General features: G+C 45.5%; 3 protein-coding genes across 17 annotated transcripts; all 3 read right to left on the bottom strand.

Moving 5' to 3' along the window:
* Window positions 1-211: 211 nt before the first annotated feature.
* Window positions 212-76,198, bottom strand: PRRC2C (proline rich coiled-coil 2C). Its single transcript, XM_037403986.1, is given in 35 exon segments — window positions 212-1,904; window positions 1,907-2,069; window positions 5,592-5,718; window positions 7,463-7,566; window positions 9,612-9,830; window positions 11,392-11,499; window positions 11,960-12,194; window positions 14,215-14,351; window positions 14,912-15,024; window positions 15,719-15,922; window positions 16,819-17,032; window positions 21,201-21,302; window positions 23,028-23,117; window positions 28,308-28,559; window positions 31,337-31,525; window positions 32,502-32,587; window positions 33,020-33,362; window positions 33,814-33,968; window positions 34,577-34,785; window positions 36,361-38,724; window positions 39,539-39,752; window positions 40,806-41,052; window positions 41,639-41,808; window positions 42,600-43,239; window positions 43,996-44,070; window positions 45,109-45,250; window positions 45,533-45,620; window positions 45,704-45,837; window positions 46,800-46,879; window positions 47,245-47,480; window positions 49,380-49,517; window positions 52,607-52,713; window positions 55,892-56,069; window positions 57,246-57,413; window positions 76,043-76,198. Coding segments are annotated over 34 exon segments (8,073 nt in total). The 5' UTR covers window positions 57,361-57,413; window positions 76,043-76,198; the 3' UTR covers window positions 212-1,809.
* Window positions 76,199-76,671: 473 nt separating this feature from the next.
* On the bottom strand, window positions 76,672-83,933 carry FMO4 (flavin containing dimethylaniline monoxygenase 4). Of its 3 annotated transcripts, none has more exons than XM_037403983.1 (9): window positions 83,067-83,933; window positions 81,740-81,897; window positions 81,248-81,436; window positions 80,704-80,866; window positions 80,150-80,295; window positions 79,601-79,800; window positions 79,072-79,421; window positions 78,714-78,783; window positions 76,672-77,369 (listed from the first exon to the last, which is right to left on the bottom strand). In XM_037403983.1, the coding sequence occupies exons 1-9, from the start codon at window positions 83,203-83,205 to the stop codon at window positions 76,994-76,996; spliced, it is 1,791 nt and encodes a 596-aa protein (XP_037259880.1). In that variant the 5' UTR covers window positions 83,206-83,933; the 3' UTR covers window positions 76,672-76,993. The 3 variants fall into 3 exon arrangements, with proteins under 3 accessions (XP_037259880.1, XP_037259881.1, XP_037259882.1); XM_037403984.1 differs by having other exon boundaries at window positions 82,180-83,159; XM_037403985.1 differs by having other exon boundaries at window positions 77,263-77,369; window positions 79,118-79,421.
* A 220-nt stretch (window positions 83,934-84,153) lies between these two features.
* LOC119155377 (dimethylaniline monooxygenase [N-oxide-forming] 1-like) lies at window positions 84,154-104,315 on the bottom strand. 13 transcript variants are annotated; one of them, XM_037403971.1, is made up of 12 exons: window positions 103,840-104,315; window positions 101,871-102,057; window positions 95,170-95,325; window positions 93,728-93,804; window positions 89,866-90,036; window positions 89,464-89,652; window positions 89,217-89,379; window positions 88,352-88,494; window positions 87,831-88,030; window positions 86,941-87,296; window positions 85,834-85,906; window positions 84,154-84,637 (listed from the first exon to the last, which is right to left on the bottom strand). In XM_037403971.1, exons 1-12 carry the CDS (start codon window positions 103,930-103,932, stop codon window positions 84,295-84,297), a joined length of 2,151 nt encoding a protein of 716 aa, XP_037259868.1. In that variant the 5' UTR covers window positions 103,933-104,315; the 3' UTR covers window positions 84,154-84,294. The 13 variants fall into 13 exon arrangements, with proteins under 13 accessions (XP_037259868.1, XP_037259870.1, XP_037259877.1 ...); XM_037403973.1 differs by lacking the exons at window positions 95,170-95,325; window positions 103,840-104,315 and adding exons at window positions 92,687-92,903; window positions 97,692-97,770 and having other exon boundaries at window positions 101,871-101,953; XM_037403980.1 differs by lacking the exons at window positions 101,871-102,057; window positions 103,840-104,315 and adding exons at window positions 96,226-96,315; window positions 97,692-99,377 and having other exon boundaries at window positions 95,170-95,235.
* Between the last annotated feature and the right edge of the window lie 20,523 nt (window positions 104,316-124,838).

Raw genomic sequence — 124,838 nt, forward strand, 5'->3', positions numbered from 1 at the left:
AGCTCGGTGGAAGCACATCCTGCGAGGCCTTTGCTGCAGAATGACATCGAAAGTGCTGGCGGAAACAAAAAGTTGTTGTTTTCAAACAGTTTTTTTCTTCTGAAGTCTGTTCTCCCCAAGCTGCAATGCACACTCTTCGCTTGGCGCACGACGTTCAGGTGCTCTCCTTGCATCCTGCAGCGCTGTGCTAATCATGAGATTACCCGGATACTTTATTTAGAGAATACTTTATTAGTTTCTGTAATCAAACCCATGTAAATAAGACCGTACATATTTAATACAGTGCGTTACCCCTGTACAAATGGAAAAAAATTAAGTTTAACATTTCTAGACCAATATGGCTGTTAATTTCTGTACAATGCCAACTCACACTACAAGTGGGATACTTTTTTCCAAAGTTGACATCACAGCTAAAGTTTCCAAAAGTTCAAATTATATATATATATTTATATAAAAAGATAACCAATAGCGATTCACTAGGCATCGATAGCAGCAACAGCCTTTCCAGCTTCTGCAGTCATTTGAACAAAATTATACACATTAGACTTTCAACTCTTCCTTCCAAAAAAATGTAAAAAAAAAAAAAAAATCCCAGAAAAAACCAGCAAATTCTGCTACTGATGTGGTACCTGGTGCTTTTTATTAGCTTTTTCAATCATTGTCTGGAAAAAAACCTCTAGAATAACATTATTAAAAACAGCTCCGGTATAGCACAGTCACTACTACATTTCATAAGCAGGTACAGGATATCTTACATTCACAGAAGTATCATACAGTACTGTCCTACAGCTATAATACTAGAGGATACAATTAAAAAGGCATTTATTTGACTTGATTCTACTTTCCAGCACACTGTGGGCAAGGAGGTGGTGCGACGCAGCTCTGATATAAAGAATGCACCTTTTAGATAAAACTCTCTTTAATCCGGTAAGGTTTCTTTTATTCTCGTGGCACAGTTCTAAGTGCTCGTTGCTGTATACAGACAAACTGGAAACCGTTTCAAGATCACTCGCATCATATCAAGATAGCTGGACAGAGGTGAACAGAACAAATCTGACTATTGATGCAATGAACCTTTCAACTCCAGAGGTGAACGACTGAGGGGGGAGCAGGTGTAGAGAACACAGGTGGCCAAGTAGCATTTTTCATGTGGTGATCTAAATACAGTATATTGTCATCCAAGAAGCAGCAGCCCGCAAAGCACTGCCTTCAGAGGGAAACCCAACATCAGCAGCGTTAACTCTGTGTTACGTTAGGTTAGATGTCACACGGCAATGTCGCCAGCTATACGAATCCCTCAGTTTATTACAAGATAGAAGCTTCTTAAAGTCACTAAAAACTTAACACACATTACTTGGCCCAGCACCATCTTCAGATCTGCATGTTCTCACACTCATGGGTTTATAAAAAGAAAAATAGCAGCTGAAGATCAGAGCCTGAAGAAAATAAAGAGTATTCAATCCTGTCAGCTAGGAACATGCTTCCCCGACCACCTTCTTCCCTGTCTGTTTTGCACTTCGGGAAGCATACAGGTGTGCAAGCCAAAACACGCGCACACGTGTCGAACGTGCACACACCAAAAGCAGCCATCATGCTGTTAAAGAGAAGATACAAGCTCAACAGAGCCTAGAAGCTCAGCTGGATACGCAGCAGTTCGCACCCGTAACCGCTGATCGCTTCTATGTCCCTTTACGCTGTTCAGAGCCCTGCAGGGAAAGACTCGCGTCTCGTCCTTGGGGCTACAAATCCACGCTGCTGTCATCTCACCCACCCTCCCCTCTTCCCCCACCTCCATGGAAACACAGCCTCTTAAGATTTTGTTTCTTCGGTTTTGATTGCCTGAGGTTTGATTGGTCCAGTTCTAACAGGTTTTGCTGCCGCAGCAGGCGCAGGGGTAGGCTTTCCTCGGCTTTGTCCTGGCAGACTCCTGAAGAGTCAGCAATTGCCTCGGCGGGTTTGCTCCCGTTCTCGTCCACTTTCTGCGCTTTGCCTCCTACGGGTTTGCTCTGCTGCTGCTGTTCAGAAAAGAATCTCTGGGTGGACTGAAGTACCTCTGCTCTCTGCTTTGCCTTAAGAAAGGGAGAAAACATGTTTACTGAAGAGAGGGCATTGAAATAAGAGCAACTTCACAGAAGTATTTCCTAAATGGAAGGGGAAGGACTGACCACAGTGGCCAGAATTTCTTAGAAAGGCAGCGTCCATCCAGTTGCTTCCCAGATGTCACCACATCTGGGCACTTGTCTCCTCAGTAGCAGCTTAACGTCATGCCTAGGCTTTCCTTGCTCTTCCTACTCCTCACCCCAGAAAAGACCACCAGGGACAACAGCTTGAAGCATTATCTAATATTTTTTCATGCCACTATTATTACAGGGCTTAAAAAAAGTATAAACACTGCCTACAGTAGGCTCACACTGAAGCTTTACTCCTCGGCCAAAGTCAGACACGACCAGAAGGCGCAAGTCTGCATGCTGCCCGTGCCCCAACACCACTGTGGGCACCGAGGGCCACGCCAGCGGTCACTTCTCCTGCCACGTGGTCTGGGCTTCTTGAGTGCAGGGGCTGCATCACAGCAGCAGAATCTAGTCTGAGCACCCGAATTTTTTCTCCCTGTTGCTCTGGACACAGACTTCAGAGTCCGCAATGTGGATGCAAGTGAACTGGTTTCGAGGCTGTGTATACGGAAGCTGAAGCTTTGCCTGCTTCCCACTCAAAGCTGGTGCTCATTCCAGGCAGCACAAACTAGTGTCTGGCTTCCCTCAAATCCCTCCTCTGAATTCTATCAGTAACCTTGACTTTGCACCTCTGAAATTCAGCCTTTGTGACTAGATGTTTCAGTTACAGTTTTACACCAGACCTTTCATCTGTCAGCAAAACACTGTGCAGACCAGATGCTTCAGACCAAGCACTTGGCTTTCCGGCCCAGACTCAGGCAAAGCAGGAGTTGCATGAAGAGTTCAACCTTTTGGAAGCTGCACGATTAAGCCCGATGCAGTCAAATGCTTTTTTTTTTTTTATAATTAAAAAGGTTTATCTTAATAAAGGAACCCAACTACACTACAGACACCGAGCCTCCATGTATCTCTCAAAGTATTTTATGCTTTTCTATAGAGAACGGGGACACAGACACATACACACCGGGGGGAAAAAAAACAGCAAAAGCCTGGAACAAGAGGTCTTGGCCTTAATACTGCGTAGCTGCTTCACATAACTCAGCCAGCAACAGAACAGAAAACAAACCTGTGAGCTCAGGTGTGCAGGACCACAGCAACAGTCTGATTTTACCGGAGCCAGACACCTGAAATCTTCTGCAGATTTCAGCCATCCCCTGAGATTAAGGCTAGATGATTCGATGACAAGTAACCAAGCGTGACAGAATAACTGACATTCTTCCGAACAGCTTTCGCAGGGAGATTCAGAACACCGGGACTGCATGTTAAGTATCTGCTATGACTGGCTAGATTCAAACCATAATACAGGCTCGAGACAATACATAAGCATTACCTATGTAGACATAAGTCTACAGCTAGCTTATGTCGATGGTAGAAAACTAAACGGACCAAGTACCTAGAATTTAAGGGGTAATCAATTCTCCTACAACCAGACATAGCCAGGAAAACACACACTTTCGCTTTTACACCTTAATGCACGGGTTACAGCAAACAGCAGTAGATAAAGGAGCTCCTTAGTACTGTTATTCTTAAAGCAACTTACTCTGCAGAAAACAGGCTGAGCATACACGGGTGTCCCTACACAGATGCCCCATACTGCAGTCCTGCCTTGGTAAGAATAGTTTGCCTCACTCTGAAGGGTCCCAAAGTGCTTCAAAAAATTAGATGAGTCCCATCACCTGCTACTGAAATGCAGCCGCCTCTTCTGTGGAGTGTGCCGTGTTACTGCATTCCACCACAGAGAACAAATGACAGGCATTTCAAACCACTGGGAAATGAATCTCCAGAGTCGGTAAGGAGCGAGGCTGGCTGGAACAGGAGGGTTCATACTGCCACTCAGAGCTGGGAAGGCAGATGTGAAACGACAGCCAACGACCAGGTTTGTAGGCTTCCTCATTCATTCAAAAAATCCAGGCTCTTGAAACCTAGTTATCAGATTGCCTTTGACAGCAGTGGTAGCTTCAGAACTGCTGACCACAAGACCTCTTGAGAAAGGAAGCTCCCTACACATTTTTTTTTTTTTAGTTTAAAGTTCCTACTAAAAAAACCCCCAGAGCTTAGAGAAGGTCTACATTCAGCTGTTAAAGGCCTGGCTACCTGCTTTGGGTCCAGAGGCATTTTAATTAAGACATGATTTGTAGACACATTCCTGCCCTACAAGCTGTCAAGACTGAACTGGTGTTAACAGCACTGCTGTTCAAATACTAACCTTCACGTCTCGTTCAGCCTTCATCGCAGCCTGGGCCTGATTGCCTCTGGCTCCAGATACTGATCCACAAAGACCTCTGGCCACAGGCGGTAAATGAGGGTGGCTCATAAGGCCTGTGGTCATCTGAGACGGCATCTGACTATGCAGTACTACTGGCAGCCTCTGAACAGGCGCTGGGAAGGTGTTAGTATATGGGGCTCTTACCAATGGAGGGAGCAGTTAGGCTGAGAGAGGATCTAAGTGGGGGAAAAAACAACAAAAGAGACATTTTGCAATTAGAAAAACTGCCAACTAGACTGCACGTTGGCATTCCCTTAAAGGGGAAAAAGTTGCCGCTCTGCTGTCACACTGACGTCAAGAAAATAGGCTTTTATGTTAAGAGAGGCCACGCTTGAACTCTGGAAAAAAACAGCCCTGCAGTGCGTAAGGGAGAAGACCCACGCAAAGCACTGGAGGCATCGCTAGCCAAAGGCAGCCCTGGAAGGCTAGGTAGCTTCTGCTAGTGGCAATCCAAATGTCAAACCTCAAGTCCTGCAGTCAAACACTCCAAACGCTAGAAGACAGGCAGAAATACCTACATTTTTAGAGAGGCTACATTTCCCTAAGCAGCCTGGCTACATACAGTTGCCCATTACAGGGATGCACCACCCCTGTAAACTGCGCTCCCTGGAATGCCAGAAGCAAATCAAACCCTTTGCCAACAGCCCTGCTTGGTACGGACTGCACGACATTCAGAGGTCCTTTCCAACCTCAACTGCTTCATCAGTCCTTCAGAGCTGCATCTCAGACAAACAACCGCAAATCTGCTGTGTCGTTATAGACGTTTAAAATATGCACTGGGACCCTTGGAGACACAAAGCTTCTCCCTTTCCCCAACCAAATGATCTGTTTTTGCAGGATGACATGCATTACAACTGCATGGGGAAGACAGCAGAACAACTGTCAAGTTCTACATCATTCACAACTTGTGCATGACGTAGTGTGCTCAGAACTCTCAAAATTAAACACGCCACAAAATCTGCATTACTAGTTTAGCAAGATCAGAGAGGATTTTTTTTGGCTTTGATCTTGAAATCAGTTTTCTCATGCCATTTCATTTTAAGGATTCTATTTTGTACATCCCCATGACAAAGCCTGAGGAAACAGAGCTGAGTTACAGCCACCAAGTCATACAGAGAAACAGATTTGTTTGCAGGAAGGCACCAGTCACCTACCTGTGGTGCGAATTGTGCAGGAAATGGCTGTGTCATTCTCACAGCAGCAGCCGCTGACTGAAACTGCTTCTGGTAGACGATGCTGTTCATTTTATTGGACTGATTGTTAGGACTTGTAGAACTGGCCCTAAAGAAAAAAACACCAGTTAGAATCACACTGCTTCTCAGTCAGAGGACATTTCTGTCTTTAGTTTGAGCTAGAAATTCAGTGCTCGAGGGGAAAAAATAATCTCTTAGAGGAGCTGGTATCTGATATTCTTCTGTATCTACTACTAGTTTCAAATGTAGACAAACTCAGAACTTAAGAATACAAAGAGAAACCACAATCAGAAATACTTGGGATATGTAAAAATTCCAGTGCAAAGTCTGTATGAAAGAGACATTTCCCAAAAGTATCTGTAACACACTGATGTTAAAAGTGTGTTTTCTTCCCATCCCTGCTTGCTTAGGTTCAGTCCTACCCCTTGACACTGTTTGCTGTCATGTCAAGTTCAGAGCTTGTCACAACAGGCATTAGGCACGTGCAGCAGAAGCTGTCATGTGCAGCTGCTTACACTCTGACCTGCTGTCAAATGTTTCAAAATGCACTTGAACAGCTTTCAAGAATTCACAGAAAATGCTGTCCCTCTGCTTTATATGGCTAAGAATACGATCTTCCATTAAAACTTTTAAGAGGTGTTGAATCACCATGAATTAAATGAAGCCTGAAAGACTACCTGGGGGAAGCACACCAAACAGCCCTTAGAGAAAGAGAAAAGGGCAAACAGCTTTCTTTAGGAAATGGAGCTTGATTTGCAGACTTCTCATGAAGAGTGTGTGGGTGATACACAACATAAAATGAGCAGCGGGGCACCAGCTGCAAGGAAGCCAGCTAAACTCAATACACACCAACATTTTGTAAGCTTAAAGAAGTCTGTTTAGTTTTCACCCTGAACTCTTGTGATCTAGTATGCTTTTGTCAATCTCCCCAGCACCTCTACACTTAAGAGCAAAAGCTTATGATAAACCCTGCCCTGGCTGCTAGAAAGGACTTCTTGTGTAGAAGAATCTTTAAGATAAGTACCATCAAAGTCAATTGTCCTAAATGCTCACTAGCTTGCAAATTCAAGTTTCTTCCTCCTCACCCCTTCACTTTGTTTCTTAGGTGAAGTACTGGAGGTATGACTCCAGCACTGAGTTCAAGCTGTCATTTCTACTTCCCTAGGAAAGCCTGAACACTGTCAGTCTGCTGCAGTGAAAGCCAGCAAATACGGTCACTATGCACAGAAGCGCAGCTTTCAAGAACAAAACTATCTTGAACCAAAGTTCCATATTCAGGTTCCTTCTGCCCACTAATGACTTCATCCACAAGCAGCCCAACAGATCTACCATGAAGTGCATGTGCATATGAGCCAGATGCTGGTAATTCTGTCAATTAACCAAGCAAACCTGCAAACATCTTACTAATTTCACTTGAGAAGATTATAGGTCTTGCAACAATTTAAAGTTCTCCAATAGAACTGTTGCCACAAGTGTGGTGTAAGCCTTTAAGTGTTTTTATTTTGAGCACTGCAATTAAAATAAACTGTCTTGGAGTTTTATCCCAAAGTACTGTGCTTTCCTGGTACAATCCCAGGTCATTTTACATTACTTGCTTAGTTTAATTTAATCAAAAAATATTTTTAATATTTTAATTTCAAAGCTACGTACTTCTGACCAGCTATAGCAGACCTGATGATGTACTGGAATGCTGCTTTTCATTTAAGATCAAGCATTGTATTTTTATATTAGTAGCCCCCCACCTCACACCTTTCAGAATTGGCTGCTTATGCATGACTAGGTACATTTTCTAGCTCTGATTTCAAGGAATTTTGAGCTTAAGAGAGATTTACCGGAAGGGACTGGAGGTTGGAGTAGTACTTCTACCACTAACTGGTGGTGTTCCAGGTTTAACATCAATGCCGCCTCCAAACGCCTTCAGATCCATTTCCGATATCTGAAAAACACAGCAATTGACATGCTAATTTCAATTCAAAGAGACATTACATTTACTAAGTAACTGTTAGCTTACCTCACATTTTTCTCAATTAAAATAGGTCATTTAAGTGGAGGCGAAAGCCAAATTGCACAACAGCTTCCTATAATTTGTACAACCCCAGCACCACAAGCACCTCTGTGTACAACTTTCCTGCACTACCTGGCACTTCCAGCAATGCTACTGGCTTTCTAACTTGATAATCCTGCATAATGAAAGGGGATTTGTAACTCATTTCATATATTTGGCCCTAAAAAAAAAAAAAAATATGTTTCAGGGTTGAAATTTCCTTCCTCATCTCAGGTACCACATGAAAATATTTAGATATAATCCTGAAAAATGCTGAAGAAAAGAATGCCATAAAATAATCCAGTTCTATAAAAAAACCAAAAGCACAGCGAAACCAGCTGTCATTCATGCAAAAAAATCTTCACACTTGGAGCAATGAGTCTTGCATGTTATTTTGCAGATATGCTCAACAGAATAGATTAGTCTCTGGAGCAGTATCTTTCCACACAAGACCATGAAGCATAACAGCCCCAATAAATCAGTTAAAAGCGAGTGGCTGTTTTAAGTTGACTTTCTTCAGCAGGAACATGATGGAACCCTTAACAAAGGGCAGAAAAGCCACTTAAGGCCACCATCCACCCCACCGCAGTTCCTCCTCATTCCTTGCTGAAATGCACAATCGTTCTCCAATGACAACTGTAGCAAGAAATACGCTGCTGCTTGGAAGATGGGCTCATAAAAATTATAAAGGTGAAAAGCTTTGGCCAGATCCTATATAGCTAGAAAACTGCATGGTGCAAGTCACCACATATTCTGGTGGGTGACAGTATGAAAACTTCATCTAGGCGATGTGGAATTGTGGTTGTCACTACTGTCCAAGACATGGAATTAATGCCCAAGAGAAATTTTTCTTATCACAGCTGTAAACCATGGGGACAGCAGGGTCATTTTACAGTCAAAAGCATCCTAAAAGTCTAGGCCACAAGCTGTAAAGATTTCAGGTGCAGCTCCAGAGCTAAATTGTTCCCTGCACTGGGAAAAGACCTTGCTGTATCTGACAGGAAGCTTAGCTGTGTTCACATCCAGTGTTATCACCCACTGCTCACCTGAAAGTATGCTGCAACTGCGTTGTGCTGCACACTATCCGAAAATCCCAGGTGCCTGTAAATCTGTGATTCCATCTAAGACAAGAGACCTTGTGATTGGAAACCAGCTCCACACATCCCCTCATTACCAATTACCACAGCAGCTCCAAATAAAGGAGAGAATTCCCTCCTAGGTATTCAAGTTTTATCTCCTTACTGGAGCTGTCACTCAAGGAGTCTTCTTCAGCTGCAAGACCAGCTTTTTTTTTTAATATACATATATTATTTATATTTTGTTTTTTACACATCAAAGGTCCTGCCTTGCATACAAGGCTATGTTCTTCTCAATATGCACCTTGCTGTGCTATTCAGAAAAGCAGATCCCTGGCAACATTACTGAAGTTTAATTCTGGTTTAAGGTTACAGCAGATATGGTGTCCATTGAAGCTCCTAAAATTCCAGTTAGATCCCATACAACTTGCTCCAGTATGAGATCAGAAACAAAGAAAAAAAAAACCACCAAAAAAAGAATAAACATGCATGACCAGAATTAGAAGCCAGCCCTGACAGAGTAATGTTGTCGGCCTGCTGCTCTAACAATGGCTCTGTACTATTTTTGACATGGATTCTACATGAAACATTCTACTAATCTGCAAAGTCATTATCAATCTAGGTATTCCTACGGTGTAAATGGACTACTATCAAGTTAGCTACAAAAACCTCAGCTAAACCTTCGCAAAATGCACAGACCCAGTCACCGAGGAACTAACCTTGACTGGATTTTACCTTCCCCTCCCTACCTTTTAAAGTGAAGGCAGATTTTTAGATGCAAGAATGCCATGCTGCTTCTACAAAACAGCATACAGCTGCGCTTTGTATTGTTTTGTACCGTACATCTACCAATACTGTTACCTTTCCAGTTGCAGCAATCATGCTGTGTTGAGTTCCTGCTGGGATTAATCCTCTGAAAGGCTGGGTTACTTGTGCAGGTCTGCTTAGGTTTTGAGCCTGCGCTTGTGGTGGTGTGTGCTGTAGTGGTGGTTGTAAAGACTGGGGTAGGGCAATAAGTGGTTGTGCTGTGGATCCAAAGTTGGGCAAAGAAATCTGCGATCCTGGCAAAGGTACTGTCACCTGGAAAAAAGTACAAAATCACCAGTAACATATACACAAGGGCCATTATTTAACTTTCTTTACTAGCTCTGTGATTTCAGCTATGTTGAAGTTAAATGGCTTAATGAGTTCATCCATCTACCCAGAGAGCTGCAAGCAAATAAGTGAATTTGTTGTTTAGTTTGTATTTATCAGTTCTAATGGCACTTGGGTCTTTGCTTTTCAGAAACAAAACTGCATGGTAGCTCCTAACTCTTAACATCCTTCACCATGATTTCATTGTATGAAGTACTAAGTTTAATTAAACTCAGAAAATAGAAGTAGAATGAAATAGCCAGTTGAAAAGGATGGATGGGATTATTTACTTCAAGTATTTTTAGTCATCGTGAGGACACTGGGATAGAAACTAGATTTTAAGTTTCCAGGAGTCTCAAAAGCCAGCAGTCAGAGCTTAAAAAAACACCCAGACCTTGGCCTGTCCCCCGCTTGCATTAACAGGGAGTGCTGTAGGCTGAAAACACCACAGAATGGCAGTGATAAATGTGAAAATACCATAGCAGTGACTTGACTGGCACGTGTTACTGCATTTCCTAGTCTGACCATCAATCCACAATGTGCAAAATTATATTCCGAGTGTGACTTGAAGAATGATATATTCTCCAGATTTGAACTACTTACTAGCGTTCTGCTCTGAAGGGTAACAGATTAAAAGTAGAGACAGCCAAGCTTGAACACAGTAAAAGCACTAACCCTTCTAAAAGGGCCTTAAAACTTTATGCTAGATTTTACAACAGATGACATCCAATTTCTTAAGACTCTTCTAAACTTCTGCCTTTTCATGCGTATGGAGTAGGCTATAATAAACCAGTCCATCATAAGCTTCTTTTTGTTTTAAAGCCACTTAAAAGAATTGAACTAGAAGGTGGGAACTATTAGATAGCATCCTGTAAATATGACAGAATGCTTGCACACAGCAAACTAATGGCTATTTCACAAAAGAATTTGAAAAACTTGAAGTCACTGGAGTTACTTTATAAACCTCCTGATGTAGGTTACCGGTTACTAACTTGGTTGTCCTGTTTGCCTGTGTGATCATTCATCTGATGACTTCTCATTTGTTTTCTACATATCTGATATCGTTGACATACGTAGCAGCTCTGAGGTTTCACCTCAATGAGATCTGCTGTTAACAACTAGGCTGCACTAAGCACCTGGAGTTTGTTTGTGTGTCCCTCCACCATCACTAACTGATACCCCCCATAAAGGCAGGTATGTCTCAATCAATTAGCAACATCACTATGCCAATCAGATCTTTGCCTGGCACTAAAAAATGAACTATTTAAAAGAAGGATGCCAGACAAATAATCAACATGAACTTGTAGGCCCTCTAACTTCTCAGCAATTCACTTTTTCAGTGCTGCTGCAGTAGCTCTCCTTTGCTATCAATTTTTAATTCTTGCATTTTGAAAGTATTAAAGATTGTCTCAGCCCCTCACCTCCACCCCAACCCCACAAAACCCATCAACAACCACATGCTTTTAAGAAGAATACAATTTAGGAAATTTACCATGCCATAGTTTACCTGCTGGAGAGCACTGGGAGACTGTGCAGTGTTGTAGAAACTGCTCTGGCCAGGCTGTTGAACTTGCCCAGAGTACAGATTTGAAGCCTGAGTGAGTGTAGCTCTGGCCTAGGAAGAGTAAGACACACCATTACATTAAGAATAATTAGGAGTGCAGTTCTGAGACAGCATGGCATGTCACTCTCTCTTTCAACTAGTACAGTAGAAACCACAGCATAGGAAGCTGACAACTGAAGGTTTCAGCTTGTGATAAAGCTCTCACTTTCAAGTGGTAGAATAGCCATTTATCACCTACCATAACAGAAATCAAACCTGAAGCTTCAGTTAGTGATAGGAAGCACAAGGAGCCCTGTGGTCCGGGGAACAAGCTTCAATTCAGAGATTATGCTAATGTACCTTTATGAAATTAAAACTACATTTTTATTCAAGTGTAAGTTTCCTGCCACCTTGACTATCATGTAACTATCACAGAGGGTGGGCTTATCCCGAGCTGAGCAATACTGGATTTATTACTGCATTATCCGTATCAAACAATTGCAGAACTTTTGCATTTGGGAGCATTTTCTACCTGGATAATGTGTGTATCAATAAGCTGAGAGCCTCCCAGTCCTGAAGCTTGACTCAGTTGATGTTCATATAAGATAGGAATAGGTTGTGTGTTAGAAGTCTGTTGAAATGCCAGGCTCGACTGTGCCTTAGCAAGCTCCTGGTGTTGTACTGCTGGGAAGTTGTGTAAGGCTGTACCAGACAGAACTACTGGCGACGGCTGAGACAAACCACTTTGCATAAAAGCTTGCTGGGATCTGCAAGAGATTGAAGCATTGTACATAAAAATGCAGACAGAGCTCAACAATGAGACACCAAAAATTAAGAACTCAGGTTATATCCTTCAAATGGAATTAGAATTCTTAGCAATAATGAACAGATTTTCACCTGAGAAAGGCAGATTTTTCTATTTACTCTGCACACAACAAAATAATAGACGCTAAAGACCACAAGAAAAAAATGGCTAGGCTTTCTATTTAAAGCACACTTAGCTATTTAGATGTGTGCTAAAATAGTTTTTGCATAACTTAACTGTAACTTACAGAAGCTACCAGTTCTTAAATTTCTGTGCCGTAAGATAGGACCACTGGGAAGTACCACATGACTAGTTCCACTTAGTCATCAAGTAAACTGCTTTGTTCTCTTGACTTCACAGATCCCCACAATCCCAACTTCTAATACTTACAGGTTAAATCACTGCATGCTGAATATTGTAGGTTCCAAATGAACGTTTTAGTTTCAAAATAGTAACACAGAGACACCACAGCCTTTAATTTTAACTAGATATTCAATTCCCTTGTCACCAGCATGGGGAAGCTGCAGTTTGTTTAGAAAACAAAGACCAAAAAACTATAGCAAAGCACCACAGACAGGTTGTTTTAGTCCATCAGAAGCATTTATCCAAGTTATCTCCATTAAGGGCTAAATAGCCACATTCAGACTGAAGAATCAAGAGTTTTTAAATTAATGCCCCTCTCAAAGCTTATCAGCTCAAGAGTGTTTTTTGATGTAAAAACACTTCTCATTTTATCACCTGGTCAATATGTACCAACATAGCACCGGTCCTGTTAATCTGTTATGACAGTGACTGTGTGCTTGCCTGACGGAACACCTGGCTTAGCTTTGTCCTGTACCTTTCCTTAACTGCAAAACATTCTTACAATTGCACCCTGAGCATTGGAGAAACTTTTCTAGAACTAGAACGTATGCAGAGGGCTGTCTTCAACGCAAACAAAAACACTGACAAGCTTTTTTTTTTCCCCCTCTTATTTTTTAAACCAGTAACCTATACATCTCAAAGCTTATCCTCCTCTGCACCTTTAATGATGTGGGAAAAGCATTCATACTCTTATAAATAGCACAACCCAAAACTCCATTAATACTGGGTTTGTGCGTGACCAGATCACCCAGAAGCATTTCTTTAATCTGGACCACATGCCAGACTGATTGTGTTTCTGCAGCTAGCCAACTGTTTGCAACAACTTTCGTCAGCTGGGGCAGGCAGGCCAAGCAGTATTTGATCCAAAGTCAGCCAAGCACAAAGTCAGGGTACACATGCAGTGAATTAAACCTTCCATGGCTTCAGCCCTCTCTGTTGCAACAAGCAGGTATTTTCTACAGCACACTCAAAACATTGTAAATAAATTTCCAAAGAAACTTTCTCAAAGTGAAACTAAAAAAATTTGTCAGAATTATACCACTGTGAATGAGTTTTGATAGGAACAGCAAGGAAGCTCTGGAAAGGCTTACAATGAAAATCTGTTCGACTATCACTGCGACCTGAGAGATCTGGGTCTTCCTATTATCTTTTGTAGCAAATACAGAAAACATTTATTCTAAAACATAACCTGCTATCCCCTACAGATCTGAAATCAAGTTTCTACCACGTAGGGGGTTCAAACTAGGATTTCAAAGTGTTTCAAGACTCCAATATTGGTTTGATTGCAAAATAACAAACGCAAATTACTGAATTAAATGGACAGACTCCTCTTTTTCTGTTCTCTTAGTATGAAAGTGATGTTTTCAGCTTTTTAGCCTCGCTTACTAAAAATACAAATAATCACGCATTTTTGAACCCATAATTTTGTAACTACATCTGTGCATGCAGACTAGCCAGACAATCCGCATACAGAGCTCTCTCTCAGCCAGACAGATGAAAGATGTTGGGGAAGACAGGAAGATGAGGCAGCTATTAAGCACAGAACACAAGTATGCAGGGAAGCAAGTTCTATAAATTCTGTCACTCAAAAACCAAAGAAATTTGCATATGCTACCTACCTGTAAGGTTGTAAGGAGGAGTTGAACAACTCTTGGGCTTGTGAAACAGCTGGTGCTGCTCCTAAACTCAGCTGAGCTTGATGCTGCCCTTGCAGAGGTGCATAGATGGGGATGGGGATTTGCTGAACTGAAGCAGGCTGCATAAAAAAAAGAAACCACTAAATATCCAAGGACAAAAGTCATGTGGAAAAGCTACAGTCATGTGTGAGCCAGGATTTGTGTAACACTATAAAAAGTAAACAAAGAATATCAAATCCCAAGGCTGCATGCAGAGCTGGTATTGCTTGCATTCAGAAAATTACTTTCTAGTTGAATTTTACACTTTTCCTTGCAAATAACCAGCATAAACAGAATGGAATCATTTAGATTTGCCTACGAAACAGACTTGCACTAAGATGGCCACACAGACACTTCCTGTGAATACGTACTTTTACATAAAGTATATCCGTGAGTGAAAGCTTATTCTCTCAGCTTTCATGACAAATGCTTTCATTCTCAGGAACAGCAGAAATCAAACAAATATAAGCCTGCATGCACTAGAATGAAGTATCAAGGGTAGACATGACATCATTTTTGCAGAGTCTTTAGTCTCACAAACCCCTGCCCCCCATTAGCTCCTCAGTAGAACTTTTAACAGCAGTATGGACAGGGAGGGGGGAGGGGAAAAACAAACAAACAAACAAACAACCCCAAATACCTGAGAAAGCCCTGGTTGAAAGCCTTGCTGTTGGGCCAGAGAAGGTGGTGCCAAACGTGCATGTTGGGTATTGAATAGATGACTTGTATCCATATAAAATGCTGGGATTTGAGCTGCAGCACCTCAGGAAGAGCAATACAATTAGTACCCAATTCCAACTATCTCCCCGCTAGAAAGGTTTTCATCAAGAATTAGAGATGCAGCCACTGTCAGTGCCTCCCAGTGTGACAGCTACCAGAGAGATAGGAGAACAGAACTGGAGAGCTGCGTCCCTAACCAGCTATGGGATCTTCTCCAATTTGCCTCCAGAATCTACTGCTCTTGCATATGCATCTTCAGCCCCATACAGGTTTTGGGAGATGAGCAACAGATTCTGGCCAAAGCCAGTGTTTTGGTGAAAGAAGGGGAAGAACATGCTACACTGTCACGTAATGTGTTAATAGGGTAACTATACGTGGGGCTTTGTTAAAGGAAAATGCCATGATTCTGAACAACTGTAGCACTTTAAGAAAGAAGTCAAGACTAAGCCATTCTTGGTATTAAGTGGTGATTAACAATTCTGCAACAGAAAAATGGCGTATCAAGAGATTCAAACTTGGGTTCCTCAAACTAACACCACAGCATTATCTTTGTCCTCACTGACAGAAGCTTGCATATTTAGAGCAGACAATTAGTGAATATTTGATTACAGAGTGCTCTCCATCATTCTGCCTTTACTGCAGATAAAACCAGAACTGAATTAAACTCTTCAGCTTCAGAGCTCCCAAAAAAGCAGACACATGGCTTCTCAGCAATAAACACTATTACCTGCTGCAGACTGAGACACATAGACCTGGGGACTTTGCTGTTGCTGGGCAATGAGGGATGGCATGCAGCTGAGCTGGGAAAAGTGACTGGCAGAAGCTAGGCTGCTCGTCTGCAACTGCTGTGGTTTCACTTTACATATATTAGGTGGGTCTGAGGTGCTTGCAGTCTTCGTACTCAGTGAAGAGGTTGTGTATGTTCCAGCCCCTATGAGGAGGGAAGCAAGCAACACATTATAAGACAGCTGAAGGTATTTCAAAGCCTCATCTTTCAACGGTCAAAGTTTTGGGTCAGTTCTGCAAGCGCAGTCACAAATGGTAAAGAACACTGAAACCTAATGCAGCTGTTCCCATCAATGTAAAACTGACAGGCAGGACAATTCTGTTAAGTTCACTATAGGCAGTGCTGCAACCATAATACATCTCCCTTCTGAAGTACAGAAAGGAGCATATTCAAATACTGAAGTAGAAATCTTGGTTAGTTACACAACATTGTGCCTCTCATGGTTGATGGCTGGCTCCAAAGAAAGGTCTTTTTCAAGTACTTCAGCTGAGATTTGGGCATACATTCTAACATTCCAAGGTGTGAACGTTTAACCAGATAGAGCACCTTTTGTTTGCTGCAAGAACCAAGGTGGCAACCAGTAGTGTGTGTGAAGAGCAGCTGGACATTTGCTCCACCTAGTGCAAAGGGGTTTTTGGTATGAGCTGTTGAAGCTCATATGACACAATGACAGTAACATCACAGTTAGCTGAATATCGGAACTACCATCTGCTCTAAAATCTGCTTGCTTGCCTTCATTCAGCTGAACAAAATGAAACCAATAAGGCAGCCGACAGGAGAAGTTTGCCTTCTCTTTCAAGTCCATGTAAGTAGCATAAGCAGAGAGATGTCATTTTAATATTCCTTTCAGCTGACTGAAGTGAAGTAGGTCAAGTATCTCCTTGTTAGTAAGTATCTCCTTGTTGGTCAGATCTGACATTTCATACTAGCATAAAACTTCTGTTAGCTTTGCATTAAATAACGCCAAAGGGCATCTAATCTCTTGAAAAACTTAACCAAGGAACAATACAACAGGATGCTACAATCGTGACATCTGGTACCTGTTAGCGAAGTTGTTGGTGTAACTGAGGCCACAGGAATAGGAGGCATTGATGCACTAGAGAAAGAGCTGTAAGTACCGCTGCTTGGCCCAGTGTTGTTGCTGCTGCTGCTACTGCCACTGCCACCAGCAATGGGAGATGCTGCTGAAGTCACTGGTGAACTCTTCTCCCCCATGTTTGGGGAATTCTCCCATGCTTTGCGTGCAGACTCCATCTATGTAAAAGAAAACAAATTTCTTTATCTATTAGGAAGTTCCAACAAGTCAAACAGTTTCCTCTTAACAGTACTTTTGAGTTCAAAAGGCAATTCAGGCTTCATGCGAGCCTCTCTTAAAAAAAGTCACCATAATCGTGCAACTCTGTTCATGCAAAAGCATACAGCCTTAAGTTGGAGCTTCTTATCTGTTCCAACTGCACACGTGCACAGTTCATTGTTTTAACATTCAATACTCAAAAGAGAATTCACTCACACTAATTTGGCTTGGGTTTGTTTGACTTAAAGAGCAAAAGAAAGGTAAAAATCTCTCTAAGTATGTCTATGAGGTTCTTTACTTACAAGTTATTTGGGCCACTGAAATGAAATGGCCCCTTGCTTTCTTGGTAAATCATCCATTTTGAGCAATCACCAAAAATATCTAATGCACACTTCAGTAAACATGACTGTAGTCAAGTTTAGATTTCCAAAGCAACTGCTGTTCAAGAAGCAATCATGAGCTGACAGCTTGCGCGCACTGCTTTACATTAATGCTAAAAATGCTTCATGCTCCTCTATTTCTATAATAATGTTGAATTTAAGTCTTGCACAGCAAGGAAGATGAAACTTCAATTGAAATATTTTATACACAACTATCTTTCACCAAAAGTGGAAAGAACTATTGTTTCACTGCAGCCAGTAACTATCAAATTATTGCTACATTAGACACGCAATGCCAAAACTGAACTGAGGGACACTTGTGAGGGACTACTGAAAAGGAAATACAAATGCTCAGACCACACTATTTAAAGGCTTGAACACACAGTCCATGGATTTCTCTACAACCTTCAGCTGTCCCCAGTTGAAACAAAGATTTTGCTAGTACAGCTGGATGCCATAGACTGAAACTGCTCATCTGGCAGACTGTAAGGTTCTCAAGACCAGGTGCTGTCTTTAATGGTATATGTAAAGGGACAAATATATACTCACCAACAAATTGACCTCACTACCTGCATCAATAGAGCTCCCTAACTGAGACTTGCAGTCTCCATAAGTCATCCTTTCAACCTACCCTGTTGTACATGAGGTAGGCAGAGTCTGGACAGACTGAACATGACTCAAGTTATTTGTCTAGATGTTTCAGAAGTGATAAAAACCCCAAAACATTACTGAAAGAACTGGGTAACAGGTGATCAATACACACCCATGGGGGGGGGGGGGAGAAAAAAAAATAAAAGAGTTCTGCATTCCTCAAAAGAGTAAAGATAAACTTTGTTACGCATTAACTCGTTTGGAGCCAAGTCACCTATTTTCATTTTTGAGGCCACCTTCCCCAGCAAGCAGTCTGTTCCCCCTCCACAACATTTCAGACAGGGCAAACTTCAAAATTTATTATTAATCTGCTGGAAAGGGTTTTGCTTAAGGTGGGGTACAGGTAACACTACAAGCTCCTTTCTGATCGCCACAGGCTCTGGTAAGACAGGGTAATGCACTGGTACTAAAAGAAAGTGAAATACCACCTGTGAACATCTGAATAAAGAAGGTATAGAAGCTCCTACCATGTTCACCAAGTCTCATGATCTCCTGGAGAAACTACCGATACCAAAAACTGGAGTCTACATACTGTATTTTGTCTTCAATTTTCCAATTTGCAATAAAAGACATGTAACAGAAATCTGAGTTTTCTAACAGCTTTGCTCTTAGAAAGCTCCTTAACAATCTTTAACTTCTTAAGCCAGAAAAAAGATGTAAAAGACACTGGTACCCTAGGAGTGCCTACACAGCACCACCTACAGACCAGATATGAAGGAGTAACAGGCTCTAAATTAACTGAGGCTGGGGAAAGCGCTGTAATTTCACTGATCACTCAGCTGTGGGAAAAGGAGAGCACACGTTGGAGATCATGGTTGCTTGAGGCATCTTTTCACCGCTGACCTGCTAGGGCCTTCACATGGCAATAAAGGCCCAGTAAGTATACCCAAAAACTTAACTGGAGACAAATACCAATGTGCCTTAAGTACACCAAAGCTTAAGTGAAGAGAAAAACAAAGTTGAAATGTTTCAGATTCTGGACCAGATGCCTACACAAGAATTTTAGATGGAACCTTGGAACATGGGAGAGGGCCAGGCAGCTCAGCTGAATATTGCTTTGGACTTTCTTTTGCTCAGCTCCTTACCTACCAACAGTCCTATCAGCTAAGTCCTTAAGACAACGTCTGCCTTAGTAAAGATGTCTTCAGCAAAGTTACTCCAAAGAAACAAGAGATCTCAACAAGCCTTCCCATGCGAGCACCTTATACCTGCACCTTGGCAGAATGATGCCAAGTAGTGGGAGCAATTGTGGCTGAGTTCCCCTGCTGTGACTCCTCACAGACAGTCTGTGATAGGGGATGGAGGAAAGAGGAGGTGTAAGGATTATTCCTTTATGGAGGCAGAGCCTGGAGATTTTGCTCCTTTAGGAGAAGGATCTAAACGCTTTCCTCTCTGCTGCTCCAGAAGTATCTTTAAAAAGAAGCAAGTATTATGTTGCAAAGGATGACATAAAGAGCAGCTCTGCTCTGTAATGAATCAGAAGGCCTGTTGTGAAAGTGATAGTATCTCAGTCCATGCTGCAAAACAAGCCTGTTGCCTTCAGCATTTGCAAAAGGGAGTCAGAGCTCCAGTGGCTGGAATAGAGAAGTTAGAGACAAAGCTGCTTTCAAATGCCTTTCCATTCAGATTTTGGTCAGAATCTTCTTCAAGGTAGCCTCAAACCACAGATGTTTGACATATTTTGTTAGCACACATCCAAGGTCTATCATCCACTGAGAAAGCAATCAAACCACCAACACCAGAACAGCAGAAAGAAACTGCAGTATGAATGACAAATACCACAGTTTGCTTTGTAACTGAGCAGTGTCACATTCTCTGCAGCATCATGCTATAGTAACATTCCTACCTGCATTACATGTGAATCAGATATCCAGCTGCTAAAGTAGTTAAGAGACTGCTATTTTAGAAAAGTGCTTTCAGGCGCCAGAAAGTCAGATTATGGTAACTTATTACATAAGAATGCAATAGAAAACCAGATTTTTGTTAAATTAGCTGTCCCTCTTCAGCCCTCTTCCAATTTTTGCTGGTCTATTGTTTTAAAAGTAATGTTATTCCCACCCCCCCACCCAGAAATAAGGTGTTAAAAAAAGAAAAGCAAAGATTCAATGAGAGATCATTAATAACTATCATCTGTAGAGAACGCAAGCAAGCAGCTGTCAAACCATGCCAGTGAGACAAGTCTCACTGGGATTGACAAGCAATTTTCTCCAAAGTGTTAGTTCCACAACCAATCCCTAGTTTTTTTTAATCTTTTAAAGTTTTAGAGAAACTAAGTTCAAACATCACTCTTCCTTAATACTAGAAGCAGCAACAATATTTCTACTTGTTCAGACACCTGCAGTCACAAACACAAAGCAGATCTAGGACACAAAAAAATAAAAATAATTAAAAAAAAAGAGACCAACACCTTCTAAATATACAGTAGCAAAGCTACAGCCCAACTCTATGTTAGTGAGTTATACAATATGCACAGTCCAAAATCCAACAAAATGGGAAAACACCATTCCAAATATTCTACACACTTGCTCTACACTGGAGAGCAGAAAACAGAACATTTATTAACACGACAAAACACGTTCTGGCTACCTGATCAAACTGCCCTTCGTAAACACAAAACCACCACCTACATTTCATTATATAGAACTTCAGCCATCCAACTCAAAACCACATTATCACTGCACCAAAATCTTACAGCTAAGAAGAAATCAAGCTTGGCTTACAAGGCACCTCCTTACAGCCTTTAATACCAAACCAGGCAACTTACTTTAAGCTAAACTCTCAGAACACACCTCACCTGCATTCTGATGATTTGTCATGAACACTATTGTACAATGCTAAAATGCTAGGATCTTTTTTTTCAGGGCAGTGGGAGCCAAGATTGGTTGAGATGCCAAGTGTTAATGCAAAATGGGGTTAGAGAATTGTAATTTAAATGCATCCTTTGATAGTCTTGTGTTTCAGCCATCCGTTTATATGCAAAAGCAGTTCAGCAGAGGAAACAAAGGAAGGCTCTAAAAAAAAGGTTCACCAGCAAGTTCTCCATTAACTTTTTCCCCTGCATGCAAGAAAACAACCCTTAGAGGGATGTGGTACATACCTTGAGGGTGAGGTCGACGGTAGCGGGAGAAACTGGAGTTAGGCTGGAGCTCTGTTGTAGAGTCTCCCTCCTAGGGAGGGGAAGGGTGTGGGGCAGGGGCACCTGAAAGGCAGGCAACACACATCACATTCTAACTATGTCTACTACAAAAGCCCCAGAAAAGCAAAGCTCAAGCTTTATTAAGTGAGCTACAATTTCTTCAAGGCTTGAGCATTTGGCAGGGAGATTTTGGTAAAATAAGGTGAAAATCTGGTAGGCGGGGAAAGGCCATTCAGCAGGTGCTGAGGTGCTTCTCATCTCTCTTTAAGAGACTGAAGACTAAGGTTCTAAAGTTTCTATGTCTTCTGCATAAACAAATGCCAATTTTCTGCTTTGGGATTTACCTCAAAGTACCATTTCAGTTTACTGATATGCAAAAATTCTTCCCAAGCCAAGTTTGTCCCCTTTTGTACAAGTACAGTACATGGGGTTTCATGACCTTGAGTTCCAAGATGTAGTTTCTGAAAAAAGGAAGCTATAAACCTCCAAAGTCACAGGACCATGAAACAAACCAAAACAGATTTGCCATCCAGTAACTCAATTCAGTTATCTTCTCTTTGAAAAGATGAAAGACGTGAAACTTAAAGAAATAAACTTGATACAATGCTACTGCTATCTTTACCCAAGAAAACACTGATGGATTTACTAGAAGTTTTAAATGAACTGTATCGAAAATACTGCAACGGCCAGTCTATTACTGCTAATCATTTCTTCTTCCATTCAGACCACAGCTAATGGACTCTGACTGGATGAGACAAGGCTAATCCAAGAGACAGATACTGAAGCTTTGAAGCAGGTGATAGCACAAATCCTTTTGTGGCCAAGACCCCCTACCTCCTGTGTTGGAAAGCCAACTCCAACACACCACAGGGGAACATACACTAACATCATCAACACAAAAGAATTCACTCTTCTACACTAACCACCAAAGACACAAACACCACCACCACCAGAAAATCCAGCAGAAGAGGAAGTTCAACCAGTATTGCTTGAAATCTGCTTTAAAGGATGCTGCAGTAAGTTCTTTGATGGAATTCACAAGCCATCTTCATAAAAACCAGAGATCCTACTGTATGATTCTTTCTTCCTCCAATCAACAAGTGACTCATCTCTGAGCTAATTCTATTCCTGCTACTCAAACAACAAAAACCACAAGCTCAAAGTTCCCCAACATCCTCCCAGCACACTCTCAAGACAAACTTCATCTCAATACAGGTCACAACCCAGCTCTCAGTCACTACACCATGCTCACACAATCAGGATCATTGGCTTTACGAGGACTGCAAACATCTCATCTCCATAGCATATGAACAACTGAATGCCTGCTGTCTGCTTTCAGAAACCATTAAGCTGCTCCCTTTACACACAGTTGCCGTGATTTCAGGCTACAGTTCAAAATTCCTTTGTCTGTAAAAGCCTTTCTTCAAACTCACCTACAGAGCTTTGCTACTGGTACCACGTTCAAGTCCCAACTGCTGCTGAGAGCACACTCCCTCATTATGCCTATTTTCGCTTTTATAGACTTGTCCCTAGAAATATCTTCTCCACTTTCTGTGCTCTTTAGCTCATCGTGGTTGTTCGAAAGACAAGAAAATACCTGAAGAATTCCAGAACAGATACTAATCAAACCGTATGTCCTTCAGAGTAAGATTACTGGATAATGCACAGCTAGTTAACATGAAAGAAACCCTAGTGGCTTGTTTACTGAAGGAACTATCTTGTGCTTTAAAGAAGCGTGAAAATATTTTCTTGTCTTCAAAGTCAAGACGATCACTGCAATAGACTTACGTTCGTCACCAAAGTCTCCTCCATTTTTGTACTGCTAGTAGCCACTGTGTTAGGATGAGAAGAAGGTGTAGTGTAGTCTGTTACAGACTCCTGTGAAGAAAAATAATTCCATTAAAATATCTCCCTTACCTAAATTAGATTTCCATTTCTTGGACAGGTATCAGCCTTTCTACAGGAGGAGTTCACCAAGCAACAGAAGACTAGAATTTCACACCAGATTTTTCTTAGAAGGCATGTCCAGCAACCCTTACTACTGAATTGCTACTGAGGTCAGAAGAATTCTTGGGCAATTACAGTTTGTCTCATGACCTCAAAATGTGCATCTGGAGACAGGTCCAAATACAGTCTGTAAAGTAAGAATATACAGAGCGATGTACTGCCTGCGCAGTAGACGTACTGACTGTGATGGTGTAACCAATTATCATTTGTCACCCAAGATGCTTTAGCCACCTGTTGGAGGCTTTAGCCTATTTAAAAAATAAAATACATTAGCTGAAAGCTTTCTGTAGCTTTAAATAGATACAGAAATTTCTTGGGTAAATCTATAACAAGTAAGGCCCTCCAGATTAGAAAGAACACATAGGGATGGCTGCAATTTGCAAAACAATTTTCCTTCAAGTCTTGCCTCTGAAAGTCACAAGACTCGGTTCCTCTGGATGGTGGAGTCTACCTTCTGATTTCTGCATTGGGCAGTGATTTCAAGGAAGAAAAGGACTGGAGTGTTCAGTCTACCCAGAGGCTTTCCTTGAAGTTTGTCACAGTTAAGTGGACCTTAACATGCTCAATGAACAAGGTCCACTTTCAGGGACCTAGCTGTAGCCAGTGACTTACTGCAGTTGTAGGTATGAACTGCCCGATGAAAGAGTCTCATCGATAACACTGCCACCTCTCTAAGGAATGACCTCCTGGGAACAAAAGAGGCACTGGTACTTCTGTGAAGCCATGTTCAGCACTGATTTTTAGTTCTTGTCGCTGGGTATCTACTGAGCGTATTCTGGCCAGGCAAACAGGCATTATCAGAACCTGAGCCATAGATTTTGTTAGAGAATGGTGTGATCCTAAATTAGCCAAGATCCACTCTTCAGCAAGCACCACAAACGGCCAAGTTTTACCTGTCTGAAGCCCAGAAAAGGCTCTTATCGTTTCTATGGAACCAAATACCAAGAAGGAACTGAAGGACAAATTAGCAGCAGAACTGTTGATGAGTGCCTGGCCTTGCCAACACATAAGGATTTTGAAGGCACAAACCACATAATGCTTGTTTAGTTGCATCCAACTGGTATAATGATAAGCTATTTAAAAAGTGCATACTCAATTTACTCCTTAAGCCTATGGCAATGTCTCCTAAAAGAGCAATTAAAGCATTAAGATACTAACCGGGCAAATAAAGAATCTTCCTTAAAAGGATGAGCTCATTTTGGTAGAAGACTAGGACAACATAATGGGGCAAGAGAGGACACAATGTGCACATGTGACTTATTATTGTATTTATGAAGGAAACAGAGAACTATTTTCTCCATTTCGTTTTCTTTTACTTGTTAAGCTAGTGAAATATGAGCTATATGATGTTTCTCACAATCTGAACTACTAAACTGCAAGTTGCATGTTTATATTGAATTCCAATAGGCAACCTTAATTTGGGTAGAACAAGGCAAGCACATGAAGCTGCTTTAATCACAAGATCCTTCTAACGAAGTAATTAATTGGCTTCGTGTTTTTTTAAGATGCTTTACTGCATAAGCAAGAGGAAGTTTTTAATATAAACTTTATTAACATTCCTTCAAGGTTTGGATGCAAGTTTTACAGCGTCTCAGCACTAAAATTCCTTACAAAAGAAATCCGATCAAGACTATGGCTAGCTTTCTCATTTTGGAAACTTACAGCTCTTTAAAAACGCTTTTTCACTAGAATTAAAAACAAACCATCATATCAACGCTGATGCCATTAGAAGTACATGTGCAATGCTGAACCATCTGACAATGATTAGTTACGTGCTGAACATGCAGACAAGACAGTGCTTTAGCCATAAGACAACCACTCCATGAACTGTAGGTTAACCACCATCTATCATTTACTGGTACATTAGGTCTAGGAATCTCTTAGATATGGCTTATCACCATAAGCTTCTGTAATTCAGATACAGTGATTCTCCTGTACAACTGTTTTACTGAAGAAACCGACTATTTTATTATAAACCAGTAACAGTAATAATAGCCAGAGCAAAAAACTCTGGCTTTTTTTGAGCTACCTACCAATTATTCGTACCTGAAGAAAAAGAGGTGAATTTTTTCTAACTATGTACTTTGCCCAAAAAGAGGTCACAAAACCTGAAGTGACTTTATGAACAAAAGGACAAGGCAGACAGAGCTGACTTTGCTATAAAGGATAAGGGTGCTATACGGGCTTAATTACTTATTTGATTTATTCTTGATTTATGTAAATCACCCAAACCAGAAAGCCTAAAAGATACTCAAAATTTATTGTCAAGTACAGCCTATGTCCTTATAGACATCATCTCTGTAAGACACGGCCATTATCAGCTACCTCTGCAAACATTTCATTGCCATGTCCGCAACCAGGTATTGATCATTCCTGTGATTTGAAAGCTTCAAAACTTTAGACAGCATAGGGTGGGGAAAGTCAAGGGGTAAGGTTCCTGATAAGGGTACCTGATTCACAGACTGACACATCAAATTGCCTTTACTCCAAATATACTGCAAACCACAAGAGAAACAGCTACAATTGCTTTAGAGCATCATGCTTATGTTCTAAACTTACACTTCTTGCCAGTATGAGTTGGTTTATATTTCTACAGTTTCTAAGGTAAAACAGTCCTGTATAACTAAATGCACATGCTCTTATTAAGATGTTTGTTTTGGGATGGATGGGGTACTCTTACAAAGCTGCTGCTTCTGAAGGAGGACAACTGGCTTGACTTTTACAGACATTAAAATCACCAGATACACTAAAGAAAACACGTCTTCCTGGAAGCTGAGTGGTAGTCTGCAAGAAGGATGTTAAAGGGTGTCAAAAGAGAAATCACTTGTTTGCTAAAACTTCAACACTGGACATTGAAACAACAGATTAAAGATGTCATCACTTCCTCATTAAAGAGCAATGGAAAGAGTACAAAGACAAGAGAAAGCAGTTGCAATACAAATCAGTACAGAACTCCAAGGCTGGAGCAGTATTTGAACCCATTTTAAAAGCCACTTTAAGTAGCAGCAAGACTGGTTTATTCCTGCAAAATCTAGATGAAGCTCATCTTATCCAATAAATCTGCAGGTTGTTGGTTCAACTTCCATAGAATTAAGTATAAAATATGACCACCTCTTTCCTAGAAAAAAACCCCAAAACAAACGCAAGACTTGCTGATGCCCTGGAAACTGCTCATGACAAAGGAATTCAAAAGCAAACCTGGAACTGCTGAGACAGGAATATTTAGACCTATTATTAAATGCTTCTATTAACAACCACTTAATGAGTAAATTATTGGGGATTTTCATATCCAGCACAAACTGGAAAGTTTCCTTTCACTCTGGTCTTCCCTACAGACAACAGAAGCCTGGCACTTCAATACTGTGGTAGTTAAAAAAAAAGTCAGAAAGGTACAAAATCCAGACTTCTTTTTTGAAGATCTCATACTTTAAAAACACAATTGTAGAGAGGCAATTATGCTGATTTTGGTAGAGCTACTTTATATCAAGCTAGCGTGGAGTAATCAATGAAGATATCTTTCCTATTCTGTATGTGGCTTTGAAGAAACATCTCCTCCTCTTATCTTGAGCTCTGGTCACAGGAGTGTGAAATACAGCGAGAAAAACATAACACACAAACAAACAGCTTTCTTACCAAATATTTGAGCAGCCTGGTGGTTATGGCTCTACACTTCTGCTTCTGTACACAAGAAGGGCACTTTATGTGTTTCTGGTACCAACGTAAACTATTCACATCTACTTAGAAGATAGAAACTGCCAGGAAGGATGTGAAATCCCAGCACCGTATTTTCTTACTTATTTGCCATTCCACTCAAAAAAAATCAAGCCTGCAGCTACCATGTCAGACACAAATATCCTCCTTAACAGTTGCTCTGTAACAACACTTCATTGACATAGTGTCTTCTGCTTGCAATGACACCTTGGCAAAAAACTGCCAAAATTGTTGTGTTTTGGGGGGTTTTTTTGGGTTTGTTTGTTTTTTGTTTTTTTTTTGCTTTAACCGTGGGTCACAAAGATACATTGTGAGTGATCTGCATTTCAGATTCTTCAACCGCTAATCTAACTTTGACAGAAGATCAGTTTTCCTGAAAGGCATCACAAAATTTCTGCTTAAGACCAGGAAAGGGAAGACTAAGACAGCATGCAAATGAATCTAAACTCACAAAACTGCTTCACAAACATACAAGAAGCATTTTTCCTTTACCAAAGCAGGTGGAACTATTAATTAGCAGCTACTCAAACTGCATGGTTTCTTTACATTTGACAGACGACAACCATAGCTCTTGCTCAAGACACAACACTGCTGTAGTGAGGTCAGTCCCCAACACAGGTCCTTAGGTCAAAAGGAGAGCGCCTTTGTGGATGTTTTTCAGCCAGTGCTACCAATGCACCACAGCTAAGAACTGAGCTGCAGAACAACAAATCCTGACAGCAAGTCACCATCTCATTGTTACAGAGAAGTCAGGGGAGTTCCACACAGACAACTACAATGAGTCCTCAACCTCCTGAGGGAGCTCTGCAAGGGAAACCTTGACAATATCCAAGCCAACAAGAGCTGACATACAGACCCTTTAGGTACACTGAATATTCCTGCTTTAGAGAGTTCTTTTTTCACAGAACAGCACTCAATTCACAGCTTCAGGTCATCCAGGTACTCAACCAACGACTGCACACACCACTTTACTCCAGTTCTCTGCTGAAAGTCAAGCACTCGTCTTGCATATATCACATATATCTGAGTTTACAGAATCTGCCTGTACAAGGCTCCAGTGCCACACTTTCTACAGCAAGGCTCAGGACAGAGTTTTCACATTTGCAAGGCAGCAAAAAAAGTCTAAAAACTTTCAAACTGATCTTTGTACAGGGGTATGGCAAACAGCATGTCTTTGTACCGCTTCTGGAGAACTGTTTAATTCAAGCAGTACCAATATGTTTCATATCTGCTATCCAGTGGACTCTGCTGTCAGGGTAATTACCCACCAGCAGGCAACCAAGTGTCAATGACATCCATGTAATCATATTTTACACATAGTGCTCAGCGATTTGTTACTATTTTTCTTACCTTTGTGTTTGTTCCAAACTCTGGAGCAGACACAGATATCATCGTTCCTATTTCCGTGCTCAGTTCACTTGCTGCTTTGGTTTCCTTTGCAGTGACAGGTTCTGGACTTCTGACAGAGGTGGGAGATGGCTTCTCCTGTCCCTCAGGTTCTCCCTGTTGGGCATCCTTCACCTTCCTGTTCTTTAAAGAACGCTCTTTCCCAATAGGACCAGGTTTATACTCTTTGTTTTCTACCGGACTCAAGTCTGGAAGCTAAGTTAGTGTTAATTTGTCAGTTATGTCTTCCCTCCCATGTCCTATCCCACAAGAATATTCTAACAGGCTTAAACCTAAATCTAACAAAGCTTTCCTGAAGGGTAAGCATTTTCTAACAGATAAAATCATTTGAGACTAAGTCATTGGTATGTACATGAAATGCATTCATTTTGAACAGGAGGAATTACACTGTTTTCAAGCAATACGTGTTTTATGGGTAGTGGTAGAGTTCAGCTAGAATAGGATCTAGTTAAAACCTAGAGAAGAAAGCCAGTTTGACTCTCCTCATGTTTAAGAAGTCTTGTGGCTTCTATACTTTTTTGTGCTTTTCTTATACATACAGGTTTATTTTAATTTTCAGAGAATCAGGATTTTACAGGGCCCAGGAAACTACAACAGAAGACTCTACCTTCATTTGAAGATATCTCAATGTATGGATGTTGGCAGCATTTTTCCCTAGGAATTGTGAACTAAGGGGATATCCAAAAAAAACCCCAAACCTACACACAAGTGTTGCCTTATATTGCAGACACCACGGCTGGAATAACTGCTGCAATTCAGTAGTTCCTTTCTGTGCAGCTGAATTAAAGCAGAACGAAGGGCCCCAGGGAACCTGAATGCTCTGCTGTTTGAATAGCCACATCCTTTCTGGCTGAGACTACTCAGCCCATTTCACTACAGAGCAACACAATGATTCTTTAAAGGCAGTCCTGAAAATCCTATTCCTTAAGCTTTGATAGCAGAAAGACAGAAGCTGCTGGTATTGTCTCTATAAATACAAACCAGCTGTTTCAGGAGCAGATGACTCTTCACAACACAATGCCTTTGGGCTTCGGGGAGGGTGGAGTTTCCCAAAGGTATTGGGTACCCTCAGGAGGCCAGCAGAGACTAGCTTTCAGAGGAAAGGAAGAAAACAACAGTAGCACCAGATGTCTGAGCATTCCAATGCAGCAATCAGGAACACGAGACTCATCTCACCCCATGCATTTTTTTCCTCTAACAGTTTACAGAGGCAGAAAATCCTCCAGACACTTTAAGGTCACACTTGGAAAGGTAAACTGCTTTGTTTGAGGTATGGTCCTCTCACATCACCCGTATCAGTCCAACAATACTAACCTCCAATCCTGAACATAAGTCTGTATTTAGGCTTCATAGCAAACAATATTGCTATGGGGGTGGTGGGTGTGTAGGAATTGTTTATTGGGATTTTTTTTTTGTCATCAAGACAGTTAAAGGATTACAGCCCTCTCATTCAGAAGAGCCACAAAAATGTTAATCTCCAGTTAATTTACCGTTTAGTCACATGTTTTGTCTTTCAACAAAATCTACAACAGTCTTTATAACTATAGCCAAGCAGAAAAAAAGGAACTTTGTATACAGTATGAAGCAGACTGACTCTCTATATATTTATTTAACTTTAGAGTTCAGGATCTTTACGTGATTTCCTGAGAGCATTTTAGGCATGCTGCTAGTGTATCTGAGATACAGGTTTTGAACGTGCTGGGTTACTACAATTCACTAGTAGTATTAACTACTGTGTATTTCTCTGCTGTATGCTTTTTGTATTTTGCAATAAAACCCATGAACTGCAGCACTCCCATGGAGGACCTCACGTAGCAGAGGTTAAATTCATCCTACATTGACTGCACTTTTAGATTTCAGCTTTTTTTGGAGACACACCCCCCTGCCCCGCCCCCCAAACACAACCAACACAAAGAAACACCCGGTCTTCTAGAAAGACAAGAGGGCTTTAATTACAGCGGGACCACTGCCAAATCTCAGACATCAAGAGGAACTGAAATAGCTGGTTCTGTAAGTCACCAGCCAAGTTTATTTGCTATAACCATCTCTTTCTGGGAGTAAAATGCTGATGCTGAGTGCTAGTGATGCACAGATAAGTATGCATTGGAGGTGGAAATAACAGGAAAGTATGTTTCATTAACATGAAAGACCACCAAGTGTAATAATCTAAATGACAGGAGGAGAAAGTATGGCTCCATATGAGTGGTAACAATGGAAACACAACATGATGACAAATGAACGGAGCCCCTAAATCTCTGGAGTGCAAGCGATACACTTTTTTTAAAAATTGAGATAAATTTGATTACCTATTTGATCTTCCTAGATCAGCTGCAAAAAAATCAGTTATCTACACATCTGTACATTTGAATTTGAAACTTCAAATTAGTGGCTCTAACACTCCCCTCTTACCACAAAACACTTCTTTTCCTGCAACGTGATGTATTACTCATCTTCGTAATCTGGCTACAAAACTAAGCAGGGCACCATGCATCATTTAGAGGGGGCAAGGCAGGCATGGCGGCAAGATCTACTGAAACTGGAGATCTATTCAAGGCAGAAAAAGAATGACTGCTTCAAAACAGCTCTCAAAGCCCGAGTGAAGCAAGCTCAAGAGAAAACCAAAAACCCCAAACTACAAAACACCACCAAAATACTCCATCCTATCCACAGCCTCCCAACAAAACTATCGCAAATCCATACGCCTATCTCTGCTGCAGCCACATCCCTTGCTCCAAGCAGAGAGCCAATGGACAAACTCTGCTGGGCTACGATGGTGCTTACACTTGCTTCTTGAACTGAATTCCCCACCTTCTCCCCAAGAAGTAACATGTTGATTGTTTTAGGAAACAAAAGGGGAATGCAATTTTTGGAGGTCCAGTCCTAACTGAATGAGTATACTATTTCATCATTTATAACCTCTTTCTGGCTGAACTTCAAGTTAAAAAGTTTATACTGAAGATATGACCTTTTACCTTTTGTGCTTTGATGGGTCCAGCTCGAGGCTGTTTCTGTCTTTGCTCTTTTGGTTCTGGTAGCTTGTCAGTGGACTTCTCAGAAAGTACAGGGCCAACTTCATTGTCACTGCCACTGGAAGCTGGGGCTCCAAACTGAATAGTTTCTATGCCAAGATCTACTCCACCTTCTTGCCCTGGCTTTGTCCCCTAGTTAAAAAGGGAAACATTCAACACATTTAAAATGATTTCTAGATCAGTACAATGCCAGTGGTTCAGAAATGAGCACAAAATATGCTCAGCTAAAAAACACTAAAAGAGTACTTTTATCTTCTGCCAGCAAAACTATTATTTGTGACTGCAACAGATTTGCAAGAGTAAACAATGCAGGAATGTACACTTCCTCCTCCTCAAGTTCCTACTATTTATACAAGCTCAAGAGTAAGAAAAAAAAGCAGTGAAGGAATATGTAAACAAGACCAAGACGATAAACTGGTAGAAAAGGGGGAAGGGACAAGTGCAGTATCAAAACGTCCAGATTCAGGTTCACAACATTCTCCTGAAGTTTCAAAAATTAATGTTCAATTCAAGAGGAACAATACAAAATTAAAAAAGATTTCCAGATCTCCTTTTATGCAGTCAAAATGGTCTCCTAAGAAGTTACGTCACATTCTTACAGTTTAAAATAATAAAGTCAAAACCAAAAAAGCCCAAGAAAACAAAGCCACAGGACTTTAAATGTAAAATTTAGGGCTATGCAAATTCCACACAATAAGCAAAGCTAATGTAGTTAGAGATACTAAAAGCAGCAGATGCTTCTGATTTTTAATAAGAGACACAAAAGAAATTTAGTTCCTTGGAGACATCCTGCTTCTGTCTACATTGCTGAACTGTACACAAATGTTCACATGCAAACTAGGCAATACTTTTACTTCAAAAATGCACCGAATAACAGCTATCAATAGACAAAAACTCAACCATTCACAGATTCAAGAGAGCAGTTTTTCCATGCTGCAATCATAAAAGCACCAGCCTGCATCTTGTGTTTCTGTACTATCTCCTGCCTTCATAGAATTCTACACATAATAGTTTCAGTATGTGCACACCTGAATAAACGGATAGTTGGTACCCAATCTCAATGAGATATAATTTGGGTAAGCTTCACTCTTCTTCCCTTCGTTCTTACCTCTGGAGATGTAGCTGAACCAAAAGACGTCAAAGGCTTGTTCCAAGCACTGACCGAAGGTGGCTGAGGTGGGCTAATGGGTCCCACTGACAATTAAGAAAAGAGTTAAAAAAAATTTACAGATTTCTTGATTAAATAAGCTTTGGTTAAGAAGTTGTTAACCTATTCAGTAGTTAACAAAATGCCACCTATTCAGCTGCTTTCAAGTGGGGCAACCATCACATTTGGAAGCATGATCAAGCCCAACAAAACAGAGATTCCTGAAGAGAGCGGCAGCTGCTCATTCATAGTGAATGAAGAATGTAACAACAACATTAAAATACTGAATAATATCATACTGCAAAAATCTTTTCAGCAGCATTTATAGGTTACAACACTGCACTTGGGAATGCTGCCCTCTATTCCCTGTGCAAAATACATTTGCAGTTAGAAATGAGCCATCAACAGAGAGAGCTGGCAATCAGCATTCGCTAACTGTAACACTTGCCCCCACCCCAAATCCAAAAGCCACCACTTACATTTTTTGGAGATGTCATTTAGAACTGCTGTAGACGGCACCTTGTTTTCCCATAATTCAGTTCCGAGACCATTATGAGCCTGGGTGTTTTGCAGAACTTTGCCTGACACTGTGTATTCTGTGCTGGCTGTCCCTCCTGCAGCCTGGTTCTGTGGCTGAACTGGAGTCTGTGGCTGACCTGGAGTCTGCGTTGTACATGGAGGTTGTGCTTGAGCTTGTGCCTGAGCTTGTGCCTGCTGTGCAGCTGCAGCAGCTGCCTGTTGCTGCTGCTTTTTGGCAAATCTGGGTGGGAGCTTGGAATTCTGACCTCTGCCTTTTTCGCTTGATCCTTTTTTGGTCCAAACCTGTAAGCAGAAGCCAATTTTATTCTTAGAGCTGACAGTCTGTATTGACACCAACTGTACATTTTGTATAGCAGCAAAAAGCAAACTGATTAACCCCATCTTAAGTTAGTTTATTTTTTTTAGGGGTATTTAACCACAGGAACAATTTCTCATCCCTTTTTCTCTTGGAATCAACTGATAGATGAAGCAGTAGTATAAATCATTTATCACAGTATGAAAAATGTGTTTTCAGTTTGCCAGTTCCACCCGCCTGACAGTGCCCAATCAGGAAGTACAGAATCCTAAGACTACTAAGTAAAATTAATTTACTAATTGCGAACAACTTAATATAAATACAACTATCTAGTTATAAGGTGAAAATACAGCTTCTTCAAAAGGAAGCTTCTGCACACTTCACAACATTCCCCATACTGCAAGGAGCTCTTTCCCACTATAAATGCTGGTCTTGTACCTGCACTGTTTGTTCTTCCTTCTTTCTGCGCTCTTCATCTTGCAAGCGTTTCTGTTGCTTCTTAGACACCACTTCTGTGAAACCATCATCATTCAAGTTAGATTGGGAGTCTTCAACTACTGTCACTTCAGGGTGATCATCAATGATCACAACACCTACAGAAAAAGGAAAGGTATAGATGCTGCTGTTTTAACAGCTTCAGATGCACTGCACCAAGCCAAAAATCTGCTTTAGAGTGGAAGCTATTTCTCCACAGACACAGATGGTGGCCCTGATTAAAGGTAAGCTTCTGCTTGCCAAGTGCTTTGCTGTTCAGCTTGAAGACAAGGACAGTCTTCTTTAAGAATTGAAAAATGGGAGGTTCCTGTACCAGACTCTCCAGGAAATAAGAACTAAAACATAGTAACAAATAATGAACAGCCTTCCTGGATACTAGCTGTAAGCTTAGCAGTGATATCCACTGCTTTTGCTTATGAAGGTTATAAAGGCAAATTAGAGTGTGGTGGACAATGGTATGAACACCACAGTTAAGATTACATGATGGAAAACTGTTCTAATCTATGCAAAAAACCACACAATGAGATGTGCCACCTTTTAGAGACACACATTATTAGTTCGGTATGACAAATGTAGCAATACTCAAGTACACAATTATACTAGTGTTTAAAAAAAAAAATCACTCTTAAGTTTTCAAATATCTAGCTCTATATGCAGCAAAGTTATCAGGATTACAAATTCTTGTTAGCATATTATCAACACTTACTTGCGTAATTATTAAGATCAAATTGAGACAAGGCATCCACTTTTTCCTTAGGCTTCTTTGGACCAGCCTTAGGTTCTTCTCGCTTTTTGCCACTTGGATCCTTAGCACTCTTTTGTCCTGCAGCAGTAACACCTCCATCCTCCTGATGTAAAGCACTGTTGTTGGTGGGATCAACACCAGGCACAGCTGCTGTCTGCTCTTCAAATGGCCTGTATTAGAAAAAGAAAATGGCGAAAATTAATGACCAGCCACAGAGGACACTCAGGAAGGAGCTAACAATCTAATGCAGATCCCTTTGCAGGACTGCAAGTGTCTACTGTGCAGCTCTTAGTAGGCTACAGACTTTTACTTCCAGCTCCTCAATGAGAAGCAGCTTAACAGTAAAAGCTGTTTTGTGGACATATCAAATGTCCTACTGCGAAAAAGAATCATAGGAAAAGAGTGTAATTTTAAGGTCACCTCTGGCTTGACCTATGTAGAGGTACCAAAACTCAACAAGTACGCAGTTTCAGTATACTTTAACTGCTGTAGGGCCTTCCATGGAAAAAAAACCCCAAACCAAACCCAAAACCCAAACCCAACAGAAGCTTACAGTATGCCACGTGAACAAATACAAACAAGGTACAACATACTTGCTCCACAGGCTCACTTGCTAAAAGCTATCTGAAGCCATAAGAGTCAGATTCACAGCATTCTGACTTTGCTGTGGAACCTTGAATACCCAATTTTTGCTTCAACATCACTTTTAAGTGACTAGTCACAGGAATTCTTAGCAGTTTTAACTCTGAAATTAAAGCACTGGTCACAAGTTTTTAAAGCCCAGTCAAAACCTGAACTTACAGTACAGCAACCTACAAGCACAAGAGTCCTACAGTACACAGTAAGCATTCAACAAATAAATGTCTTGTCCTGCCTCCCACTTACCAGACTACTGTGCACTGTGGCTACAAAACAGTGAGCAAATAGTAACATTAAATAATTATCAACTCACAGTCAAATTTAGCATAGAGAAACAAAGTATAGTCTCAACCGCAAGTATTCATCAACATGCTTGTCCCTTTAGTTGATCGATGCAAAATGCAATGCAGCAATTTACGTATTAACTGCAAACCCGCTCACATTACATTGCACCTTACACCCAAATCTTGAGAAATACAGCTCTACTCAAACAGCACTACAATTTATTTTTTTTTAATTAGGCATTTTTAACACTGTGCATACAAGAACACTTTACTCTTAGCTCCATGTTCCCAGTGTCTATAAAACCAGAAAAAACAGAAAGTACATAGCCACAGGTTCCTGTGTTTTGCCCTCTTTTCTACCATTCTACAGATCTAAAGTAACTGCTAATGATTGTGGATAACTGGCTAGCTGAAAAGGGTCACATAGACATAGTCCAGCTGGCTGGACAAAAATGCACATCGCTCTCAGCTTATCTGAAGTAAAGCAAAAATACACTGTCTTTGGCTGTTCTTGTTACACAATAACAGGAAAATTTCGGTGGGAAAAGAATGTTGCAGGTGGGAACAGAAACCTACAGAAGAGAAACTAGGGGCCGGCTTGATATTTAGGCAACTAACCAATAATGAGCTTAACTTTTGTAATATGTATGAGCTAATTATAACAAGGTATAAAAGATGACTGTAAGGCACAATAAATGAAGTCTGCTGATCACTCATATTGAGTGACTGTGTCTTCCCTCCGTCGCAACAAATGATTTTGAACCACAGAGGACAACAGAAGATCATGACCACATGTGCTTCCTAACAGAATATGGCACTCACCCTCTTTTTCCACTTCTGGGTGGAGGACCACTCCGTCTCTCACTCCTAGGCCCCGAGAAGTTCCTCCCTGGTTTAGCTGGACCATTGTTGCCACGTCGGTTTTGACGGTCTATTCCAGGCCGCTGACTAGAAAAACTTCTTTTGGCTATTTCCCTTTTTGGAGCTCCAGTGTTTTCTCCTGCCTTTGCAGCCACCTGTGCTGCTGCATCTGCTGTTTTCTTTTCATCCCTCTCACGCCTCTCATTGAAGTCACTGCTTTCTGATGCTGTTTCCCACTCTTCATTTGCCTGGTCTGAAGAATTCTGGTTGGACAAGTCTGGTGTCTTACTTCCCGACACATCCAGAGCAGTGTTGGAGGGCTCATTAACTGCATTACTAACTGCGGCACTTGCTGATGAATTGGTTACAGCCTCACTTATCTTTGAGGCGGCCTCTCTTTCTTTTAGGCGCCTGAATCGTGGTGGCTTATCTTGCCTTGGAGGCCGAGCTGGCCTTTGTCTTCGAGGTCTGTCTCTATTCGGGTCAAACTTTCTCTCAAATTTTGGAGGCCTTTTATCAACTGGTATAGGACCATAATGTTCATTTCTTCTTGGAGGTTCCCCGTCTTCTGGTTTAATGATCTCCGTTTGCCTAGGGTTCCATTGATTGTCTCTGTAGGCTGGTCTCCTTATTGTGGATGGACGTGGAGGACGCCCCCCAGGATCCCTGCCACCACGTCTATACATTCCCCCTCTGCCTCGTCTAGAAGGCTCTCCTTTAGGAAGAAATCCTGGTTTGGGTTTGTTCTCATCATCTCTTATGTATGTTTTTTCTAAGGATCTGCTGTCTACTCTGATACTGTGTTCAGGTTTGAAAGACAGGGGCTTTGGAGGCTTCTTGCCATCAGCTCTCTCTTCTCTTTTTGGGTGCTTGCCTTTGATTAGACTGTCTTTGTCTGAAAGCAGTGTGTCACTTGCACTTTCGTGAACTTCACTGTCAGAATCTGTCTCTGAACCATGCTGTCGCCGCCGTTTTGGGATTACTTCAAAGTCAGAGCTCTCACTACGAGTTTCACTCTCTTCTCTTTGCCTAACAGGCCCCGAAGGCACATGCTCTGTTCTAGGCTTAGGATCTCTGTAGTGTGGGTACTCTCTATTATGGCCTCTACTGCCCCGACCGCGTCCTCCGTAAGAACCCCTGTAGCTACGACCTCTAGAGTAATACTCCCCACGACCTCTGCCTCTGTATCCCTGATCTGGGAACCAGTCTCTATCCCTAGCTTCTTTCCAGTATGTCCTAGGGGGTAAGCCAGGCTCTCTTTTTACTGGCCTAGTTTCTAAGCGTGGCTTCTCTACAACCTCCTTGCTAACGACCTTCTCAGTCTGCTTTTCTTCCTTCACTGCAGTAGCTGGCTGCTGAACATGGGGCTGCTGCTGTGCTGCCGGCTGAGCAGGCAGGGGCTGCTGCTGCACTGCAGGGGGGAGCTGCGGAGCGGCAGGCTGGGCAGCCGGTAGCGGCTGCTGGACTGGAGGCGCGGGTGGCTGAATTGGAGCTTTAGCTGTGGTCTCGGTTTGACCGCTCTCCTGGCTTGCTGGTGTCGGAGCAGCATCCTGGGTTATCTTCTTAGCTAGAGGAGTGCTGCTGGAGGCAGATGTGTCTGGCTCAGCCTGAGGCAGTGGCACTGGAGGTGCTTCTTTTTTGTCACTTTTTTCAGACTTGCTAGGTTTTTCATTAGCTGTCTTTTCTCCTTCTTTCTCCTTCCTCTGTTCACGCTCTTCTCTCTGTTCACGCTCTTCCTTCATATCTCTAAGCACAGGTTTTTTAATAGGACCCGATCTTCTTACTGGTCTATCACCACCTTCGTCTCTCCTGCCGTAACCTGGCCTAGGACCCCATCTTGTTTCAGACTTAGGTTTGAAAGTTTTTTCAGGTTTTGGTCCTTCTGACATTCTATTATTGATCAAAATTTCTTTTTTTGGCTTAATCTCGAGTCTCTCAATTGTCTCCTTTGTCTCAACAGGCCTGTTATTTAATTTAGAGATATTTGTTGCTGTCTCATTCCTCTGGTCTTCTGATTTTAGAGAGTGACTCGAACCATGGGAAATGCTTCTCTTTAGAGAAGAGTGACTTTCCCCCACAGGCACCAATTCTTCCGGAGAGCTGTGTGTACATTTCTCATTCACTCCTTCAAAATTAACTGCAGTGTTAGGTGTGTCAGTCTGGAGAGGCTGTACATCTTCCAAAGGCCTGCTTGGGAACTTCTGTACTTCTACTTCTGATTCTCTGAAAAAGTCTGTCTTTGGATGAGAGTCCAATTGGTTGTGTTCTACAGGATAAGCAGTGGCAGGGACAGCAACTCGTTCTTGCTCCAAGTGTGCCTCAGACCTAAGCAGCAAGCATTCAAGAATGTTAGGGCTGAGGGGAAAAAAATTACTCAAATATTTACTTAAATAAAATAATTTCCTAGGAAGGATTAATGTAAGCTCTAGGAAATAATAGGTATTAATTCTCATAGCAGCTGTAACTTGTAGAGGTTGCTTTTTTTTTAATCCTTTTTTTATTCTATCCTGGTTAAGAGTACAGTGTCAAATGTGCAATTAGCTATACGAATCTATTATTGTTAATGGCTATACATGCGATTTCAAATGGAGCCCCCAAGTTAGCAGGCTAGTATCACAAGTGTTACCTAGGCAGCAGTACCGCAAAAATTTCGGGGTACTTTTAAGATGTAGATGATGCCTTCCTGACCACTCATCATGCAGCAAAGGTCAAAAACTGACTGTGTGCTTTTATACTATTTGTACTTAAAACACCACTTTTGAAACTAATACACATGAGCAAAAGTTCTCTGATACAAGGATGACTGAGGGCAGACGGAAAACAGGACAACACTGTAGGAGTGTTCCATGAAACTGAAAATTCAAATATTACGGTATTCACCATTCATCAGATTAGGTTAAGGATTCTAAACAACATGTAAATTGTCTTTCTACACCCTACTACAGAGCAGGCGTCTTGTTTTATGCAACAGTGTGAAGTACACTGCAACCCCCAGTCACAACTCCTTTTAAAGCTCTGTGTGAAGAGCAGCTATAACTCAGTCAGTTTAAACTGTTTTGCAACAGAAGTTACACAGCCAAGTCTGTAAGTACGTATGGTTTGGGAAAGTGATGTGCAGGAGTAAGTAATCCAGGCTTACCTCAAATCATCAGGCTCTTCTAACACCTTAGGAGGAGAACTAGATTGCTGAGGTTCTGCATGGGGGTATGGGTCTGACCCCCACATCATGCGGGGCTCTGACAAAGGAACAGTGTGCTCTCTTGCTGAGCGAGCTATATGTTCAAATGAATCTGAACTAGTCGCTGATCCCTCTATCTGGTCTCTTCTCATCAGTGGTTTGGGAGGCATAATTCCTGTGACAGATTTAAGTTCAACAATTTTATCATTAGCAAAGAAACCTACCGCAAGACAAAGCATATTGGGAGGTACAGAACAATGCTATTCTGTCTCCTCTGATCTCCCTTCCTCTGTACCTCCTGCTTTTGAAACCAAATGTCCGCTCACTACCAGCTGACCTTAGAATGACTAAATCATATTCATCACTAGTACCCTACATACCAACAAAAGGAAAAGCTGTCTGCTTCCACTAGAATGGGAAGAACCAGGTCTGCAGACCTGTGAACTTGTGAAGTTTCTGCTCTGAGATCTGTATGGCAAATGGCAAGACGAGTGTACAGACAGGTGGGGGTTTTTTGTACTCAATATATTAAGGACTCTGGCTCCTTTTTTCTGGTAATGTTTTCAAGGAATTCTGCAGTTTTCACTGTCTTTGCTTAGGTTGCCATTTCCTCCATTCATTCCTTGCACTCATTCAGGATATCCAGCTAATGAGGAGTAAGGGAATGGGCAAGTAACTCCGTTACATTACATGCCAGACATTATTTATGCACAAGAGCTTTCCAAACTGTGAGTCAGATAGTCATTCCACAAATTAAGAAGGACTTTTTAGTGCCAAGAATCTGAAAACACAAATTCAGTAAGGCTCTAGAGGTGCTAATACATAATATAAAATCAACAATATTTCATGGGGTTTTTTTAATAAGCAATGTACTGTCAAGTGCTAACATGTAATGAAACACTAATGGTAAATACACTATTTTTCTCAGTTCAACCTAACTCATGGCAGCTTTAACAAAAGATTACGCTGACATTTTGAATACATCCTTAACTGCAACTAACATGTCTGCAGTGTGAAAGCTGTGATTTATAGTCAAAGATATACATTGACACATGACTATCATTTTGCCAGTATTACTAAAATCTATTTTGTCTCAAACAATGAAATAACGTAGTTGTCTTTTTAGAAAGCCCGCCCACATTCACTGTTACAATACATACTGTGGTTAGGGAAAGATTTCCATTTCAAAACCAAGTTCAGTAGCCAAAAAAAGTTGCCAGATTTTTACCTGGATGAATAGGAGGCATATCCATTGCAGGTCTTCCCGACATCATTCGTGGGTCCATGTAAGACTGCATCATAAGCCAGCGTGGATCAAAGCCCATTGAAGCTAAATGCTGAGGATGTGGCTGCATGGGCTGGTACAGGGGTCTATGCTGGGGAGGTGGGACAGGGCCACTAGAAGGCTGTGAGGGAGCAGACTGTGGAAGGACACCTTGCTGCTGTTGCTGCCACTGCTGCTGTTTCATTTGCTCCTGCATAACAGAAAACAGTATTACAAGACTTTATGTTATGATGAGGATTTGAGCAGAATTCAAATAACCCTTGGAAAAAAGTAGTACAATGATCTCCAGGACACTAAGCATTCTGAAAGTTAATTGCAAACATGCATCATGTTGAGCTAGGAAAAAAACAGACTGGACAATTTAGAATAGCTCCAGTTCTGCTGGTTTTCCGCCAAGACACAGAACCACCTTCACGTGATGACTTCATGCACGTCATTTAATGCAAAGTGCTCTTCAGACCATGAGACCCAAGTCCAAACCACATTTGTGTCACACCCTTTAAGGAAAAGCTGCAGACACAATGATCATCAGACCCCAGGTTCCACAGGAGACACCCTACTTGCAACAACTGATGCAAAATCAGTTTTAAAAGCCTCTCCTGCCTTCTGCTCACTTACATACTTTGCAAGCAACAGTAAATGTTTCATGCAGAGCAATTCCAGCTGACATCACAGATATCGGAAACCAACACTTAAGCTTTCATTGTTATTTAGAGTAAGGCAGAAGACATCATTCTTTTAGTAAGTTTCCTTCTTTTAATGAATTGGTTAGTTACCTGCTGCCTCTGAAATCTTGGTGGTAATGATTTCTGGAACTGTTTAGAATAGCCTGAGGAAACAGCAGGACGAGGCTGAGATCCTGAATCTGGCTCACTTTCATGAGTCACCTGTGAAATCTCTTTCTCATTCCGACCACTATCTTGTCGGGTAAAGACTGCTTGATCTTCTGAAAAAAAAACCACACACATGTGGGAGACAAGGGTGAATCTTAAAACTATGACAATTTGACCACCATGTCAGATAAAGGATGTTGTTCTAAAATGAAAAGTCTGCCTTCTCTAACCTCACAGTCTTAGTTTCCAAAACTTTTAAAATAAAGGCAGAAAGGTTAAGAACAACCCTTCAGAACAACTGTTGTTAATACATCTCAAGTCTCCCTTTCAAACTCTGGCACTGGCATTCAGGTTGCAACTATTATGTGACTTAAGTGCTGCATTAATGCTACCACATTACATCTAAACCAACTTTTTTTATGAACCAAGGTTTGGTTTTACAATCACTTTTACACATTTAAAGTATAACACAACCTTATTAAGCACAGCCTAAGAGTTCTCCTATGGCATTCAAGTTCCACTACAAATAACGCACCAAGTTTAAACAGGTGCTCTTTGTGTCTATTTCTCTAGGCTTGCTGGAAGAACAGAAGATCTGAAATAATTTACTTTGAGTTGTAGCAACATGAGCTGCTAATCCTCATTTAGCAAGTAAACAAAGCCTGCTTTTCTTTCTGTATTCTTCAAAGTCGAGTCTAAATCACAGAACTCAATTTTTCCTTTAACATTTTGATGAGTTGGGCAAACAGGTCTAGCTCAAAGGACAGTTAGCAGCTGTAATGTGCCAGGAAAAACCATGGTCTATGATGCATGGGTTAAGTATGCAAATTAAGACTCCTAGATTATAATTATGCTCTGTGGCTCAGCTTTCAGACAGACAACTCCTACTTGCATGCAAGCGTACCTTTTTCTTCCTTGTTATTTCTGGTTTCACTTTCTTGTTTTTCTACCACATGTGTGGCCACAGGTTCTACAGGCTCAGGAATGTCATGTGCTGGCTTCTCCTCTTCTTTTTCTTTTTCCTTCTCTTCTTTTTCGACCTCCTTTTCTTTCTCTTTCTCCCCTTCTTGCTCTTTTGCCTTCTCCAGTTTTTCTTTTTCTTCTTTTTCCTTCTCCCTTTCCCTCTCTTTTTCCTTTTCCTTCTCCCTCTCTTTTTCTCTTTCTCGCTCTCTCTCCCACTCCCTCTCCTTTTCCCTCTCCCGCTCCCTCTCTCTCTCCCTTTCCCTCTCCCTCTCCCGCTCCCTCTCTCTCTCCCTTTCCCTCTCCCTCTCTCTCTCTTTCAGAGGGTCTTCCCGGGAGGGTTTTGTCACACAGCCAAATTTCTCATTTAACCGTTTTAGCTTTTCAGCACAAGCTGCTTTTCGCTGTTCTTCCATTCTTCTTTCTTCCTCTTCCCGCCGCTTACGGGCTCGCTCAACTGCAGCGGATATCTCTGACTGCTGTCTTCTCCTCTGTTTCCAAATTTCATCTTCATCTGGTACTGGTTTAGGGGGAAAGGGTCCCTGCCTTCCAGGTCCTAACTGGCGATCAGGGGGAGGAGGGTGCTGTAATATTAAAATCAATTAAGTCAAGCTGAACACGTATTATATAAACAGCCAGCTGAAATACTGCATTTTAACTATTTGTCTACACATGTTTTTGCATGACACCTCTGAAAAGCAAGATTTGGAAGAAAAAGCAAGCCCTCACCACCTTCCTGCTTCAGTTCAGACTCATGCAACCCAAGCTCAGGAAGGAGAGGTAAAGATTCAGTCTTTACCATCACCAAGGCAAAGTGATAGCAAAAATGATCAACCTCTCTTAGATTTGGTCACAGCCTGCTCTCAATCACGGAGACCCAGGGCAGATCTCACACAAAAGTCCCCCAAGGAGCCAAGGAAATTCAAGGTAGCTCAGGATAACAGAGATTTTAATAAGGACTGTTGAAAACTCGTATGTATGTACGTACACATTTCAGTTGGGACTTCATCTCCCCGTCTGCCTTGGCAGCCAGCCCTCCAGCATTGCTCCCATGCCCCTCTCCTTTCTAGTTCCCAAATGAGGCAGGATAACTGAAAGCTCCTGAAGTTCTCATGCATTTCATGTGCAACTTACTAGATGAGGCTTTCTTACACACTTAGCAGCACAACTGCTGCTGGGATCCCATTCTTACTGGTCCCAGACACTATGACCATTTTCTTCTTGAAGAGAAGACTTATCCCTAACGTGAGGCATATTTTTACTTTTCTTAGTCTAAATCCCTCCACCACAGCATTAAAGAATTTAACTCTAGGAAATAAGACAATTCTAATCTTTCTTACCGGTGGTAGAATAGATTTTGGATGAAGAGCAGGACCACCTCTTTCATGTATAGAAGACTGTGCTGGAGCCCGATCCTATTGGATCCAAGACAGTACCAGGGTTAAGCTAACTCATGACAACATTCCAACTGACAAGTTTTAGATTTACTGTTTTCTACTGCATTAAGATACTACACCTAGTGAACTATCTGCACATGATACAAACTTGCATGCAAAACAAAGGCAAGAACACTTCCACTTTATGTACTGAGAGCTAAACAATTACTGTAAAAATTCACACATCCAAACTTCAGAGCTTATGTGACTGCACTTTTTTCCTCAGATTCAATGTAGCATCAAACCCTGAAAAACAATGTGATCTTTATATAGAGAGAAAGCACATGAAAAAACAATTCAAGATCCCTCATCTTCATTATTACTGGTGTCAAGAGACAACATTTCTGGGAAGTGTTCAGACAAAGCCAAAAGTAGCTTTTTAGGGGGGATGGGGGAAGTAAAAATAGGGTAAAGCAGGCATAAGCTGAGGTGGTTGCCAATCTTACTCTGCTAGAGGATAAACCAAAAACCAAAACAGCTGAGCTGACGAATTCTACATGGTCTGTATAAAATCTATCTGCCTGACATGTCAGAAGGAAGCTGACACATTACATCTAAGTTGCACTGAATTAAGTGGGTCATAATACCAAAAAAACCCCCAAACTCCACCCAGGAAAAATGTGTGGAACAACTGGGCGGTATTTACTCTGTGCTACTATAAAACATGATGGACACCAGAAAAGCTTCATTCACTGTTACAGGGATGGACAGACAAAAGTATCAAGTTAAAGCTTGTCAGTTGAGTCACAGTAACTGACACAAGAGTTCTCACCCCCTCACAACTGTGCATTGGAACATAATAGATAAAGACGTACTATTTTTATTTTGCGATCAGAAGCAGCCAAGTTGACTAAGCAGCACCTGATCAGTTACCACAGCTCAGCTAATGCTTTCAGTAGCTAACGCTTTCACTCATGTTCATAACCTTAACTGACCTGTCAGTTTGGAAAGGCATCCAAGCAGGATCTCTCCTGACAAGGCTGTTGCCAGAAGAGCTGAAGAGAAGAGCACACAAACCTGATCGAGTGGAGAGCTTTTGCTGTAAGACCCTTTGGTTGCTGCTGTGGAAACCTGGGTGCCAGACTTAGCACTTGTCTGTTCTTCTGCTTCCTTCTGGCCATCAGAAGCCTGGGAATCTTTTGATGGTGTTTGTTCATCACTATGTGCAAAGAAAAAAGAGAAACGTAAGATGTACCCCACACAGGTGATTTATCTTCTATCCTCAATGTTTCTTAGCAAGAGCAGAAGTTTCTCACAGCAAGAATAATTTCTACTACACGCCCAGCTGACCAGAGTCCGCAAGCAGTTTTGCAATTTAAGAAAGTATTAAATTACTGGAATAAATGTTATCGGAACTAGTACCTGCACTCATTTCATTCAATCTTCCCAAAAGCTAAGCTAGTTAAGTGGCATTCACACCCAACTGGCAATACCAACTCACCCGCTTTCCTTCTCTTTTTGACTACTTCCTTGCTCATCATCATCACTGAAGTTCAACTGCTCAGTGTAATCCACTTCACTCTGAGCACCTGATGCATAAGCAAACATTCAATTAATCTTTCAGAAAGATTCAATGCACAAATAACAGAAACCATTGATCTAATGTTCTTACCTGCCCAGCCTTCATCGGCCTCAGCATCTAGATTATCAAATTTATCAAGTTCTTTAAGTTCACTAGCACTAAGAATGGATGGGCGCTCAATAGGTTCTGAACACCATGAAGGTGGTCCTCTTCCCCTTGGCCCTCTAAAAAAATAAGAGAAACAAAGGCTACTATCACTATTTATCCACAAAATTACTAGATTAAATGTCAACTTGTATGGCAATTATTTGAAGTATACAGTAGTCTTTCAAATACAGTAGAAATGTGAGCTATCATGCACACATGCAACTACAGTAGTTCAAGTAATTACTGCTACACCACCAGTTGGTTCTTTATGAAAGAGAAACGTTAGATGCTATAGCCTTGATGCACCCTTCACAAATAAGCCAAACATCAATCAACAGTAGAGAAATCACACACCTTTTAGATTTCAACCAACACACTGCATAGATCTGGCATGCTTCTTAACACCAATTTATTCCACCTTGCAGATATTTCTTCATACTCTTCATGCTTTCCCACTATCAAAGATTCTGTACCTTCTCCCTACTCCTATACTCAAGTTCTTCCAGCCATCCCTCTCAACTTTTCTGTCCTCTTCCTGATCCCAACCACAGATCACCTGTCAAAGTTTGTACCCTACTGCCTATAGCATCCCCCATTTCCTCACCTATGGAGAAATACACAGAAAGAAGAAAGATAATTTTATAATGCATTACAGCTCTATTTTAACCAGTGGGCATTAGAGTCGAGAACCAGGAATTAATTACTTTCATTATAACAATGGAAGAGTCCTTTTACAAGCAAAATACTGGTTGAAGTGTCAGTGGTATCCCCAGGTGACTCCTGCCCTTCTCAATCAAAAATGCTGTAATGTACAGAATTCCCTCAAGTTTTGCAGTTGAGTTGTCAAAATACAAATCATTCCACAGCACTGCTTCACTCACAAGCCAAACTTGTGAGACTAAGCAGTAGCATTACTTATGCAGTGTATAATCATAATCAAGATACTCAGTGCAATTTTTTTGCTTTCTTTGTTTTTTCCCCACTGAGTCACAAACATACTTCATACCCTCACAACACCACCACTTGTAAGGTTTCTTACCTGCTAGGTTCAGAATTGGGAAACCTTGTTGGACCTTGCATGGAAGGAGGATATGCCATTCTAGGATACTGATTAAACATCTAAAAATGTTTTAAAAACAGGAACCATGCGTTAAAAAAATATAATTGCATACTGAGATCATCAAAGGAATCACAATGGAAGTAAAGCAAAACTCTTCTCTCAAGACAGTTTGCTTAATATTGCAACTGTGTGACAATGTCATCAAGGTGATTACAAGCGTCAATCAACTCCTGACAAGTTTAAACTCGGTGTAGCAGGAGGAGCCACAGGCAACCACATCCTTTGAAGAGTTGGTTTGCAATCCCACCCTTCTAGCGGAACAGCTAAGCATTCCGTGGAAGGAGGAGAAAGGGGCATAAGGAAATAAGATGAGCTAATAATCAATCCCTGCTGCTTAGGAACTTTTCATGTAACCATCACTTACGTAAGGTGGCATCATTGCTCTGTACTGAGATGAGATAGGTGGCTGCTGCTGGCCATTCAGCTTGGGCTGAGGGATCTGGGGTAGCCGCACATCCCTCTTCTCTGCTGCCTTCTGGCCATCGTTCTGCTCTGCTGGTGTAGCATTACCATCTTCTTGCCCAAGACCCTTAGCTTCTTGATCAGTTGGAGAACTGGGCGAGTTGCTCTTATTACCACCTTCTCTCCAACTAGTAGCATCTGCATGGACAGAATCAGTATGAGGAAAACACAAGAACAGACTTTATATTACAGATTTACAGACAGGCATAACTACCCAGTTTTCAGTGACACAGTGATCTGTGCAGACATGATCGTATTTGGTACTGAAACCAAGCAATGACTACTTGAGAAAACAGAGGCTGTTTTCTAATCCTCTTCAGCCTTACAGACTGGTGTGTTCCTTAAGGGTAAGAGTTAAATTTATAGGCTGCTCTAGGTGTCCTACTCTACCTTCCAAAACACAATGCAATTTAGGAAGGACAGTGATAATAGCACAGGAGAGAAATAGCTGTGATAAGTGGGCCACTGTTGACTCAGTGTGAAGATGCTGTCAAAGGAAAGATCAAGCTTCTTCAGCAGCAAAGGCCTACCACGAAACTCTCAAGCAGCTCTAAATGACATACACCTGTGTATTATTTTTCTAAGTGATGACAGAGATACCCAGAGTCTGGCTTGTATCTCTGTCTAATAAGGATGGAATAGAAGGGATGAAGGCTGTACTTCTGGGTGTGAATGTCTAACAAGAAGTCCAGGAAACGTAAGGGATTTTAATAACCTTATCACTTGTGCCAAGCAGTCCAGTCTTACGAGTTTGTCTATAGAGCATGGGTTAGGGGGGAAAAACAAAAGTGTGTGTGTAAACTTCAGAGCAGTGCTCAAAGTCAAGGGGACCAACGAAAATTCAGACACACACTGTAAATAACGTGCCTTTAGGAGCACAAACCCTTTAAGTGGTGTTAAACTATGCTGTGAAGTATCTATTACAGTTCTTCCACTTATCTTTGCTGGGGAGCACAGCTGCTAAAGGGGCAGTACTCGCCAAGTTTGCTCAGCCTTCTGCTGTCAGACCCAAAAGGGCTTAATATAGCATGTACAGTGCTGACCAAAACTGTAACTGCCTGCAGGAGGCTGGAATAGATATATGTAACTACTTTCCTAATTTGGAGCTGGACATCTCTTGAATTTCTTGACAACATATTCTTTAAATCAAAATGAAGCAAGGACTTGAACAAGCACACAGCCTCAGCCTGCAGGACCTGACAAACAAGTCAAGGAAAACTGAGACTTGTAACACAGAAAGGACTTAAGGATTCCTCAAGAGCCCAAGCCCTCTAAAAGCAGTGCACATCTTGCCTATTAATGGCACAAGACAGTGCCACCTGCAATGCAGGGAAGGATCCCTACTCCATCAAACCTCACAGAAAACAAACTTTTGAGGAAAAAGGGAATCCTGGTTTTCCACTGGAAACAAGCACGATCTCAAATGCCTCCCCCATTAAAAGGATCTGGGGAAGCAATACTTCCTTCATTTCTTCACTGAGACATGTGAAAACAGCACCGTTATGTTTGTTTTCACTACATCTAATCCCCCACAGCTGAAAGATCCAGCTAGTCAGAGCACCTCAGCCATGAGCTAAAGATGTCAATGCCTTTCAAATCACAGTCCACTCTTTTGGCATCCTGTGGATTAAACTTCCCATTCAGGATTCAGGTTACTCATAAGAGTACTAACCATTTAAGTACAACCCTCACAATGTTTTATATAATTAGTTAATACTGGGAGAGTTCTTCAAATACTTATTTTAGCTGTTGTGACATCCAGCAGCTAGAAGAAAACATCAGCATTGTGCAACTAACAAATGTTCCTGGGAGCACAAGTGGAGTACTGACTAAGTTGGGAAAACAGAAAGTGAACTGCAGGGTATGATTAAATGCCCCATTTTCCACACACCAGCACCACAGTAAAGCAAAGACCCCAACATCTGTTTCTTCAGTGTAGGAGTGTGCTGATTAAAGCAATCAATTCATTTTGTATGGGGCAACAACTTCCATATAAATCTGTGCGATTTCACAAAAAAAATTTCAGTATATACTTACTTTGTGGTCGTAAACTGGGTCCTGATCCATGCAGCTCTTCAGGTGCATCTTTCTCTTTGCCTGACTTCTCCTGATCCCCAGCTGCCGGCAGACTGGGAAACTCTTGCTGGAAATAACTATTTACTTGAATAGCTGGACCTACACAGTAAAACAGTCACAAAGTGTTTCTGTAGTCAAAACAGTTCAGAAAGTGGTAAAAGCCTGATCATCCTTAAAAAGCGAATCTTAAAGCCGCATTAATTTACTGGTAACACAACTCATAGGCAAAGAGCAATCCTTGTAAAGCATTCATGTTTGCTACCGAAGTTGTTACATTTACTAGGCCAACTACCACACCTGTCAGGGCTGAGAATAATCCACAAGCACCCGAGAGCAATTATGGACAACAGAACCAGACTTAACACAGGGAGTAGCTTAAGTTCCTCAGCTCTGTTAACACACACCCCTTTCTAGACAGAGATTTCCTTCATTTTATTCTACTACAGCCAACCCACGAATGGGCAACTATGCTATTGCAAAAGCCCTTAAGATTAATTGCTGTTCTAATTACAAACAATTCTTCAGGATTTTAAAAGGCTTTTTACATTATGAGAAAAGTAACAGAACTGTAGCATTGATTTCTACACCCCTTGACGTTGTAAATCAGGATTGGAATTTAAGGCCTCTGTTGCACATGGTAGGGAAGCCAAATACATACGTCTTCCTCTTTACAAGGTTTTGTTATCATCTACTTTCAATCAATGCCACCATACCTCGCCCCCAATGGGTACTGACCTATAGGTCAACAGCATTCTAGTACTGAATCACCGATAATTTTAGAGAGGGAAGATTTCTATTCCAACAGCCTGAATAATGCCCTGTTCCTATACCGGTCTCTACTACTGGCTATTATATGAGACATCATGTTAGGTTACATGGACTATAGGGCAAAGTCACAAAAAGGGCTCTGAACATATGCCATCCAAACCCCCTCAATCCTGCTTTCTAAAACTCAAAAAGGGGTATTATAGAGTTTTTCTCCAATGTTTCAGTCACACCACGATATGCTTTTTTTTAAGCTGACATCTAGAAAAGCTTCTGTTCTCTCTGATCTGTGAAAGAATCCTTCATAACAATAAAACACAGGGATCCTGACATGGTGGTGTATGGTGGGGGTTTTTTTTGTTGTTGTTTTTTTAAGATTAAGAGTCAAGCACAGGATAAACTCCTTACACTTTATACTTTCTTTGTAAAGACATGACAACAAATACCACCACTTATGGCTGTGCCTACAAAATGCCTTGAAATCTTTCAATCTTCATTCCGACTTTACATACTACAGATCACATTAACTGTTCTTGTTAACGGAAATTGGGCTCTTGATGCTCTCAAGCAGCTACAACCAACAACTTGCTTAATGGGACTGAAAACCAGTCACACTAACCAGATGGCCTGCCAGGCAGGGAACCCTCATTGGAGGTCCTGTGGCATGCAACATTCATGAGTGTTATGAATCTTGAAAGGTGTTCTTTGCTCAGGTCTACACAGCAGCAGCAACAATGTTTTAATTACAAAGTAACAGCATCCTCAGTGATCTTGACTGCGCTTAAGCTGTCAATCTGAAATAGCCAGATTGTCAGGCAAGAATTCAAAGATGTTATGCTAGCAATTAACCCAACTGTTAGCCAGTGCATGAGCTGGAAAATACATGCTGCCATTACATTTTAGAAGCCTTTTCTTTCTACACGGCCATGCACAGCACCACAGAAGGATATAATCTTGCCTCACTCAACTGACATCTTAAAAGAGCATGAGGTGGCTGGCTGAATGACTGCTGGAACACGTACAAGGCATCTGGAAAAACTACAAGTTCCACCAGCCAACTGCTGATCAGGAAAGCATGAGCACAACAGGTGTATCCTGAGTTTCAAACTGAGGAGGACAGCAAGCAGCTGATGCCAATTCACATTCTGCATTTCTTCTTGAAACAGCAAACCCACTACTGCATTAATTGAATGAAATGAGGGTGCCATCTGGGCTTGGCACACAAGCTGCTATGGTAACAACAAAATAATTAGCTAAATGCAGTTTGAAGCCACTGAGCCGAATCACTATTTCCTGTGTCACAGAGATGATCTTATCAGTTTATGTAGAAAGGCTGGTATGCAAATCACTTTGCATCAGCATTACATCCTTTTTTTATTATTCTACAAAAATGCTGCAAAAGCTTAAAGGAGGAGAGCTCCTATATTTGACAATGAAGGAAACACTGAACATTAGAGAGGAGAGCAAGTGGAAAATCTAGAGTTGTCACTTCTAATACTTACTGCAAAAAAAAAAAAAGACAAAATCATTAGATATGCAATGTTAACCCCATATAATGGCTCAGAAGTTACCTTCATGCAATTCAGATTTTACTATTCTAAGATCTCTACCCACAAGAGAACTCACTTCTTCAATCTGGAAGCCAAAACTGTTTTATAGGCACAGAAAGCTTATCAATTTCAAGGAATAAAACATGTTGCAGGTTATTTTCATAATGAAGACACAGGAATTCAAAGTAACCTCTCATTCTACAAGCAATTATAAAAATCTGTTCAAGATTTAGTTCTGATCTTACAACTGTAATGAAAACACTCAAGCTAAGATTCATGCTGATACAAACAGGTCTCCACCCTTTCATACAATTATGTTAAAAAACCCTAAAACACACCTTTAATGCTTTTCCCAGAAAAAAGCTTAACTGAAAACTATCACTTTGAAACAAAAATAATCAAGGAATCTACAAAATAGAGGAAAAAGTATTGCTGTAGCACACATTTAAATAGAAGCAAGACTACAGACATTTTCTACAAAATGAGCAAGAATTATTAGAATGATCACTGTTTATGGTTCTCCTTCCCATGCCAAAATTGCACACACTGCAACTACTGACTTGAGATTTTCCCTCCTCACTACAGCCATGGTCAAGATCTTACGCTGTCACCATCATTTTCCCTGTCAATCCAAAAGAGGTGACTATACCAGCCCTTTTAAAGACAGTCAGGCCTGCTGCTAAATCAGCCTGGAGTTTGCTTGAGTGGCCGGGGACTGGCTCACCTGCCAGCCTAGAAAGTTGCTTCCACAGCATTTGTAGTCGCAACTGCCCCGGTCAAGACTCAAATGACTGCTGAGTCTGGGGGTCTTTTATAGCAGCATTCACAATCTCCCAGGCTAGTCAAGAACCCCTCCACCTTGACATCACTTACCATCTTGTCCACCTGGTTTGGTGTTGGCCCATGATTTGGCAACAGGAGCTGCTTCTGGAGGAGCAGGAACAGCAGGTTTTGGCTGTGTCTGCGGCACGTCTGGCTGTCTGGAATTAAGAGGAAAAGCACTTGTGAATACAAGAGGGTGAGCACCGAATACAATCATCAGGATTACTAAAGCAAACAAGTGGATGAAATGAGGTAGCTATGCAGCTGAAGAACCAATAACTACTGTTCTGCAGAAAAAGCATTTTCTTATATAAAAAGAAGTTGCAGTAGCAGTTAAAAATTGGAATAAATCAGCTAATTCTTTCAAGAGTAGATTTCCCAAAGTGGAGAGGAATGAATGAAAATGGCTGGGCACAAAATGCAGTCAGGCATGAACAGAATTACAATTTATATATAACTTATTATAATATATACTTATATATAACTTTTATAATGAAGTAGTGTACTGGACAATCAAAAAACAATCGATCTACAACCATGGAAGGGAATAACTTGGAATAATGTTCTCTTGCCTCAGGAGTTAGAGGGAAGCATTTAAAGACCACCGTGAACTGAGAGAAAGAAGGTAAATATATGTCAGAAATTACGAAGGAACTGGTAAGGAAAGCTAAAGACATAATTGAAAGAATTACGGGTACCATGAATTGGAGCCCAGAATTTTAAGTCTATTAAGAACAGTGTCTCAATTTCACCACCTTAGCAATAAAAAGGCAGACATAAGCACTCAATTTTGTCCAATATAAAAAATAGGCATATTTTTGAAGATCCTTCTAGTCTACAGATTCAGTTATGTTGCTTAACTTCTTTCAATAGCTATTTCTAAATCTGCATATTCAGTTAACTTAAGACGCCAAAGCATTAGTGTCTACAAGTCAAGACCTCCAGCTCATTAGCAGTAATTCTGATAAAACAGGAGTTATGGGGCAAATCCACAGGATCACTTTATGATACCAGTAAAGAGGTAACTAGTGCAATACCACGTCAGCTGACTTAAAATAAACAGTTATTAATGCTTTAAATAGATCCTAAAGTAATCCTAAACTTCTGAGGACCGCTACCGAGAACTCCATTCCACTTGGGTTCTGCAGTGGTCAACCCAAAAGCACTACACAGCAGTCTTAGAACTGACATAGCAGTTAACTATCCCCAAAAAACTCAATCATTGCTGGGGAGAAACACACTGGCTTCTTACAAGGATAACTGAACGCAATTTTCATATGTTTCCACAGATTACCACAATTAAAAAATAATAAAAAAAATCATCTTTTCTACTTAGCTGTAGTTCCTTATAGATGCACACTTGCTAAGGGGAAGTTGTAACTTACATGGCTGTACTTTGTCACACAAGTTAAACAAGGGACAGGACTACTGAGGAGCTTATTCCTTGCATTTCTACTGTTTCAAGGCCAAGCCAATTCAGAATTTGAGTTATATGAACACTGTCCTAGGGGTGTGGGTTTTGGTAAGGGTAAGAACTCAGCTTGATGCCAGCTGAATTAATCAAACCAACACACATCAGGCTGCACTATCCAGGAAAAAGGGAATGAAGCAATACCCAGAGGAAGAGTGACAACTTGGGCAAGCAGCAGAAAAAAAATTCATAATCACAGGAAACAACTCACTCATGTGAACTCCAATGCAGTGATTCAAGAGAAGAAGAATTAAACTGAAGCAAACTAATACCAAGATGTTACATTTATACACAACACTTGCAAGAAGAATACCAAAACACTTTACATGTGAACTGCATTTTTTATAAGCATACTGCAATACCGGAGAAATACAGCAGTAGTTACAAAAATGGTCTGAAGATTTGAGCAAATGCAGGTGGTCTGAATTCAGGAGAATTTACTCACGGCCTGGGCATACACACCTGTTCCTGGGAACGAAAGCCTGCCCCCTACTAGGCAAACACCTTCCAGTTGCAGATAAGGGACAGCTATTTATTTAACAGCAACATCAGCTACTAGAATAACACATGCAGCAGGCTATGGAAAGGCAGGCAAAAATGCAGATAAAGTGTGTTTTAGCCAAGCAAGCTACTGGCTCAACATAGATTTAACTAGACAAAGTCTAAGTGACCTTGAAGTGCAGGAAGATGTTGTTAAAGTACCATACAAAACACCACAAAGAAAATTGTAAATATGTAGTTTCATAATCTTAAAACAAAAAGCTAAACACAACACTACACTCCTGAACTCTAACAGCTTTTCAGAGATATCAAAACCTGACATTTAGATGCAGGAAAGTACACAAGGAGAAAAAAGAGGGACAGCAAGAAGGCGAAGAACATATTTTAATCCTCTTTTGCTTTCACAAGTGCTAGTAACATACAATCAGTGCCTCGTTTCAAGTATCTTTCAGAACAATTTATATGTTAAGGTATAAACATTTAATACCCACTTCTACTTTTGTAGTGATAATCATATCCTATTTTAAGCTTACATGGCAAAAGATGTACTTTAAAATACTTTCTAATTAGATATTGAATTTTACTGTTTTCTTCAGCTGACCTCCTGTACAAGTGTGAAAAACAGCAGATGAAACTTTACTGAGCACGGAAAGTTATACTCTGTATACAGCAGTGCATCACCATCAATTCCATTTTGTTTATATCACATATTGGGGGAGTGTGAAACAATACTGTAAAGTTTAAGATAGAAAATTTTTTGTAAGTCTGTAGAATTTATGGCGCACCAACCAAACAAAGTACAAATATGAAAAACCATTAGGAAAATAAAGCAGACATTCAAACAAATGTATACAAGCCAAGAATTTTTGAGCTTTCTCTGCCATGCATCAGTACAATCACACTAATATACAGATTTTTGCATACTCTCACAAACTTGCAAGTTACTATTTAATTTAGCTGCTGTGTACATAAGGGTTCTTCCTAGAGTTTCAGAAAATTTGTAAGGTGATTACACTGAACGTTGCTGTAGTATCGCCTTTAAGCAGCCATCAAAGCTTACACAAAGGTAGCCACGGCAGGTGGCTAAAGGAAACGCTCATGTTCTCACATGGAATTTGTTAGCAAAATGCTTTCAACTGAAGCGTGGGGCATTTTTGTTTTAATAACTCCCCCCCAACATTTATCTCCCTAATAGCAAGATTCTTTCTCACAAAAATTAATAGCAGTGCTAAATCCTCTCTGGTAGCTATCTTGAGGGCAGTCAAGTCTAGCCAATTTCTTCCCAGGACCTGCTCAACCCTTGTTTCTGAAAAACTTGAGAAAAACAGCACAGCAAAACCACCCAGATCTCATTGGTCACTTACTTTTCTTCTTCGTGCTGTTCTTGTTTTGAAGCCCATCCTGTGCCATCTTTAGGCACAATGTTCACATTTGGGTCATTGCCTTTGTTCTCTGCTTTGAGACTGGGGAGGTTAGCTGGGGGAGGCATCCTCCTTGAAATAGCAACTTTTCCAAGACTCTGTAATCCATGGCGTGCAGCAACTGCATATCGAAAGAAAAAGTACAAGTTATCAATGCTGTTTATTAGTGTTTATTTTAAGTTATCTTAAAAATGTATGAGTATTATGAATTAGAAATTAAGAATTCTTCATAAATAAAAAAACCCAGGAAGTAGGAATACTTCGTCTGGGAGAACTTGAGTACTTCTTGAATAGTGGGTCAACTATGGCTAGCCTATTCCAGAGATTAAAAAGCATATATGGTCCCACCTTTACACACAAAAGCTAGACGAAACATTTCAAATACGATGATGTCTTAATATCCTTTAACATGCTGTCAAGCATCATTCTCTTGTTCCTTGTGGAGTTAGATAGACCTCGATGAGTCCAGGAATACCCCACACGGGTCCAATCCATTTCTTTTTTGCTGACTGTTTCAGCTGGCAGATGCTGCTCTTACAAAAATATTCCTACAAATCCCATTTACACCAGAACCACAAGTATGGAAATACACTATGAAGTTATGCACTACACAGGACATTCAACCTGCCAGGTGAACAAGTACAAGACACTACCCTCAGCATGTTGAATCATTACAAACACCTCAGTTCAATCTTTAAAAATAATATCGTGGCAAACTTTGTTAAAAGTCTGAGCACACTCCCCCTCTTTGACCTACAAATCTAGGCAAGTATGTCAAATGAAATTCAAAGCCTTCTGAGTGTCATTCCTCCCTGGTTCTCAATCCAATCAATCAGGAAAAAGCAGGCCCACAGTGGCCTTATTTGAAAGGTCACTCTAAGTTTCACCCAGTGTTTGTCTGCAAACCAGAAAAGCACCCTATCTGAAAGTGAGCACTACCTTCTCATTAATCAAACACCTCCAGTGCCAAACATGTTAATACAGTAAAAAGTGCAGCTGGGGAATGGTATGTCATGTGCTGATAACAAATGAAGACTGTAGCTATAAAACAGTTTTTATTTACCTCTAATCTATTTCCTACTAGACTGCAAATGCCATCTCCCTAAATGGATACCCTTGTTTACAGCTAACCAGAAACTGTAATCAACATGGCTTTCCAGAATTCTCCCTCTTAACTGTTTTATCAAGCAGTTTAAAAATAATTCTTGCTGTGGTTCAGTGCTCATTTACTTTGCACTCTTAATGACTACTGCAGTAATGATGAAACAGAAGGCAAAACTGAAGTCAGTTTACTCACCTGTGGTTTTCTGAGTTTCCAGTGACTTTCCCTTGTAAGTATTAAACAGACTGAGTGTTGCATACTTTGTTTTTCCATCCTTTGCTTTTGTACTCTGGCCTGACTTTTCCGACATTTCGATGGAAACTCATCGAGTCTGGTACCTCCCGCTCACCTCTCAAAATTCGCCTGAAAACAAAAGCAGAGCAGTAAAGAAATATGAATATAAACCAATACTTAAGACGGAGTTCATGGGACAAAAGTGCACCACATATTTAACACCATTAGCACTGTTTCATTTAAGCATACTAGAGATGCCATCAAACACATTAGCTCCAGAAACTCCTAGCCTTATGTAACACTTGTAATTTCAAAGTATTTCCATCTCTAGAATTTGAACATCACAAAGCAAGGAAGGTCATGATTAAATTAATATCAGACCCTGTAAAAGCGTTAAATACTACCCATGATTTCACTAAAACCCCAAACCAACAAACAGGCAAAGTCTCCATCAGCAGCTCGCTTCCCACTGGGGAAGCTCAACACCTTCACCCACTCCAAAGCCAAGTGCTGAGATACCATTAACTGCGGTACAGTACTTCTAGAACTTGGGTTTTTTTCCCCTCAGTTGAAATCATCATGAACTCAACAGAGAAAGAAAACTTCTGACTCTGTGTGTTTAATTTATCAAAACCAGGAACACAGTACATTCAGACAGGGAGGGTGAGAATTCCTTAAACCAAGAGTTACACTATTCTTCTTGCAGCAGTAAATTACAGGGCTGTTAGATCAGGTCATCTCTCTCCTCCCTCCTTCTCCCAGAATAGCAGGCTTTGAGAAAAAGAACCCAGCAATTATCACTGATACTTCACCTGAAGTTCTTAGAAGTAACTTGCCAGAGTTGCTACTTATCATCAGGCAGGAACACAAGTGAGCATTCACTTAAACAGAACATTATTATATAGTTGACTTCTTGTAACAAGACTCAAAACCCCTGCTACCCTCCTTTTACAGTAACTTTTTTATATATTTCCAAATGAATTCCAGAATAGTTATGTATGCTCAAATACTCTTGCATTTCATTCTAAAAGCAGACAGCAAGAAGCAAGACATCCTGGTCAAACCCTTCCATAATCAACAAACTCACTGGTCAAAACTCAGGGCCTCAGATCTTCAAAATGAATTTGATTCATGTGCATGGCACTCACACATTAAAAGTCTCTGCATGGACAAACAACCTAAAGAATAAAGCACTTTGGTGCTTTGGTCATGAGAGACATTAAACCATGTCAAAAGATCAGGGAAGTTTCATTTATATAGGAACAATAACATTCCCACCCTCCCCTGCCTTCTATGTCAATTTACAAGCCGTGACTGAAAAGATGAATGAACATGACCAATAACTTTGGGATGGTCCAGCTTCAGCATGATTTGGGCCAGATGCTATTCTCTTACAATCCACGCAGAATGCTGCAACGGGGGCAGTCCTAAGCTTCACACAGGGCCACATACTTGGCTAAGAAATACATACTCCCCTCTCACAAGGAGAAAGCAACACCCAGATTTTTTTGCCAGACTGGTCAGCATTTGGCTATTTCAGCAGCCTGTGTTTATACCAACAGCCATTCCTCTTGTCATCCAGAAAACATGAAATACAGGATGGAAGCAGGGTGAATGCAGCCCACCAAGCAGGTCACGTAACCACAACACAGACCTCAGATATGACTATTAGGTCACTCCTTATCTATCCAAAAAAAGTACATATTGAGGCTGCAGGGTTTCACTGGAAGCCACAGCTCACTACTCAAACATCATTACAGGCACAAGGAAGAAAAAAAACCCAACCCAATACACGAATTTAGACAAGCTTATCTTTGGAGCTATCAGTCATGCAGATTTCAAGCAACCATTCACTGTTTGCAGCTGCTTCAATACTTATTTGCAATTCAACAACATGTCAAGCTTTGCCCATTAGTATTATTCATGGACACGCAAGTGCTTTCAGTTAGGCTGAAGACCTGAATCCAGGCAGACTAGTTTATCAAGCTGGAGTTTAAATCACACACTAGGCCCTGCATTAGCCTCTTCTTCAGTGTGGAAACTCAATTTATCATAAAGTCTTCAATAAAATGCCTATGAAAGAACCTGTTACTCTTTGCTCCCAGACTTGTATTTACGATAGAGTCCACCACAATCATCCTGCAGCATCAGAGAAGGTATCAGGCAGATAATTACCAGGAGCACATGGGTGGCAAAGGAGCTTTCAAGTGTGCATGTAACCGTATCAAGTAATATACTATAATTACTTGATACTTAGCTCTGCTCACACGATCTTTCAAGTGATTAAAACCATGCCTGGGTTGTTATTTTCAGCCTAAGACTCATCCCAGCCCCAGGTTTTGTAAATAAGTAGCTTTATAATGGTGAATAACCTTTAAGTTGGCGAATAAAACAAAAAAAGACAACTCGGGTCATTTCTTGCCTGCCCCCCCCCCCCCCTTCACAAAAGCAGTGAAGTCCTAACAGATGCAGGCTGAGCAGAAAGAAGTTTGAGAATGGTTTAAGATAATGTTGAGGTTTTGTCATACTTCCTAAAGCCTGCACCTCTGGTAGAGACCAAACATGGAAAACCTTAATCATAACTCTCTTCTCTACACAGTAAGACAGAATTCATACTTGGACAAATGTTAATTGCAACAACTGTTCTTTCTAGAACATTTGATAGCTTAAAGAACAGGAGGCAGTGATCATGTTCCCCAATAATGCTTTTTTGTGTCAAATTTACAAAGATCAGTCTGCCCCATTGTGGCTGAGCTCCACCCTTTTTATACTATTAAAATTAATTTTGATTTGACAAAGATTTTTCAAAGTTACACTACCAAAAAAAAAAGAAACAGTATTTTAAATTGATTAAAACTGTATATTCCTCAGTTACCTCATCTGCAGAAAATAAATCAGGCACTACAAACAGTGCTCTTTTAAATTAGGCAAGTCAATATATTCATATTCAACTAAGGTCAGACCTGATAGTGGTTACCAAATTAGATATACCTGCAAAATTGAACTTTTGACCAGGTACTCAAGCCAGGGTTGACAAATCCTCTGTCTGAAGAGCCCATGTGGCCCTTCACAAACTACTTGCCAGGTCACATATTAAACAAGCACCCAGTGCCATCTAGTAACAGTTATGAAGAGATAATTGCATCATTTCAAGCCATATGAAATGTATCCAGCTCCAAGACCTTTGCCTTTTCACTCAAACTTTAGTTGTACATCTCACTTTCCTATACCGAGCATTGGAAACATTTCCCCTGTACCGCCACCTACAAGGTATTTTAACACAGGAGATGTTTAATTTGTGCATACAATGGTTGGCAAGTACTAGACTCACCAAACAATTCCAAATTTGCCCTAGCATTTAGATCTTACATTATTTAGTAAGGTAGTCAGAACTCTGTTAGTCAAATCCTTAAAAGCCAGGTGCTACTGTCTCCTAGGTTTAGACTGTCATATGAGTAAGAACATGAGACAGCTGTGTACCTCAGAACAGCAGCAACATAAGATGCCAGAACTACTTACTGAAGTTAAGTAACTACTACGATAGTGAACAGGACAGGCAACAGTACAAGCAGTAATGGCAGCTGGCAGGGTTTACTGCACGATTAAGAAATTTAAGCAAGTCAGCGGCTCATTTTGAATGACTACAGTTGTTACGCGTAATTACAGAAGGCACAACACTCTCAAAATTCTGGAGCAAAGTGTACCTTTCAGCTGCTCTGTAATGCTATCAAATAAATTAACTGACCTTCACTGTGACCTGATGATTTTAAGGTTAAATTATTACTGTAATTTCTGTATGAGACTCTTTTCAGACTGCAACTGGTTGGCTTATTTAGATTCTGCAATGAACTCAGAAGCACATGTACAGAAATTACCACAGTAGGTAGATGTCACAAGTTCTAGATATCCTGGTCACTGTTAAGGACTATTTACTGATACCCTCTTAGATACTTACAGTTGGTAGAAGAGCAAACAGAACACAGTATATTCCAGATCACAGAATCTTATTTTTAAAATAATAATAAAACCCCAGCAAACAGAAAACCCATACATACCACACAGACCTTTTCCACTAAGTTACTAGCTCTCCTGATAATTTCAGAATTCCCCAAAATAACTTGTTTAGAATTATACTCATTTGTGTCTGTAAACTTTGCAGTGTTCCATTAGGACCAACTGCAGACTAGGAAAAAAGTATCTTACCTCCACTTTGGAAAAATTTTGCATGTGATTAAATAAGGAAGAAAGTATTACATATTTCGAGGCCACTTTAGAGGACTGGAATGGTAAAAAGTTTAAAACATCTAACAAATTAACACAGCAATTCTTGTGTGGTTTCCTTCCTTCTCTCCCACCATGTCTGTTTCAGTATTTTGTAGTTTTATTACCCATATGAAAAAACAGTTTTACATACAACTGAGAACAGAACAGTATTCTGTGTAAGCTATGGTATTGTGGCTTGGTGAAGAAGTCCAGATAGGCATGGGAATGGGAGGAGACCTGTGTAAAGGTTCAGGTAGAAAGTCAGCTGCTTTATCCACAGTTTTTGGCAGGGTATATCAACTATTTCTATTGCTGTGGAAAATAACTGTACTCTCTAATGGTCTAATGGTCTTCTAATTGATATGTTTCTGTATATGCTTGAGGCACAGCATACACCACTCCTCACCTTTGGGAGAAAGATTACCATTCTCTGTATTTTTCAGATTTCCCATCGTAGCTGATGCAATCAGATGACTGCACAACAAACACTCTGGATCCCTATTTTATGCACTGCATTTTTAAACCTCTATACAAAACAAGTGTAACATGTCAAGAGACTTCTTCAGCAGTATTAGTTATCTTTCATGCAGCCCTGTTATCTTAAATCCCACTACATCCCACACCTATTTAACCTACAAGCACACAGTTAGGAGAGGTAACCTATACATTAGCTTCCCAGGATTCTGAAGTCTTAAAAGCATTAAGTAAATGCTAGAACAATTCCCACATTCCCTATTCAACACAGCTAGGATATCTAGTCCCTGCCATGTCTGCTCCAAGGGCTTTATTTTGGTTAAATTTGGAGAAGGATGAGCTAGAATGACCGAAGGCAAAGCACACCATTCAAGACTCAAACTTGCTGAAGATTTCCTAGAACTTGCAACTCTCAGTGCCTCAAATGCCCATCTGTGAAGTGGGAAACCATGAAAAACACTACATGAAAGTTTATTCATAACTGGGACACATTAGCACCTCTCTCAAAACAGAAAACAAGACTAATTCAGAAAGACTTCACACACTATTTTAAGCACACTAAAGAAAGTAGTTAAGGGGCAAAAAACATCATATAGAAATGTGTCATTTGTATCCAACCATAACTCCACTTTTCTTAGAATAGCTTTGTTTCTGGCACCCTGAAGAATGTGGCTCTCTGTTAAGTTCTGGAACTAAACAATATAACAGAAAAAAAATTGAAACTTTTTGGCCACACACTCAATTGACATCAGAGGCAGATGTTCCCAAATTCAGTGTTACTGATTTCAAAAGACACTGCGCTCAAAACCCCAGATAAAAAACATGGTATTAAAATTTTCAGCTAGGAAGGGAAGATTTAATTTCAACTGTAAGACTGGCATATTTAGATTCTAGAATTTCACTGAAGAAGTTGCCTCCTCACTGTAAAACTTAAGCATAACGTGTAGCTCGATACTAAGGTCTGAAAAACTGTGTGATCTTCAGAAAACAGAATAATTTAGATCATTTAAGGAAATATAAAGCCTATTTAAAACAGAGAAACAGGATACTGGATTCAATGTACTTCGAACCCCAAAAAGCCTTCCTCATGCTTTATTTGTAACCCATTATGAAGGAGCCCTGTTATTTGAAACGAACACTCAAAAATATTGTGTAATTATTGAATATATGGTTTTGCGCAGAGAAGGTTGCACGGAAATAACAAAATGGAATTACAATTAAACATACTGACTTCACTTCTGACATCGACCTTTATAAACAATACACACTAACAGTCTCTTACTGATGACCTTGTATTTACAACTTTCTAGTGTCCAAAGCATCATTCTGAGACTGAGGTTTTCAGGCCCAGTTTTTATTAAAAAAACCAAAACCACACCCCAAACGTTTTGGCCATTTATCCCACTACTAAGAATTCTTAACCACTTCAGCACTAGTCAGCCTAATATGACATAAAAACAAGCTTCAAAAACCTCCAGTAACACTTAAGTAGCAAAAGTCTCTGTGAAATCAAAGTATCTAAAAAAGCCTCTAAGGTCAGGATTCCTCCCCCTACCCTGAGCAATTTGCAGCAGAATTCATTGTTAAGCAGGCTGTTGCAAAGCAGGCTGCAAATTGGGAGTAAAGATTTTCAGGCTCTATGACCTACAAGCACAAAAGCTCTCCAGACCTTCAAAGATTTCTAGACAGACCTCACTATATCTCATTCTTGAACAAGATCTATACTGAGTTTTATTTCCTCAGAAAGCCAGGCTAATGCACATTTTGATCTCAGTTTTTCTTCCCCATCTCTAGATTTTTGGGCTCACCAGTTTTCAGTAGAGCTTGAAAGAGTAAACAATACAAAGAGTGCATTGATTCTACAAATTCTGTGAAGGTAGGTGGCCAAGTAGCAAAAGAAAACCTTTTTAAGCGGTCTCTTCTGTATCCATCACCTCATAGGAAAAACTGTAGCACAGGTTGATCCCTGAGGCACTAGACAATCTATACAGAAGTATTGTTAATGGCCACCAAACAGAAAATCAAAATGAGTTTTGCTCCTTAGAACCAAAGCATTTTGTCATGAGATAAAGCTGTTACGAAGCAGGCTTTTCTAGTTCTATCATTCTTCAACTTACTCCCCTTTAAAGCCTAAGAAAGTCTCTCCAAAATACTACCAAAACTAAGTATGTCAGGTGGAAAACAGATCATGACAGAAGAAAGCCATTTTAGGACATTATCCTACAGACGCATCTTATAAAAATGCAGTCTGTGGATGCCAGAAATGAACATCCACAAATATGTCTGCATCAGTTCTAAGAGACACCTAACAACAGTTAGCTCTATTTAGAGCTACTAAGCTAAGCAATGAAAAACCACCAAAATTAGCCACCCACAGTCTACACAGAAACTAACTACCACAAAGCATATGTTACTTTTAACTAGGGAACTACAAAGCAAACAGATCTTTTGCTGCCTTAGACTGGAAAGCACCTTGTTGAATTGTCTTCTGTGAGAAATACTAGTCACCTAGAGTATGGTCCTGCAACTGGACAACCAGCAACATACCACATCTCAGGGAACTTGTTAGAAGTGTCTCAAATCTAACATGGCACTAACAGCAGCAACTAACATTTTTAAAATAAACTTTTAGGACACATCCTGCAGCAGAAAAACATTAGCACAGACTAAAATAGTCAGTTCTATTTATTTTTTTCCAGTGCATTCTTGAAAACAAAAGGAAAAATCAGTTAGGAGCAGCTGGCTGGAGTAAAAAACCCACAGATACAAGGACAGCAACCATGCAAACCTCAAAGTTGCCTCTATCCACAGATTTGAATATATATATTTAACTGTATGTGCATTAATATTTCATTTAACATACACAGAAATCATGTTCCTGTGGAACAGCCCTGCAAAAAAACCCTTAATCCATAGGATCAATCATGATTCAGCATGTCTTTTTAAATGTGCCCATAACAACAGATCAAGAAGCCACAGACAGGATAAACTCATATTGGCCACAAAACTGTCAAAAATGCACTAAATATTTTTGTGCACACTGCTGCTTTTTTTTTAGCTAAGATAATGGTCTGATACCTGTACTGTATGAAATCTTCTTCTGAAGTGAACTCAGGTAACAGGGAGGCTATGGTCCTATCCCCTCCCCTCACGGGCCAGTACAGCTAGTTAAGAACTCTGGGATGAGAAAGGACAGCTTTAATTTCATTTAGTTTCAGCATAATTCTTTCCACATTTGTATTTGCAGTATCAAATAAAGCTGTACAATATTTCTGTCAAATACTATCTAAATATTACCTACACCAATACTGTTACCCAGGGACTCAATGCTTTCAACGTTTATGTATGTCACTTTCTTCCCTGTTTTACACCAGTAGTCCAATTTTAGTCTCCCACTTTCTACTGGATAAGAGCAGCTGTTCATCAATACAGCTCTCATACTTACTTTTGCTTTTTACAAGGAAGGAAGGAGATAATGTAAAGAGGCACTCAAACATAAATGCAGCTATTCTTAAGAACAAAATGCTGTAATTAGGAAGCACGTCCCTAAAAATTTTATTCAGTTCTCAACTATTGTACATGCAGAAGATGTAACACCTCTATCTACTTTAGCTTTATAATTACACTTCTAAGCACTCTTCTGGCTGTAGATTCTTCCACATTTGAGACAAACCCAATCTTATCACTAGAGGAGATTCAAATCTGCAATGTACAAAGTGCTATCAATGAAACATTCAAAATAAATAGGACTGGCTACAGAAGACACATTACAAATTATCGAAGAACAAAAAGCGATGTCTGAGATGTACAAAGGCAGCAGGTTTTAAAGGTTGTCATCCTTGTAAAGAGATGGCCACATACTGAAGTGAAGCAAGTTCTCTTGAAACTTAAGGTGCTCTCCAAAGCCCTGCAACAGAGTTCTTTTGGCTGTGATAGCATCCAACACAGGTCTTCTAAATCCTTATCACATCAAGCACAATGAAGACAGTACAGAAGTAGTTCAAATGGAAAAAAAAAAATAAATCTCTTTCCCAAGGAAGATAGCTGGAAGGACAAAGCACTGGCACCACCTCTTCTCACTGAAGAGCTTAACTGATAGTAAACTTCAGTTTACATTTTCAGTCTAAAGCCACAATGCTTCCATTTTACGCAGGTATCTATCTCCTGCTAGTGTCAATGGGAATTCAGTTCTTGCTGCAGGGTATGATTTGAGCTGAAGTTCCCACCTCAAATTTGTGACTCAAATTAGCAGAGTGGCTAGTAACTTTTGACGGGTAGTTTCACTCTTACTATTCAGAAGCTAACCAAGAGTCAACAACATATTTTAACTTTTAATTTGTAGCTACTAAGATACAGACTCATTGGGGCTTCCCAGACAACAAACATCATCTGTAAGGAGGCAGCATATCACTACAGAAAATGAGACCTAAGAAAGCAACAGGCAGTGAATGAGGTCTGGACCAACTAACCACCAAGCCGCCCTAACCTTCTTCCCAGCAGAGAAAAACAATTCTTCAGACTACAGCTCTTGTGTTTTTACATTAAGGTTTTCACTCTTTCTAGTCCATTTTCTAATAAATTTACATCCTCTGTAGAGGAAGGACAATAGCTTTGTATTTGAAAGATGAGCTTACCATTAAAATAAAAATCAATTTTAGAAAGTACAAGTATGAAAGTCAAGTATCAAACAAGGTCAAATTAAGAAACTCGCTTCAATGTTGTATCTTCAACCTAAACACAGACGATGAAACTTAGGGCTCCAAATCTCCTCTTCTTGCTTGTCAGATTAAATGCTATTTCCAGATTTTCAGAAGAAAACAGCACTAGAATGTAATTCTTTGAATTAGTAGAAGATAGATAGTCTTTGAATTAGTAGAAGATAGAAAATGAAAAAAGGGTAAAGTATTACAAAAAAAAAGCGCCTCTGCTATGGCCTACAACTTTCTAGTTCAGAACATCATTAGACTTAATACTACACCTCCATGTTTCACTGCTCACACAAAGCCACATGCACCCCTCCCCCCAAATGCCTGAAGTCCATGTAAGTAAATTCAAGAGTAACTACACAACTTATACCAAATTAAATAAACAAGCTCCTTAAAAAAACATTCTGCTTAGAGTATCTACATCATAATTCTGAACTGAAAATACAACATCTGTCATCTCTAGCAGCAGCACCTATTGCTGCACAAGACTCATACAGAAATCCTCTACTTACTCCAGCATTCAAGTACCTTCAAGAAGAGAAATACGCAATGTCCAGACTCAGCTGTAAGTCTTCAACCTTCTGTGTAGCCAAAAAAGTGTATGACTGGCTTAAAAGATGTAGACAGAAGAGATTTTAATTTGGCTTTTGAGTTTAGAAAAGTTACTTTGGTTATATTTTCAAACTTGTTTGCAACATGACAGTAGTTCTTTAGGCTAATATACCAATGGAATTTGCATATAACCAAACAATAAACAGAATGGACTTACAAGTTTGAAGTTGTACACCATAGTTGCATGTATCAGGCAACATAAAACTGTGAGAATTAGAACCCTGTGTGTGCCACCACACCAAACGTAGGTTGGGTTCAGCATTCACCTCTACTGGAATGGACCAGAATGATCTTGGTATCAGCACACCAACCTCAAAGCTGATCCAGTATATCTTGCTTCTGTCCTTACAGTCACAGTTTTGAAAGGTTGCATTTGTCCCAGATTGCTTCCCACTGATGACTGAAGTAGATGCAGACTCATGCTTAAAGGAAGAATTTTCTGTATGTCTGCTAGCAAACTCAAATAGCAGTGTCTGACAGGATAGTGGAATGAGCCTACAATTCTTTTCAGAGCAATTCCCAGTTTAGGTTGAGACACAACAAAGCAGCAATGCAAAACCAATCTTGTTTCTCACCAATACATCAATAAAAAGCTTCCAGAGCCTGAAAAGACTACAAACTGTATTACGTGAGAAATTATAGGAGAACCCTGCAGTTACTGGAATAAAATTTCACCAGTGGGGGGACAGTGACCACCTAAAATATACTACAGCCTTCACTGGTATTACAAGCATCTAGCTCATTTACTCATTTGTTCTACCTAAATCAGACCAGCGGAAAGAAAGTTAATACCACCACCAGATCACAAGTAAAAATAACAGAGATTAATAACCACTAACTGCATTGGAAACATTCAAGTACCAGACCATTTTCAAATTATCAAAGTACATTTAAACAGCTTCTTTGCCAGAAAGGATTTTTCAATATATTCTAAGTAAAGAGATTGACAGTGCATGCCACACATAAGTCAGAACTAGCACACCATAAAGCTAAGGCAGTAACACAACCCAGCTATTCTTGCCATGTTCTGATAATCCTCAATCATAAATTAGAATAATTTAGATGTTTTGCAAGATTACTAACTACATCTCCACTAAAAATGTATTCTTTTCTGAAAACGTAAGATCCAAAACTTCTTTGCAGCTCACTTTTAAAGCAGGCTATTTCATTTCTTCTTAGCCTGACAATTCTTTACAAGTCTTTATTTCTTTTTCACTAAGCATTAGAGCAGATTTTTTGCAACACAGATTTCTGATTTTCCAGTTTCAGGCAGTTGGTTAAAAAACTTTTTGAAATTGTAAATTTTTAATTGTGGCAGAAGTTCTAAAGTGCTGGAAGAAAGCCAGGACCAGGAAAAAAAAAAAAGAAAAAAAAAAAAAACCAGAACAGTTTCTATACAATTAAAGAAAGCATCATAATGAGATGCATTCTCATTACTTCTGGGAACAGAACAATGTAAGTGCTTTCACCCAATTAGCTTTTCAACTTGCAGATGCCAAATGAGACTTTTATTTTCAAGATTTGCAAAAGCATTTATTAGAGAAATTTCCATTATTGAGAAGAATGAGAAAACTTCAAAGCTCCCCAAACTGAATCGCTGCCTATTTGAGCAAAAGATAAGAGAATAAATTTAGGCAAATTCTTGCAGAAACAAGCCATGTACCTGCTATCAAAGTACAGTACTGAAATAGGTTGGTAGGCAGCACTTTGCTCTCAATACAGAAAACGAATGCTACCTGTCTTACCTACCAGGATTCTTTTTAACTGAGAAAGTTAGAACTATTTAGTAGGCTTCTTGCAGAGTAATTTAGGTCAGTTTATCCCGACCACAGCCGCTCTCTACAAAAGCATCTGTTAATGTTTAAGATCACAAACAGTCCCTTAAAAAGAAAGTTACGAATGCACTCAGCATGCTGTCACAAGTACCACTTTGTTTCTTGCTCAACTGCATCACACCGTCCGGCAGAAGCTTGGAAAGGCAAAAATATTAGCATACCCGTTCTCCTCATACCCACGGAAAGCAACACAGGGAGTCTCCTTCTCAGTGGCATCCTCAGTAGCAGCTGCTCTATCAGGCCGAGAACAGGGGAGCAAAAGGGAAGTCCACAGTAGGGCTGCAAAAGAAGCTACAGAACTGACGAAATACAGATGTTCCCATGTCTGTTCAAATGGCAGTGCTGAAAATATTCAAATGGTCAGCACTTCTCTGCACTTGCTACATTGAGATTTAATTGCATGGAAAGAATAATCAGACTGGTGATGACCCATTCACAAGAATAAAGGAAGCAGTATGGCTTGTGCCCTACAGCAAAAAGGGTATGAGCAAGAAGTCTCCATGTATTACTGGATTTGCTCTTATTTCTAAACATACAGAATAACAGCAAGCTGCAGTTCCCTTCCAGCAGATCTGACTCCAGCTGTGGCCTGAACAGTGCCCAGGATCTGTTCCTCTGCAGGCAGCTGGCTGGGATAAGTTACCAGGAACAGCTGAGCTGAACAAGAGTTGACCCCTTAAGTCGGTCAATGTTCAATGCAAAACACTTCCTTTTAGGAAGCTGATGAAAGATGATCAATAGGTACATGAAAATAGACCAGATTCCCAACAGATGAGCAGCAGAAGTTGCAGCTATTTAAAATTACCCATCTTTCTGCTGTTTCCTTTTTCCCTTTTGTTTTAGCACTCCTACTGGCAAAAGCCCTTGCACTTTATCATAAACTCTGAAACAACGCCATTTAAACTGGTGGCATATTTCCAACCCTCCACATGCACCCCATGTTGAATTGGACAGTGGAAGAGGGCAGGACAGATTAAGAGACAAATGTTAAAGCTATTCCTTGCTGTGAATAACTCAAAGAATCTTCTTCAAGACTTCCATTTCCTGCTCCTTTACCACAATTTCCAAGCCCCACTGTAATAATTAACATTTCTTGACAGAGAAAGTGACACTTGGTTTCAGTGTTCTTCCCAAGGAACCACAACTCTGAGCAGTGGATTCCTCTCCACACCATACTTCTCTGCACCTTTAAAGTAACCCTAACCTCAGCTGCAAGTAAGTTAAAGTTCTCATACGAAACTTGTTTTTTGAAAGCCTCTATTCATAGATCAGTCCTTAAGTAATATAAATAGTTACATCTAAGGTTTCTGACTTCAGAAATCAGTTAAATGTTGTTTTGAAATAACACGCAATGTTCATGCAAGCTCTTCTGTCCATGAGCTCTTTCAGAATATTTTGGAAGTGCACCACAACCACGCTAGAGCTACATCCTTAAGGGTTTACATCTCTCTTTAGAACAGATGTCCCAAAATTAATCTCCTACTTCTCTAGCTATTTTTTCTAACTTCCTTCTGTTCACACTCTCAAGATATTTTTGTTATTGAAAGGTCCAACCTGAAGATGGAAGTACACTCATCAACAGCAGGAATTTACAGAACAAACAATATTATACAGAGTTGTGCACAACCTTAGCATGATGGAATGAAACATTCAATACAGTTACTCTAACCAGTTCTGTAATGACTTAAGCTACTTGTCAACACCTTCAAAACTTCCCACCTTGCTCAATACCCAAATTCTGTGTTGCCTGTAACTCCTACCTGCAACTTCCTAACCTGATTCACATACATCAAAAATAATCATAATTTCTCCTCTGTATTATGAGATGTTACAGCACATTCTCTTTTAAGGCTTTTAAATACTCCCACTGTGACAGTGAGAGCCAGGGCTGCCAAATGTACCAGCTTATAGCACACAATCGACAGCATCAATAAAAAAAACCTTCGCTCCTGTGCACACAAAGGTGGTAGAATTTTCTTCTTGGTCTGGTCCAGCTTGGAGAGAGCTCATAACTGCTCACAAACAGTCCCTTTACCTCCTGCCTGTTATCCTCTGGATCTCTGGGTACACATTTCTCTGTGACTCACTAGTTTCTTGAACAGAAACCATCTCCTTCACTGAAAGGTTGCTCAGCATGTAAAAGATGCAGCTGCAAAAACCACACTGACAACAGTTCTGGACAACACTGGTTAATTGCACTAAGGGTCAGCTTCAGCCCTCTGCTTTAGACTGGATTCAATCATGTTTTGTGAAAAAAAAAAGAAAAAGAAAAAATGAGATTAAGAGCTAAATTAGAAAAGCCTTATCGACATACCCAGGCTTATGTATCTGCCTTTCAGCATTACAGAACCCATTTTCCATGGGAGTTAACTTGCATCTGCCAAATGGCTACAGATGAAGTTTAACATCTTCAGTTCTTGGTTCTCTGTTTATTCTACTTAGAAAAAAAAAAATAAATCCCAGATGTCCCTCAATACTCCGCTTTCAAGACACAGTAGGAAAATAATTAAGGCTCAATATATTATCAAAATACTCATCAAGAAACTTTTCTTTATCCAAAGCTAAGCACATGCTACAAAGCTCTGCCCCCACAGATAGCTTGGTTTGTGGCATGAAAAACATCTCCTAACCAAGGTGACTCCAGCAAATTAACCAAGTAGCTATACCACAAACCAAAGGCAAGTTTTTCTTACTAGAACACATCTTTCCTACAGATTATTTACACACATTGGCAAGAGAAAATGTTATTGTTCCTCCTCACTAGAACACTTCCGCTGTGCACCAACATATACACCCAGATACATTTGTACAGGAAGCACAGGCTGTCCTAAACACGATTATAAAACAAGCCCTGTAAATACAATTATAAAACAAGCCCTGTAAATAAAATGTTGGTGGGTTTTTTTTTTTTTCAAATGAAAGCATCAATGCATTGATCTAAAGACAATGAGGTCCTTCAGTGGAACATATGGTTCCTCTGAAATAGAAGAAATATAATGTCCTAAAGCATATCAAGTCTCAAATTGGGAGAATATCCATGGCTTCCCAAGATATTCTTGCACTTCCACATTAGCTGAAGATACAAATCAGTTGAATAATATTTCTTTTGTGAAGAATAACTTAAACTATTACTCCTATAAATACAATTTAAGGCTACAGACATAATTTAAAAGTGTAACTTAAAACTTACAAACACTAACAACTAGGAATATTAAGGTCACGTGCTTCCCAAATATTAATTTTAAAACAAGCTGTAGCTCTTCACATGATTTAATGAGGACAGCCTGAACAGGTTTGATTTTCTAAGCAAAGAAAATTTTATTTGCTAGTTTAAGCAAGGAGTGTGGCAAAAATGAGCAACCCAGCCACTGCTGCTGGTTTTACTATGAAAAACCATTTGGCATATCTGAGCATGATGAACTACATCTTATAGCCCACCTAACTAAAAATTGAGTAAAGCTTCCATTTCACTTAGGAATCAGCTATCCATTGACTTAAAGATACATTCAAAAGACGCCCCCTCTCTCAGTCACCCAGCACCAAGGGATGCCACAGTTCAGGCACTACTTGTGCATTTGATGTACCTGAATATAAATCGCAGTAATTCCAGTCTTTGATGCTGTAACTTCCTGAGAGCAAAGCCCACATTATTTTCAAATACATAGAAGTTAAAATTTATCACCATCATATTTTGGATTGAAGATATATAATGTTGATTTTGCGGTATAATTCTACCGTTAATCAAGACGGTGTCAGATACATAAAAACATGAACAATGTGAATGATATACAGCTTCTCCCTTTTATACATGTTTGCAATCCGTAACAGACTAGTTTGTTAGCATTTGGTTAGAATGTTATGTAATGGTTGAGGTATTTGTAATAAAAACAGTCTATTTCTGTTAGCCTGTTCTTCATAGACATAAAAGCTGTCTTCATCTGATTTTTATTAGGACTTCATCTTTCTCTGCTCTTTATGCATTTTTTTTTAAGACTTCTGTGCACTCAGTTTTCATTTCACCAACAGGCGCCCCGTATTATTTCCTCCCACCTCCTCACACAAATCTCAGCTTTTATTTTTATACCTGCCTTCACCCATGAGAAAATCCTACAGGGTTTTGTGAAACCCAGATCCAAAAAAACTCGAAAAGAGGGCATGAAGCTGAACGAAGAAAAGAATTTCCTACAGAAGATGAACAACTGGTTCTACCAGTAAAACACCACTAGCAGTCCCGTCATTACAAGCCCAACGTTCATCCCCAACTAGTGGAAAGGTGGTGCATTTTCAGGGTGGAGGTGGTTTTTTCCCCTCAAACCCTCCATTACTATATACGGCCACTGAAGATGTCCCACTCTTCCTTCGATAAAAAGAAGAGGAATGTTTTTTCTTCACTCATCTCCAATACATTACTCAAAGGTTTAATCCTTCTGCAAGAGCTACCTTTTCTTTTTATCTCTACATCTAAGCCTCTTATCCACACCACCCTTATACGGTATTTAGACTACATTTCCCACCCTCTCTCCACTTTCACATCACTCCTGTTAGTTATTCCAGAACAAAGGGCTTGTACTTTCAGTAACCTAGGATATCTGGTTGAAGTCAACCCCAGACAACATGCCCACTGCTTTGACTTACATTCTTTCTCTTAACTGACCTGACCTATAGCATTCCTACAGACAGAACAGAATCTACATAAGAGCTCCCTTCCGAACTATATCACCTACTCCTTGCTCATTGTGGCCTGTTTCACTTTCCCCAGTAGACTTAAGGATGTGGGGAAACAGGACCTACAGAAGAAAATGCATACCATAAGTATGTACCACTGAACAAGGACTCCAGCAACCAAGTTAAAACTGTCGACTATTTTGCTCTAAAAAAAGCAAGGGTTCCTGTTACAGAGTCTAAATGAGAGTAAAGACATTATAAACTGCTACTAAACTGAAGAAACAGAATATTTACATTTGCAAGACTCACAGAAGTGACTGTCTCTAGATTTATACATACTTTATGAGCTATTATTTACTAAAGCAATAAACTTTACACAGGGAGCATATCTACACTAAGGCAGTTGTACGTGACAGACACACAAACAGAGGCAGTAATCCTAGCCTGTGCACACAACTGCTGGCCTGGGAGAGAACGAAAGTTCTCACTTCGATTTAAACAGCCACCTCTTAAGCCCACATCTCCACCAAAGCAGTTGTACATGCACTGAACACAATACTCTGAGGGGCCATGCCAGGTTAACGGTTGGACTCTATGATATTAAAGGTCTTTTCCAGCCTAAACGATTCTATGACTCTGTGACATACTGCCTTTTCCACTGCACATTCACCAAGTTCAAAGAACTCTCAAAATGTTGGGATAGAATCCTTAGTCTCAAGAAGACTGTAGCAGAGTTGCACTAAAACACCCCAAAATTAATAAAGAAAAAGTCTCTAAACTATGTAATTCAAAAAAACCTGACAGCCATTCAGCTCCTGGCAGTCAGTATTAGGCGGTAATCCTTTTGTTTCTCACTGATGGACAAATGAGATCATGTCCTGTTTCCTCCCTCCTTCAGAAGCAATTTCTTGTCTGAGCAGAGCTCTTGGGACTAGACAACGGGTAGGCCTGGTGCCTCACTGCAGAAGAAACAAAGCTATTAAAAATCAGAGTCCTGTTTTTTCCTGGTAGAAATAATGCTAGTTCCTACTAAAATACTCATCTGACCCCAGTAATCAAAAAGAAACAAGGAAAAATGGTCCTCCTTGCTCAATGATATAGAATTCAAAACCTTTCACAAAGGAATAAGCTTACAGAACACGTGAGAGACACAAAAAGAAAAAAAAAAACCAAACCAGAAAAAACTGAAGTGTTCCATTCACCGTCCAGCACCACACTCTCATGCATGTGCCCCTTCCCCATAAAGGGGGCTTGGATCGGAAACTATCTGGGCCATCTTTAGCCCCAAGATTTTCAGTCCCTGCATGCCTCGGTGATGGCTCCCATTATGCCCACTGCATCATGCCCACTGCAGACTAGCTGGCCGAATTTTAGCCGTGTCATCTAACCATGCCCTCACCATCCTTTATCAGTAAGAACAGCCCCGGCTCCACTCACACCACCCCCACAAATCCTGTCCCTCAGAACAGAAACAATGCCTTCCTGAACGGCGCTTCCCTCAGTCCTACATTTAACAACCCAGGAAGAACCTTTTGCTGTGCACCTCAAGAACTGTGGCCGAACCTTGCAGAGTTGGAAAAGCAAAGCGCCATGCCCTGCATGCGCCTCCCGCACCCCGTAAGAAAGGGCTCCCCTCCCCCCGCGTTTCTGGCGGAAGAATCACAGCCACGAAGTGAGCGCAAACGCACGAAGGGGACGGCACGTTTCTCGAGCAACCTCCCTCGAGAGAGAGAGAGAGAGGGAGACCTGGAGCCGTTAAAAAGGAAAGGCGTGGGGGTGGGGGAAGGGCGGGAGAAGCAAGCAGCACACCCGCCAGCGCGGCCCTCGGCCGCCCCCCCCGCCGCAGCCCCCTCCCGCCGCCCGCGGGCAAGGCCCGGCGCTGTGCCCGGCGCGGGCGCGGCCGGCCCCAGGCGGCGATGCGGTGCGGTACGGCCCAGCGGCGCCGAGCAGCCCAGCCCGCCCGCCAGCCCACCGCGGGCCCAGCGCTCCGCCGCCTCCCGCCGGGGCGGGCAGCGGGGTGCTGGCCCCCACGGGCACCCCCCTCCCCACAGGCCGCGGGCCGGCCGCCGCCGCCGCCAGCCCGGGCGGAAGCCGCCTCCGCCCGGGGCCATGCGGCGCAGGCCGCTCGCCCGCTCCCTGCCGGCACCGGTCTGCGCCGCAGGCCCGCGAGGCTCCGCTGGAAGGCGGAGGGGCCGCCGCTTACCTGGCGCGCAGCGCGGCGGGCCGGCGCTCGGGCCTCCCGGGGAGGGCTCCCGGACTCGGCGAGGCCGCTGCCGTTCCCGGCACCTCGACGCCGCGCCTCAGCCGCTTACCACACAGGGGCCAAGATGGCGGGCGGCCAAGCCGGCGCCAACGACGTCTGACCTCACCGCGCCCGCGCGCCCGGGCTCCGCCCCCGCTGCTCACGTGACGCGCGCCGCGCCGTGCCGCAGTCGGGCGGGCGCCCCCGGCGCGCCCCCTGGCGACGCGGGGTGGCGGGACGGGCACGGAGCTGGCTGCGGCCGGCGGGAGCGGTGCCGGGGACGCGGCTGCCCCGAGCCCAGCGGCCGCGGGTCGGGGGCGGGCAGGCAGCGCCCGTCCTGCCCGCTCTGCTCCTCAGCCCCAGCCGGAGGCCCCCGCGGGTGCCTGGGGAGGCTCTGCCTTCCCCCCGTGGGCTTCGGCCTTCCCTGCGAGACTCGGGCTGCTGGGACGGCGGCAGAGACGCTCGCCCGCCTGCATGTATCCCTGTATATATTATTTCTTAGGAGGGGCGCCCCCCCCCGCCACACCTGGGGGCACTGCATCCACTTGACCCCCCTCCCCCGATAATAACCCATCAATAAAACTACCAGAGACCAAATCCGTGAGGTTTATTTGTGCTCCCTTTGTGTCCCAAAAGCTACCAGGTGTGGGCCTGGCTGGGCGAGCAGGGGAGGGAGGCTGGCGCCGTGCACGCCAGGCCATCCCAAAATGGCGCTTCCCAAAAGCCCGCTGGAGATCCGCACCACGCTGGGCTGGAGCAGTGCGGGCAGGGATCACAGCAGGTTTGGGGGAAATGCTCCAAAAAAAATCCCTGGGTGGGTGTGGATGGTCGGCGGGAGGAGGTCGGGGAGCCTGGCTAACAACCTGGCAGCAGCACGGCATCACGCCGGCGCCCGATCCCACCGTGTTCCTCCTACAGCTGGGGGGCTCCAAGGGTCCAGCCCAGCCGGGGGGATTTGGAGAGGAGGAGACCTGCTGTGAGAGCCACTGGCAGGGCCAGGAGGTACATCCAGTGCCAGCTGTCAGAGGGGTCATCCACCACCCGCGTTCTCAAGGGCTTCAGCGTCCGCTGCCACTGAGTCAGGATGGCGTCTCTGGCCCCGCTCCACTTCCCCCGTCCCATCAGCCGGTACTGGTAGGGCGAGCAGGGCCCGAAGAAGACAGCCAGGGCCAGCCGGGGGTCTGTCAGGAGCAGCCTCAGCACATTGGGCTTTACGCCAGCACACGAAGCGATTTCATCGGTGTAGCTGATAAAGCTCATCTTCAGGTTCTCCCTCTCGGATGGATTCCTTCAACGCCACATAAAAGAGACAAGATCAAATAGCATCATCCCATCTTGGTTCCCAGCTCCACAGAAAGCAAAAGCTCTGGGCTCTGGCATCGGTCGAGCCCTGGTTTCCAGGGCTGAGCTCCTGTGGCCCCACGTGAACCCAAAGGCACTGACAGAGCCTCTGTGGGGCTGGTCTCCAGCACTCACCTGGGGCAGGGACTAGGCAGAAGCTTGTTTTGCCTCCGCATCCTAGTTGTGGCTTCAGAAACAGTTCTAGTATTATACTGCCATCGTAATGCCCCAAATACCCACGCTGTGTCCTTCCCCAAGGATCACAGGTGTGGATTTGGCTGATTTTGAGAGGCAGAGAAATAGATATTCACAGATAAGACTGCCAAGGGGACTGGGGAAAACTGGGAGATGCAGAAAGCTTCCCACGCTGGGAGGGACCTCCAGGGTTTTTTGGCGTGAAGCCTCATCTCCCTTGCAGGAGGGAAGATGTGTGCTTCAGCAAATCTGGGACAGCCTTGAGTTTGCCTCCATTGCACCCCTGACTCCCGTATTTGTGTGTGACAGCATCGGTCTGATGCAGACACATTGTCTGCAGTCGCTGGGGCTCCTGGTGACAATCCCCGTGGCTCTGTTTCGTCCTGGCTTTTCCTCAGTGTCCTATGAGCCAGCTCTGCCTTGCTGGCAGCCCCAGTCCAGCCTGCACCCCGCCTGGCCCGAGGGCTCCTCCTTGCTTCTGAAAGATGCTGCCAGGCAGCATGTCCACCACCACCTGTCCCACAGCCTTGGGGACCTGTCTCAACCTCCTGTAAAATCCCAGTGCCAGCAAGGCAGGGCGTTAGCTCCTATGTACACAACGGATGGGTCCCCACCTTGTCTAGTAGTCATGGTGACCTGTCAAAAAGTGCCACCAAACTGTCCCCTCCCTTCATCGCCTGGCTCCAGCGGGGTTTCTGGGTCGGGCTTGGCCCTGACCCAAGCGCTCCCGCTGCCTGGATTTGGGAGGGAGAAGCCACGAGATGGCACCCTTAGTCTGGAGGAAACCAAACCTCCATCTTGACGTAATGGGAATTAGGACTTGGCTTGGAGGCCTGGTGGAGGGGCCCTGCAGGTCCTGGGTCCTGCCATAAGCTGCTCCAGCGCAATGTGCCCTGGGTGTCTTGATCCGTTGTCCATCAAGGAGCCACAACAGCATCTCCCCACTTCGCTACGGGTGGTGAGGGAATAAATATATCCAAGAAGAGTTGGGTGCCCTAGGTGGTTCCCTCCCATGACTGCTACAGGACCCCGCTTTCCCTGGGGTTATCCTGGCACACAGCACCCATTGCGCCCCAAGTGCAGGAGCATCGTGCACCTTTTGACCTGTGGCTTCTTCTTTGAAACTTCAGCCATCATCCTGCTGGTGGGAGGGAGCTTGTTCCAGCCTGAGAAGAACAGAGAAACCAGAGACCTCCAGCAGCACCTTAGGCTGAAAAGTTCACCCCCCTCCCATGCCCCCAGCCCCCTGACTGAAAGCGTTTGTGCTTCTGGGTTAGGGCACGGTGCGTGAAGGCGTATGGGGGTGCAGCTGCGGGGCAGAGGCTACAGTGCCACTAATACCCATGGCACTGTGGCAGGAGCTGAAATACACCCTAGGCTCTGTGGATGGCAGGTCAGGCTGCCCCACACCTCCCACCCCAGCAGATCCCCCATCCCTGCACCCCGTCTCCCACCTGCAAAGATCCCCGTCACCCAGCGAGCCTGCATTTCTGCTCCCACCATCACAGAGCCTGTCAGCTGGACTAAGCCGATGATGGCCAGCGTTGGCTTTTCCAGCTGAGGAGGGAAGATGCGTTTATAGAGGGAACGGTTATCATCGAAGAGGCTGCGAACTGACTCTTCGAGGAAGGGAAACGAGAAGATGTAGCCTGTGGCAAAGAGCACCACGTCGATGTTTTGCTCTGTCCCATCTTCGAAAACAGCAGAGCTTTCAGTGAATGCCTTCACCTTCGGCTTCAACACAACAGTCCCAGAGAGAAGGCAAAACGGCAGCTCTTCATTGATAATTATCTTGAAGTTGGAGCTTGCAGGTGGAAAAGAAGACAGCAATGTTAGCATCTGGGAGGGACCCGAAACTTCTTTTGTGGCCGAAGTTCCCCTCCAATGATTTTCTATTCCACAAATATTCCCTGAAATTAAAAACTGAGCACTTCAAGCCATTAAAACCTCCATAGCAACTAATAAAATAGTCAGAAAAAACACCTTTTTGTGGAAGCCAAGCCATAGTTCTTGTGGTTAAACCATGAATTGAACTTCCAAAACCTAATCCTCTTTGTGAGAGCTGATGGGAGAAGCCAGTCGAGAAAGTGGTTGAAGCGGGTGGTGTTGACCATGTCGAAGGGGAAGCCGTGGTCTGAGATCCGGCTGAACACCCACGTGCTGCTCCTGACGCTGAGGAACACCTAGGGGAGAAGGCAGGTCTCAGCAGCCTGCCCGGACATCTTGCCAGTTTTCCCCTGAACATCAAATCCCATCTCCTGCGCTTGGGAGCTGAGACGGTTGTCCCGAGGGAAGGAGACGGTGTCTGGATGAACCAAACAGCTTGCAGTGGCTTCTGCGAAGTCCCTGCAGCTGCTGAATGGCCACACCTTAGGTGGCCCACACCCTCCAGGAATTGCAGAGCTTCTTCAATTGCCCTCCGTTTGAAATGCTATTTATTGAGAAACCCGGTGGGCAAAGCTTCCTGCATGTACCCTGAGCCACCAGTTCTTGTGGTCCCTGGCCAGGCTCGGCACTGCCGTGGAGCTGTACCTTTGCAGCCACACGGCTCAGCTCCACGGAGAGGTCACCGCCAGTGTTGCCAATGCCGATCACGAGGACCCGCTTTCCCCGGAAAGCCTCCACATCTCTGTATTCCCTGCTGTGGATATACTGGCCTTTGAAGTGAGTGTCGATACCTAGGCAGAGCAGGGAGCATCTCCTACTGCCAGATACATTTGCTTGTCCCAGCCTCATGCCCAGACCCTCTGCAGCCCCCAACCCTCCACCTCCCACCTCTCCTTGCAGCTGAGAAGCCCACAGAGGTCTCAGCTCCCTGGGTGATACTGCCCTCCCACACCTCATCAGCTCAGTCCTGGTTTGCAAATTCTCGTGCAAGACCCTGGCTGCATCTTTATGAGGTGTTTTTCCTATTCCCAGGAATGGTCCTCATCATTCCCATGGGGTGTGGGTCCCACCTGCCCCAGCGTGGGGTCTTCGTGGAGCAGGCAGTCTCAAAGAGGAAAATGCAGCCAAGGGACCCATGGGTGCTGGGTGAAACCCTGGGGGGCAGCCCCAGCCCACCCTGCTGCTGAGGCAGGGCTTACCTGGGAAAGAAGCCAACGGTAAATAGGGCTCCTGGAAATGGCCAGTGCAAACCATGACAGCATCGAAGATGTGCGACTCCTGGATGCCGTCGGTCTCGGTGACCACCTCCCACTGGCCCGAGGTGGTGAAATCTGGGCGCTTTCTCACGCTGAGAGCTGTCGTCTTGCACCAAAGCCCAACAAAACAGCAGTCAGGAACTGTGCTGTGCTTTGGAGAGGACCTGCCTGCAAAGGGCTGGGGCTGCCAGAGGCAGGCTGGGTCCCTGGGGAGCTGCATGTCATCTCTGAAGCTGTTAAATCCCACCGTGCACCTTTCCCCTGGTGATGGCATTGAGGGGGGGTTGATGCATTGATGCATCAGCACCAGGCAGGGGGGGTTGATGTTTGATGCGTTGATGCATCAGCACCAGGCAGCCCATGTTTGCGCAGCCTAATTTAAAACATGGTCCTCATGGCATTGTCCCATCCCACCTGGGTGATGATGCCCTACTATCTGCAGCCACTGACAGCTCTTCTTCCTGTAGCGTTTGGGCTCCCTGCTCACCTTGAAGCGTATGTGCCGCAGGAGGTCAAAGTGCTGGGCATACATCCGAAAGTACTCCAGGAGGAGGCTGTGGGGTAGGAAACTGGGAAAATCCTCCGGGCAGGGGAAGTCGCTGAAGCAGGACATCTCCTTGGAGGTGTTGGTGATGATGGAGCGGTACACACTGACCCTCCCACTGTCCGTGGAGTCCTGTGTGAAGCCAGCAGTGCTGTTTGCAGGTGTGTGGGGAAGGACTTTCTCCCCTCAAAGTGTTTGAGTGTTTTTCCTCCTTGTGTTCAGGCACAAGGAATAAACCAGGACTAGCACCTGGTGACCATGGCTTCTCCTCCCTCCATCTCCTTCTCCACCTTGGAGTCAGAGAGAGCACTGTGCCAGGACAGGGACGGTCCCTGAGGGCATGGCCACCCTTTCTTCTTTGCTGCAGGCAAAGGGCATCCGAGGGAGGGGACAAACCCAGGGACAATCCTCCCCACGCAGGCAGAGCCCACTGACCGTGTAGCGCCAGAGCCCCCCGATGTCCTCGCTCTTCTCAAAGCAGGTAGGCTCCAGCCCCTCATCCAGGCAGCTCTTGACAGAGGCCAGCCCGCTGACCCCCGCCCCGATGACAGCCACGCGCCGCACCATGCTGTCCCGCAGCAGACAATGAGCGACTGGAAATAAAACAGCCCAGGGATTAGCAGGAACACCAGTCCCTTTTTCCCCATCCCCAGCAAAGCACCCTGTGTCTTCTCTGGCTGCCAGGTATCCACGGTGGAAAACCATCCTTGGAGAAATCCATCACCAGCTCTGGGCTCGAGCGTTACGGATGGATGCTGCCCATTCCCCTTCCCACTGTGCTAAGCCCACACCGCAGGCCCAGCGATTCCCCTCCCGCAGGCAGGGGAAAAGGAGGCACTTTTAAACCTCGCCGCACTGCTGCTTCTGTTTATTACCTTTCGTGGCCTAAAGGAGGGGAAGGGGCTCACAGCTATCTGCTTCTGCCTGCAAAGTGAGCCTACTGAAACCTTTTGAAGAAACAATTCCAGCCAAGCCGGCTTGCTTTCACGCTTTCCTTTTTAATTTCCCGTTAAAGGGCATTCTCTCCAAAACAAAAGGGTTTCTTTTTATTTTTTTTTTTTAAAAAAAAGCAATGCCTGAGTGAGCAGGAGCACAGCGATTCAGCGATTCAGAAGTTAGCCAGCCCAGTGAAAGCGCGGCTGGGATTACAGAATATACAAAAGGTAAGAAACCCAGGAAACGCGGGTATAAATGGGAGGAACTCAAAGCCCAGGGTGTGTAAGCTGAGCTGCATCGATCTTGACTGGAAAGCAACAAAACTAGTGGGGAAAAAAATGAACCCACGTGAACTTTGATTAGATAACAAACACACCTACTGCAGAGCCTAAAGAAAGAGTAATTTATAACTTTTTTGGTATCCATTTCATGTCAAAAATTGTTCACATAAACAGGAACTGGAGGAAACTGCGGAAAGCCAGGGAAAATGGGGGAGGCGCAAAAAACCCTTCTGTGTGGAGAAGCCCAGCCTGAGCCACTCCTTGATCTGCAGGAACAGGACAGGACATACCACCAACTTGCCCACCCCCACTTTCCGGAGCCTCCGCTGGCTTTGGGGAAGGGCAGCGACGTGCCCAGGATGCTAAAGTCATCCCTTTTTTCCAGCACTGCCTGCAGAGAGCTTTGCGGCAGAGGCTCCCCGCGACACCCCCTCTCCCCCTGCCAGCAGTGAGGCGAAGCTAGTGTCGAACACCAGAACCCCGGGAAGCCGGCTGCCCGCTTTTAAAACCTGCAAAACCCAGCTGGAGAGAAGTGAGGAGCAAACCTTGCAGGGAAGTGCCGTGCCTTCGCTGCTCAGGCTTCGGCTGAATTTTCCTTTGAGTTTCTCCAGCTATGGATTTAGAGGAAAGGCTGAAGTCCAGGCAGCTTGCCACGGCTCTTGCACCACCGACCTTTACACCCATGCTCCCTCACTCTGCTGTGCTTAAATGCGCTGACAGAAAGTTCTCAACCTCCCGGCAGCAGTGCCGGTGGTGGGTGGAAATCCAGACTGTAATGCCATGGGGGCCACACTTGCAAGAGATCCCACGCTGCAGCTCACCACGGCCCCAGCCCCAGCAGCAGCTTGGGGGTGCCCTGATCGGTGCCCCCTTTGCCTGCATGCCAGCAGACGGCATGGATGGGGGACATGGTGCGCAGTGCAGCCTCATTTTTGGTGGTCAATGAAAGCTCTTGCAGCCCCAGGCTTCTGGGTTGCCCATGGCACCTGCCTGCGTGGCTCCAGCCCAGGCACAGAACCCCCCAGCTCTTCCTGTGCACACAGGGAGACAATGAGGTGGCAGCTTGCAGCATACTCCTGCCACAGCTGATGAAATTTTACTGATTGAAAGTCTCTCTGTGCACAAAACATAAGCCCCAGGACTGTCTGGCACCGGGAAGTGCAGGGAAACGGAGACGGGAGTGCTCAGCCCCACAGAGTACCAGCCCCAGGCTCAAGATGACAGCAGCCAGGGCTCTTTTGCTGGAAAGATGCCCGGATTCAACCCAAACTGGGATTTTTGGGTCATAAGGTTTAAGGCTGGAAGAAAGGAAAGCCTGACCTGTGTACCCAACCTAGAAAAGCCCTTGCTGGACTAAAGACCCCAATTCCCAGGTGATTTGGTGCAAGGCTGGATGCCTGTGTTCCCTTCCATCTCAAAAAGCCATCCCAAAGCCATTTTTCCTAGTCTTGTCCTCGCTGCATCCCAGCCAGCATGGTCCTGGCACAGCTTTGCTCACAGCAGCGGGCAGGAGAGCCACAGAGGGGCAATAAATGCTGGGGGGGGAGGGGGGGGGGCAGGGTGGTGCCCACCCCCAGCTCATCAGGTCTGTAGAGCTGTGCTTGGGGGTGAGCTAGAGCAGAGAGAGGTTTTTGCTACTGGTTAACGTATTTTAATTAATTGTGTTCTGCTGAAATCCCTTTCCTCTTGTCCCACGGTAGCCTGTGGAGCTGTCTGACCTGAGATAACATCTGCAAGGACAAGGAAAAAAACCAACCAAACAGGCTCCAAAATCTACTGGAAACCAAAAAGCAGGGTAGCCAGGAGCAGGAGGAACCCCACCACAGTCAGGAGGGAAGGACAGAGGCTGGAGGAGTTGGCAGAGACTCGCGTTCTTGTGGGCTTCAGGGTCCGGTCCCACTGGGTGAGGATGGCCTGGCGCGCCCCCTCCCAGCGCCCGGGGCCCACCAGCCGGTACTGGTAGGGGGTGCAGGGGCCAAAGAAAATGGCGAGGGCCAGCCGGGGGTCTCTGCAGAGCAGCCGCAGCACGCTGGGCTTGGCCCCAATGAAGGAGGTGAGCTGGTCCAGGTAGGCCAGCCAATCTGTTTTGAGGACTTCATCAAAGGACAGACCAAACCTTCATGAATCAGAGAAGAAAAAGAGGTGGGAGAAGGATCGGTGTCAACAGGGCTGAGAGGAACTGGAGGTCAGATCCTCTGCATCCCTGTCATTGCTGTGTCCCGACACAACTGGGTTCCTCTTAGGAAAGGGCTGGGTGTAGGTGCAGCAGGAGCCTGGCTCTGCCTGCGCCCGAATCCTGCCCGTGACACAGCATGTGTAAAGTGATGCTGGCTCTGCTGCACACCTTTCTCATGTTGCATCAGTTGGACTTTCACTTCAACACCCACAGGTTGCATCTGCCCCCCCCCCCCCTTCACCTTGGTGGACCGTTTCTAAAAGACTTTGTCAAACCATTTTTTTAGGGTTTGTGGTTTGTGTTTTTTTTAAAAAACTAGTTTTCCTTTTCTCTCTGCAGGGAAGTCACATGCAGCATGAGAAAGGCAGCACCCTTTACCTTCCCTCACATTAATTTCCACCGAGTATTGCAAAAATACATGGTAAATTAGAGAACTGCTTCCAGTTCACCTTCTCTGCAGAACTGACAGCTTTGTGCCCTTTTTTCAGTGGGCTGAAAAAAGCCATGTGTGTTTAGCCTTTTATGGTACAACAACTGTTCTGGGCAAGTCTGTATTTCACTCTTCCATACCTTTTCTACTATAGCAATCTAGGTGAACCACGGATTACTATATCACACAGTTTCCCGAGTTTATCTAATTAATAGCCTAATATTTCTTAGCCTTTGATTTGACCTTTTGCCTGCCCACTGAACCACATGCCAGTGTGCTGAGACACCTATTCTCAGTGAGCTGGATTTCCATGCTGAGATCTGAGATGATTTGTACATACATCTCAGGTTGGCTGCTTCCCCCCCCAAATCACTTTGCATTTATTGCCATCATTTTCTTTGTCATTTTCTCTCTCAATCCTGGGGACCCTGGCACACTTTCCCAACTCCCAGGCAAGATGTAGTCTCAGCTATCCTGAATTGATTTTTTCCCATCATCAAGAGGCAAAATATGAGTGTCAAATCGAAGGTTAGGTTGGCTTGGCACAAGGGAATAAAGGGGTGGCTGGACCTGGGTGCTGCCCCCTCGCCTTTGCTGTACATGCAGGGAGCAGCTGCAGAGCACGAGCCTGCGTGTTGCTGTGCTCCAAAGTCCAGGGGCTTTTCAATCCACCCAAAAACCTTTGGTGCTCTGGAGAGCAGCTTACCATTGCAATTGGATTTTCTTGTTCTCATTTACTTCCTTCTCCATGACAGACTGAGGAGGCAGCTGACACAAGCCTAGAAGAGAGAGGAGAGCGTCCTGCAGACTTTAGCTCCTCGGAGGACTTGTGAACTCATTCAGTGATGCAAAACATGGGAAGCCCTTCCCCAGGAGGGCAGGAAAGCCTCATTGCTTGGATTTAGCTTGGCAGTGGCAGTTCTGCCAGAGACCAGCCCTCCACAGCAGTACAAATTCACCTGCACTTTTTCCTGCTCTGACAGATTTGTGCTGTCAGGGCACAGGCAGATGATGTGGGGTGAGATGGGCCGTGCAAGCCCCAGAGAGGGTCATGCCAAGGAGAAACCCCACAGCTTCCCCTGGCTCTGTGGAGGAGCCCTGATGCAGCCCTCCACACCAGCCCAGTGAGAGGTTATTATTATTACTTCTATTAAAAAGAAAGCAACACCACCCCTCCAGCAAGTTTCTTTCCTCACTCCAGTAATTACAAATAATTACTCTTGAGGGGCAATGGGACTCTTCTGGTAGTCATGGTAGAAAAACCTCCCTGTGCCTTAAAGAGCAGTGAATCCTGCCAGGATGGATCCACCACAGTATCTTAATGACAATTCTTATCTGTGCATCCAGGTTTACAAATCCATCTCTGTGCTCTGACTTCTAAAATAATTTAGAGAGAAAATACTGTCTTGAGCAACCTAGTTCAGACCATGGTCAGGTTCAGGACTGCACATCAGCTGAGTCACAGCAAGCAATGGAGCGCACACTCTTGGCTTGCAGCAAACGGGGTACAAAGTGTTAACTTAGATGCATCAGCTTACTAGGCAAAATTAAAAAAAAAAAAAGTAAGATGTAGATGTCATGAACTTGGATGTAGCTTGGAGCAAGCACGCACTTGTGTTGCTGTAGCTCAGCTAGAGTGAAATAACTTGGGAAGTCTGAGCCCTAGAAATGCTCCCTTATCCACTTCTAAGGGAGCTTCTTAGCTCTGGGGTCTCCAGGGACAGAAATCCCTCTTAGTGTATAGAGGGGACAAGAACGTGTCCAGCCTGAACTGTGTTTGGGTACACAGGAGAGCTCATGTTAGCTCTCCTACCTTTGAAGACACGGGTCACCCAGCGTGCTTGCATCTCTGACACAGGCATGATGGCTCCTAATGGCTTTATCAGCCCAAGGACAGCCAGGGTGGGCCTCTGCAGGTGGGTTGGGAACACGTATTTGTAGAGGGATGCGTGCTTGTTTTCCATCTTGACAACTGTTTCTTCTAGGAATGGGAAGGAGACATTGTAGCCTGTGCAGAAGACAACGATATCGATGGGCTCCTCCTCAGGGCAATTGTGGAAAACAACGGAGTTGTCCTTGAACTCCTTCACACTCGGCTTGATGGTAATTCTTCCTGTCAGGATGTAGCTTGGAAGGTCGTCGTTCAGCACAGGGTCACGCACCAGGCATCTGTGGAAAGCTGAGGGGCTCTGGGTGTTGGACACCACAAACAAGCCCTGCCAGTGCCCCCTCTCCTCCTCCTCCTGGGCCCTCCAGCCCCATGACCTCCCGGCATTGTTTGCTCCCAACAAGTATCCCTGCCTCCCCCCTCTTCACACACCGACACGTTTCATCCTTGCACCAATGTCATTCTGTCTCACAGCCCGAGAGACTCATCCACCTTCCACCATTCATGCAATTACTCCTTAAACCATCTCTTTTCAGAGCTGATCCATGCTTTAAGCCTCCCTCCTCCTCTTTTCCTAGGGACCCTCATGAGGAAAACTCCTCCAGTCCTTCCTGGGCTTTCCAGCATGCTCCATCTTGCACCACTTAAAGGGGCTACAGCTTCTTTTCTCCTACTGGGCTACAAACTCTCTGCTGGAGATCACCCCAGCCTAGGCGTTGGCAGCTGCATTGGTTGATGCTGGTTGCTGGAGATCTCCCCGCTGCCCACAGCACAAGCCCTGTGACACCACATAGGATGGAGCCACCAAGAAGTACCTTTTCTCTGGTTGAAGGCCATAGTTCTCATGCTTGAACCACTGGTTCGCCCTGTGGTTAATCAACCCCCATGAAAGGGGATGGGGGAGGTGGTTTCTGATCAGGCTCATAAGGCGAGTGTTGAAGACCATGTCCCACGGGTAGCCATAGTCAAACACGCGGCTGATCACCCAGGCACCTTGGCTGGTGCAAAGGGTCACCTGGGAGAGAATCAACAATTTGGGTGATGAATCCTCTTCTATGCCTTTATAAAGTAACCCCAGAGGGGCACAGCACAGACCGCTATGCAATGAAAAAGCAGTAACAGCATCTTTAAGACCTGCCAGCAGCTGATGGTGGAGGTGAAACGGGAGAGAACAACCAGCTTTCTTTCAGGGTAGGTTTTTGAACAAGAAATACAGGTTCAGAAATACTGTTTGGACACTATGCAGGGTGAAGCCGGCTGGCTCTCCCTGCAGTGATGGCCAGCTGAGCTATTGCTCACAGCATCACCCTCCCCGCACCCCTGGGGGCAGTGGTACCTTTGCAGCTACGCGGCTGGCCTCCACTGCGATGTCCGCTCCCGAATTACCCATGCCAACCACGAGGACCCGCTTCCCCTGGAACACCTCGGGATGCTTGTACTGCCGGCTGTGAAAGTACTGGCCTTGAAACTTCTCGATGCCTTGGGGAGAAAGAAACAAAGCTTTTCATTACTCGAGAGTTTTGTAGGTTTTGTCGGGAGAACTGGTGTAAAAGCAATCCAGATGACAAGAGCAAGGAAGTGTGATCGCTTGCCACCGGGGACTCGGGGTGGTGCAGCCCTACATCCCACACACACAAGGTTGGTGCTTCCTCTCCAAAGTGGGGTCTCATGCATCCCTGCACAGCAGTGAGCAGGGACACGTGCTGGGTGGGACTTGGAAGACAGTTACGCACAAGGGCTATGCTGGTGCGGTCTTGGGATTCAGCCTTTACAAGCTGGGGATGCAAAGGTTCGGAAAAGCCAGTAAACCTCTTCTCCTGTCCTACAAGCAGCTTCAGAAACACCTGATAATGCTGATGACAAGGCAACCCTCTCTATGCTGACAGCTCGGAAGATTCATTCCAGCAGTGATGAATACAGCCCTGTCAAAGATGACGGAGCTTCACTGAGAGGACCTTGTCCCATCTCCCGTACTGCACAGTTTCTCCCAGGCTAAACCATCCTATCTTGGAAGTTTGCTCTGAAGTGGCCAGTGCCTGCAAAGGCAAAGCTGCTGAAGCATCAGGATGTATTGCTGTTCATGCCAGCATATTTGAAAAGCAGAAGCAAGAAAAGGAAGGAAACATTTTCCCTGAGGAACCACTATCCCTTCTCCCCCCAGCCCCTGGAAGCAGGTGACCGCAGGCAGCTGCATACCATACCAGGAAAACAGTGCAGAGGGAGCGATGGCTCGGAGCAATTGCCGATGCAAACCATAATGGCATCGAAGACATGTGATGTCTGCTTCCCACCCGCCTCCGTGACCACATCCCACTGGCCCGTGGTGGCAAAGTCAGGGCGTTTCCGAATGCTGACAACAGTGGTCTGAAACATGGAAGCAAATTGGAGTCACTACTGGCGCCCAGCATGTGTGGGGAGTGGGGTAGTGCCGGGGTACCCATCACTCACCCCAAATTTGATGTGTCCCCGGAGGCTGAAGTGCTCAGCATAGCGCCGGAGGTAGTCCAGGAGTTGGGCATTGGGCAGGAACACGGAGAAGTCCTCAGGGTAGGGGAAGTCAGAGAATGCTGACATCTCCTTCGAAGTGTTGCTGATGACTGACGGGTAGAGGCTTGGCCGACCGGCCTCAATGTACTCCTGGCATAGCACCCCAGGGCGCATCAGCCGTGCACCCTGGGGTGGGGACTGTCCCCTTGCTTCCTTTCCCCTGGTCTTGCGGAGCGCAGCCAGGAGCAGTCAGCACCCAGCGAGCGCCGGCACCCCCTCCCCACCCACTGGAGCCCAGCTCAACCCACTCCCCAGCCTGCCAGGCTGCAGCTCCCGTGGGATGGGCAGGCATGGCCAACTCACCGTGTAGCGCCAGACCCCCCCGATGTCCTGGCTCTGCTCGAAGCAGGTGGGCTCCAGCCCCTCATCCAGGCAGCACTTGGTGGCTGTCAGCCCGCTGACACCCGCGCCCACCACTGCCACTCTCATCCCTGCCGTCTCCGCCGGGATCCCAGGCTGTGAACGGGGCTTAACCTGGGAGAGACCACACGGGCAGTCACCACCCTCTCGGGGAGCAGCTGCCAGCAAACCCTCCTTAGGGGGTTTCTCTATATGCCAGCCCCAAACCTTTGTTCCCTTTACCAGCATTCTGCACTCATTTACAAGTTAGATTAAACAACTTTAAATTTTCTCTATTTTTAGATTTTTTTTTAGTAAATCAATCCACTTTTACAGAGCACTCACCAGGCTGCTTTCAAAACCCTGTAGTTGCCGTGGAAACTCTCTTTGAAAGTATGTAGTTAAGCCACAATTCACTGCCAATTTGTATTTACAAACTATGTTTAAACTGCTCTTCTTTATCAGTCTTGCAGATATTTGTATTTTATCTTTGGAGATCTGTCCCTGCCTTTCTCAGAAAAAACCAAAGTGCAGACCAGGACTATTCAGTCTCTGCATCCCTGTCCCCAGGGTAGATGCTGCCCACCTTGGTCTGGCTCCTGAGGCTGAAGGAGGGGCTGGGGGTGTAGGGCACCTTGGCTTTAGGGTTGCTTCTGCCTCTGCCTCCCAAAGCTGCCCCCTGGGAAGGGCTGGGCTGGACAGAAGGGCTGCTGCAGGGCTGGGAAGGGCTCTACCCCGAGACTGGAAAGGCCACAGCCCCTGGGTTGACATCCAGCCCTGCGAGGCTCTCAGGGCTGCAGTGGGGATGATGGACCCGAACCCTTCTTGATAGTGCTGGGCAACGAAAACCAAGGGATGATGGCCAGGTGCCACGGCTCGGGCTGGGCATGGCCAGAGTGGGGACCACCACACCTGTGCCCTAGGGGTGCTGCTGCGACCCCTGGTTTAACCCCAGCACTGGTGGGGAGCACCCTGCTCAGCCGAGTGGTCAACCTGGCACACTAGGACTGCACTACGGCAGGGTGGCACCAGCTCCGCTGCCCCAAGAAGCGCTTTCAGCTTCCACCGGGCACAGACATTAGTGTATTCATCAGGAAATAGAAGTCTTCAGTAGAAAACGTGGGGTTGGACACTGTATTTTCTAGAAAACACCAAATTCCCTGTGATCAGTATCAGCTTTCAGTAGGGAGGCAGCACCTAACAAATACTCTGCTCTCCAATGCTGGAATGAAAACTGGACTTTTCCCTTTGTAAATGAAGAAAGTGCTAGCATAAGCTGCTCATCATTACCTGTTTTTGGGGGTTGTGTGTGTTTGCATGGTGGGAGTTAGCTTATATCAGAAATATCTCCCAGCTATGTATGCGATTTAATTCCCTACCCCTTTGCAGAGAAGCTAGAAGTAACATCCTGGAAATACTGTCTCTGCTACCCCATACCTGCTTCTGCCACTCTTTCTGTGCTGTCCTTGCAAGTATTTGTAGCAGCTAACCTTAGATGTCTCAAGCCGTGGGGTGCTCGTGTGAGGCAGGGAGGGATGGAAAGGCTTCGCAGCCCCCCAGGGACACTTACCTCCCAGCCTCGGTCACCCGCGCTGTCTCGCCGCTGCTGCTGGGAGAGCCCCTTGTGCTCCCAATTTATAGGCAAGCCGTGGTGCTTTGGCAGAGGCAGGGGAGGGCGGGCAACCCCAGTCCGGCAGTTGCACAACCAGGGTTTGCAGTGGGAGGAGTGGCTGGCCTCTCCCGCTCCTTGACCCACAGTGGTGCAAGGACGACTTGTGTGGTGGGGGGGTGGCTCCAGCTGTGGGATGGTCTCACTTGCCACATGGCTGCCTTCCAGAAGATAGCCAAAGCAGCTGATGGACAGCAGGGTTATGGCAACCAGGGCTTTGCAACCAGGGCACTTTCCAGGAAAAAAAAAAAAAAAAAGCAAAAAGCAAAAAGAAAAGCAAGCTGGTTTTGCAGTTGCTGCTCATTGGCCACATGTACAGCTGCTGGTGGTGGGCAGGAGGCTCTGCATGCAGACTGGGAGAGCATGAAATGGCTGCAAACCAAGGTCCGAAGCACAAAGAAAGTGGGAATGTTGATTGAAGTATCAATGCAGGACATAGCACCCATCCAGGTATCTCACAGGGCTAAATGACCATGGAAATGCAGGGAACAAAGGTGGCTTTGGATGGGGCTTTGCCCCCAGCTACTCAATATGTTGAGGTGTGACTGGTGAGAAAGTATGAAAACTCTGCAAATGAGTGCAGCTGGACAAAGAGGCCATGGATAGAGGGCTGGGTCTTTAGGAAAAACAGTGTTTAGAAAAAAAAAAAAGTAATGTTTGTGCCATGCAGTGACAGCAGATAGTTCACAGGGGCCCTGCAGTGTGAGCGCAGGGGATGTGGTGAAAGCCTCTGGCCCCACTGAAGTATCACCATGCCACTGACAAAGGCGCTCCCAGAGTGATGGGTCCGGATTTGGTATCAGCTCTTTAAGCAGGTTGAATAACCCAGGAGGCTGCAAGTGAGGGGGAAAAAACCCCATCCAAGGTCTGCAGAACAGAGGGTGGTGAATAAAGCAGCTCCATACAACAGAGACACCTGCCCAGTGCCTGCGTTCGGATTTGCAGAGGCAACTGCAGAGCTGAGCTCCCATAGCTGGCAGCTGAAACTAGAAGTAGAAATAAGATGTGCATTCCTAACAGGGAAGGTAATTAGCCATAGGAAAAGTCTGCTGAGTTTTGTGGTGGACCCAGGCACTTGAACAAAACATGTTTGGTTTGTGGAGGGACAGGACTCACCGCCCCTGTGCTGGGAGCACGGCAGCCTGGGCTGCCACCCATCTGCAGCTCCCACAGAGAGACATCAGCCTTCTCGGGCTTCCCTGCCCCAGGATCTCCTGATGTTTCTGCCCAGTGCCTGGCTCCTGGGTTTGGCACCGGGAGCACGTCAGGTTTGGAGCTCATGCCCAGTTTGGCTAGCAGTGGCTGTGAGCAATGTGCTTGTGGGGGCTGGAGCCTGTGAAATCAAACTTATTAATTTGAATTCAGGTTTCGGACCACTGCCAGCAGCATGAAGAAACGTTCAGATTTTGTTCTCCCAGGCCAATGGGACACGGTTACTGAGGCAAATGGACAACAAGCCTTGCACATCTTTGATACTGTTGAGATTTATACAGACTATGTATCCCAGTTTTCCCTCCCACTAGACTCTTCCCTGGGTGCACAAAACCTCACACCTGCAAAGATGCTTGCCAGCACTCAGCAAGAAGGAGTAGGGAATCCACAAAGGCAATTATTTTGTTCTTTGTATGCTCCTGCTTTTCTGAATTTCCCAGCAGGAATCTGGGTGACGCGGTCAGAGGGACGCTATGGCACCTCCCCAGGAGAGGTGTTTGTGCTTTTGGGAGGGCATTTCAGCGGAGCTTTCTAAAAGAACAAGTTGTGTTTTGTCACAGATGAGCCACTGGCATAGAAACAGAGCCAGATGCCTTTGCTGCAGCTCCTTACAACAGCAGTGGCTCTGGCCATCCCTGATGGGGAATCTGGTCCAGAGGTGCAGGATGAGGTGCGATGAGTGGTACCACATGACTGGGGTAGAAACATCTCCAAAGCTTCAGTGCCCTGGGATTAAAACTCACTTTCCTGTGATCTGCTCAGGCCTGTGTTTTTTCCCTCCACAGACACCCCTGCTATGATCTGGACCAGGTACACACAACAAAGTATCAGTGGAGATGGATAACGTGATAGCAGGGAGGTAATTAATGTAATTACACATGTGCATGCCCAGGGCACTGAAAAGCCCCTGGAAACATACAGGGAAATTCTTGTTGCTTTACTCACCTCTGCTGCTGGCTCGGCAGGGGTTGGCATCGTGGGACACCTGGGACCCATCTCTCCAGCTTCTCCCCAGGAACAGTCTGTGCGGAGCAGAGAAGAGAACAGACAACGCATCAGTGGGTTTTCATATGTTCTCAGGGCTGGAAAAAGCCTTCATGGCCTGGTATTCAAGCAGAGCATCCCTTGATACCCTTGGGCCAGTCCCCCTGGATTTCTTCATAGCAAAGACATAAGTGGACATGGCAGAGGAGGTCCCTGCCCCTATTTCTGAGCGAGTGTGATCTGCTGCTACCCCACTGGGGACAGAAGGGAGACCCTGCCATCACCATCGCACACACAAACTGCTGGGGAAAATGGGCTTTCACCGAGGGATGGAGCAAGGCCAAATGAGGACATGTAATTTGTGGAACTGTTTTACCACCTTCCCTCTACCCAGCCTGGGACACCTAACAGCCGGGTTTGTCCACATCCTCACATGCTGGGGCACAAGCCCTGTTAGGTGCTGGGGGTGTATCAGTCATGGAGGACCATGGGGAGAGCCAGGAGCTGTAAATAACCAGCAGTGGCTCCGGACAAGAACCAGGGATGGAATTCTCATGCGCCTGCCTGCTGGTGAGCCCCTTCTCACTTAGAGGAACAAAACTCCCTGGACCGTGGCACAAGCCTGGGCTCTGCAATGGGCTTTTTGTCCTTGAAGTAGAGGGAAGGAGAAACTTAATACATGCATTTAGTCTTAATCTGATGGGAAAGGCACCTTTGCTGCAACACTGCAGCACCGGTTTTACCACCTCTTTAAAATAACACTTCAAGCCAAGGAGGGGCAAATCTATGTGTCAACAAGCCTCAGCAGAGCCCACTTTGTTGTCTAGGCTTGTGTCAGCAGTGTTTGGCCTGTGTCATGGTGAACGAGGACAAGAAAAAGAAACAAAAGTGGATTTCTTATTAAGTCAGCCTCCAAGCAAAGCAGGGTGCTCACCATCAAGCAGCCACTGCTGCCACATGTGTTCAGGAGCTGACGGAATGTGAGGTCTGGGCTCATCAGTGAAACACTTAATTTTCTCCTCAATACTATCACTCCCTCCCCTTACTGACCAGCAGGCTTTAATCACCATTTCTTTGCTGCACATGGAGGTGAGGCTGCCTCAAAGGTGGCTGTTGCCTCCCACTGCTTCCCACAAGGCTGTGGGATGCAGCAGTCCGTAAGGTGAACAGAGGCTACAAGCAGCTGATGATGGAAAAATTTATTCCCACCCCCCCATTTCTTAAAGCCTGGGTTTTGGCCCCAGAAAAATTGCTTATGCTTTGGCCCCAAGGCCAAAAAGCAATTTCCTACTTAAAAATAAGACTACAAAACCTCTACCCTAAGCAGCAGGGACTGTTTTCCTATTTACAATTCCCAGCACACAGAGGACTCTGCCAGTGACAAACACTGGCAGGACACTTACGTTTCTTTTCAATCAGAGCTAGGTTCAATATCTTGAGCTCTTCCCGAAACCTCTCAAGAGACATCCCTGTTAAGGAGACCCAAAGGATGTGCCAGAGCAGATGTGGGCTGTAGCAGCTGCTATGGGAAAGGATTCGCTTGCTAGGCGAGGAGGTCTCTGTGTGGAGGGCAAAAGTGTTTTACTCTAAAGTTTAACCTGATTAAATAAATCACCATGTTTTCCAAGTGTGTAAACTGTTGAATTTGTCGAGAGGAAGCTGCTGTCATTGTTAAACCTATTGTGTTAATAAAGCCTGGCAAACTGCAGTTTGTAGCTTCTTGGGTTTGGAGGTTTTAAAATGTATGTTTACGAGCTTCCCCAGACAACTGCTCCAGAACAACCCTGATGTTGATCCCTTGCTCCCCATGTCTTTGTACCAGGACTCAAAGTTCATAAACTCATACGCTCCCCACGTGCCATGGGAGATGCACCCAAACAATGTGCAGCACTAGGAAGGGCTTTAGACCTTCCTCAGCTCTTCTGAGTGTTAAGGGGGCTGTGTTTGTCATTTCACAGGTAATAAAATATAACTACTGAAGAGACTGTCAGAGAAAACTGGCGTTACAGTTAAGGTAACTTGTAAGCAAAAGATTACAAGGAAGAGCTGTCTGGAGAGCACATGGTTAAGACCTGCACAGCCTGACCAGAAGGTGCTTTCCTACCACCACCACTAGCTGAAGTCGTCCATCAGTCTCTGTTTTCAAAAATTTAGCCAGTGCAGCTGACTCCTTTTTCTGTAAATACTGACGGAGCTCCCAGGCTGGGCAGTTTAAGTGTTTTCAGTCCCTGCTGCCTCCCCAAGAGCCTTTCCAGGAGATGTGTGCCTGTGGCCAACGTTCCCATCCCCCAGCAAAGGGACACAGCAGCACTCCTAGTTCAGGCAGAGACATGCCCCTCCACCACCCCAGCCTCCCATCTAGAAACACTTTGGTGTATTTGTTCCCAGAAGTTAGGGGGTTTTAAGAGGCCAAACACCCCAGCACTAAGCAAGGCGCTACTCAGACCACTCAGAAGTACCTTGCTGAGGAGCCAGCACAGGGACTGTGGAGCTGTGCTAGCTCCTGTCAGCTAGTAGATCTTCCTCACCTCCAGTAGCTTCACCAGACCCTAGGAATCATAGAAACATTTATGTTGGAAAAGACCTGTAAGACCGCCAGGTCCAACTGTTAACCCAGGACTGCCAAGTCCATCACTAACCCATGTTCCTGAGCACCGCATTCTTAAACACTTCCAGGGATGGTGATTCCACCACGTCCCTGGGCAGCCTGTCCCAGTGCTTGACCGCCCTTTCAGAGAAGAAATTTTTCCTAATACCCAATCTAAACCTCCCCTGGCACAACCTGAGGCTATTTCTTCTTGTCCTGTTACTTGTTCCCTGGGAGAAGAGACCGACCACCACTGCCTACAGCCCCTGTCAGGCAGCTGTAGGGAGTGATCACACCCCCCAAGCCCCCTCCTCTCCAGGCTGAACACCCCCAGCCACCCCACCCCCCCCCAGCCTGGTGCCCCATCCCCCACACATCCCCTCCCCCTGCCCGTCCCTGGACACGCTCCAGCCCCTCGGAGCCCCTCCGTGTCCCTCCGGCAGTGAGGGGCCCAAAGCTGAACCCAGGGCTCCAGGGGCGGCCCCAGCAGTGCCCAGCACAGGGGACAGTCACTGCCCCAGCCCTGCTGGCCACGCTGTTTCTGACACAAGCCAGGGTGCTGTCGGCCTCCTTGGCCACCCGGGCACACCGCTGGCCCATGCCCAGCCGGCTGCCAGCCCCCCCGGCCCTTCCCAGCCCCCTGCCCCAGCCCGCAGCTGCCGGGGGCTGGTGTGACCCACAGGACCTGCCTGTTTAACCTGGAGATGTTCTCCTTGTTGAATCCTGGAGACGGGATGGGAAGGGACCTCAGGAACATCTGACCCATCTTCCCATTCAAAAGCAGCTCTAACTGACCTTGACCACATAGAGAACCTCCATGGGCTTCCAGCCAAAGACAGGCTAAAGGATTTGGGATCAGCCCCTCCAGTGAGGTGTAGGCTGGGTCCCAGGCACCAGCATCGCTGCTGGGCTGTGGACAGGCCAGCTGCCTCCCTGGCTTCCCACCTTGCAGCTGCTCAGCTGGTATTATTCTGCACATAACTTCCCCATCTGGTACACATGCAGCTTGTTAACCCTGCTCATAGATATGTGCCTGTAGCAGCACTCCATAAACAGCTCATACAGACTCCAGCAGGACAGATGGATGTATATGGTGACTGACACCAACCATCACAGCACCAAAAATGGCCAGGTCCTCCTTCCCATTAGTTTCGGTGACAACAACCCACTGGTGGGTGGTTGAGGAGCCCTGGAATTTTTCCTTTTCTTTATCCTGATGACCACAGTCTGAAAGCAAACCATAGCAAATGCATCTGTTGGGAGTCCCCACACCCTGTGCGATGCCACTGCGGAACAGGCAGAGCCGAGTGCTCAGTTGTGCTTCCCATCCTCACTTACCTTAAAATAATGGAGCCAGCTGTGAGTCATGAGCCAGCTCAGGCCCTCCTGGCTTGTGTCCCTTGAATTTGGAGGAGTTCTGGAAAACAAGCATTTACTGACCCACATAGGTACAGAGAGCCCAACCCCGGCAGCACAGTGCATGGAGCAGGCACTCCCTGACACCAATGCTTCTGCCTCCCACCATTTCAGCAAGCTCTGGGCCGTGGGAGGCAGAATGGGCTGGCAAACTGGTCCTTGCTGAGTGGAATACTTGCTCCAGCAAATCAATAATAACAATTGTGGCATTTGGCCTGCAGGCCATGGTGCAGGTTCACTTGATCTTCACCCAGCAGCTGGCCTCAGTGTTGGCATCCCCAAGGCGTCCAGCAGTAGCAATGTCATGAAATGCTGGCTAAAATCCTGGGTTTTTGGAGCAAGCTGGTAATGGGTTAAAGTATCATGGGGTGGTTACTGCTTCTGCACATGTAAAATAATTATTTGAATAGCAGAGCAGGGCGGAAGCTGGTGTAAAAGGAAAGGTGGGACACAACTTTGCTCTGCAAAGGACTACCCCACGGTGCCCTCATTTGGAGAGAGATGCTGTGGGGTTTGGTGGATTTATACACATAAGAACAGCTGCAGAACCAGCAGTGGGGTACAGCTTCCCCACGATCCAATGGCCAGCAGTAACACCCCGTAACACTGGGGAAGAACAGTGCAGCCAGCGTGCTCTCAGCAGACCTCATGTCTGATAACGATGAGGTCATTCAACTGCTTTGCGGGTGTAAGCCAGCCCCAGAGCACCTTTGTGGCAGCCTGACCCACATCCATCTATTGTTCGCACCAGGGGAAGGAGGGCTGACCTGCCAGCACCCCATAAACCCTCTTCATTCATTCCCTGACATCATCTTTTCTTGCCTTGTTGGCACCCTAACACCTCCCCAGTGCATCCCACAGCTCCCAGCGTCACTGGCTGCCTCTCCTCCCCGCTGCCCTTTCTTTCACATAACCTGGTGCTTTGGCTTCCAAAAGCTCTTCTTCCAAAAAGCTGTTCAAGCCAATATTTTGAAACACAGGGTAGAAATATAGTGCAAGTAGTGTTCTAGGTTATATATTAAAATACCAAGTAGAAGGTGGAACAAAGGTAATCAGCCTAAAAGATGACATATTAAAAAATACTCCATTACCCAGATTCCAGCATGCTCAAAAATCATCTAATTTGCTTTCACATAAATGTCCATTATGTCTTTTTTCTTTTTTTTTTTTTTCCTAAATGTAGCAAGACATTATCCCTCCTAAGATGCTCTGACAAAGATTTAATGCTGACATTTGTCATGGCTTAACCCCTGCCAGTAGCTCAGCCCCACACAGCCACTTGCTTACTCCCCCCTGGTGGGATGGGGAGAGGATCGGAAGGAAAACAGTGAGAAAACTCATGAGTTGAGACAAGGACAGTTTAGCAGGTAAGTCTAAAGCTGGTGCACAAGCAAAGCAAACCCAGGAGTTCACTCACCGCTGCCCATGGCAGGCAGGGGCTCAGCCACCCCCAGGGGAGCAGGGCTCCAGCACGTGGGACAGGGACATGGGCAGGCAGACAGCATCGCTCCGAGCATCCCCCTTCCTCCTCCTTCCCCCAGCTTTATATGCTGAGCATGACGCCATACGGCATGGGCCATCCCTTTGGCAGTGGGGGTCAGCTTCCCGGCTGTGTGTCCCCCCAGCTCCTTGTGCCCCCCAACCCGCTCACTGGTGGGTGGGTGAGGGGCAGAAGATGCCTTGGCGCTGCGTGAGCGCTGCTCGGGGTAATGAAGGTTATTGTCCCTGTGTCACCGACACTGTTCTCAGCACAGAGCCAAGGCACAGCCCGTAGTAGCTACTGTGGAAAAAAATTTAATTCTATTCCAGTCAAAACCAGCACACTCCTGCAGCAGATGGGTTTTGCAGGGATCAGCTGAGCTGCTGGGTGCCTCTCAACCCTTTGGGGTCAAGAACCAGGCTTGGGTCAAGCTTGGGTGTTGAGGATGTGGCAACACCGGTTCCCCTGTCCTTGAAGATGTTCAGTGATACACGAGGGGCTTTTCAGCCCCACCACAGGGACTTCATTGATATCTGCCATGGGCTGAAAAATGACCCGCTGCCCCAGTGAAAAGCACCCCATGTTTCTCTGAACACCTTGACGTTCAGCTGCATCACCACCATGCTGCAGGCAATGCAGCTCGGAAGGTGGTCCTTGAGTACCGGCTTCTTGTGGGAAGTTCTGCGAAGGCAAAGGTGGTGGGGCTGGCACAGGGGTGCCTTCTGCTGGCAGCCCAGGATGGGCACAGTTCAGTCCTGTCCGGAACCAGCACCCCTGGGGGTCTGGGGATGGATGACCCATGCATACCTGTTCAGTGCCTCTCACATGCAACCAGTCACTGAGCACCCTGGAGAGCTTGTTCCCCAACCACGTCTGGAAACAAGTGATGACCAGCATGTCTCAGGGGTAGCCATTGTCTCAGAGGTGGCTCATCACCTAGGACCCACTTGAGGAGCTCAGGTAGACCTGAGGGGACAGCCAGGTAGGGGTGCGCTGCTCCTGCGATGGCTGTGAGCCCCCAGGGCTGTTGTATGGAGGCGGTGGCCTGTGCTCGAGCAGATGGGGGGACCCCCTTTACCCAGTGGCTCTATACCTGTGACACAACGGTGCTGGGTGCTGAGCTCCATGGCAATGTCACAGCCAGAGTTGCCCAAGCCTATCACCAGCACCTTCTTCCCTCTGAACTTCTCCAGCCTCTTGAACTCCCAGCTATGGAAGCAGCAGTCTTTAAACTTTTGTATTCCCAAGGAGAACAGAAAAGGTCATAATTCACTCCAGGAATGAAAAGGAGAGGCTGTGCTGGCCTTGAGATCTCTCCTTCCCACAGATGCTGATGGAGCATCTGTCTGGGCATTTCTCACAGTAGCAGGTGTCTCCTGGGATGCTGCAAACCCATAGTTGGATGAGATCTGTCTCTATCTTCATTCAGTATTTAAGCAGAAAGAGTGTGCAAGCACAGGATACCTTTGCACGGTATTTCTGTACCCCAAAAGGGTACTACTGCAACCCCAACATCACCCTGAGGCACCTGGACAACCACACTCCATCCATCGGTATGGCTTTACAACCTTGCAAACAACAGGGAAGCAGCTTTTGTTTTTAAAAAGAGAACATGGCAAAGGACCTAAGGGGAGCATTCCTGACCATCCAGTGCCTCAGGCTTGTGTCCTCCCAACAAACCCCCAGCACCAAATATCTCTTGCCAGAGGGAAAGTTTTTCCCAATAATATGCCTGTACGTAAGGAGGCAAAGGCTATCAGGTAACACACGTGACACTTGTATCAGAAATCATGGGAAAATGCCAAAAAAGTGTTTTACAAAATCCATTTATGAAAAATCTTCTGTTAAAGAAAATGCCATGAATTATTTTTTCCCCCAGGAGAGATTAGCATTACCTTTAGTAAAAACTCCCCTGCTTTGATACAGTTTGGATACAGAGTCTTTTTTTTTTTTTTTTTTTTTTCTTCAAGAAACAGGTTTTGGTTTCTTGGATGGATTCTATCCCCCAACATATTGCTTTCAAGGAAAACACTCTTTTTTAATGCTGAAAAGGTGCTCTTTTTATTTTATTTTTTTCTTTGTGGGGACAAACTGTGATGGAAGGTATTTGCTTGGCTGTATCCCAGCAGATGAATTACACACATACAGCTTACCTGGGAAGGTGGTGAGGGGGAGGTTTGGGTAGACATGATGCCCAGAGCAAACCATAACAGCATCAGAACCTGCCAGCTCTTCCTTCCCACCTCCCTGGGTCACCAGCTCCCACCGCTCCATCACAGAAAAGTCAGGGTGTTTCTTAACCTTGGTGGCCAGGGTCTTCAAGGAAACAGAAAGAGATGACTGGGTGGCTGCAGAGCAGATCAAGAGGTTTAGTGAGTCAGTGGGATTCAGAGGTGCTGGGAGCTGGGGATGTTTGCCCCTGTGATTTCGTGCTGGGGAGTGACAGAGAGAGGAGCTGATGTGGCCTGCTTTAACAGAACCAGGAAACTATTTTTTTTCCTTCCCGTAATATTTTCTCCCAGGATTTTCCCTGTGGCAGGGAGACCCTGACACCAAGGCGATGTCCCTCCTGCCCAGGTCCCCTGGCTACTCTCTGCCCCTCTCCACTCCAGGCTTTTTACCTTGAACTGTACTTTGTGGAGGAGGTCGAAGTGCTCCGTGTAGTTGCAGATGCGCTGCTACTCTGGTGTAGCGCATGTACCAGGGGTGATCATTGGGGATGGGGAAATCAGAGTAATGCATTGTCGCTTTGCAGGAGCTGGTGAAGACTACGCAGTAGATGCTGGCTCTGCCTTCCTCTGCCTGGTCCTGGAGGGAGAGGAGTGGGAATGTGTCCCCTTAGAGAGGACATGACCCCCACCTGTCCTGAAGCCCATCTCCTCCAGATACCATCACACCCTGTCAAAACCATCAAGTACAATACCCAAGTAAACCCCCCATGAGCACAGAAGTGTCCTAAAAGGCTGGGAGGAGATTCTGCATTGCCCAAAGCATTTAGGAGCCAGTGACATGCACATCTGCCAGGGAAAGTGGAAACCTCAGGACAAGGAAGTGCTGTGACACACCATGCCAGAGCCTCCCCACTGCAGGTACAGAAAGCATCAGAAGGTCAGGTGTGACACAGCAACACACAAAACATTACAGGAGACAAGTACTGCGGGGACCTCCCAGTGCTTCCTCCCGGTCTGCCCGTAAAGCTTCCACAATCCCGCGGGTGCTGCTGGACGTTGCTCTGTTGTGCTCATGGTCTTGGCAACGGCACAGGCAAAGGCAGAAGCCCAGCCAGGCACATTTCCTTTGGCACGGGGGCTCACCTGCCTGTGCTTTATGCAACCATGGGGCAAGTGTGGCTGGGGACACAGCCAGAGGCTTGTGTCCACCACTAGCAATGCCCATGCCAGCCAGCCATCATCCTGCTGACATTTAGAAGGACAAGACACGGGAGATATGCCAAAACCTCCAAGGTGCCTGGGCTACTCCTGCCCAAAATGGCCAGCCCCATGCACTGCCCTGTCCCCATCAAGGGAGCACCTGCTATGTCTGCCTTGACACCTGGCACTTAACAGCACAAAACACAGGTAGTGCATTTCCCTTTCCTGATGGCTTTGATGCCAGGACAGAGCTAGGAAAATTGCAGTGAGGTTTCAGCACTGTAGAATTCATACTTGGGGTGGCCAAATGATTACCAGCTTGCAATGAAAAAAAAAAAAACCAACACAAAACCCCCAAAATAAAACCATAAACACCTAAGTGTTGTTTTGGTTTTGGGGTTTTTTTTGTTGTTGTTAGTTTTTTTTTTATTTTCCCCTTTGACAGTGATATTCTGCTCTGAAATTCTCCATCATAAATATAAAAAAAATACTCCTCCAGAAAGTCTGGCATTCCCTGGAGCCCTCCCCAGAAGAGACAGAAAACACATGGCCCATGTTTTAAGATGAATCAAACATTTTAGGTCACCCAGAACAGGCTTTCTGCCCTTCCTCTGTGCCCCAGGGTTTAACTCATTTGAGCTCAACTCCCACCCCAATAGCACCCTGAGCCGCTCCTGCAACTGCAGTTGCACCCCAAATCATCCTTTTGGTCCCAGCCTGCCAGCAGGCACATAATACAAGATGACTCTGGGTCCAGCATTCTTAATTATTCATTCGGGCTCCTTTTTGGCTCTGTGGTGCTTGGCCACTATGTAAAAGCATGCTGAGAGCTATCCTGAGCAGCAGGGAGTGCTCCCCAAGGTGGAGTGATTGCTGGTGACCCCGCAGGTTGACCCTTGCATGACCTGAAGACCTGCATTTCAGAGCCATCCCTGTCCCCCTGGGTTTTGAGGGGAGCAGGGGCATGTCCTCGGTGCAGCCCCAAGGGGTTAGCTGGGGGTTGGCATTCAGAGGAGACTTGGCTCAACAAGCCACAGGACAGCCAGACTGTCCCCAAAGCTCAGGGAAGGGACATGTATTGAGCCAGCCAAGCCTTCCCACACACAGCCATGGGAGCAGAGCCAAGCAGGTGCAGGCACACCAGGAGCAGCCAGGCGCAGCCTCCCAGCCCCCAGGTTTCCCCAGCCAGCTCTGAAATCAGGCAGCCGAAGCCACTCGCCGTGTAGCGCCAGGGCCCTGCAACGTCCTTGCTCTGCTCAAAGCCGATGGGTTCCAGCCTCTCTTCCAGGCAGCACTTGGTGGCCACCACCATACACTACACCGTGCCATCCTGCCTGCCCGGGAAGGCAGCTGGGGCAGAGACTGGCCAGGCATGCTTGCCCAGGTGGGTTTGCAGCCCCCAGCAGTGCCCCAGAGGAGTGGGGCTGTCCACCTCCTCCCCAGCACAACTCCCCCAGCACCTTAAATAGCCCAGAAGGTTTCTTGCTGATCCTCTCTCTCCTGCTTCCCACACAGCCCCCAGGTAGGTGTGTAGGAGTTTTGGGGAGGAGGGAAGAGCTGAGGCTTCCCCTCGTACCCAGGGGCTCTCTGGAGGAGAGAAGCAGTGCTTGGGAGGAACTCCCCAAATGAGCAAAGCTCTTCCATGCATCATTGCACGGGAGGCAAGGCCAGCGCCAAGGGGTTGTTTCAACACGTGGCTTGTGCTGCTTGGACTTTAGCAACCCCAGAGCTGTAACGTGAGAAGGAGCTGTGGGCAGAGACCTCCTAAATTAGGAAATAAAATGTTGGGATAACTTATTGCAAGATAAGAGCCCCAGGTTGCTGTGCAGCAGCAGCCACCTCTGGCCTGTGGGATGAGCAGCATCACTCATACACCCCCACACACCCCTCTCCAAAACAGCACGGCGATGTCCATGTTATCCGGAATGGCAGGTAGTAACAGGCTGCCCAACCTCACCCCATCCTTCCACCCCAGCACTGCAGTTATCCCCCGGCACAGAGGGCAGCTAGCAGTGCTACCCCAGGGACAAGCTACTGTCCCAATTCCCATTCCAAGCATCCAATCACTTTCCCACCTTCTGATAACTGGGACAAGTGTGTTTCAGAGGACAGCTGCAGGGAAGGGCAAAGCACAGGCAAGTGCTGAGGAGTCTGTTTGCAAATCCCAATCCATCTCTGCACTCTTCATCTAAGTCTCATTGTATGAGTTCATCCATCAAATCCCTGCCTCCAGAGGGGTCCCGGGGGAGAGCCGTTCAGCTGGGAGTGCGCCTGTTCAAAAGCCTACAGCACACAGTTGCTGGAGCCGCTAAAGCTTTCTAAGCTGGGCTGTTAATTCATACTAAATTGACTTGAAATAAAATAGAACAGAGAATGCCAGAAAAATGATTGAATGACCAAACTGGAAAAGAATGAAATCGCTGATTTTTCCACTATCTGCCAAATTGGTTGGGCTTTGCAAGGGATAGGCTTTGGAGCCATGGTTAAGTTGACTTAATACAAATAAACTGGCAAGGTGGCTTTACGGATTCCCAACCTAGAGGTGGTGTGGATCCTCTCCTGCAGGACACAGCCTGGAGGAGAACTTCTACGAATTAAAACGTTTGCCAGGAAACGGCATCCAGGAGCAATGCATAGCAGGAGAGCACACCCTGGCATGGGGATAGAAAAGATCAACCCAGGGCAGAAGAAGGGGAACAAAGGTGCAGGAAGAGTCAATCATTTACCTGGAGTGACACAGCTGTCAAGCATCTGAAAGAGGAAAAGGCCATGGACCTCTTGACTCATCATTTATCAGCTGCCTTCTTCCTCAAAAGAGAAAAAAAAAAATAATTTTGACAATTTTTCCCCCTTCTCTAAAAAGGGAAAAAAGGGAAGGAGAACTACAGCCTTGGGAAGGCAGAGCAAAGGAGAAAAGCTTAGGTGTTCAAAAATTCCTGGGCACAAAAAAGAAACCAGGAGTTTCAGCGTTTCTAATGGCACTAGAGGTAGTTCTGCCCAACATCTGCAAACTCTTGTTTGGCTTTTCATAGTATGCCATGGGAAAGCAAGAGCATCAGAGGGCTCCTGACCTCCAAAAGAACAAGAATAGTTGGGGGCAAGCAGCCTGACCTACGGAACCCTGCCTCCTTCCAGCCCAGAGCTGCCTGGCACCAGCAGCACGGCTTATGCTGGCCCAGGCTTCTTGCCACGCTTGGAGGGGCGCCACATGGCAACCGGAACCCTACTGCAGGCAACCTGCCAAGACAGGAGCCATGAGAAGCTGATGGCACAGTTCACCTTGGTGACCCCAGCCCCATGCACAGCTTGTGTGATTGCAGCTCTGCTTGTCCTGGCTGCTGCCCCAAGGGACATGTCTATTCATTAACTGGGGGCCAGTGGCAGATTATGGGAAGCAGTCACGGGCCACCACAGCTGGTCCCCATGCAGCCTCAACCCTCCTGCTGGCTGCAGCAGCAAAGAGTGAAAAATCCTCCAGTTTTGATCCCTTTGCTGCTGCAAAGGCTCCCCGAGGCAGCAGCCGGAGGGATGCCCAGCACACAGCCCGGCTGCAAGGCTGGGCAGCATGAGCCCGTGTGCTGCACCGGGCTCCGTGGCGCTGGATGTGCCACAACACCCACAGCAAGAGCCAGCTGCTTCCCCAGGGAGCCTTTCTGTGGGGACAGCTGGGAACAGCAAGAGCTCCCACTGTACCAAAGGAGAATAAACCCCGGCGCAGCACCTTGACCCACGGGGCAGGAGCAGCCTTCAGCCTGGCTGAGGCTGCATCCTGGGGACTCCTCTGATCTTGCCAGAGAACCCTGGGCTCCCAACTTTTTTGGCAGCTAGGGATGAACCGAACTTGCCATGGGTGCTTCTGGCCCAGCTGGGGACTGATGGGGCCCCACATTCCACAGGTGCCCATGGCTCCTGTAGGGCCAGCGGTAGCCCTCTCCTCCTGCATCCCTGGAGCTCCCCTCAGCCCTTTGATGTGCAGCTACATTGTTCAACCATCTCTGAAGTGTGAAATGAGAAACACCCGGTGTGTGCGGGGAGGCTGTGCAGAGCCCTCCGGAGCAGCCAGCAGCGCTGCAGCAGCCACGGCCGGTCAGGGGACAATAAATCCCCAGCTGGAGCTACACAAAGTGAGACAGTAAACAAGAATGTTCACCTCGCGTTTGCTCTATGCTAATTGCGTCTGAGCTCTTCCCCAGCTGGCTCTTGTTTTTCTTGAATGCAACTAAAGATATTTTTCATTCGCTTTTCCACACTCCTCTTCCCCATTTTAGTTTGGGAGCAAAACCCTCCAGGACAGGGCTGCAGGAGTATTCCCCTTAGGTTTGAGGCTGATGGATGGAGGGCCCCAGGGGAGGCTAAAGCCTTTCTGTGGGGGAGCAAATGTAACAGCATCTCTGCTCTCCTTAACCCCTCCATCAGCCATGAAAACTGGTTTTGCCATTCCCTAGGGGGCCGTTCTGATCCGCAGCCTTTCAGTAGAGGTGGGAGTTCTGAGGGCATTGCTCACCCTCCGCTTCCCAGCTCACCACTCACCTTCCCAGACAAGGACAAACCAACCAAAAAACTCACCGTGCCTCCCATGAGATCTTTTTTACGTACAGCAGCTGCAACAGGATAACATCTCACTGCATCTGCCTCAAGGACATCTGTCCTTTACACCCTTTCCCCCCACAGTACCACCCAGCCGTGGAGCTTGGTGTCCTGCAGGCCTCCACTCCATCTCCATGCCCTTTCTGGGACTCATCCTTATGCAGAGCCTCTCTCCATCCTCCTTCATTTTTCCTCCTCTTCCCACGTGCTATTTTCTAGAGGTGCTGTCTGGAAGCAGGCAGGATCCTTAGAGCACTCAGAAACTGCCAAGAGCATCACCCGATAGTGACGACTTCATGGGAAGGCAGAGCTGCCCCACCACAGCATAAGCTGCTTGAAGGTACCTGGCTTTCAGGATATCACGTAGCATCATCCTTTCCTTGGGCAATCACCTGGCATGAAGGGGTTCAATATTTATCTGGCTTCTACTCTGCTCCAAGTCTTACACAGCCCAGTAGGGAGGAGCAGAAACTCACAAGGACACTGCAACCCAGGTGAGGCGCAGCTCCAGCCGGGGCTGCTGCCACACTTGCAGTGACTGCTGCAGCCTGCGTGGGGCCAGAGGCACTACAGACATGGACAACCCACGCAATCTGCTCCCAAATGTGGGAATTGTCCCAATGGTTACTCTTCCATCAAGAAATCCCTTTCTCCTGACTGCTTCTCCTACCACTGCCCTGTCGATGTTTCGATGCCCTAGGGAAAAGGCTGTCCTCCAACACAAACAGGTGAGCCTTGCTTGGAGCCCCAAGTCTTGCTGAGGTCCCAGGCTGGGACTGCAAGGTTTGAGCTGTTTTTCCACATACCCCTGCCAGAGAAGGAACAAACACCACCTTTGTTCAGCAAATAGGACACCAGCAGCTCAAGTCTTTGCACAAAACTGCTCCAGGATGCTTTTTGACCATGCACCTACCCGGAACAAGTTTTGTGGACTTAAGGATCACATCATTGCTGCTGCCTTAATCACACTTTCCCTTTTGTCTTCAGGGGAGAGGCACCCAGCAGAAGCCATCTGATTTAACCACTCAGGAACAGGAATGCAGCGACTACCCCCAGCAGCGACTGCACTTGAACACTGAACACGATGCTTGTCCTCTACTCATGCCTTCCAGCCCTGGTGGCATGGGATGAGTTGAGTTGCAGGTTGCCATCCCTGGGTTGAACTGCTGCATTTTTGCTCAGGTGCTTCATGGAAAGGCAAGGATCCCCTCTGCATTTCTGTAGAGAAATTTGTGGAGGTTTAAGACATTCAGTGGGACGAAGGCTGCAAAAGAAGGAACACTAATCAAGCCCAGCAACTCCAGTGCTGCATTTCCATGTGGGCAGCTCTTGTCCCATCTCCTCCAGTGCGGATCACAAGACCCAGGGTGCAGGCTGGTGCAAACCCAGACTCTGCAAACCCTCCTCATGATGCTACTTTGGCCAAGGGCTGGTGGGATGAGGCAGTGCTTTGGAGCCAGAGGAGATGGGTTCTTGCAAGCTGGGTATCTTCAACACTAGCCTGGCTGCTTCCTCCAAGACAGAGCAGGAGCAAAACATTCAACCAGGTCCTCATGCCTGGCCCTCCCAGGGCACAGCACAAGCTCCCTTTTCTCTTTGCAGGCCACTGCTGCTCCCCAGCAGCCAGAGTCAAGTTACCTCATTATGGTTTTAGGGCTGCTAATTGCCTGTTACAAGAAGCCCACCTGAAGACAATTCTCCTCTCCAAAAGACTGTTCCAGCCCTGAGGACCTGCTCAGGGGATGATGTCTGGGTGCAGCAACCCAGCTTCACAGCACCCTCCCCAGCTGCGGGCCAGGGATTTTTACTGGTTTCTCCTCACCATGCACAAATTGGTTGCAGACATGGTCATTTGGGAGGGATGCCAAGGGAGAAGCCATGCAAACCCTCCAAGAAGCACCCAGCTCGCAGCAAGCCCACCTGTGGGGTGGAAGGAAAGCAGAAGGCTGCAGGTGGGATTGTGTCCCAGTTCTCCCCAGCCTGGGACTAGACCAAGTGCCAAGGTCCCACCCTGCCATTGGGTGGGCTAGAGGGATGCTCCCCACCCCAAGAGCTCCTGACCCAACTGGCGAAAAGGCTTCGCAGCCTCCAGAGCTGCTTGGAGCAGGGGCCAGGGGAAGCAGGCTCCCTTAAAGAACAGCCCACAAGTCCTAACCTCGGCCAGGCAGGTACTTCGAGCTTCATGTACAGGTGATTTTGGACTAGAAGAGAGGAAAGAGCTTCAAATAGTGGAAAACAGCTCCGGGGAGAGATGGTCCTACTGCCTCAAGCCAGGCTGCTCAAGCCCCAGCTCCCGGGGAGAAGCTGTTAAACAGGAATATCAGCTTTCTTTGCAAGGGAGATTTTTAGCCTTTATGCTTATTGTGAAGGGGGAAGGAAAAAAAAATAAAAATAAAAAGGACCCTTTTCCACCTTTACGCAAAGCCTAACGCTCATCTCTAGCTCCCCCTTGTGACGCCGGTGTGCAGCCTGCTTTAAACCTGCCTCGGGTAAAGCCTTGCCAAGCGGTACCCTACTGTCACCACGGAGGATTTATAGCTCCCAGTCACACGCTGGAATTTCTTAACACACATATAAAGCAAAATGTCTCCAGATGCTTAAAGGGGCATTGGCATCACACACACGATCCAGTTTGTCCAGTTTCTGTGTCAGGCAACCTGGGAGAAACTGAATCTACAGGTGAAATCCTGCTGCCTTTCCCATTCAAAGTCTGGATCTATAGCACAAAAGCCCACTTTGCATCCCGGTTTTCATATCCACACTCGCGTTCCGGCTGGCTCTGCCCTTTTGGGATGCTCAATCACCGCCAGGGAAGGCAGCCCAAGGGAGCTGCCCCAGCCTGAACAGCTAGCCTACATTTTATTTGCCCTGTAGATTGCTTTCTCCAAGTTGTATTTGGTCACGTACCCCTTGACTCTGTGAGCTGTTTTATGTATTTATGTATTTTATAACTTCCTCATATCATATACGCAAAAGCAATATCCCTACTACTGTCTTTATGCTCATATTATTTATTCTTCTCACCTTTGCAACCTTAACCTGTCTGTGCTTCCCATGTCCCCTTCCCAGACAGTCCGAGTGATCAGGCTGGTTTGGAAGTGACAGCACCAGATTCACCACAGTACAAAGCGAAATGCTTTGACCAGCATGTATGCAACATGTTCTCGTTCTTTGGGACCTGCACTTCAACACAGCTACTTATTTCTGCCCTCTTTCTCCACTGCCCATCTGCTGTGTAGGAGCAGGCAGCTTTAGCGCAGAGAGGACTCGTGGCTGTCACCTCTCCAAACGTGCCCCCCTGCAAGCAGACCTCTGCTCCATGCACTCATAAGCCCCTTGCAGCCCAGGAAGCTGGAGAAAAACATCTCTGTATGGCAAACCATCGCTGGAGCTGTTCCCCTGTGGCTTATGGTCCAAAGAGCTCCCTTGTACCCAGATGGATGAGCAATTCTGCTGGCTAAGCCCATACCAAGCCCTGGATCAGTGTGACTGATTTCCTTCCATGCCAATGCCCTTTCCCATTGTCTTCTTGCCATTCCTATGCCTGTCGTGCAAAGCCTGCATAAATAACCTCAGAACAGTTTCTGGCCTTTTTGCTGTAGGGACATTGCTAAATCATATTATTCTTGCTGTCATGCTAGAAAAAGAATTATCCACTTCTGTACAACCATCAACCATAATTAGTGCTCAGTTGCACAGACAATCTGGAACAGGGGGATCTGATCTTCTGCTACCAGTCTATAAATCTCTCCAAGTACACAGGGAGCAGACAGCAAAGTGAGCAATCACTCATTTCTGCTCCTGTAACTACTTTTAAATGTCCCAGCAAACAAGCTTGCAAAGAATATTTTCCCTGTTTTTCTGTACCACCAGTTTCTGTTCACAGATAATGCCTCCTGCCCTTGGACTTCCCTGGTTCACCAGCCTGGGAGGCCAATAGCCAGACACTTAGGAAGCCCTGACAGATGCAGCCCTAAGACATTTGGGTATCCGGGGCAGAAAAACCTCCAGTTCTCATAGCAAGCTGGGACTCACTGGGTTGCTGCAGCATCTCCTGTTCCTAAGGCTGCTCCCTGCCCAGCAGATCCTTTATAATGCTGCAGACCCTTTAAAATCTCTGGCTCCTCAGCAGCCATCAAAAATAAAATTTAAAAATCCCCTTCTAAAGCTTCTCATGACATTACAAGACATTGCTGTGATTGCCCTGAGAGCTCGTCTTTCCTACAGAGCCTGCTGCTCCCAGCCCTGCAGGCAGCACTGAGCAGGTTGGCCATGTGACAGCAAGGTGAAGGACCTACCCTCTGCAGGGGTTTTAAGGAGCTGGTGGAGGTTGTTGCCTCTAGGGTTGAGTTCATTTGCATCAAGATATCAGTTAACTTACCTGCTGAATTTTCAAGTCTGCCTCTGGAAGCTGAAGGAGCCTGGAGGCCTCCACAAGCAGCACAGAAGGTGCCTTTCATGGATGGCTCTTCTCAATCTGCCTCTGCCGGGTCAGTCCAGGGACATGTGATGGGACAGCAGGGTCTGCTGGTTGTTTTCCACATCCGTGCAGCTTTTTGCTGGGTCTACAGGCATTCCAACTCAGCCAGGACAGCGCTGGAGCACACAGCCCACCCTAGCAGGAGCCTTCCAGATGCCATCCAGCCTGAATTTAGCCAAAATCTTGGCTCACTTCCCTGGCATGGGGAGGCATCCTATCCCCTGAGGAGAAAAAACCCAAACTCAGAAAGAAGTGTGTCAAAACTAGACCTTCCCTACTCAAAATCCAATATAGACAAAGGCTTGGGAAAATGCTCAGGAAGAGGGTAAGTGTCCGAGTCTGAGCTTAAATAGGGCACCGGGGCCCCTGTCAGTGGATATATGTGGGGTGGTCCCAAGTAAGGTTGCTTGGGGGTAATTAAAGCTCATTAGTGCCCTCAGGGCCTTGACATTCAGAATGATGAGATCAATTCCTCCCTTAGCCTTAATCATGCTGCAGGTTAAGCAGCAGGTGAGAAGCATTTTGGTGAAAGTAACCCAGCTCCTGTCCAAAAGAGCCCAGATGCAGCAAGAAGTGCCTACGTGGCAGGGTTAACAGCCCCAAGCTGGATGTGGCCACCTCTTTGTCTCAGCTCCAGGCTTGCAGAGTACCTCTGGGCTCCCAGGTGCCCACGGCCATTTAGATGTGGTGCTTAGGGGGATGTGGTTTAGTGAAGGACTTGGCAGTCCCGGATTAATGGGTTTGACTTGATGGCCTTAAAGGCCTTTTCCAACCTAAATGGTTCTATGATGCTGAGTGAGCCCAGAGCTCGTAGCCCAGAGCCCCCATCATCTGGGGAAACCTGGCAGCTCTGCCCCAAATCCCACCCCACGCACAGCCCGGACACCAAACACGGGTGGGTAGAAAGTGCATGGAGCATACACCCGCCTTCCTTCACCCACAGGCACCAAACACCCCGCTCCCTGTTAGTGCCATGATCTGGGTACCAGCTCCTCCAGCAACACCTGCAACCAGACCCATGCTTGTCATCAGCAACCTGCGCAGGGAGGTCTGATGGTATCTAACCCTGCCTGGTTTGCTCCTCAGCCTGCCCCTTGCCCTGGGGCTGAGCCCCACGGAGGGGATCAGCATTGTGGCAGCAGTGATGGGCACCCAGCTCCTTCTGTGGGCCATGGGGGGCTGCTCCGGCACTGCTGCACTGGGGTTCTAAATGAAGCTGCCTGTGGTCCAGCGTGGAGCTGCTGTCCCTGGGCAGGAGGATGGGGATGAGCCACCACCCCACTCCCATACAGGCTGCATGCCTGAACCCATCACCCCATAAGCTGAGGGTGAGGGACAACCCCATGTCCCCCTGGGTGACAGCATCACACCCATCCCACCACCTTCACAGAAACAGAGGAGGGAAAGCGCCAAGATTTAAGCCCCTATTTAGGCACAGCAATGCTCTTTATGATTAACTGCTGGTGCTGCAGCAACAGGGCTCTGCTTCATCTCTGCTGTTACAAGCAAAACCTTGAGCCCTCCAGCTTGTGTACCACCCCCAGGGCTGGGAAGACGCCCCATCAGCCACTTGCTCTTACCTGCTCCCCTCTCGCTTCATGGGCCTTCAAAACCCAACCCACTCATGCCGACAGTGCTTTGGCTCGTGCGTCGGGGGCGTGGGGGGCAGCGGCTCTGCTGCACATCACCTGCACCCCAGCGGGAAAACTCCCTCTCCTAAAGCTCAGGTCCTCATCTCCAAAAGATGATGGTGACTCTGGCCAGTGGCTCCTTGCTCCTGCTTTGTAATAAGACCAATGCAGGTTTGTAAAAACAGTCTGACTGCAGATCCTTGTACAGTAGCTGCGTCACACCCCAGGAATAAAACAACTCATCAGCTCAAACTCCTGATTTTCCTGGAGCTGAGGTTTCGCTCCAGAAGAGGGTTTCTCTTCCTCTTGCATCAGGCTATATGATTTTGCAGCCCTGGTCAACCCCTCAGCCTCTATCAGAGGACACTCGGGTGCATCAGCAAGTGCCTGCCACCTGGGGATGAAGGGACAAAGGGATGGCACTGCCCTGCCAGCCCTCACCCTCGGGGCGGCTTGGATGCGCCCCAGCTCCAAGGCGGGGAAAGAAATCTCAAAGAGATGTTTCTGGACTGATTAAATTTAATTAGCTCAAATGATGCCTCTGAAAGGAAATGTTTCTTATTTCGGGTTCCCGTCGAGTTGGGTCCAAGCCTGGTTTTCATAAGGCCGGTAACTGCAAACAGATAGGGCCCTTTCATTGGAAACAGGCAGCGCAGGATATAATTAAAGAAGTATGCACTGGCATCGCAAAGAGCCGTTTTCAATTACTGCTATTTCAAGAGGATTAAGGAGAAATACTTTAAACAAGACCACTGCAAAAATAGATTTTGTTTGTCATTAGCTTTGAAATAATATTTGACTTAAGGGCTGAAATTTCCATATGCCAGGTCTGCCTCTGGTGGCACTTTCCCCACAGGCTGGGAAGAGGGTGATTCACAGCGGCATGGGAGCTGGGAGCAGAGCTGCCTGTGTACGGCCCTGGTTCCAGATGGAAATACCCTCCTTTCCCCCGGGCCGCTTTTCTCTCTGTGCCAGCCTGGAAGTGATGCACAGGGCAGCCTCACACTTGGTTACCAGGCTGCACTTGGGGTGCTCTGGGGACACATTGCCACTGCTTTTGGATGGGAACGTCTTCCTTTGGATGGGAACGTCTTCCTGCAGAGGGAGTGATGGCTCTGTTGGTCCATGTGCTTGCCTTGGCCAGGCCAGCTGCACCCCTGACCCTTGTGATTTGCTGCTGTATCTCTGCTCAGCACGCGCCCACGGGTGCGAATGTGCGCTGGTCCGTTCTGCCAGTGGCCACACAGTTGGCCTGGAAGATGCTGTTTTGCCATAGTCAGTGCAATAGCAAAAAAATGCTGCCTCCAGCCTCCCTGTGCCTCTGCCTCTCCTGGCTCAGGCTGTACCTTCAGAAGGGGAGCAAAAGTGGAGTTAATCACAGGCGTGGAGCAGCATCTGTGAGCCCTTCTCTGGGCTGCAGGTGTAGAGCTTTTGCACAAGACTAGAAACAGAGCCTGAAAGGGCAAGAGCGGCTTGCTGCACCTTCTCTCCCCACCTTTCCTAACATGTGGCCAAGGACATATGCCCAGGGTGTATGACACCTGTGGTCACATGGGGCAGAGGAAGCAGCAGTCCCACTGCAAGCAGTGTCACGTTCCTGGGTAGGATGGGGACCACCTCATCCAGTCACAGCCATCTCAGCGCCGGCGTCTGTGAAACACCTTCTGAGATACCTATCATAGGACAGACAACCAGAAGAGGAGGATCTCTCAGAACCCATACGAAAGGATCCCAGGCTCACACCTGCAGGTTTGACACCTAAGTCAGGTAACTCAAGTTCAATGAGGGTCTCCAAGCTCCATTTGGCATGTGCAAAGCGGGAACGTTCACCCTCCCTCTGCAGGGCTCGACTTCCCAGAGGAAAGGGCGGTTTCTCACAGCACCTGGGACTGTTGGGCTCCTGGCTCCCCAGGGGCCCCTAAAGGCCCGTGTGAAGTCAACAGCATGGGAAGGGCCTGGACACAGGGCGGTGAGAAGGGTTCTCCACTGGCATTTGCCCAGGGAGCTTATGAGGCTCAAGCAACAGCAACACTGGTCCTAGCAGGATCATGAGAAATCATTTCTCTGTGCTATTTACAGCAACCAAGGACATATTTTTCCTTTCGGAAACACCGCAAGAAGAATATTTCTCATGGCTGCTGAGAAAGAGGGGTCCACCTCGGGGAACAGCATGGGTTGGGGTGCGTAAGCTTGGGGCAGCAAGGCAACAGATCAAAGAGAGTCAAGGACACAAAAAATGGAGTTTGGCCACTTCCATGTCAGAGTGCAGGGCTGTTGGCACCAGCTCAGACTCTTGTATGTGAGAAGAGCGTCAACAGGCTGCAGAGATGTCTAACAAGCAGAGGCACCAAAAGGCGGCTCCTCTCCATGTGCACAGTCCAGAGGCATTTCCAAATACACAGCCGCTGGGTCCAGAGCACACATGACAGCTTCGCCGTCACGCAAAGTGACTGATGGGCAATGAAAAGGCTGTAAGGGGTGAGCTCCTTGCCACGCCGATGGAGCTAACCAACCCAAAGAGGAACCCAAACTCCTTTGTATCTCCAGAGTTGCAGGTTTCTGGAAGCACAAGAGGCTCAGGGGGCTCCATCTCAGCCACAAAGCCTCCAAGCACACCACGAGAATTGGTAGGAGACAGAAAATAGCACACCAAACCAGACCGGGTCAAATAAGCCTAGACCCACAGGGATTTCATGCTGTTAGCAGGTCTTGGGTGGCTGTTGGGCTAAAAGCACCTAGGAGGAAGCCAGCAGCATGGGGAAGCGGACACCAGGAGATGCACCTTCTGCTGACAGCTTAGAGTGAAAGCATAGGTATGAAGACCTGCAAAAATAACATCACCCAGAAGCCAGAGAGCATGTCTGCAAAGATGGGGAAAGAAAATGAATAGTTCAAGCAAAGAGCAGCACAGGCAGAAGGCTGAAGAAATGCCTTCTTTCCACGTGCAGCATTCCAGTCCCTGCAAATCCAAGTGGATTTCATCATTAGCACAATCAGTTCTCCTGTAGGTAATCCAGTGCCCTCTCACGGAACCCCTGATGTCATTTCCAGCGATTCCAGATCAGCTCCGTGCCCATGCCCAGAGTAGGGCACACAGCAGGATGGCAGCCAGCGTCCTCCCCGCCACACCTTCCCCCTGTAGCTCCTGAGCTGCTGGGTGCCACCCCACACCACTGGTCCCTCCTGGCTGCTGGTTTCCAGCACGGCAACAAGCTTCAGATGGTGGCTTTGTGGCTTCCAGCTTCTGCTGCCCCCTCCCAGGTGTGCAGGGGCATGGCCTCATCCCTGTCCCAGTTTTCCCAGCTCCATCCTCAACCCATTCCCCACCTCCTCTCCCAAGAGCTGTTGTTTTTTCTCCTCCCAGTTCTCCCATGCATCTCCAGCCATTCCCACAGCTCCTGTCCAGTCTTTTGCCATCCCTCCTGGGGCGAGGCAGAGCCGGGGCAGCAGGACCAGCCTTGTGCACCCCAGGTGTGTGCACGAGCACTGGCCCATGATCCTCACCAAATCCCAGGGGGTCACCCACTGGCAGAGGAGGGGAGGACACAACTGCATAGGAGACAGATTGTCCTCCCTCACCCCTGCCACCTTCATCCCCTCTTGCAGCACAGCTCCTGTGGCCCCTCTGCATCACCACTGATGGATGGGCTCTGTGCTATCCCTGGCATGGGCTGAGTCAGTCCTGGTGCCTGCCAACCATTTAGAAGAGCACAAAGTATCACCATGATCCCCACCAGCACCGATCCCTCCTGCTGCGGGGCTGGGTGGCCTCTCTCAAGACTCCTTTGAGCCCTCCAGGAAACATCCCGTGGAGAACAAAATTAGATGTCAAAGAGCAGAAGGATTTCAGCTCTGGCCGAGCTCTGGCAGGTCCCCAAAGCTGGGAAGGATAAAAGTGTTATGAAAACACTCACCAGAAGGCAGTGAGAAATTAGACGTAGGTCACTTGAACTCCAGCCCTGAGGAAAGGGGTCAAGCCCACGGGGTAAAGCCCAGCTGGATGGGAGGGAGCCAGCAGAGATTTTTGGAAGAGGAACTGCTTGGTTTGTTAATTTTGATGACATCCCTTAGGCTGGGTTTTTCCTCCACTCAGGTTTACAGGTCTGGACTCAAGTGCTCACTCCTGCCTGGCGGGGACAGTGGTGCCTCCCTCTCCTGCCAGCACCAGGGAGCACCTCATGCCTGCGTGTGATGCTTAGATTTTGGGCATGGACCACCCAGCTGGCAGCACTGTTGGGCCATTTTACTAGACAAAGCAGGAGAGTTGCTTGCCTGTAGGGTGCAAACAGGTTGGGCATTAATGACATGGCCCAACCCAGCAGACTGGGACTGTAGGTCTGATCTAAGCAAGTGGAAGGATGACGTGAATCTTCTTTTAACACATATTTTTGGGATTGTGGGCTGGTTTTCTGACTGCTGTTTGACAGCCTTTTGCAGATGCCAAACTTCCACTTTCACAAGCAATTGATTTTTGAGCACATTGTCGCAAAGGGACTTTGTCTCCCAAGAGAAACTCCCTTTTGAAAACAGTCTCCTAAAGCTCTTGGGGCACTTGCAAGATGTTTTGCTTTTACATTACAATTTTTAAAGAGCCTTTAAAGGAGGATGTGAGACAAATGAACAAAAAAAGTGATCATAAGGGAACAAAAGAAGTGATCAGCAGTCCTTGTGTTTATTTTTTTCCATGGAAAAATGTCCTTTTTCACTTCAAGCATTTAGAGTGGCTGCACGCACCAACAGAACTCACGAAATGTTTTGATTATTTGGTCCCACATATTTCGGACATGCTACTGAGTGGATTAACTGATGGGTTGGCCTCCTGAGCTCTTCCAATAATGTTGCAAATGTTTTTTGAGAGAAGTGCAGTATCGCTGGAGATGAAAGAGAAGTATTTATTGATTCTGATGACTTGCATGTGTGAATCCTTACTTTGAAATCATGGCCTTTTGGGGACAGGATAGGCTGACTCCTAATAGGATGCTGCTTTCTACCCCGAGGCATCCTGAGCTGGTGTTTGGACCAGTCCTGGATCCAGCCCTGGAGACTCTCCAAAGACATCATCCCCTCGCGCACCCTCCAGGAGGCCACTCCATCCAGGTCTAAGCAGCGCCAATCAGCAGATGAGTTTATTCTCCCTCTACTTCCAGCTCCAGCCTACCCTGGAAATAACAGCATCCTTGCAAGAGCTACTTCTTGGGAGATTTATAGCTCGGCTTGGTGGCTGTATGCAGTTCAGAGTTTACATAAATGCTGGGCATGGTCCCAGCGCTGGGTGCTGACTCAGGCGCCCGCCCAGGCGATGCTCCCACGTCACCGGTTCAAATGGGCCTCGCAGAGCAACCGTGCTGACATTTCACACTGTCACGGACCATAACAGTCGCTGGAGCGGCCAAATCACGGGGCTTCACGTCCTGGAGAGAAGGAATTTTAAATCTTCCCCTCCCCAGCCCCTGACCTCAAGCAAACACAACGTAATTGGGTTGTCCCAGTTGGCGACGGGTTTGATTCATTTTCCTGCAGGGAAATCTCTCCGGCCAGTGGCACAAAAAGGCTCCACAGTCCCAGCTCAGTTTTCAGTGCCTGCAGAAGGATTGCCTCCCGGGAACCTCCGCTGCAGCCCTGCCAGGCACCACCGGCCGCTGGGACACCATCACGGGTGATGGCGGGTCAAAAGGCTGATGCAGAATAATGGTCTCACCTGTGCTTCGGGGGAAAAAATATTCTCCACTGCAAGAAAAAGAAAAGTGTGAGAAGTGAGGGAGCCTCCCAGGATGAGGGAGAAGGGCATCCTTGCTGGAGCAGCTGGAGAGGGTAACGGGAACAAGATGCTGTAAATCCTCCCAAATACAGGAGCTGCCCGCTGTGGCTCCATGGGCAGATTCCCAACTTCCAACCTGGACACTGCTATTACAGCCTGTGCTCCAGCTTGAGACAGGGATCTGTTTGCAGCTTGGGATGCTAAAATAAGGCATAGAGAGGCTTTTTTCCTACCCAAGCTATCAAAAAGTTCCATTAATTGTTACTTCACCATAACAGTACATGGTATTTCATTTGGTACCTCACTGGGTTTTGAGAGCTCCCTGCCCCCGATGTATGTATCTCTACTCCCCTCCTGGGAAGCCCCCCTCTCTTTCCTGAGAAGTGGAAGCTGCAAATGCCATAGCACCATCTGGCTGCAGCAGAAAAATGTTCCTTTCTGCAGCAACTAGGCTGATGCCCCAAGTCCTCACTCTGCATCTGAGCAGACCTTTCCTGTAGCTGCTCTTCCTGGCCATATCTCCATCTCCACTCCTGGAATTCAAAGGCACAGCCAAAAGCCACAGACCTTTTTATGACTTGTTGTACAAATGTGATAAACGGCTGCTTAGAAAACATCTCCCCTATGCTGCTCCTCATATGCTCTTTGCATGCATTTTAATAAGCTAATGATTGGGAATCGTTAAGTAGCTGTCTTGACTTGTTTAACTTGATAGCCACAGATATTTTGCTAAGCTGATGCGGGATTTATGTCTCAATAATGCAATAATGTTTGGTAAGCATTGCCGTTCCAGGTAGATTTATGTCCCATCAGCAATCAGAGAGGGATTTATAGGGCCCATCAGAGGTAGGGTTACAGGAGGTGCTGTCTGAGACGCCTTGAGAGCACTGTGTCTTACTGCTTGAGGGCGATTCCTTGGAGAGACCGTGTCTTGGGGCCTTGTAGCCTGCTGACATATTGCCCCGCCGATGTTTTTCATTAATAAAACTAAACAAGAGGACCAAGGGAGCTGCCTGGTGATGGAAAGCGTTTTGTAACATGCTTCCTTTCTTCCAGCTTTGTGACGGGCAAGGAAGGGCAGTGGGGAACCCACTGCATCCCAGCTCCCAGGAGAGAGGCCATCCCCATGACTAGCTCGTGCATTCTCTGGGAAGGTGTCAGTTGTGACCATGCTGGTGCCCCTCACAGAGTCGCAACCCTGGAGAGCGTGGAGGCAGGAGCAGGATGCCCGAAGCAGGGATGAAGCCCAGGAGGCAGCAGTGGAGCTACAGGACACCCACTTCCAAGCAATGGAGAAGGATGGTGTCTCCCAGTCACACTCCAAACCAAACATTACACAACACTGCCCTTTTAAGCGCAAGCCGTACGAGTTAGGACAAGCTGTGTTACAAACAGTCATAAATCCAGCACTGCAGGTGGCTTTGCAGAGCAGTCCAGGTATGACAGATCCTCTGTGACTGGGCTTTCCCAGGGGACACTGGCTAGGAAACAAATCCTCATCTCCAGCAAGTTCATGAGATCTTTCTCTCTGCTGGGATACCCTACTTACTGATTTTTGACTGCAAGAGGTCTGACCGATATCTTTACTATTTCCCTGCCAGAAATCAAGTGAAAGAAAACCTGGAAAATATAAGGGAGAGGAAAAAAAATTATATTTTTTTTCCTTTGTTTAGGAGAGCTGGAAAACCCACGTAGACTTCTTAAAGTGCGTTGTGCAATAGACCTGCGAGAGGCTCAGTCGCACCCCAGGACATAAGCTCTGGAGCATCACTTTTCCTTGAGTCACACAGCCAATGCACTTCCCAAGACAAATTTCTTTGGGTTGAAATTATTCCCTCCTGGGTCTTGGCCTAGATACACATCATCAGCAAGATTCACACGATTAGAATAACTAATGAAGTGATTAGTTTTGCAAGAAGCAGGTGCTGGAGTGAAAAACAAGGCTCCAGAGCAGAGTGTTGGAGCTGTTGAGCTGAAGGACCACGACGCTGGGAGCTGCATCACCTTTGCTTTCCAGTTCTCGTGGTGACAGAATAAAACGGGTCAGGTTTGATGAGAATTAAACTAGCTTTAGGTGTTGTTTCACTCCTAGCAGTTATTAGGACAAATTCCGTCTTTACATCTGCAAACAACTGCACTGACTTTCTTGTTAACGAAGCAGCATCATGGCTTGTTCAGCTTCATCAAGAGGAGATGAGGAAATGCTTTGGCTGCTCCGCTCAGCAGCCCTTTGGCTTGAGGGTAGCGTTTACTTATTGCAGAACTGTCCAGATACCCAGGTATCCTTCAACTAGATCCTCCACTGAGCTGCCAGAGCTCAGCTGGGATGAAAGAAACCTGTTGTATGGCTGGATACATCCATACAACCTCAGGATGGATACATCCAATCCCGAGATGCTGAGAGATGGAGTGGAGCAACTTGCACCACCTAGGAACCAACAAAAAAAAGTGGGAGGGTATAAAAATGTTTAAAATCTCCTTCCTTGCTGGCCAGTCCTTGCTCAGCTGCTGTGAGCAGGCTCTGGCATCAGAAGGAGCCGTCACTCCCTGGGTTAGCAAGCCAGCACGCCACGCTTTGAAAGCCCGCTCCCTCCAGCTCATCGTTAACATGGGAATTGCCATTAATCACTGAGCGTACATTTCCCTGTTACTCATTCATATGGAGACACGGATGACCACGCTGCCATCCTGGCCAGCCCACCAGCATCTTCAAGCTTTGTTTTTGTAATGACCCGTACCTTGAAGATATCCCAGGAAAAACAAGCATAGGCAGAGTCACCCGGTGTCAAATAAACCATGAATGTTATAATTCATTGAAATTGTGACGTTTGAGTACATATGAGTTTTGCAGGGGCTTTCACATTTTCAGTCTTCTCTTGAAAGATTTTTGGATTTGGTTGTTCAGTGTATTTTTTGGCCAGGAAAACCAATTTTTTTTTCTATTCTAAACAATTCCCTCCAAGTATTTTTTTTCTCCCTCTTTTTTTTTTTTTTTAAACTAGGAAAGGTGAACAAAAAACAAGGAGAGAAAACAACTTTTCAGCCACGCAAATATGAACTCGCCCTCCCTCCCTTTCAAAAAATGAACATGTGGGACAAAAGGCCCCAGTGCACCAGCTGGGTGCAGGGACAGCAGGGCTCCTCCTGGCTCTCTCCAATGGAGTCCCCCAGCCCTTGCACGGTCCCAGCCTCAATACACAGCTGACCCTCACTCCAGGCTCTGCTCACACTCACCCCATCTGTCCGCAGGACCTACCTCCTCTCCATCCCTTTCTCCTTCCTTTCCCTTCTTCCCTTTGCTGCCCCAGCAGAGCTGTGCTATCTGTTAATGTTTGATGATTAAAAAAGCAGGTAGGGTGGGTGGCCAGTTGGGACAGCAGAGCTGGGACCCTCAGAGGGCAACCACAGGCGTATTATCAGTGCTGGGGGGTCTGAGTTGGAGGCAGCATCATAACTCCATTGCAGGTTCACATGGAAATCATCCCCCACACAGCAACAGGAGGCACGTGCCTGTGCTGTGCTGTAAATGCACTGCTGAGGGATGCCCACACTGGCTGGTGTCCTTGGTCCAGGTCCCGCCAGAGCTCCTGCAGGCAGGGTGGGAACCTGCAGGAGAGAAGACATGCAAATCAAACCAACCACATCAAATCTCACCATCGTTATCCCGATTCTCACACCTACAACCGTAACGCTGCGTGTGCACTAACACAGTGCAAGCAAATACTAATTGCATGCATGCAGCACATGCAACACACATTCTCCAAACACATATTTTTGGGCACAGACACCTTCCCATTACTGTCCAGCACGTGCTTCCCCCTGTTGGTTTCAATAATGCCAACGCATGCAAAACGAGTTTGAGGTTACACACATACAGCAGTGCCATCTCCTCAAAGGAGCCGAGTTGGACCCACCTTTGCATGCACAGCTTCCTCAGGTGGCGTGCTGGGGGTACGCACGCATGGCTGAGGGGGCACAGTCACACTTATACCCTCCCTGTGCCACCCCAGTCCCCTGTGCTGGGACACTGGGGGCTGAGGATTGACCACAGCATGAATGCTCTACCAGGGCTCCCATTCAGCAGGAGAAGCGAACCTCCTGGCACCATTAGTGATCTACAATGTGGGTTTTTTTAATTAGGAAAATAGTAACTTTGCTGACTTTTCTGTTCTAATCCTGTTCTGTTCTCAGTAACGGCTCTTATTGTAATAAACAGCATCGTAGCCCGGACTCGAAGGCTAATGACTGTTGATGGGAAATATTTTGTTTCATAACAGTGGCCGCAGCCAGCAAAGCACATGAGAACATTTTTTCAGGAACATGGAAGATGCTATTTTTAACTGTTCTCCCCCATATTTATGGTGCTTGGAGGAAAGATGCGCCAGTTTAAACATGTTGCAGCAATATGCATTGTTTAACTCCGTCTGTGCCATGGAGAGAGGGCGTGCAGAAGTCCCAGTCTGGTGGCTGGGCGGTTGGATGACCATGCTCATTGTAGGCCAGTTTCCCTGCTGTCCATCCATCTACAGCTTTACAGCACCCAACCACCAAGACTATCACTATCAGGACATGACACAGTACTCTGTGCCCTGACACCCAGCCCCAAAATGTGCATTTTGGGGCTGGCTCTGGGCCAGCAGCAGGGCGAGAGCAGGGTCTGGTTGCTCCAAGCACTGCAGACATCCAGAGAGGGACATGAGAGCCTGGGCAAAGCAAGAGGTGACTGGCGAGGACAGTCACCATGTGGGTGCAAGTTGGGTATCACCCAAAGCATTCCCCACTGTATTGGCATCCTTCCAGCTGCACTGGGATGGTCCTTCCCCGAGCAAGGACCAGATCCCATGCCCACCATCTTTCCCACCTTGCCTCCTCTGGGATTATGAAGCCCCATTTAGCATCATGGCTTCCATTCCTTAGCACAGCACAGATTCACCAAAAAAGCCAGACCTGCCGAGGCTGGAGAGGCCCTGCTGTGAGGCTCCAGGTAGGTCTAAGAGCTCCCAGCCTGGGCACCAGAGACATTACAAACCCAACAGCATTAACACAGACAGAAGCGGCGTTTAAGCACCTAGTCAGTTGAAATCATGTTCCTCCATGTCCAACAAAAATACGGTTCTTAATAGTCATGGAGCTAAGTGGAGTCACCCAGAGTTATGATTTCCTTTCAACAGATCTTTCATCTTCAGGCTGTCACTTTCACTCAGGCCACGATTAAAACAATAAACCCCGGCAAAGCCACCCTGCCCCCCCGTCAACAGCTGCTTCTCCTCCACACGCCACAATGGGAGCCATTCATCACCAAAAAGAGGGAAGGGAAATTAAAGACATATTATTATCGTCATCATAATCATCATTATTATTATTATTCAGAGCTGCCATGTTTGTCCAGCAAGCTCTCCTTAGGAAAGCAAGGGTGGCCGCAGCTGCCCCCTGGAGATGTTGGTGGAGGAGGGAGAAGTTGCCCTACAGTGTAAGGGATGTTACTGCTGCATGTGCTCAACACCTCTAGGACTTTCATCTCTGGTCTCACGTGACAGGTAAGTCATTATATTGGAGGGAATCCTGCTGTTTCCCTCTGAAAACCTTCTTGGACATTTGTATTCCATCATTGAAACCCCTCCTTGACAAACAGCTTGCAAAGGGAAAAAAAAATAATCAAGAATCACGCACTGCAAAAATAACCAAGAAGTGTATCGCTGTAACTCCTGGTCCTGGTCCCCGTGACCTTGGGCAGCCCGTTTGCCCAGGTTTCTGCTCTTCCC

Source organism: Falco rusticolus, chromosome 11 (genome assembly GCF_015220075.1).
Source record: "Falco rusticolus isolate bFalRus1 chromosome 11, bFalRus1.pri, whole genome shotgun sequence".
Taxonomy (NCBI): domain Eukaryota; kingdom Metazoa; phylum Chordata; class Aves; order Falconiformes; family Falconidae; genus Falco; species Falco rusticolus.

Excerpts from the sequence above, each read along its gene's own strand:
- FMO4 (XM_037403983.1), bottom strand. The coding sequence starts at position 83,205 with ATGGGTGTAAAGGTCGGTGGTGCAAGAGCCGTGGCAAGCTGCCTGGAC. Across the intron at positions 79,422-79,600 it reads GGCTTGGCTTCCACAAAAAG|CTCCAACTTCAAGATAATTA; the intron begins GTGTTTTTTCTG and ends TCCACCTGCAAG. Across the intron at positions 78,784-79,071 it reads GGTGACGGGGATCTTTGCAG|GCTGGAACAAGCTCCCTCCC; the intron begins GTGGGAGACGGG and ends TGTTCTTCTCAG.
- LOC119155377 (XM_037403969.1), bottom strand. The coding sequence starts at position 97,979 with ATGCCACAATTGTTATTATTGATTTGCTGGAGCAAGTATTCCACTCAG. Across the intron at positions 92,904-93,727 it reads CTGCCGAGCCAGCAGCAGAG|GCTCCAGCCCCCACAAGCAC; the intron begins GTGAGTAAAGCA and ends TTGATTTCACAG. Across the intron at positions 89,380-89,463 it reads GGGGACACATCAAATTTGGG|ACCACTGTTGTCAGCATTCG; the intron begins GTGAGTGATGGG and ends TCCATGTTTCAG.